The sequence below is a fragment of the Sciurus carolinensis genome, chromosome 3, assembly GCF_902686445.1.
Source record: "Sciurus carolinensis chromosome 3, mSciCar1.2, whole genome shotgun sequence".
NCBI classification, from domain to species: domain Eukaryota; kingdom Metazoa; phylum Chordata; class Mammalia; order Rodentia; family Sciuridae; genus Sciurus; species Sciurus carolinensis.
This window is the reverse complement of record NC_062215.1, coordinates 52,397,559-52,534,140: the sequence shown is the minus strand read 5'-3', so window position 1 is coordinate 52,534,140 and position 136,582 is coordinate 52,397,559. Positions and strand designations below refer to the sequence as shown.

Below are 136,582 nucleotides of genomic sequence, written 5' to 3'. Positions count from 1 at the left end.
GGTCCTACAGTCACTGATCCCAGAGCTATCCTAGACCACAAATCTGGGCCAGAATGAGCGTGATTTTCAGTTTGTGAAGGCTACCATTACTGAGTATCATAAACCGGGTGACTTAAACAACAGAAATTAATTTTCTCATGGTTTCAAAGGCTGGAGTTCTGAGATCAAGATCTGGAGAGTCTTCATTTCTTCTATGGCCTCTGTCCTTGGCTTGTAGTTGGCTGCCATCTTGCTATGCCATCACGTGGTCTTTCCTTTGCATATCTGTGTAGTAATCTCCTGAGGATACCAGTCATATTTCATTAGGCCTACCCCAATGACCTCATTTAACCTTGATTGCCTCTTTAAGGATTCCATCTCCAAATACAGTTACATTCTGATGGACTGGGGATCGGGACTTCAACCTATGGATTTGTGGGAGACACAATTCAACTTATAACAGTGTGGAACAGACAACTCCTTCTTGTTGTTGTTGTTGTTGTTGTTGTTGTTGTTGTTGTTGGTACCAGGGGTTGAACTCAGAAACGCTTAACCACTGAGCAACATCCCAACCCTTTTTATTTTTTATTTTGAGACAGGGTATCACCAAGTTGCTCAGGACCTCACTAAGTTGCTAAGACTGGCTTTGAACTTGAGATCCTCCTGCCTCAGTCTCCCAAGTCAGTTGCAGTGTGCCACTCAGACTACTCTTATCTGAGAGAAAGAGAGTCATGTGTTGGAACAGTCGGGGGTCAGAGGAGAGTTGCTCTCCCCAGATCCAGTTCAGCCCAGCCCCAGGCTCAGAAGAGGGGGCTAGGCTTGTTCTTTCATTCATAGCAATTACTTTATTCAAAAATGTTTCTTAGCCAGCATGGTGGCACACACCTATAATCCCAGCAACCCAGGAGGCTGAGGCAGGAGGAACACAAGTTCAAAACCAGCCTGGGTAACTTAGCAAGACCCTGTCTGAAAATAAACTCCAGGGCTGCAAGCACCCTTGAGTATACTGATTACAGATCCCAAAGGAAGAATGTGGAGAACTCAAGGGAGAGGCTGTGGACATTGTATTAGTTATTCCTTAGCAGGACAGGCAGGATACAGTGCAGGGTCACACTACACCTACAAGCAGGGGGAATATATAGGATAAGTTGCATGCCCACTGCACAAGTGAATTTCCTCAGCTGTTTTATGAGGACATTCCTTTACTTTACAAGCAAGATCACTGTTTAGATCCGCACCTAAAGATTGGAGATAAGGAAAGTGACCAGCTCCCCATCTCCATCTTCTTACCACATTCTTTTAGAGTCCTTCTTGTCTCACTGCAAGCTTTCCTAGGCACTGATTAGTGTTTAACCCAACACCCCACGCCTTCAGTGCCTCAGAAACTCCTTGTCCCTCACATTCTCAAACCATCCCCCTTCCTCTGCCAAGACCTTGGGACAGAGATCAGGAGGCACACTGCATCTGTATCTTACAGCAAAGTACAAAGAGCAGGAACCTATCAACAAGCATATTAAGGTAGTTAAGATAGCATTAATTTTAGACACTTGCGTTAAAGCATGAGAGAAATGTTTTAGTCCATTTCTGTTTTATCCAACTGCACTCCATCTCGTTTGTGGGTCAGACTACCCAGGGAAATCCCTGTGCTGCAGTCCTAGGGAGTCCTGAGCAGATCCAGCAGTCAGTCTGGTTGGCACGATGTGCAACTTCCATTGCCCAGTCCAGGAATAGGTTATCTGTTGTTAACATTTGTAAATATGACAAATGTTTAATAGACAACAATAATGGCAAATCAGTTCTATGAGACAGTGTATAGGCTACCATATAATCTAGTGTTATTAAACTAGCCTGTACAGTAGGCTTACCTGGGCACATGGCCACACCAATCTATCTGTACTTTAGGGGTATAAAAAAATAAGAAACCTCTGGAATATATAACTGTCTTAAACTGATACAAAGTGTACCTTAGATGATGACACCCAAGGGTAATATCTCCTGTACTTGTGAGGGCCGGGTTGCCAATTTAGTAGGTTTTACATGTAAATTCAGACATACTCCCTCCCCACAAGGGGTCAGTAAAGCAAATCACCGGGGGCTTATTTGTACAGTCCATGGCCAACTAATGCTCCTTGTCTCCGATGTGATGTCTCAAGGAGCTGGCAACAGTAAGTTGTTGTTCACGCTCCAGGCTGGTTTAAGAAAATGATCAGTGGAAGTGTCCTTTATCTGTAACCTTAATGCTGCAGCCATGGGCAAGATAATATAGAAATGACTGCAGGCCACTGAGGTCTGGGCTTCTCATTTGGTGTCCTCCATGCCTCAGCAGACAAGCAGCCCACCCTTGCATTAGAGGTACTCTCAGTCCTTATGACCTCAGGCTATTCATTCTTTCAATTAATCCAAACCCTGTTGGATTGTATGGCAGGTGGAAAATCCAAAATATGCCCTAGTCTTGAGTCCCTTGTTGTGTGAAATGAATTCTTTGGTGGCTCTCCTTTAGTTGCCTTCTGATAGGCTCTTTTTCTGGAAAAGGCTTACATCAAAACTGTGTGTCCATGCAAGTCAATGTATATTCAGCCCCTTATGATAATGGAAGAGGGACAATGTAGTCTGTCAACACTGAAGAGGGACCTCATCTCACTTGACATGCCCTTCGTGGCATCCAGTCATCTTGGGTAGCACTGAGAGCAGGCAAGACAGTCCTGGCATGCAGCAACAACATCAGACATCTTTATGGGCAGTCCCCAGCATGTCTCAGCAGTAATCTTTTGACTTACATGCTTTAATCTACTTTGTAGCCAAGAGGCAATTTCTTCTGCTGGGGCTTCCTCCAGCCACCTTAGCTTTACCAGTTGTATGATCTTGACTGGTTTCTTTGGTCATGGGCTCTATGGTAGAAAGGGCAGCATAAGTAGCATGCAACTGTTTTGCTAACAAGTTATAATGTTCCTCTGCCCCCTTCCATAATTGTGACCAAAATCCAATAGGGGCCTTATGTCCCTTAACCTAGTGCTATAAGCTCCATTCAGCAGTCCAGAGTAGACTCCTGTTTTCTGCCTCAATTTTCTTGTCTCTCCTAGGTCTGCTGTCAGTCATACTGCTTACTAAAGAGGCTGCCCCACTAATGGGATAATATTGATATCAGGGCACCATAAATGGATGGAGGGGCCACGTGTAACCCTGCATTCCTCCTCCCAGGAGTAAAGTCAGGCTGTTGGTCCTGGAAAGGCTGCACATAAATAGCATGTTTCATTCCTAATTACCACAAACAGCTCTCCAATAAAGCCAGGTACCTCTGAGCATGGCAATATCTCCAGAATTTGGCCCTGTATTGCTAGTGGCAAGAAGAAGCCAAGTTAGTTAATGACCCCACACTTTCACCAGCACCACTGGCATAAAGTAGGGTCAGCTTTTTGGACAATTCTATATCATTCAACATTATTCCATCTGCTTCAGTGGCCCACAAGTGGAGCAGCCATGCCAGTACACTTTCTTTTGCTTTCTGCCTGAACTTGGACCCCAGTTCCACCAGCTCCACAGGGGTATACAGACTCATGGTGATATGTAAATATCTCTCTGGAGCTGGAACAAATCTGGATTCTCCCCCTCGGGCTGCTCCTGCTGGATCTTAGACTTTTGGATCATTGCCAGTCTAGCTTCTACTATATCTTCATCCTCCACATCAGATTTTGAATCACTGGAACTAGTGGACTCCCTGAGTGGATTCCCATGCCCAATGATCCCTGTTTCCACTAATCACCAATGCCCTAATATGGGTTCTGTGCCCACAACATCCCCTTAGTTTAGCATAATGGTGTAACACGACCTATAGGCAGTCATCTGTAAGTTCTAAATGCTGTGAAAGCACATCCTTGCTGTCAACCTGTGCTAAACAGGCATCTCTCTCTTTCTTAACTCTTGCTATACTCTACCCAGCTGATCCTGAGTGGCTAAGTCCCAGTCTGTGGCTAATTTTTTTTTTTTTTTTTTGGTACCAGGGTTTGAGCCTAGGGAAGCTTAACCACTGAGCCACAACCCCAGCCCTTTCTTTCATTTTTTTATTTTGAGACAGGGTCCTGCTAAGTTGCTTAGGGTCTTGCTAAATTGCTGAGGCTGGCTTTGATCTTGCAATCCTCCTACCTCAGCAAGCACCACCATTCCCCACTGTGGCTAACTTTAATGCACATAAGAGAGGCCAGGCCACTACTGATCCAGCACCTCCACTACTTTGGATTCCTTCCACTTTACTGAGACTACTTTTGATGCTGCTTCCAACACTTGCAGCACCCTCCTTTACATTTTCAAAGCATCTCCATACTCACACCATGGTCCCCACCCCACCAATAGGGAAGCCACCTCAAATCACATCAAGGATTGTGGCCGGCCTGGGATTTCCCCCTGCAGACTTTATGTCCTCTCCCAACTCAAGAGTCAACTCAACGCATTTTGTGTGTGTGTGTGTGAGATAGGGATTTAGGAAAAAAAGAGAAATACTGAATTTTAAAGAAAACACTCACAAGATGTAGAAAGTATAGTTGTAAATCTTGAGCAACTCACCCTTGGTCCATGCCCTGGTAAAATGAGGGAAATACTCAAGCACAGGGAAACTGGTACAAAATTGTGAAGCTCTACTCTGGATCTACCTCCAGTCTGGTCCCTGATATTGCTCTTCTATAAATATTGAACCCCCAGCCCAAGACAGGGCTGCTTCCCACTCTCAAGACAGCTCAAACCTACCTTCCTAAATAAACCTCTGTCTATGCCTTTGTCTGTCTGGTGCTGAAATTCTTTTCCTTCACGTATGTCAAGAACCTCTCTGGTCCTGAGCTGAGTTCCTCTGGGAACTCCTCAAGACCCTTCTCCAGAGACATCTCTTCTCCCGTGACATTTGGGATCCTGCTAACTGCAGCAGTTGTTCAACTTCAGGACTATAAGCACCTGGAGCGTTCGGTTTACCAATCCCAAAGGATGAACTTGGAGGACTCATGGAGAGGTTTTAGACATGTTATTACTTAATCCTTGGCAGCAGCAGGCCAGTGTACAATGGAGAGCCACTGTATACAAGTAGAGGGAATATACAGGATAGGTTGCATGCCCACTGCACAGGTGGATTTCCTCAGATGTTTTATGCGTATATTCCTTTACTTTACAACCAGGGTCACTCTGTTTAGATTATCACCTAAAGATTGAAGATAAGGACTGGAACTGTGGCTCAGTGGTAGAGCAATTGACTAGCATACGTGAGGCCCTAGGTTCAAACCTCAGCACCATATAAAAAATAAAATAAAATAAAGGTATTGTGTCTACCTACAACTAAAACCAAATTTTTTTTTAAAAATTGAAGATAAGGAGAGTGGCCCGCTCCCCCTCTCCATTCCCTTCTTTAGAGACCTCTTGCTGCTAGCTTTCCTATGCACTGATCAGTGTTTAACCCAACAGGGGTTCCCCACAAATCAGATCTGGTCATTCTCCCCAAAAATTAAATCAAAATATAATGATGGAAAGCAGGAAAGGAACTTTAATCAACATACCATATCAGGAAGCTTACAGGTAATATCAAGCATCCCAGCCCTGCCTTCAGGGGTAGTGGTGACACAGTTCCTAGATTATACAAACAAGAGGACCAGAAATACACATGGTCAAGTAGTCTTTGCCACATTATGGTCTGGTTGATCATCATCATAAGCTGCATCAGGCAGGGTCTTATCAGTTGCTGTAAAAAAGCTGCTGTTGCCTGGGGGGGTGGTTTCACCTCATCACAAGATACTTTATTGACTAGACCTGTTCTTCCTAGAGTCAAGTCAATTCAGAGCAAAGGAAACAGATGCAGAATAGATGCCAAGTTTTTATTTTTTATTCTGCTTTTAGTTAATCATTGAGCATTTACAGGCCCAAGAAAAGGTTCTAAGTCCTTATTACACCCGTACTTCATTAAACATATTGACTTGACATGTTGACATATTGTTCTTCTGTACATTAAACCTCATGACAATTTATACACTTTGCGTTAGTTGCTGCACAACTAAAGAACGAGAAATGTTAAATATTCTGATATTATCTAAAGCTCACCAGATATTCTGGGTTGTGTGAATCTTAAGAAAGATTATTTAGCAGTTAACATTTTTATCATTTAGGTGTGGCTTTTCTTTAGAATTTACAATGCCAGACATAAGGGAGAGACTTAACCTTGCAAAAGGGGAAATAATCTTGCAGAAAGGAAAAGGGAGGAAATGTAATCTTACAAAGGATGACTTGCAAAAGAGTGGCCACTGTTACACCAGAACCACAAAAACAGAGGAAGAGAACGAATTGTGTCTGTAGTGAACAGATACAAATTTTTTCATTGTCATTATTCTCTAAACAATACAGTGTAACAGCAATTTACATAGCATTTAACTGTATTAGGTATCATAAGTAATCTAGAGATGATTTAAAGTATATGGGCAGGGTGAGGTGGTACATACCTGTAATCCCAGCTACTCAGGAGGCTGAGGCAGTAGGATCATAACTTCAAGCCCAGCAATTTAGTGAGACCCTGATTCCAAACAAAAAAATTTAAAAAGGCCTGAGAATGTAGCTCAGTAGCAGAGTATTCCTAGATTTAATCCCAGTACCCCAAATAATAATTTAAAATTTTAAATTAAAAAAAGATAAAGTATAGGGAAGGAAGCATGCAAATTGTATGCAAATACTGTGCCATTTTATATAAGGGACTTGAGCATCTGCAGATTTTTGTATCCACAGGAGTGTTCCAGAACAAATCCTCTGAGGATACAGAGGGAAACTATACAAAACTGTAGATTTAATTGAGTGGGGAACATAATTGTGTCTGAAGAAGAGGACAGAAAGAAGAACTAAAATGAACTACATTGGGTCAGGTGAGTTTGAGATGCTTATTAGAGTGTAGATTAAATGACAGGTAGGAAGTTGGACAAACAATCTAGTCAGGGACAAGTGTGCACACACAGACACACACACATGCCCCAGTCCTACAAGCCCCAATATCCTGAAGAGATATCCCTACTTCTACCCAGCTAGTCTCTGACCACTGGCTCTTCTGGCCTTGAGTCTTCATCTCCTTCCTAAGCCACTGACGCCTAAGGCCATCATTGTTCCTGGGTCTCCAGTGAGTGCACCAAGAAGAAAGGCAGGGTGGGAAACAGAAAACACCACTAAAACCACCAAAACAGCAGCTCAAACACCAGTCAGTCCCCAGTTGTGTCAACAGCTCATATGGACTGACATTTCCTGTGAGTAATGACATCACTGCCTGACCTCCACTGGAGGGGCAAGGAGCTTGCAACTTCTGTGCTTTTTTCCTCTTTATCTGTAAAATGGTATTCTGTCATTTCCTGAAAGTCCATAGTTTATACTATGCCTATCTTAATCTAATAAATTCTTTATTTTCCTATATCTGCAATGTTTGTGACCTTGTTCTTTGAGGGCTAGTTCTCCCTGCCTAGCTTATAAAATCCATGTAACTTGGGCCTTTTTATGGTATGGATACTCTGTGTTAAAGGGACAAGTATGCTTTTTTATTTATTTTTTCTTGGTGTATTATAATTTTACATAATAGAGGGATTCATAATTGTGTATTCATACATGCACACAATATAACATTATAATTTGGTTGACTTCATTCCCAGGTAGGGATATGCATGGATCTAAAATGTCACAAAGGCTGCTTAGATTCCCAAGCTGCCTTATACTCCCAAGTAGCTGGGATTACTGGCATGCACCATCACACCTGGATTGCTTCTTCATTCTTTAGAACAAGTTTCTCCCTTCCTGGAATCCCAGTCCAGTCATTCATATGGTGACCTCCAGTTCATTTTCCAGAAAACACATTTTGAATAAACCCCTTTCAAAAGCCTTCTCGACTCACAAAGCAGAGATCACTAGGCCCTCCTCTTCCACCTCCATGCTGGGCTGTTATCATTGGTTTAGGGCACTGTCTTCCTCCCCAGACTGTGCACTGTGACACCCTTCAAGCAGGACTCATGGCTTTTTCATCTCTAACACCCTGCATGGGGGGATCCAGCTCATGGCTCACCCAGATTCCCTTCTTCCTTGGCTTTTAAAGCCAAGATAGATGAGGGCTGGTGTTTGGGTACAAACATTGGAAAAGCCTCAGGAAACAACTCATCAAAATACATGGAACAAGGCAATTCATCCACCAGCTTTACAATTGTTTGCATTTGTAACTACTCACCCTGCTAGGATTATATAGAAGTCACTGGTGGAGAAAGGGGAGGCAAAACCTCAACCAGAGACCCCCTAGAGCTCTCTTGAACCTCATCCCATTGCTCCTCCCTTTCCCTCAGCACCTGTCAAATATGTTCTGTTTATTGTAGGTTGGAGATCACAGGCCACAGAGAAGTGGGACTTCAGACAGTCTTGCTCAATGCTGTGTCTCACAATTTAGAAGAGCACCTAGCATATACTAGGCTCTCAAGAAATGTTAGTTGATTAAATGACTTTTGTTTGAGAAAACAATGACTTAAAATTATTATGGTAGCCAGGCCCAGTGGCACAAGCCTGTAATCCCAGCAGCTCAGGAGGTTGAGGCAAGAGGATCTCAAGTTCAAAGCTAGGCTCAGCAAGGCACTAAGCAACTCAATGAGACCCTGTCTCTAAATAAAATACAAAATAGGGCTGGGATGTGACTCAGTGTTCAAGGGCCCTGGAGTTCAATCCCCAGTAACCTCCCAAAAATTTATTATGGTAAGAAAAATATGGGCAAGGATATAGTGCAAGTAGAACTTTCACTCCTGATGTAAAATGGTCACTTTAGACAATTTTTAGCAGTATCTACTAAATCTGAACTCCCAGATTCCAGTCTTAGGGGTTTATCCAACAGAAATGCATCCATATTTTCATCAAAAAACATGTACAAAAATGTTGACAGCAGTACTCATCATCAAAATAGCACAAAATAAATAGGTCACTATCCAAATGCTCATCAGTAGAATGAACAGAATTTGTTTATCCATTTGGGATACTGCACAGCAATGACAGTGAACCATCTACAACCACGTGCAACAATACAGATGAGTCTCACAAATAGTGATGAACAAAAGAAGCCAGAGTCAACAGTACATATGGTACAGTTGCATTTACTTAAAAACAAAAATAGGCAAAACTGATCTATGCTGTTAGAAGTCAGAGAGGGAGTAACAACTGGAAGGAGGCATATTGGGACCCTGGGTTGTTGTCATGATTAGGGCTTCTGATCACAAGTGTGTTCAATTTGCAACATTTGATGTGTGCATGTTTCTGTATAAACACGTGTGTGCATATATATAATATGAACACATATATGTATATGATACAGTCATGTGTCACTTAACAGGAATATGTTACCTTCTGGTAAATGCATTATTAAGCAATTCTATCACTGCACGAACATCATTCATCCTTACACAAACTAAAACAGTCACAATGTCACTAGTTGATATAAATGGGAACCAACAACCCATCTTATACACAGTTTATTGTTGACTGAAAAATTATGTAGTATATGTCTGTACCTCAGTAAAGCTTTCAAAATTGCTATAGTATGGTTGTTTCTCAAAAAAGTTTTAGAAAGAGAGCTGGGGGTGTAGTTTGGTGGTAGAGCACTTGCCTAGCATGTGTAGGGTGCTAGGTTCAATCCCCATCACTGCAAAAAAAAAAAAAAATTAACTATCATTCCACCTGTAGGCAGGTCCCCAAAAGAATTGAAAGCAGGAACTCAGAGAAGTATTTGTATACCCATATTCACATATATTATATCCTATACCCAACGGGTAGAAGCAACCACCAACAGATAAATAAACAAAATATGGTACATAGGTACAATGAAATAAAATTCAGCTTTAAATGGAAGGAATTTCTAATGCATGATACAACATGAACCTTGAAGATATTATGGTAAGTGAAATGAGCCAGTCGAATTGTATGATTCTGTTTATATGAGGTGCCTATAGTAGTTAACTGCATAGAGACAGAGAGTAGAATGGTGGTTACCCAGGAATGGGGGGAGGGAGAATGGAATATTATTTTTAATCCTTTGAAGTCTCAATTTTGCAAGATGAAAAGAATTCCGTGGACAGTAACACGACATAAACTTTTTTCCGTGCTGGGGATTAAACCCAGGGGCGCTCTACCACCGGGTTACATCCTTGACCCTTTTTATTTGTTACTTTGAGATAGGGTCTCATTAAGTCACCCAGGTTGACCTGGAATTTACAATCCTCCTGCCTCAGCCTCACAATATCTGGGATTACAGGTGGGCATGGCACACGATATAAACTTAATGTCACTGAACTGTATACTTAAAGAGTTAAAATGGTAAACCTTATGGTATGTGTATTTTACCACAAAATTAATTGTTGAAATAGGTATTAAACATCACGTTTTGGGGGTTTTTCTTTGGCCTCTCCCTTGCCAACACATTAAGGACGGCAGCGCCATCGTGTGGTCACAGCTGCAGGGCCCAGACTCTCCCGCACCCCCACCGCCTCCAACTTTTTTTCAGTTTTATGCATCTCTCCAAATAGCTGAAGTGAAATATTCAACAGTAAAGAGATCGTTCTTAAAGTCAAAAAAAAAAGTTCATTAAGTGAACCCCTGAGAAAAATTTAGCAACTTTTTCCTCTGATCATATTTTCCTATTAGCTTATTAACTTTTTCTGGTTCAAATCACATACCCTTGATAGTTACCCTTGGAGTAAAGCTTGTAAAGACCCTGAAGGTACAAGGCAGTTTGGCATCAGAAAGTGGCAGTTTCTCTGTCATCCTAGATCTACTGGGCTGAAGTTCAGAAACCTGGATGATTACATTTCTAAGTTCGAGGTTTGTAAGAGTTGGGTAACAAAGGCCCTCTTGGTTTTTACTTTACAAAAGAGTGCTTGATGCAATCAGAGCTTCACAGAACTCTGCGCCCTTCTTTCAGTTAAATTAGGAAGGGTGACCAGGTAAGCAAGGGCATCTACACACAGCAATACCACTCTCACCAGGTTAGTTTCTCCCTTCCCGGAAGAACCGGGACCGCTCCCTTCAGGCATAACCACCAATCACTGCGCGCGCGCGGTCGCGGTCACCCTGGCTGGTTTCTCCCGGTGCCATCCCGCGGGTATCTCGGCAGCCTGTCCGCTTGACGAACTGCCTCCTTAAAAGTCTGAGGCAAGCATTAATATTCACCCACCCGGATTTTAGAGCCTCAATTTGCAAGTTTCTGACACTTGAGTTTTCAAAACTGGTTTTGCGGTGCTCAAATTGGCTTGAGAGCGCAGCTAGGGAGCCCCAGGCTAAAAAGGACTTGAGAGTTGGCGCCTGAGGGAGGCGGACGGAATGGCCGCACTTCCGCCCTTTCCCCTTTTCCTGCTTTGCAAGGATCAGGAGGTAGCTGTCCTTCTTGCCCCTTCCGCGCTGGCTCTCACAGCCCCAGTCAGTGTGGTTGGGCGGCAGCTTCCACCACTTCCAGGGCCTACCCAAACGAAGGATCCGCAGCCCACGTGGTGTAAGCCCCAGGCTCTCTGGACTGCACTCCTGATCTTACTTAAGTATCCCAACCCTAGGCCTCAGATGTGCCTGAGTCCGTCTGAATAAGCCTCCCAGGGGTTCCCCTTCTCCAGCCTCGCCACCGTGGGGAGTCGCAGCCTTCCTGTACCCCAGACGGGCAATAGCTTTTCTTCTCGTAAACTTTTAATGATAAACTAAGGTGCCGAATTACAGGAAGTTCAACTTGTTTTATATACCCAAGCTGGCAGTTAAAAGTTGCTAACAACTTCCTTGTTTAGGTGAAGTCAGCAAATGACCTGGCAAGAGATGCTTGTTCTGCTTGGCAAGAGATGCTTGTTTTGATAGAAGCAAGGAGCTGCTCTCCTTGGCTATTTAAGTAGGAGCCAGCACTGCCTGCCCCAAAAGGGAGGCAGGACTCCAAGGATTTGGGAAGACTGCCCTCCCCTGAGGCATAGAGATGGCTAATGCTAGGAGGTGTCACTTTTCATAAGAGCCAAAGAATTCTTTGTAACAAAGAAATTGAGGCCCCAAGATTTTTGTTGTTGTTTTGTTTCAGATTGTTTTGTTTTGTTTGTTTTGTTTTAGGTTTAATGTCATTAGAACCTCCCTGATGAGGCCTGGGGAGATAGCTCAGCTGGTAGAGTGTTTGCCTCCCAAGCACATAGGCCTTGAGTTCAATCCCCAGTACCGCAAAAAAGAACCTCCCTAATGAACAGACATGGTTGTCACTAAGGTCTATTGACAGGAAAAGGTAACCAAAGGGCCCAAGGGGAACCCATCATGACTGAAGGAACAGAACTTGTGACCCTTGTATTAGTCAGCTCAGGCCGCTGTAACAAAATATCATAGGCTGCATGACTTAAATGCAAATATTTATTTCTCACAGTTCTGGAGGCTGGAATTTCAAGATCAGGGTGCTCACAGATTCAGCACCTGGGTTCTTTCTGGCTTGTAACTGCCACCTTCTTATTGTGTCCTTACATGTTGGAGAGATTGCGGAAGAGAGAAAATGTGGGTACACTCTTGTCAGTTTCTCTTCCTAAAAGGGCAGTAATTCCATCACAGGAGGGAGCCCCACCCTTAGCACTTCATCTAAACCTACAAACCTAATTATCTCCCAAAGTGCCACCACACTGAGGATTAGGGCTTCAACATATGAATTTGGAGGAACACAAACAGTCCATAGGACCTGTATCAGTGTCAAGGTCTGGAAGAGTTCATGGGGGAGACCAGGTTGCAAGGGCCCCCTGACCAGATAGATGCTCAGAAGATGTGCTTGGGGGACCCTAGAGCAGAGATATGAACTGAGTGTTACCCCTCAAGAGCCCAAGGACATGGTGCACTCCCTGACCCCCTGTATAGGGATTGAACCCAGAGACACTTAATCACTGAGCCACATCCCCAGCCCCACCACCCTTTTTTTTTTTTTTTTTTTTTTTTTTTTTTTTTTGAGATAAGGTCTCACTAAGTTGCTGAGGCAGCCTCAAACTTGCAATCCTCCTGCCTTGGCCTTCCTAGTTGCTGGAATGAATGGCACATTTGATCAACAATACTCATGAGGAAGTGGGGTGCACTCTGAACAAGCCATCATTGGCAGTTAAAAAGCTGAAACTCACAATGTACACATGTATCAGAACATAACATGGTACCCTATAAATATGTTCAAATTTTTGTGTCAGTTTTCTTTTTAGATGTTAATAGACCTTTACTTTATTCATTTATTTATATGTGGTGCTAAGAATCGAACCCAGTGCCTCACACATGCTAGGCAAGCACTCTACCACTGAGCCACAACCCAGGCCCTGTGTTGGTTTTTATAAATGACTAACATTGTTTTTAAAAGCTGAAATTCCCAAAGTCTCAGCACCCTGGTGGCTTAGGGGGCCAGAGCTGAGTAGGGCATGAGGGGAGTAAATGACCTGTTTATCTTCCCATTAAGCCTTGCCAAACCCAGAGGGACAACAGCAAAGCCATGGCAGAGGCAGCCTCAGGCTGCATAGGACCTATTTTCAGCTGCTCTGGTAGCAGTGGCACAAATGAGTCAATAGAAATGGATCCTGTTTGTGGATGTAGGGGATTATCCAGGTCTTTCTCTACAAGAGTTTGAGAAGCAGATATAAGCTTTTAAACTTTATAACTTTTAAACTGTATAACATATGTAACTTACACAGTTATACAGTTATAACTATATAACTTTTAAACTAAGTCTCCATGGTTCTCCAAGAATTAGGGCAAGGGACTTCTCATCCATCTGGTTATGAGCACCTGAATGATAACTTTGAATATTATAAAGAGACATAATCTCAGTTGTACTCCAAGCCGACAAAGCCTGCCATATGGGTAACAGTAAACATATCTCATATCCCCTCCTGGATCATGTGGTGTAAGGACTCACCACAGCATTGGAGTCAAAGAGAAGAACCAGCCTTCCAGTTTGGTCTCACTATGCTATAACTGAATGATCTCAGTTAAATCAATCTCTTTAAGTCTCAGCTTCTTCTTCTATAAAATCATAATTTTCTCCCCTACCTAATAAGTTCTTTTTTTTGTCCAGTACTGGGGATTGAACCCAGGGGTACTATACCACTGAGCTACATCCCCTGCTGTTTTTAGTTTTTATTTTAAGACAGAGCCTCACTAAGATACCCAGGTTGGGCTTGAACTTGTGATCCTCCTGCCTCGCGCTCTCTAGTTGCTGGATTACAGGTGTGTACCACCACACCTTGCCCCAATAAGGTTATTTTTAGGATTAAAAGAGAGTGTATATAAAATTATGGCCACCTAACAGACCCTCGGTAAATGAGTTTCCTTCTTCCTTCAAGGCAGACACCACCTTATTGTGTCTTAAAGCTTCAGTAGGACCCAACTTGTAATTTAAGCTAGAACAAACAAGTCCGCAATAAAGGTTCATCAGTTTGATCCCTGGGTCCCCCTGTATTTTAGCATGCCCTCAGAATGTAACCACATGTCCTACCAGACTTGGGGCCAAGATGTTGTTGAGGTGACAGGGAAAGAGGTAATTTTTCTGCACTGCGCCTTTCCTTTGGTCTGAAGGCCACACCCTTGTACTCACCACCCAGGACAACACACCCTACCATGTCTGCCCAGTCTTGACTGTGCTCTGGTGGCCACCTGGGCTGCTTTATTGCTTCTTGCTCCATCTTTGGTACTGTTCAACAACACCTGTGACTGGGGAAACCTGTGCTTCCTCTGCCCCAGGCTCCTATACTCACCCTGTGGTGTCCTGCTCCACCCCTGGGTCCTTTCTCAAGATCCCTTCCTCCATTTGCTGTCCTTGACCTGTCTTCATCAGCACTGCCAGAGTGTCCACAGTCCTTAAAAATGCCTTGGTTTATCTTAGGAAGTGACTTTTCCTTTGAACACACAGCTAAATTACTTACAAATACAAATTTCTGCCTTGGAAACCATGATTGATTTGGGGATTTGTTTTTGTTTTTAATAGACTTTATTTTGAGAGCAGTTTTAGGTTCTCAGCAAAATACAGCAGAAGGTACAGAGATTTCCCAAGTACCCCCATCTCCACACATGCACCTCCACCATTGATTTGTCTTTCATGTCTGTCTGTGTAGATTGTACCTCTGGTATAGAATTTACGTTTTATGTTCATATTAAGTTCATTTGTGGGGTTTTGTTTGTTTGTTTTTGTGATGCGGGGATTCAACCCAGGATCTCATGCATACTAGGCAAGAGCTGTATGAACCATAGCCCCAATCAGGTTCCTTTGTTTTTAAACATGGTCCCTGTGCTTGCCAACCCCAGAAAGGGCTGATAATGAAGAGTTAATTTGTTCCTAAAACAAACCTAAGTCTTCGTTTCACCAGTATAAGTATAACCCCGTGTTATTTGAGGTCATTAAATGTTTGCAATAAAAATACAATTAATCCGTGCACCTAAATGATGTGTTTGTTTAAGGATTTAGCACCTCCCTTGGACAAGAAACCATATTGTTCCACTGAGAAATGACCCCTTGTTAAGGAACAGTGAAATATCTTTATTATGTTTCTAAACAGTGTCCAAGAAAAAAGAGCTCCAGTTGTTAGGTCAAAACGTATTGTTGTAAATTGAGTTTTAAAAGAACTTATTTTGGATTTAAGTTGTGTACGTGGAAATGATGGGGGCCAGAATGGTCACCCTTGGCAACATAGCCTTCAACTCAGGGAAGAAGGAAGGAGCTAGAAAAATGGAAGGGCTACAAAATCAAAGTAAAACCTGTTTATCTTTTGCTCCTTCCACCCCAGGAATTCTCTACAGAAAAACAAACCACAGAAAACACAACAAAAGCCCTCAGCTAGTTTGATGGCCAAGACTCTTCTTTGCTTTCTGGGTGATGGAATGCAGATCACTATGGCAATGGGAGCTTAAACTGGAGAAATTAATTCAGAGGGAAGGAGGAATTTCCTCCACTGAGTAGCCTGGAAACTGCAGAGAAAAAATAAATGGGGATCAAGTGACTTCAAAGTAGCCATGAGTTGGGGGTCGTTCAGAGGTGGGGGTCCTAAAAGGGGAAAGAAGACAAACACCACTGTCAACTTTCCAAATGGGTGTGGATGTTGGAACAGTGACACATCTTACACTGGTCTATTTTATCAAACCTGAAATCTTACAAATGAGGAGTTTAATCAATCATTTGGGGATTACAAAATAGGAATTTGTTAACACAAATCTTGCTGAATACATTCCTCCCTTAGGAGATTTTATTACATAATAATCCTAATTTGTATGGGGAGCTATTTTTATTGGTAGATTTGGTTCATTTGTGACAGTACAGATCTTTTAAGATGACCATGTATTTTATGTGCACCCATACAGGAAGGGATACAAAGTTTAAGAGCATAGATTTTTATGGCCAACAAAAAAATTTGCTTCCTGGGCAAGGAAGGCCTACGGTTTGGAGACTGCTTTTATATGTGTACAAGGTATAGGCTGGCCTCTATGAATATTTTTTTTTCTGTGACTTTACCCTCAATAACAATTCATCCCCAATAAAGTCATTATTCCATCTCTGATATTATAATAACATCTGACCTGTTGAGTCCTTGAATGAGACTGGCAGCCCAGAGAAGCTAATCTTAATGTCTCAAGTCATAAACGTCCAGAGTGAGATAAGGAAGCGCCACAGTCCACAATGCCTTCCCCTCTCTTGCTGAAGGTGAACACTGGTATCCCCCACCTGCCCAAGTCTCTCTTGGCATCCTCGGTAAGCCCTTCCCACTATGGAGGTCCACCTAGGTCTTCTGTCCTCCCCAGGCCACTTGAGGCACTCTGGTGTAACTCACAGCCAAAGCAGCTCTGATTATGAAGCTACCCCTGGTCTAATGGAGGTCAAGTTTCCATGCTCATGATCTGTCTAGGCTGACCTTGATAATCCATTTGGATCTTTGGCTATTGCCCATTTGGAGCCATCAAGTTAGACAGTCACTCAGTTACTTTATTAAACATGGCTCATTTCCTAGAGATTCTGCATGTACTATGTGATTTAAAGTAGCTGAAAGCAAATCCAGTGATTTGTTTGGTTGATTGTCTGAAATCTGGTCCCAATGGTAGTCTCTGCTAATTGACACTAAGATGATACCAAAATTCCCTGGTATAATGGAGAAGAAAAAATCCAGAAGCTGGGCCCAATGGTGCATACCTATAGTCCCAGCTACTCAAGAGGCTGAGGCAGGAAGTTGGAAAGTTGGCTGCAACAGCTGTGGGAGGTATATATTTTTTTTTCTCCTTCAGTTTGCAAACCATACCAGGCACATCAGAGCTGACTGGCAGTGAGCAGAGAAGGCTGTGAAGAAAGCCAAGGAGTTCAAGACCAGCCTGGGCAATAGAGTAAGACCCTATCTCAAAAAGAAGTGGGAGGAGGAGGAAGAGGAGGAGGAGGAGGAGGAGGAGGAGGAGGAGGAGGAGGAGGAAGAATCCAAAGGCTGAACCTCTGGGGAGTAGGTGTGACAGAAGAACCATCATTCCCTTGGTAGCAGGTTAGTAGGTTAATTTTGGCTTTGGACATCATGAAGGGGGCAGTATATAGCTGTATCCATTATCCAGCATATAGATTTGCCTTCCTGGCCTGCAATGCTTCAGCCAGTTCCATACTGCATGGACTTCCAGGATGCACTGTCAAGGTACATACAACATACTCCTGAGCAAGCAACTTATAAAGGCAAAAGAGGTGCAGTACTTGGGCATACGCCCATGGAATTCACTGATCTTGCCATGTACCTCATCAACCAGAAGCAACTTCCTGGATATATCACTGCCACAGTCAACCCTCCGCAACTGTGCCAGATGGGAGATAAGGTTGCTATTCTACAGGACATTCTATATGCTTTGAGCAGTTGCTCTAATAACCAGAATTCACAAGTCCAGAAACCAAAGACTTCCTCTCCATATTACACGTAATAACTAACCTGAGTTTGATTCTACCAGCTTTAGACGTCATAATCCCAAAGAATGAAATGTTTCCTTCAGGAACCATATTGGTTCCAGAGACCAGATCAGTAAAATGGTTGTATCTATCCAGTGAAGGAAAACTCTGAGGAAGCTTTGAGTCCCTGGACCTTTCACATCTTGCTACAAAGCAGCCATGTTCAGGCAGGAGTCTGGATTGTCAACCAAAAAGTCTAGCATGGCCACCCCACTGTCAATTGGAGGCGTCCCTGGAGGGAGACTGGTTTTGTATTCCAGGAAGTTGGAAAGTTGGCTGCAACAGCTGTGGGAGGTAGATTTTTTTTTTTTCTCCTTCAGTTTGCAAACCATACCAGGCACATCAGAGCTGACTGGCAGTGAGCAGAGAAGGCTGTGAAGAAAGCCAAGGTACCACTGAAAATCCCTCAGAGCAACCAGACACCTTCTGAGTTCAAAAGCCAAACTGTTGGGTTTGGTTTGGTTTGGTTTGGTTTGGTTTGGTTTGGTTTGGTTTGGTTTGGTACTGGGTACTGAATCCAGGGGCACATACCACTCCAGCCCTTTTTATTTTTTATTTTGAGACAGGATCTCAATAGGTTGCTTACATCCTTGCTAAGTTGAGGCTGATCTCAAACGTGTGATCCTCCTGCCTCAGCCTCCTGAGTTGCTGGGACTACAGGCATGTGCCATGTGGATCTGACTCAAAAAATGAACTGATAAGGTGGTATCATTTGTAAGGAAAAAATGTTCCAGTGATCAGTGATTTGAGGATCTTTCCCCCGCTTTGGAGGCTTTCTGCTTGACATGCTTACCCTGAGGAGGACAACTTCACTTCCCTTTGCCTGTTTTGTTTGACTGGGTTTTTGTGTTATGTTGTGTTGTATTGTTTCTCTTTCTCTTTTATCAGATTTCAGTTGGTCTTTCCAATCTGCAGCCTCTGCTCTTCCTTATAGGTGTTGAGACTCTCCTCCTCTTCTTTGCTTCCTCCTTGCAGTGGCAAATACACACAGCTTTCTCAAAGCATCTGTTGGTACGGTTAAATAATATGGCCCTAACATGAGCTTGGTGACAATGGAAGAGAGGCACTCTGCACCTGTCCCACAACACTCATCACTTGCTTAATCTGGAGGTCAGCAAGAACAATTCTTCTCCCCTGCATAAGATGCTTGTCCAAACATGTTGCAAGATGACTCACCAGGAGGATGAGTGACCTCTCAAAACTTGTCCCACACTGTTGATTTGGAAAATAAATACAAGTGCATAGATGCCTTCCTATTACCTGCTGCATAGAAAAGAACTAAATGTGTTTAGCTTTAAGTAAGGAATATTTTGCTATGTTGGTGTCTACTTTCTTTTTTAGTTGGTGTTACATTACAGAAAGAAAGCTATTTATACCTGTTATTATTATCCTGTCAAAAATGGCAGCATAAGCACTATAATTGAAAACCCTGAATACAGAATGAAGTATGCTAAAGGCATGTGTCGTGCTGAAGCTATTGTATTTGGCAGAAAGGGAACTTAAGGGAACCAACTGGAAGAAATGCATCACTGAACGGTCAGATTTAGCAAATCAGTTGGGGCACTAAGATATTTTCCACAGGATGTTCCCTCAAAGGATTTTTTGTTTGTATCATTGTGAGGGGAAGGAGTTCTCAGGTTTTTCTTTCATAGAAAAGACCCATAGCTCCTTTATGTACAGACTCTTTATCCAGTCACTATGAAAGGGAGCTTTTGAACAAGAGTTCTGAGAAGTATCATTACAGGCATTCAGAACTGAGAAAGATGGCACATCAGAAATAAATGATTGCCATTATAAAATGTAAAATAAAGCAGTGGGATCTATGGATTAGATCAGATAGCAACTGACCTACCACCACGTACTCCATCTTTTCTCCTCTGATGTGAAACACTTCCTTGGTTACCTGCCAAATCCCTTTAAGTACTCAGATGTCATGGATATCCGTTCTTGTTTCCTACCTTCACCTCCAGCCCCTTGATCACTCCCTGCACATTTCTGTGAACTCTCACCCTGCTTTCCATGAGCAACAACCATGACATGACCCTTGGCTCAAGTTTATTAGTGCAGCATTAGTCAAATGACCCAATCAGTATGTTCCTAGTTCTAGGGGAAAGGACAGAGACAGAGAGGAGAGAGGAAATGTAAACCATAAAACTCTGGAATGTTATAAGGATGCAATATGAAGAGCAGAGAAGTCAATTCATAGTGAAAGAATGAAGCAGATTCTCTGAAAGAAGTAGAGTGCATACACCAGGAGAACCTCATAGGTCTCTGGAGAACACCCCTACCCAAAGACCCCACAAGATGCTCCACTATCCTTCTAATTCCCTTCTTGCTTAAAATTTTTTCCATTGGATTCCTGTCACTTACAACCAAAATACCCCCAACTAGTTCCCTGGATCTGATAGGGAACTGACAGACACGCACAGTGGGCACAAGAGGTTAAGGAATAATTCTACAAACTGGGCCCACTGTGCAGACCCCCACATGCTTTCTTTTCTACAAAGCAATTTACTTGCAGCCCTGCCTGGCTTAAGTCAAAAGGATATGTTACATTTCTTGGCAAATACCTGTTATCTGCAGGAGAAATGTAGATCCAAAATGCTGATTAAAACACACACACACACACACACACACACACACACACACACACAAAGTTACCCTGAAGAGGGGGATTTTTGTGACCCTTACACACACCAAATCCTAGAACTCAGGGAGATAAGGATAATTCCCTTCCACCATAAAATTAGTAAGAACCGTTCCAATTAGAACCTGTCAACATGGCCCTAAGTGACCTAGAGTTATCATGGCAGTGGGGACATGAAATCCTGAAGTCATCCTGATGTCAGTCAAAAGTTAAGAAGTGGACTGGGTGGGACTTTCTGGAAACTTCCCTGGGACTCTCAATCACACTGGAGGACAGGAATCAGTCCCTCTCCTCTCTGAGAGGACACACTCTCTCCCTTGAGCATGCTCCCTTTTCCTATCCCTTCTGATAGACTCATGCCTGTAACTCTGAGCAGCATGTCTGAAATCTTCCTGGCATGATTGCATGAATCAGGGTTTGAAGAGGGGCCCTCCATGCTGCCTCATTTTCCCAAACGTCCTGCCCGTAACAGATCTACTCTGGAGTTTATTCTGTCTTTGACTTGTCTGCCCATTCCTATGGCAATGCCAAGTGTGTTTTAGTTAGGCAGGTTTATAATATATTATGTTTTATTTTATTTTAGTCAAATAGAATTTCTTTAATAGTCAAGTTGTCTCCTAGTACACACGCTATAATATATTTTAATATCTGGTAGGATAAGTCCCCTAGTTATTGTTCTTTTTAAATTTTTCTGCTGGCTATTCTCATATGTTTATTCTTCCAGATAAATATAGATTCATTGTGTCAAGTACAAAATATATACGTATATATTGCACTAGAATTTTTATTTTAATAAACTTGAATTTATAGGTTCATTATGGGAAAATTGATTTTATCACAATATTGAGACTCCCTAGCCAAGAATCAGTTAGCTATATTCAAATATGTTTATGGCCTTCATTAGAGTTTTAGAGTCATTTGCATAAACACTGCGCACATTTCTTAAGTTCATTCTTAGGTATTTTATGTTTGGGTTGCTGTTGGGAATCCTAATCATTCTTGCTGGAGGACTATAGTTGGTATCTCTGGAGCCTGATATCACATCACCTTGACCCAGTGATTTCAACCACAACAGAGGTGGACATTTCCACATGAGTTCAAACAGCTCCTTGTGCTGAAAACATCCCACTGAGAGCTTGAGTTATATGTTCTGCTCTAGGGCTTTCTCTAGCACCAATAGGAGCCTGCTCAGTCATCACAAGTACAGCCCAAAACTTCCAGGGAGTTAAAACCCATGGGAAGCAGGGGCTGGTGGGTAAATCCTCCAGCCACCCCTCCCTTAGGTCAACCATTCTGTACACTCAGGAAATACTGATGAGCTCCAGTCACCTAATGTGGGAGTAATCTTGATAAAGCCACCCTATTGGAGGCATTTCAATCTTCTCATCTCACCCCCTCATCTCCTTCACTCCTGCTTTCTGGGATCAGCTCCCAAGAAAAACACCTCCTGCAAATCCTTTTCTCTGGCTCTGTTTTTGGGAGACTCTCAAACTAAATCAGGCTTCCTATGGGAGACTGACTCATAATGAGACAACTGAGTTTTATAGGAGAAACACTTGAACCAGTTGAAGTCCTGCTGCCAAGAAACATCACACCAACCTGCACCCAGCTATCAAGTAGAGGTGACAGTCTGGCCTAGAGTCCGGACTGCTTCAGGTAAAGGAGAGTCTTCAAAAAGGGGATTACAAGAATGACAGGCAGAAACAGCTAATTTGGTCTTCCAGAGAACCAGGGGAAGGGAGATCAAAAACCCTGATGGATAACTGGGTGTGGTGGCACACACCTGTGATCCCAGTGACTCAGATGGCAGAAGCAGGAGGATTGGGGATCACAAGTTCAAGGTCAGCCTCAGCTACTTAGCAAGACCCTGTCTTGAAGTAAAATAAAAAGGTTGGGGATGTTGCTTGGTGGTACAGCACCTTGCCCAGTATATGAGAAGCCCTGAGTTCAATCCCTAGTACTGTGGGAGGGGGAGAAGCCGTGAAGGATATGGTTCCCCATCCTCTGACTCTTTCCTTTATTTTCTAATGCACAATCAGACAATAAAGAGAAAGAGAGAAATAAGACAGGGTCTAGGGAGGGACCAGTGCATCAAGCAAGGGTTTTCTGATGGGAAAAACTTTGCAGTGGGAAGAGTTCACAGAGGGAGCTGGTGAGTAGACAAGAAAAAAGTCATTGGTGTAGGTTAAGGAAATGCAGGTGGTCCCTGACTTATGACTCAACTTATGATTTTTCTACTTTATGATGGTGCAAGAGCAATATGCATTCAGTAGGAACCATACTTTGTATTTTGAATTTGGATCTTTTCCCAGGCTAGCAATATGCACTATGATCGTCTCTCCAGATACCGGACAGTGCCAGAGAGTTCCCTGTCAGCCACACAATCCAGGAGGGGAAACAGTCAATACTCTACAGTGTACTGTGTTGCTAAACTGTGGTATTCACTAGATTAGGTGCATTATAAATGCATTTTCATCTTAACAATAGTCTAGACCTACAATGGGTTTATTGGGGTGTAACAATCCCATGGTAAATTTGAGTATCTGTATACTGTTATTGTGGGGTTTTTTGGTGTAGCGGGGAGGGTGGCTACATAGGTGGGTTCATACTGCGTACATTATTTTGCAGCTTTCATTTTTTTGATTTCTTAAAGATCTTAAACATGATTCCCCCCAGCTATCATGATAAATTTGCATTATACACTCAAGATTCAACATTCTGGGAGAGGAGACCTGGTGAGCAACATCCCCAGCACATGCCCACTTCTGGCTATACCAGGGAAGCAAGAAGGATATAGTCTCTAGACTACTTGTGAACATAATGAGGGATTACCTAAAATAGAGATGACGAATGTTTACTACAATATCTTTGCCCATTTCTTTGTTGGGTTGAGCTTTGTTTTTCCTTGTTATTTTGAAGAAGTTCTTTATATTCTGGATATTAATTACTTATTATAATTATTGTAAACATTTCATCCAAGTCTATTGCTTATTTCTAATTTTAGTTGTCATATCTGTCAATCTTTTCTGTAGAGGCAAAATATTATTTTCCCACACTGAATTTGTAAAAACAGTTATCTGTATTTTGGTTAAGTCATGTCTTCAGGTTCTGTACTTTCTGGTTCATCTTTAGTGAATAAAACACATACAAAGTTGAGAGAATAGTATAATGAAGGTTCAATAATTATCCACATATGACCAGTTCAGTTTCATCTACACCCTTCCCATCTCCCCACCCCCAAACATGCCAAATTATTTCAGAGAGAATCCCAGACATATCATTTCACCTATAAATATTTCAGCATGTATCTCTAAAACCCAGACTCTCTTTTCAACTTAACTTCAGTACTACAATATTATCATACCAAAAATAATTGGCAAGAATGCTTTATCCAGTTAGTATTTTAATTTACCTGATTTTCCCATGTCTTTTTGCAATTGCTTTGTTCAAATCAAGATCCAAAGTCCAAGTATTGCATGTAGTTGCTATATCTTTTAAGACTCTTTTAATCTACAACAGTTCCTCCTCCCTCTTTTATTTCTTGCTATGTTTTTTGTTAAAGAGACCATAAATTGTGTAAAATCTACCACCTTCTAGAATAGCCAAATGCATGCCTGCATGTCTATTTCTCTCCCACTACATTTCCCATAAGCTGATAGTGCTAGAGGCCTAATTGGTTCAAGTTCAAGGTTCTCTGATTAAATCATTGCACGGGCAAGGATGTGTCATCCCTATTGCATCACAATAGAAGGCACATAATGTCCACAAATTTTTTAAAAACTGACCTCCTCCTTTCTCATATCTCTATCCTTAATTGGATTGACTTACAAAACGAGTCCAGGTGACAATGCACTCCTTAACCCTGTGCTTGGTGAAAATGCTTCTCATGTCTCCCAGTTAAGGGTCTTTTCAGGTGTTGAGATGCATATACACATCATTCCGGCTGGACCAGAGTTAAGGCTTGAGTGGTTCCCACTCTTCAGTTCAAGTCATGCTCTCATTATGCATGTGTTTTCATTTTCATGTTTCCTCTACATCCTAGTTGAACCCTTCCAATATCCTCCCTTAAGCAAACACAAGAAGGTGTCCCATTAAAACAATGTCTGACATTTGTCCTTGAAAATATATGGGAGCCTTTAATATTATGTAAGGCAACCCATGTGCAGGCTTTCAACTTTAATCAATCTTAATTTGTGTTGTAGATGGCATTCTGTTTTTTACTTCTCATTTGTTCATATTGCTGTCTCTACTCCTAGTCACTGTTTAACGCTGAATAGTAATCTATCAGGCACACTCTCTTAGTGCTCAGGAGGCACTAGGTTACTACAGGCGTGTGCCACTACGCCCAGCTCATATATGCAGTGTGTGTGTGTGTGTGTGTGTGTGTGTGTGTGTGTGTTAGATGTAGCCTAACCTACTCTTTTCTTTTTTAGTGCATTATAGTTGTCATATATGCATTTTGGTGGTGGGTGGGTACTAGGGATTGAACCCAGGGTCACTTAACCACTGAGCAACAACCCCAACCCTTTTTATTCTTTATCTTGAGACAGGGTCTTGCTAAATTAATAAGGCCTTGCTAAGTTGCTGAGGCTAGCCTCACACTTGCAGTCCTTCTGCCTTAACCTTCCAAGTCATTGAAATTACAGGTGTGGGGGTACACTATATATAAGATTCTTTTTTATGAGAAGCATCTTTTTTTAATTTGTTCTAATTAGTTATACATGAAGTAGAATGCATTTTTACACATCAAACATAGAGTATAACTTCTCATTTGTCTGGCTTTATATATATATGTGAATTCTTAATTCCACTAAATACCTTGCTCAACAGCTATTCCAATTTACATTCCCATCAGCAATACATAGGTTCTCATTTCCCACTTCTTGTCAGCACTTGTCTTCCCCTCTAATTTTTTTTAATTAAAAAAAATTTGAGTTGTAGATGAACACTATACCTTTATTTTATTTGTTTATTTTTAAGTGGTGATGAGGATCAAACCCAGTGCCTCACACATGCTAGGAAAGTGCTCTGCCACTGAGCTACAACCCCAGCCCTCCCCTCTAATTTTTATCAATGAATGATGTTCTAAATTGCATTTCTCTAGTTGCTAGGGATCATAAGCATGTCTTCATATGCACATCAGACCTGCAGGCTGCCTGTTCTATGAATGGCCTGTTTCTACCCTTTTCTACTTCTCTAAAGGTCTCCTATCTTCTACATCTCTGTGCTCCTTCCTTGCTGGATGTCTCCCATTTGTCCCTCCAGACTCACTCTCTACACTTTTCTCTTTTTTTTTTTTTTTTTTTTTTTGTGGCCTGGAAGGCTAAACTATATGACTACATCAAATTGCTCCCTTGCCACCTGGCTTCCAGCTCTAGCAGGAAATTGGAGGGAGGTAAAGGGAACGAGGATGTTGACTATCTCAGCATCCTCTCTGCAGGGCTGCTATGGGCTGGCTGTACCCCACAACCCAAAATCATAGCTCCTGTTGGGAGGTCCTCTCTCCCTGGTCCTGTTCTGGATCACCTGGGTTCCTGTCTCACTTCTTGTGGTTTTCCTAGTCCTGCTAACATGTTTGCAAATAGTCCCTCTATTAAAACATCCTTCAATTACCCATTTTGAGTATGCCATGTGTGGCTTGCTGGGAGCCTATCTGAAACCTTGTCATTGAATGGAAATTTCTAAATTTCATGCAATTTTGGAAAATTATTCTGGCTTTTGGTATGTGCTTTGGAGTGCTTATCAAAACAAGTACTTCTAAGTCCTTCTAGAAGTCCTAGGAATATACATTTCCTTTTCTCCCGCATTCTATTTGTTCTCTAGCTTTAATTTTCCATGTTTAGGTCATCAATCTATCCAGAATCTAACTATGTCTGTGGTGTTAGATGGATCTAGTTTTATTTTTCTCAATATAGAAGCCAATTTCCCCAATAATGTCTTTCCTCCCAATTTCAGTTGCCTCCTTTATTATATATTAAGTTCCCATTGACTCACAGGTCTGTCTCTGAGTTCTTTATCCCATACCATTAGTCTATTTGTTCTTGTATAATTGCAATACTGTTTTGTCTTGGTCTTCCATTTTCATTTGTTTATTTGTGTTTTGCAGTAGTGGGGATTGAACCCAGGGGTGCTCTACCACTGAGCTACAACCCAAGCCTTTTTTGGTTTTTTGAGACAGGGTCTCACTAAGTTGCCCAGGCAGGTCTCAAACTCCCAATCTGCGTGAGCAGCTGAGATTACAGGCTTACACCATGCACTCAGTCAGACTTTTTCTTTATTTTGTTTTGAGGTACTGGGAGTTGAACCCAGGGTCTTAAACATGCTAGGCAAAATGTTCTACCACCAATCCACACATCTCTAGCCTCCTAGCCTACAATTTTTTTTTTTTTACTTTTAACTCTGTTTATTGGGACATGATTTTCTCACCCAAGAATTGTGTACATACTTTAAACATGTTTATTTTATGTAAGCCCTGCATCTCTTCAAGTCCCATCCTTCCCTTTATTTTATTATTATTTATTTTTTTAACAGACTGCATTTTGATTCATTGTACACAAATGGGGTACATCTTTTCACTTCTATGGTTGTGCATGATGTAGATTCATACTATTTGTGTAATCATACATGTACATAGGGTAATGATGTCTGTCTCATTCCACCATTTTTCATATCCCACCTTCTCCCTCTCATTTTCCTCTATGTAATCTAAAGTTCCTCCATTCTTCTCTTAGCCCCCATCTCCCCAGCCCCATTATATATCATCATCCTTACCAGGGAAAACATTCAGCCTTTGGGTTTTTGGGATTGGCTTATTTCACTTAGCATGATATTCTCCAATTCCATCCATTTATCTGCAAATGCCATAATATGATCCTTATTTATGGCTGAATAATACTCTATTGTGTATATATACCAGTTTCTTTATCCATTCATCTGTTGAAGGGAATCTAGGTTGGTTCCACAATCTAAATATTGTGAATTGAGCTGCTATAAACATTGATGTGGCTGCATTACTGTAGTATGCTAATTTTAAGTCCTTTGGGTATAAACCGAGGAGTGGGATAACTGGGTCAAAAAGTGGGTCCATTCCAAGTTTTCTGAGGATTCTCCACAATTCTTTCCAGAGTGCCAGTCCTACAATTTTAATGACTTTTTCTGTCTTGTACAGTTTGGTCACAGCAGTAATAACAACTTGTGGCAGAGACTTCTAAGTGAACTCTAATATCAATTTTGCCATTTTCTCTACACTAGGGGTCAGCAACTATTTTCTGTAATGAACCAGATAGGAAATATTTCACACTTCCACAGTCACACAGTCTTTATCATAACTGTTCCACTCTGATATTGAGGCTTGAAAGCAGTCATAAAAGATACATCAATAGATAAACAGCAGTATTCCAGTAAAATTTTATTTACAAAAATAAGTCAGTGCCAAAATTTGCTGACTCCTGCTTTACAGTGATAGAATCCCCTGGAATTTGGCCTCATGGAATAAACAGTACACCTCTCAGAACAATTTGCTGCTAACTGTGACCCTGGGACTAATTCTAATCCAAGAAATGTAAGCTGAAGTAGCACATACAACTTCCAGAAGTGTCCTGTGGACAGAGAAAGAAAATGTGCCATTGTCCTTTTCTTTTCCCTGGTCTGGAGTGCGTCATGACTGGGGCAGGTATCTTGGAACATGTAGCAGAAGTAACAGTGAAGCAACAAGATAGAAGCTGCCAAAGTCCTGAAAGATTTTATTATGAAGAGGAGTTAACTTTTGCTGAGTGCTTTTCTGAATTGTGTAATTTTGTCTTTTATTGCCTGTTAATCTATCCTTCTGTACTCTCTAAATCTATTATACCAATTTCTCTGGTGTTAAACCATATTTGAATTCTTTTTTTTTTATTGTTTTTTTTTCTTTTCTTTTTTTTTATTGTAAACACATGGGATACATGTTGTTTCTCTGTTTGAATTCTTGATATATATGTTACTTGAACATGATATCTCATAGTATGCTGATTTGTTTAACTAGTTTTGATCTAGGAACTTTATATTTCTGGTCATCATTTGCCATCTGAAATTTGTTAAAATTTGCTTTATGTCCCAGTTTTTGCACCATTTTTTGAAAATATCTGGGTGTACCTGAAAAGAATGGGTATTCTGCAGTTGATGAGTAAAGTGTAATGAATATGCCCATAAGGTCCTAATAGATTATTCTGGGTTTAAAACATCTGTGTCCTAAATTTTTTTTATCTGCTTGATCTATCAGTTACTGATGAAGATGTTTGATCATCTTTTTACAGCAAAATATAGGTTTTTCTATTTTTTTCTTATAGTTCAAAGTTTTGTACTTCATGTTTTGTGGCTGTTATTCAGTGCATACATATTTATTAATGGTGTATCTTCCTATTGAATTGAACCTTTTATCTTTAGAAAGTGGCCCTCTTTTTCTCTAATAATACTTTTTGTTATAAAGTATACTTTCTTATGATAGTTTATTTCAATTAGAATTTGCCCCAATGTTTTTCATATTTTTGTTTTCAACTTCTCTGTTTCAGATATGTCTCTTGAGCATATAATTGGATTTTATTTTTTATTTTGTACGTAAATGTTTGTCTTTTAACAAGACTACTTTTTTTTTACATTTAATATAATTAGCAATATATTTAGATATACAACTAATCCTTTATTTTGTTTTTTTCTTTTCTTCCTTTCTTTTCCTGGTCCTGGGAGATTGAACCTAAGGGTACTCTACCACTGAGCTACATCCTCAGTCCTTTTTTTTTTTTTTTCCCAACACAGTTTCTTACTACATTGCTTAGGGCCTTCCTAAATTGCTGAAGCTGGCCTTGAACTTGTAATCCTACTGCCTCAAACTCCTAAATTGCTGAATTACGGGCATGTCCCACCATACCCAACCCAGGGGTTTTTTGTTTGTTTTTGTTTTATTTTGTTTTTTTAATTTTGAGACAGGGTCTCACTAAATTGTCCAAGCTGGTCTCAAACTTGCAGTCTGACTGCCTCAGCCTCTTGAGTCCCTGATATTACAGGTATGTGCCACTATGCCTAGCTGTTGATACATCTTTTACAGGATGTACTTTTCTGCTCATCTCTAACTGCTGTATTATGTTCAGAGCACTGCTTATTTTTGAAATTAGCATATGTCTTATATGTGAGCAAACACCCTGCCCATTTTTGTTAATATTTCCATAAGTGTCTGTAAAGTCCTAATTGGTCCTCAATCCCAGGCTTGGCTGTTGATTCTGTTAATATTGATGTTTCTCTTTCATGGTCCTGGTTGTCCTCATACGTTGGGTGACTCAGGTTGTATGTATTCATGGTATTTGTTACCTGTTTATGAATGTGCTTCTGTTTAATGCACTGAATGTAATAAATGCCAGTGAATTTCATCCAAAGTGTTTGTTTGGTTGTTGTTGTTTTGTGGTACTTGAAATTGAACCCTGGGCCTCACACGTGCTAGGCAAGTGCTCTACCACTGAGTTATTTCTACCGCCCTTTTTATTTTATAGAATCTCAATAAATTACCCATGCTGGCCTCAAACTTGCATTCTCCCGTTTCAGCCTCCTGAGTAGACTGGATTTCAGGGGTCACCACTGCATCTGACTCATTCAAGGTATTTGAAGCACTCAACAACTTTGGGTGGTTCAATCCAGAAGGTATTGCTGCTGGTAGGTGGTCTCCATTAACAAGCCTATCATGTGCCTATCATGAGTTTCATAGGACAGAATTACTTGCCCAAGCTCAACACCTGTGAATAACAAAACTTGGCTCCTAACCAGGCCGTCTGGCCCAAAGCCCATTCAGTTCTCATGATGCCTCTACCTGCCCAAGTCTTCCTAATGCCAACCAGGCCCCTCCCAGTTCCTAATGCCCAGTAACCAGACAGTTCATAGAATGTTTAAATATATTGCTCTTCCGTTTACTCTAAAAAAAGAAAAAGTCATTAATAAGCTGCACACTGCAGAAAGTGTCATGGGTTGCCATCGTCCCACCACTCCATACAACACTATACACTCCCCCTCTCCTTTAAATCCTAGATGAAAATTCCCAAGACAGTGGAGACCCCCACATAGGAGGATTTCCAATCCCAGACCTCAGCAGCTCAAGGCATTGAGGAAATAAATTAGGGGGAGGAAGGGTCCTAGTTGGTCTTGCCCAGCTCTGTCTCACAGACCCAGCGGTAGGGCCTCTGGCAGAAGTCATCATTCCAGCGACCATCAGGGGTGAAGTGGGCACAGTCCTCGCCTCCTCCTAGCCCATGCCCATACCAGTCATCTGGCTGATCTGGTCTCCAGTTCCTGTGGACAGGAAACAGCCAGGTGCCCCAGGAGGTCAGACTCAGTCACATCCACAGGAGCCCTTCCACCCTAGGGTCAAAGGTTGGGAAGGTGCCAGACACACAGATTTGAGCAGTCACACACACTCACTTGAAGCCTGTCTCATAGTCAGTCCCATCCACCCATTTCCAAGGGCCATTTTGATCTGTTAGACCTATCCAGGTGTTCAAAGGGCCCATGTGGTGCTGGACAAATTTCTGGAAAGAGAAGAGTGGGTTGGTGACCTCTCCCTTATACAAGCCAGTCTACCAGAAGAGCCTGCCAGGATCTCACCTGCTCCTCCCAGGAGGTGACTACCACCAGGTGAGCGTTCTCCAGCTGGCAGTACTTGTCTGCCTCTGGCCAGGGCCTCCCAGAGCTGGAGAACCAGTAGCAGCTGCCTTCATGTTCCACCCAGTTAATGGGGCAGCAGGTCCTCACAGAGCCTGAGAGGGAAGAGGGAGGGTGAGGAGGCTGCAACGCTGCCTGGAGTGGGGCAAAAAGTAGGGTTGGGTGCCCTCCTCACCATTGCCCTGGAGGACAGCCATCTGACAGCTCAAGCTTCGCAGGTCAGACACAAACTGCTTCACGTGGAGCAGCAAGCTGGAGTGTTCTGGAGAGAGAGAGGACAGAAGGGGAGAAGGAGGAAGAGAGTGGGAGAGGGAAATAAGGTCAGTATGAACATAGGGGGAGGGATCTGTCATCTCTCTGAGAAGACCAATCACGGATGCCCCTGCCAAGAAGCCTTGGTTTGGTCTGAGAGTTGCACTCTATACCCTATACCTACACACACACACATACACAGACGTACACACACCCGCTCTCTGACCTTCACTCAGATCCTGCTGTTGTTTTTCCAGCTGGGACTCCAGCAACTTCATCTTTCTTCCCACATTGCCTCCTGGGGGAGAGACTTGCTCAGTGCCCAGATGTCTTGACCACCCCCGAACCCCTCCCTGGCCCCAGCTCCCAACCCGAGCCCCCCTCACCCTGGGTGCTCACAGCCTTGACCTCAGCCTCAGTGCTCACTGTGAAGTTGCTGAAGGTCTTTCTCAGGGCCTGCAACTCCCCCTGCAGCTGGGAGTCTGTGCAGGAGAAGGCATGGGTTTGAAAACAGGAGGGGGCTGTGTTCACCAGCACTGCACCCATCACTAACATCCCCCCACCCCAATATTGCTCCCTTCTCTTCCACCCCAGGCACCCACTTTGGGATCCAATCACACAGACAACCACCAGCAACAGAAGACTGAGGCCCAAGGAGAACAGGAGGAGGCGGGGTCCAGAACAGAGTCGCTGCAAAAGAGGTTGAGAGGGAGGCAACCCTGCAAGAGAACGGATAAGGAGCTCAGGGACACAGGACACCTGGAGTAGCTGCAGGGTACTTGGTGAGGAGCAGGCTAAGGCTACCCTAGTAGACTATAAGGAATCATATAGATTAAGAAATCTATATGGGATATTTTGCAGGGCCAGAGACAACTGGAAGTGGGGAAGAGGGATCCTCAGGGGGTGCAAAGCTTTGACCTTCCCTAGCACTGTGGAGGCCCTGAGACTTTGCTGACACCTAGCGGCAGGACTGTGACACTGCAGCTAATTAACCTCATCGGAGCCCCGTCTGTGGGAGTCTGTCACTGCGCCCCCTGAAAGCGAAGAGGTTTCTCCTCTCTGTGAATCCCACCCATCTTCGTCTGCATGCAGAGAGAAGGCAGGGTCTCTCCCACCCATGGAGAAAAGAATGACAGTCAGCCTGGTGCCTGTGAACTGGAGTGTGGGGGCCTCCCCTCCCCTTTCTCCTCGCCAGTACTCACCATCCCCACAAGATTCCTCTTTGCTCAGAGGACAAAGAAGTGGGGAGAGAGAACTTGTTTTAGATGCGTGGGAAGGGGACTCATCCTTCCCAGAGCAGAGACCCTCAGCCTCATCACAGGCTTCCTAACCTAACCCTTTTGACCTAGTTGATCCTGATACCACGTGCACCCACACACACTGGCCAAGGCTCCCTGTAGCCACGTTGGAAGAGGAAACGAAGAGGGCGACTACATTCTGAAGACATAAACCCATCTCTCCAGCCTCCAGTTGTTCCCATACCTTGGGTCCACCCCCTGCCCAAGGTCCTGAGAAACAGGTGACACAGTAAAGAAGCTTGGGCAACTGTCAAGAAGAAAGGGATTCTAATCCCATGCCCGTACCTCCCCTAACTAGTGAGACTTGGCCACCATTTTCTATGAGTGTGTCAGATTCAGGGATGGAGCCAGGTGTCACAGGAAAAAGCAGGTGAGGGGGTAAAAAGTCACCAAATACTCCTGTTTCAGACGGGAGAGGTGTCCCTCACCTCTTCGGAGCTGATGATGGTCATTCTCCTCATTGTCCAGGTGCTGAAGATCTTGATACTCCTTTGTCATGATAGGCCTGGTGCTGGACTGGGGACAAGTCAAAGCTGAGGCTGGAACTGAGTCTGAAGCTGAAGGGAACTGGACCTGGAGGGTGGGGTCTGTTCCTTTCTTATCTCTGACTGGGGACCCAAGGAGGCCCTTCTTTTTTCCATCCCCTCCCAGGTCTGACATCCCAAATACAACCTCTGCCCTTTTCCCACCCAACACTCCCCACACCCACACCCCATCACACACAGGGACCCTTCAACCCCTCCTTCAATTGTTCTCCCTCCCCACCCCCATTTTACTTGCTGAAGTTCTGGAAGTCTGGCTCCAAGGTCCCTTGATGTAATGCAGATCCCAGGCTAAGGAAGGGGCTGAAGCCTGGAGAATTAGAGTAGGTGGCCAGCCCTGGACAGTGGGAGTGGAGGAGGCAGGGTCCATATGAGGGCCCTGGGCCTGTGTGTCTGTGGTATGGGTGTCTGTGTGTCTGAGCACACGGAATCTGGCATCTCCAATGTTTGGGACTTTGGACAGTAAACAAAGATGGAAATGGATTTGGAACTTGGGGGTGGGAGTGGGGGATGAGTTGCCTCTGCTGTCCTCCCCAGGAAAGGGGAGTCTCCAGCCAGTCCCCACACACACCCACAAGTCAGTCACCTCACACTTCATTGAACCATTTGGGAAGGGGAACAGGCCTGGGGGCACTGAGGTACAGTTTGTTGTTTCCCCTCTGTCCCTGCCCCTTTCACTCCCTACCTCTGAGTTTCCCAGAATTGTTGGTGTCTCCAAATATCCCTGACCAGAATCAGAGGGACCGACCAGTTCCCTGCTCTTGCCCAATCCAGTTCTGTGACCCCAGAGGCCACGGCTTCCTGTGGGCTGGGCCTCAGGCTCCCCAGCCAGCCTAGCCTGACTCCCTCACTCTTCTGGGGAGTCTGAAGTCCTCCAAGAAGCATGGATGCAGGATAGGGGGCAGTGGGGAACCTCAGTTGGTCTGGCGCTGATGAACCTCCACTGGCATCTGCTATGTGTCCCAAAATGTCTCTCACATTCATTTCTGTTATCCCCCAGCACAACCTATTTTGCAGGAGAGAAAGTTAAGGCCCTGTTTGGCAAGAGCTTGCCAGATTCACACTGCAAGGAAGCAGCACAGGAAGGACTGGGCAGCCTGGCTCTACCCTATGTGCTGCCCCCAGAACCACCCCCAGGACTGGGCTCCCATCCCATCCACATATGAAAGTCCTGGAGTTCCAGATATGGTAAATCATGGGCTTCAGAGAGGGTTGTCTGAATTCAAATTATGTTAACTGGAAATTAACATAATTTAAATTATGGAAACTGGGCAACAATAAAGATGCTAACAAGTCTCCTTTACAGCTCCAAATGTGAAGTTGTACAAATCCTGCTTTGCAGATATTTCAATAAAACTAGACTTGAATTGTCTAGATTATGTGAGATATTCAGGAACACATCACTTGCATAGAGTGACAGCTCTGTATGTGCCTTCATTTGCCTGTGTCCTGAAAACCCTTGTGTTTGTTTACCTGCACTGGGCCCGTGGCCAGTGATTTTGGTGACAATTGGGGTTGTTAATTTAACATGCTCTGATATTATCACTTACAATCTGGTTTATTCAGGCCCCAAAAGCCTATGCTGACTCAGTCAGAATACTGGTTACGCCCACAGAGGTAGGGACTGTCAGGGAACACAGGAAGGTCTGGGGGTTTCCCTGAAGGGAAAGTCCACCTTCTTTTTCTGGAAGCTGGTCACACAATGATGCTTAGCTTGTAAAACTGCAGAAAGCCGTACACTTACCAAGTGTGCATCTTTCTGTTTGCATGTTTTTAAATGTGGTTTCCACCTTATAACCATGTTCCCCAAATTTATTGATTAGAGAACAGTGCTTGGACTAATGCTAAACATTGTATGTATATGTGTTGTGTGTATATGTGTATGTATACATATATCTATACACACATATGCATACGTATTAATCTTTATGTTTCTATTTAGAGTTACATGCCTTATAATGTATATAATAGAATTGTGCATTTGCACAGCTATATTAGTTATCTATTGCTACAAAATAATTACTCCAGCCAGGAACAGTGGCACATGCTTATAATCCCAGCAATTTGGAAGACTGAGGCAGGAGGATTTCCAGTTTAAGATTGAATGGTTTAAGGCCATAATTTAACAAGAGCCTATCTCCAAATAAATACAAAATTTTTAAAGGGTTGAGGGTGGACTCAGTAGTAGAACATGTATAAGGCATGTATGCTGGCATGTATGAGGCTCTGGGCTCAATCCCTAGCATCACAGAAGTAATAATAGCAAAAAATTTTAAGAAAGAGCTGGGCATGTGGTTCAGTGATAGAGTACTCCTGAGTTAAATCCCCAGTATGGAAAAATAATAATAATTACCCAAAAACTTAAAATAATAACTAGTGATCCTCTAACCCAGCTTCTGAGGATAGGGTGCAGCTTATCTGACAGGTTCTGGCTCAGTGTTTCTTACAAGAATGCAGCCAAGATTTCAGTCAGTGCTATGTTCATTTGAAGACTTAACAGAGACTGGAAGATAACCACAAAGGGGACTCACTCACATGGTGGGAAAGTTAGTGCTGGGTGTTAGCAGCACTTAATTCTTCACCACAGGACTACTTGAATGTCCTCACAACATGGCTGCCAGCTCCTCCCAGAGTGAGTGATCCAAGAGCACCATTCCTTTTATGACCTAGCCTCAGAAGTAACAGGCCATCATTTCCAAACTATCCTGCTGGTCTCAGTCCTACTCATTGTAGGAAGGGACCACACCAAGAGTGTGAGTCCGAGAAAAAAGAGAATCACTGGGAGCCATCTTGAAGAATGAGTGAACACATATTAGGGTAACATATGCTCAAAAACATTTTGCTGGCAGGGACAGGTGAGCAACACATTTAAAGACTATGACTGTAGATCATGGGGTCCATGAACAGTTGTTGCAGGCAGTTCAGTGGTGAGTCAAATCTCTGATTGAAAGATGCCTGACCTCTATGTGGAGATAAGTCAGAGGTAGGTGGTTCAGAGGCAGGGAGATCAGTCAAGAGGCTGCTATTGGTCCCAGTGAGAAACTACAAGAATTGAGGCCAAACAGGAAGAGACACATGGACAAAACTTTAGCAGAGGAATGGAGTGGACCTCCTTATTACTATATGTGCAATGAGCGAGGGAACAGAGCTGGGGCACAGGGCAGTAATGTACCTGACCAGGGTCCAGAAGACTTCTGGGAATAAGTCTGGAGTCCATAGGGATTTCTGGGCTGCAGACCTTGAAGGCAGTCTTGGGCATGGCCCAGTGTGGCAAAGTGCCCTGAGAAGAGCCCATCCAGTAAGAGGGCAGAGTGGAAAGAAAGCCCAGGACCAAGTCCCTGCCAGAATCAGAATCAGAAGAGTGAACCCCAGAACTGCCACCTGGGAAATAGGAATGACCTTCAGGGCTTCCTGGAACCCCAAGGGCCAAGAGAAAATCCACCAGGGCCAGAGAGAAACATGATCTTCCTGTCAGGAGAGTCAGGAAAAGGGAAGTATTTTTTAGGCTAGGGAGGCCTGAGCAGCTGGTGGGCAGAGAAGAGACTGACAGAAAGAGAACAAGTAGATATAAAGAATTAGAGAATGAGCCAACTGGAGGTCCCCCAGAAGAAGGTTAAGTGGGCAAAGCTCATTATCAGACAGTTCTGGACTCATCTTGCCCTTGTCTAGAAAGTGGGTATAATGCCCATCTGGGAGAGTTATTGTCAAGGTTAAGTGAAATGATGAATAAAGAGCACTTGGCACACACCTGCATAACTTAGTGCTCAGCACATGGTGGTTGTTTTTATTTATTTATTTATTTATTTATTTATTTAATTCTTCTAGCAAAACCAAGAGAAGAGTTGAACTTCTGAGGCCTCTGTGTATACAGGAAAGGGGAATTGGGGATCAGGATGGCAGAGTACACCTCTCTGCATACCCTAGAGAATGATTAACTATTTCACTGGGACAATCCTGGAACCCCAGGAGGATGTCTAAGTTCAGACAGCCCCCTGACCTTCCACAGAAGAGACCTGGATTCTGAGTTACCTTGGCCCTTGCCAACCCCTCTCAGAGCACTTCCAACCTTGTGTGTGGGACAGAACAACCTTAATCTTGCCCTCAGACCATAAAGGTGGGGGTTAGATCTCAAGCTTCTTGGGACCCCTGGCCAACAGAGAGGTGGCACTAGCAGATCTCAAGAGGTGGCTCAGTGCCGACTTGCCAAAAAGGGTGGTCTATAGGTCCCCATTGCTAGGAAAGAATGGGCAGGGCTCAGCCTGAGAAAAAGCAGGAGAGATTAAGAGAGAGGCACTTGGGCAGAGGGGCTCAGCAGTGGGGTAGAGGCAAGGGAAGTGGTGACTGCTAGGGCTAGATGGAGGAGGTGGTCCTCTGCACAAAGTGTAAAATCTAAACCAACATGACTACCCCTTTCAGTGAGCTTGAACATCCCATCTCTATAGTTGACAGGAACCTTGTCAGTGGGGCCAGGCGTGAACTCTGATTTTAGCAGGGTCTTCCTCCATCCTGGCTCTTATCTTCCCAACACCACTCTCTGTTCTAGGCACACCTCAACTTTCCAGCCTTAGGACAGTCAGAATTTTGTGACCAGGACCCTCCCTATGCCACTTTCCTACTTTCATTTATTTTGGTACCGCAGATTGAACTCAGGGGTGCTTTACCACTGAGTTACATCCCTAGTCCTTTTTTTTTTGAGACAGGGTCTCCTAAATTGCCCAGGTTGGCTTCAAACTTGCAATCCTCCTGCCTCAGCTGAGGTTCACAGGCATGTGCCACTGCTCCCAGACTTCTTTTCTACTTTTAAAGGGTGAAAATTTAAGAAAATTTTAAAACTCCAAATTATCCCAGGTTTTATGTAACTTCCAGGTTTATCCAATAACTGAAAATAGACCAAGAGTTCAATAACAACCATTGTTACCATTTCCTGCTGTTGCCAGACACTGGACTAAGCACTTACAAGTATTATCACCTTCATTTCTCACAAGTATTCTGCAAGGTAAGCAGTTACTAATTTCATTTTACAGCTAGGGAAATAGGCTGAGAGGGTACACTCCTTGCCCAGTGACAGTGGGGCCACCATCATCCCCCATCTTAACCTCAACAACCTCCCTGGCTCTCTATTGTCCCCAGTTGTATATTTTCTACCAGCCCCCAGGACCACATTGCTAGAAAACCTGTGTCTCCCTTCTCCCTCCTCCCTCAAGCAGCTTTTTTATGGCACTTGAAATAAAATTCACATAAAGGCCTATGTGTCAGGCCTTGCTTATTTCCCTGACCCATTTAATTCGCTCTACCCCAGTGCCCTCCTGTCTTCCCACTCCCAAACTTACCCCTACCTTGTCGTTGCTCTACTTGGCACCGTCCCCTCACCCCAGTCTATGTCAGCATTCAAGTCAACTCAAGTGTTGCTCCAAGAAGAGGCCATCCTGGCCACCCTGCACAAACTAGCAAGGACACATGCCCAGTGGTTACTTTACTTGCTTAATAACGTTGATTGAATTTCAAATTAGCTGTCATTCCCACCGAATTAGACCCAAAATTCCCCAAAAACAAATGTTGCCTTCTCAGCAGTTTGAACACTGACTGGTACCAAGGAACATCCAAGTGTTGTTGAAAGACAGAATTCATGGGGAGAAGAGGAGCCAGGATTTGAACCCAAGTCCGTTTAGGAGCCCAGTGCTCTTGTCCACTAAAGTACCGGCCTCTTTAAGGAACCAGGGAAAATATCTCTATAGACTTGGAATACTACACCCCAACTGTTACCATGGTAGAATGAAATGAGGACTTTTTTTTTTTTCAACCATATGTATTTCTATATTTGAATATTTGTCAAGTACACATATTACTTTTATGTTTAAAAATAATGCATGAAAATTCCAGCTACTTGGGAGGCCGCGACAGGATCAAAAGTTTTGAGGCCAACCTGGGCAACTTAGTGAGACCCCGTCTCAGAAATTGGAGATGTAGTTCAATAGTAGAGCACTTGCCAAGCATCAGAGTCCCTGGGTTCAATCCTCCTTCTCCTTCTCCTTCTCATCATCATAGTGCAAAATTATGTGATTTTATCCCTTCTAGGTAAACTATCCCTAATTCCTTAGACCTGGACCCACTGCCTGCACACACTTTCCTCAGCTCCCAGATTTCTCTCTTCAGTCCATGGTAGAGAACAGCACAGCCTCACACCATCTGTTCCTATGCAAAGTCAAGCTAAGAGGATTATTTGTAAAAAAATGTCCTCTGTAGCAGTGATTCTCTCTACATGGAGACATTAGAATCACCTGGGTGGTCTCCTGAAATGCACACCCCTGGATCCCCCCACCACGATTCAAAAGGTTGGGTCCTGTGGGACAGAAATTTTTTTCAGGGCAATTCACAGAGGACCACTGGTGTGAGAGACACCTTGATCCTTGGACTTGTTTAGGTTGGGGCAGCCAGGACCTCCCCAGGGTCACTGCCCCTGGGTCAGTCTTATGCATCCATCTCTCAGCTTTCCTCAGGGGTGGCTACAAAAACCTCTTTTGCAACAATTCAGGATTTAAACACCACAATGCTTAGGGTCCTCCACCGCAGCCTTGCCCACTGGGGACCCTGAGAATCAGAGGACAAGGGAGCAGAATCATAACTGGTGCCAGCAACAGCTTACCTATGTCATACCTCAAGTGAGAGCTTGCCAAGCACATGAACAGTGGCATAAGGAAGGTTGAGAACCACTTTTCTATATAGCAGCAATCTGAGCTTTGTTTAGGACTTAGGGCCAGAAAAATCTGACTCCCTAAAATAAAAACTAAATTTTTTTTACCTTTTATCATAAGGAACTAGGCAATGAGCCATTTCCCTTTTTGTCCTGGCTACCAGGAAGCTGAGATAATATTTACCCTCATAGCTCATCCATTTCTCCTATTTATATCTTCAGGTTCAAGTTTCTATTTTCCTACCCTCACTATTAGCAAAGTTGCTTCAAATCTTTCCTATAGAAATGAGGTACAAAGAAATCAAATGAATAAATATTCATACAGCATTCCTTATCAGCAGGAATGTTATCTTCAGAGCCCAGCTGTCTACAACTTCATGAACAGTTTCCTCTATACAGACCCCAACTTACATATGATGGTTCAGCCCATGATTTTACAACTTGACAGTGGTACAAAAGCAATACACATTCAGTAGAAACTGTACTTCAAATTTTAACCTTTGCACAGACTAGCAATAAGCTGTACAATATGCTGCAACTGCCTATCAGACACGAGATATTTAATCTTTATTATACTATAGGCTTTGTGTTAGATGATTTTGCCCAACTATGGGTGAACATAAGTGTTCTGAGAACATTTAAGGTAAGCTAGGTTAAGCTATGATGTTCAGTAAGTCAGGTGTACTGAATGCATTTTTTACTTAGGATATTTTCAAATTATGATGGATTTACTGGAATGTGAACCCATCATAAATCAAGAATCTTCTGTATTTTCCTTTAGGGACCAATGTGCTACCAAAAGAACTCAGAGAGCTCAGGCAAGACTAAATCTGCAGGCAAGTCACCTCTTCCTGATTGTCAGGGACTCTGGACACAGTTCCAGCCCTCTCCAGGTCCAATCTTCAACAACTCTGTTTCCTTGATTTGCTGCTTCCCTCCAAAGCCCTTTTTCAGGTCACCCTATTCTCTCTGGGTTGAGATGAAGAAGGATCTGAATTTACCAGACCCCATCCCTGGGCTCCCACCCTGTCTCCCTCCACACCCAGGACCCAAATAACCAGGCCACACACTGAGTTTCAAGTATCTGTCTCTTCCTTTCACTCTCTCAAAAGAAAAAATAAATAAATTGCAGAAGGCGGCAGCATTTTCAGTCTTCCCCTGGCTCCCAGACACCCAATCCCTAACCCCTGCCCCCCGCCCTCCCCCCCATATTCCCCACTCCCTAGACCCATCCCTCCCCTTTCCCCCAAAACAAAAGAAAAAAGAAAAAAAAAGAAAAAAAAAAAAGAATAAAAGAAACAAGGAAGAAAAATCCCAGGGAAAAAAAAAAAAAGCCACAGTTAGACCTTCCACTCATGCAAACCAGCAAAGAAAAAAGGTGGGGGGCATGTGGAAGGCAGGGGACCCACAGTGGAGTCCCGCTACTTCTCCCCCCAAAAAACCACCTTTGTGAAGAAAAAAAAAAGAAAAGAAAATGAGAAATCAAGGGACATGGGGAGTTATGATGGGGCAAGGGTGACCCCAGACCCTGCCTCAGGAGAGCACGGAGGCCTGTGGCCCTGCATCCCTACAGCGGGTGCTCCTTTAGAGGGCCCTGACTTCTGGAATGTGTGTGGGAGAAGACAGGGGAGGGCGGGCAGCCCCCAGTGGGTCTGTGTGTGCATTGGGGGCGGGCAAGGGTAGGGATCCTGAGGAGCAAGGGCTCGGAACCAGGAGCCCGGCTCCCTGCCCAGACCCCAGGTTCCTAGGGTTCTGGAGTCCAGTTCTGAGGTGCAGGGATACATGCAGAGGAGTGTCCCCCCTCCAATGAGCTGGATCCAGTTAGAAAGGAAATAAATAAGAAGGGGTCAGAGGGAGGCTGGGGTGCGAAGGACGTGGGCAATTCAGTCCAGACCAAGGGCCCGGGTGATGGAGGCAGGGCGAGTCCAGGCCAAGCCAGGGCAGGAATCAGAGTCTCTCTCGGGCTGGGACCCAGATGTAGGGGCCTGAGAGGTCCTCGATGACACGCTTCACCTTGTGGTAGATCTCCTCAAAGCTGTCACCCTCCACGATGGCTGGGAGTGGGTGGAGCAGGGAGTGAGGCCAAGGGCCAGAGGATGCCTGACCAAGGCAGGGCACAGCCCAGAGAAAGGGGCACCTTTTCCTAATTCCCCCAGCCATGAGCCACAGGGCTGCACCCACCCACAGGGCACCTCTTCCTGAGCCATCCCTGTAGTGGGGTCAACTTTGTCAAATCTGAGCCAAAGTGCTGTCCGTGTGTGCTGCCACTATAGCCTCACCTGAGAAACACTCTGTGAACTCCTGCTCCAGTTTGGTGGCTCTGTCAAAGGCTTTGCGGGCTTGCTCCTCTGTGATACGCTTGTTAATCTCTCTGTGAAGAGAGACCCAGACTTTTACCTCCTCCATCCAGGGATGTTAGGTTGCAACTGGTCTTTCTTATTGGGAGCAAGAGGCAAAAAGTACAATTCCTGATATCCTTTCGGGCCACAGATGATCCCCCACCCACAACCCACCCCAGCCAGGTATGGGTGTTCCCAGGAGTTTATCCTTCCAGTCTTCAGTCCCATCTAAGGAAGTTAGAGCCTAACTTCCTAGGGCTCTAACTCCCAACTGCCCCTGAGGCCCTGGCTTGCCCCAGCAGACATGTGTCCCAAGAGCTGCTGGGAGCTACAGCCTGCCTAGCTCAATGCAGGAGAAAAGAGGAAACGCCTGGGACTCCTGGCAATCTCTGGGTTTCAGCTCTCCTTGCAGATCCCCACTGAGGGCTGCTGGAGGTGCTGTCCAGGGTTCTGAGGGGAGAGTTCAACACAGAGGCCTTGAGAGGGAGCAGAGGGGAGGCCCCCAGGACCATACTCACAGCACATTCTCCAGGGAGCGGGGGCGGATGAAGATGGCGATAGGGTGCAGGTGGGCCGCCTGCAGCCGCCGCACAGCATTGGCTGAGACATCGAGGATGCAGTGCTTCCCCTGGGGGCAGGCAGGGTAGGCGGAGGGGGACCAGCAGGTGGCGGGAAAGGACAGACCAGGTGCCAAGAAGGGACACAGAACATGGAAAAGTGGGGACAAGAGGATGGCCAAGGAGGAAATGACATGGATGTCAAAAGACACATGGACAGAGAGTCAGGGTAGGAAGGGGATATGAATAGACAGAGTGAAAGACAGAGAGAAAAAGGAAAGGGAAGATGGACAGCCAAGCACAGAAGGGCAGGGAAGGAAAAAAATGGAGGATGTGATAAAAAACAGACAGGAAGGGGACCCAGAAGATGGAGGCAGAGCAGGGTCAAGAGGGGCAGTGGAGAGGGGTGGATGTGGAAGGTAGGACAGGACAGGTAGGGAAAGAAAGCAAGGGAAAAGGAGAAAGGAAGTAGGATAAAGGGAGGAGGGAGAGGAGGACAGACAGAGGACAGACAGATGGAAGGGACAAGGAGAGACAGATGGGAGGGAGAGAAGGCAGATGGAGAAAGAAGCCAGGGAGGGAGTGCAGGCAGGGTGGCAAGCATCAGTAAAAGGAGTTATCAGAGGAATGGGAGAGGGGCGTGGGGACCCCAGGAAAAGGGAGGAGAGGGGAGAGGGCCAGAAGGAAATTAGGAAGAAGGGAGGGACCAAGTTGGAGGAGGCCAAGATATGGTCACAGAAAGAGAGAGAGAAGTGGAGCAAGGAGGAGGGGAACAGAGGAAAGGGACAGATGGCAGTGGGGAGTGTGGGGTCAGGAAGTGAGGGCAGCAGTGCACAAAAGAGCAGGCAGCCAGACAGAGTTGCCCAAGAGGAGAAGGAGGTGGAGGAGCGGAGTGGAGACCCAGCAGGGAAAGAGACAGAGAGAAAGAGAGTTAGAGAGAGCTGGAGGAGGCAATGGGGTGGGGAGAGGGCAGAAGGAAGAGGACCAGGTGCCCACTGGGTCCTACCTGCTCTGCCACCTCTCGCACAGACTGGACACTGGTCCCGTAGAGATGGCTGTTGTACTGGCCAGCCTCAATGAACTTGTGCGCCTGAATGTCCTTCTCCATTTTTTCCCGGGACGATACAAAGTGGTAATCCCGGCCATCTATCTCATACTCCCGCTTGGGCCGTGTGGTATCTGCCAGGAAGTCACCCCACCCCCCCAAAGATCTAACCACCATCCCTCTAGCTTAAAACCTACCTACACCAACCAAACCCCAAAATGCCCAGTTCATCCTTGGTAGGAGGCCACTGGGAAGACCAAGACTCAAGAGGGACAGAACCACCTCCCAGCACCACCAGGGTCTCCCAATTTCTGGCCTGGGCTTGGTTACTATGTAACATAAGGGGGGCTGAGAAGACCCCTTCCTCTGAGGAACCCTGTGACCCTCTGCACTCCAATGCCTCCAGGCAGTTTTGCCTATAGCCTTCACAAGTGGGGCTCCTGAAGCCTCCCACTCTTCCACCCCCACCTTCACCTTCACCTCCACCTCCCTCCAAGGCCCCAGCACTCACGGGGAACACAGGATCCAAACTTGTCGGGGAACTCGGAGAGAAGATCGTCATTGGCGCGGTCCTTCGTGGGCCCAAGGATGATGATGGGGCGAGCATAGTGAACTGAGGAGAGGAGCCAGGCTCAGGCAGCGAACAGACCAAGGGAGCAGGAGGGCTGGGGCTGAGGCAGGGGTCAGGGCTCACCTTCCATTTGTGTCACTGTCTCGTAGCTCAGAACCGAGTCTTCTCGACCTGGTGGGAGACAAAGCGTCTTCAAGGGGATCCAAGGCAGTGGACCTGGATCCCCTTGCCTTCCTTGGTGTTCCTGTCACCCCAGGGCTTCCCAGCTGGCCCTACCTACCCTGTGATCCAGAGCTGGAGCCCCAGTCCTAGGAAGAAAAAAGAAGCCATGGGTTGGTTAAGGGTTCAGCTTTGTGAGAACCCCACTCTTCCACCAAACTCACCCCTCCTCCACCTACCTTGGCCTTTAACCTTGACCACTCCCGTCGCTCAACCCTGTGGGATAATGAGGGATCCAGGGTGGGAAAGTGCCTGGTGAGGGGCCTAACAGCCCCCACCCTCTGGACCCTGTGATCCTCAATGAGGAGCTGTCTGCCCCAAAGGCTCATGGAAACAACAGTCACCAGGAGGGTCCACCAGACAGACTCCAGAGAACCCCCCATTAGCTGCCCACCCTGGAGAACCTTGGGACCTTCAGTGCCTGGGGCAGGAAGTCTGCAAGTCCCAGGAGCCTCACCGTCGTTTGCTGGGGATGAAGCCAATGTCATCCGTCTCACTGTCAGAGTGGACCCGCCGTGCCTGCCACCACTCTTCATCGCTAGCATCAATTACATGCAGCACGTCCCCAAAGCGGAAGCTCAGGGCCTGGCTCAGGAAGCCACAGTCCTTTGTCTTGTCGTAATCAAACAGGGCCCTAGAGGGCAAGTGGCTATGGGTCAGAACATGGCTAGGACTCCAGGAAATATGTACCAGACACTCCAAGAACCAGCCTAAAGGTTCTGGGCTAGGAATTTGCAGCAAAGCTTGGGCTGCTTGCTAGTGGCATGCCCACAGGATCACAAAAACTGGGCAGGGATAAAAAGCTCTGCTGTAACACATAGTTGTCATGACATGTATGGTATTTCCAGAATGAGAGCAAGAACTCCAGATAGCAGTTTTTAATATGTATGCATGCCACACAATTCCCTTGAATCTGCTCAAATTCATATGGGAAAAAAGAAGACGAAGGGGAAAAAAAAGTCCCTCACCAGCAAACATTAGTTACTCTTATCCCTTATCAGCATCAATCCCCTGTGAGGGAGTCATAAACACTAGGGTTCTAGGGTTAGGACAAGAAAACTATCGACTCTCCAAGAAATTAAAGATGCAGAGTAAAGCAATGGGACTGGAAAGATGGGAGAGACTGAAATTGTTGGCATCATCTTGGAGTCAGAAATTAATGACCCTGGGGACCTACTGGACCCTGACAGAAGAGGGAAAGTCAAGTGGAACCTCAAGTATAAGCCAAGGGTCTAGGTAGATGGTGAAAGAGAGAACACAAGAACCCAGGAGAGACTGTGAGCTCAGTGTGGGATGTGTTGAGTATGACATGCCTGAAGGACATCTTAGCAGAGATGGCTAGAAAGTAGATGGCCAATCCCAGTAACTAGGAAGCTGAGGCAGGACGAACACCAAGTTCAAGGGCAGCCTCAACAATTTAGTGAAGCCCTAAGCAACTTAGCAAGACCTGTCTCAACAAAAATATAAAAAGAAATGGTGATATAGCTCAGTAGTAAAGTGCCCCTGGCTTCAATCCCTAGGGAGGAAGGAAAGAAGGAAGGGAGAAGGGGAGGGAAGAAGGAAAAGCAAGCAGATGGCCAGAAAGGTGAGTCTGCACTTCTGAGAGGTCAGGCCAGGGCTGATGGCTCTAAGAGCCACTTTCCTCTGTGCCCATTCCCTATTCCTTAGCCAGCTCTTGCCCTAAACCCTGCCTGATGCCCTCCCCTGCTCCCACACCCAGGCTTATTGCTCAGCCACTGTTCACAGGTTTAGTGGCACAGATTAATCTTCTGAAATACACCATCCCATCAGTGGAGTGGCAGATGAGGTTGGGTGAATGACAGGACCAGAAAGAGAGAGAGAGACAAGGAAAAATGCAACAGAAAACTAAGCCACCATGTCCACACTGGGGATGAGCACAAAAGAGGAGTCAATAGGGAGAGGAATCCTAAGAAAGGGGTAAATGCTGCTGAAGAGACAGGAGACAGGCATGAGAGAATTGTGGTCCATCTCCCTGAGACTTCCCACAGGGATGTCAAGACTAAATCAATATTGAAAATATCCTAAAGCTGAGTGCAATGACATGTGCAGAAAGTCCCAGCTACTCAGGAGACTAAGGCAGGAGGATCACTCAGGCTCAGGAGTTCAAGACCAGCCTGGGAAATATAGCAAGACCCCCATCTTAAAAAGCTGGTACATGCCTGTACTCCCAGCAACTTGGGAGGCTATGACAGGAGGATCACAAGTTTGAGGTCAGTCTCAGCAACTTAGCAAGGCCCTGTCTCAAAATATAAAATAAAAAAGCCTGGGGATGTAGGTCAGTGGTAAAGCTCCATTGGCTTCAATCTCTAATACCTAAATAAATATATATATAAAGAAATCCTAAAAGTCCTATGTTGACCTTTTAAATAACCAACTGTGAGGCAGTCTAGGACTCCTTGGTGAGGGGCCATGGTGCCCTGGGGCTAGAAGGCAAGTGGAATATTTTGGGGCAGAAGTTATTTTCCAAATCAGATGGTGTATTTCAGAAGATTAATCTGTGCCACTAAACCTGTGAACAGTGGCTGAGCAATAAGCCTGGGTGTGGGAGCAGGGGATGGCATCAGGCAGGGTTTAGGGCAAGAGCTGGCTAAGGAATAGGGAATGGGCACAGAGGAAAGAGGAATCCACAGAAGCCCAAAGAGCCCAGCCCAGTAAGCCTCTGACCTGATATAGAAACCCCTTTTGGGGTTGCTCCGTAGGGAGGCAGTCCCTGAGCCCAGGCTGCTGTTCATGAGCTGTTCCCGAAGGTCATGGATCTTGGCCTCGAATCGGCTGTACTCTGAGGAAACACAAGAAGATTCCTGAACTGTGCTCTATTCTATTGCCAAAACCTCTCTGCCCCACCCCACCCTCACCCCTGCTGAAGCCATCAGTTGAGAAAACAAATTCTGAGCTCACAAGACTGGTGCCTTAGGCCTGGTACCTTCTGGTTTATATTGAGCAATGATCGTGACCGTCTGACCCGCATTCTTGAGGGCAATGGCAGCCTGCTCATGGCTGGCGTTTCGGAGATCAACACCATTAACCTAGAGAGGAAAAGAGGCTGAGTAGCTCCACACTTTTCGGGTCTAAGTGGAGCAGGGAGTAGTTCAGCAGGAGAACCAGGCTTCAACCCACCCAGACCCTTCCCAAGAGCTCTGAGCCCTGCTGGGGGGACAGAGCAGGCAGGTTAGCAAGGGCAGGCCTTCCCTCACCGACAGGATCTGGTCCCCCTTCCGCAGCTCCCCGCTGAGGTCCGCAGGGCCCCCGGCCAGGATGAAGGAGATGAAGATGCCTTCACCGTCTTCACCACCCACAATGTTGAAGCCCAGACCCGTGGAGCCCCGGTGGATCACGATTCGCCTCGGTTCTCGAGGAATGTCTTCCTCCCCAAGCAGGTCCTTGGCCACTGGGGAGTAGCGCCGAGGGGAAGTGGGGGTCATGGCTGTGGGGTAGTCGGTGCCCAAGTAGCTACTATGACTGATCTCATTGTCCAGGTGCTGGGAATAAGCTGAGGGAAGGCACAGAAGGATGAGATGAAATACAAGGAGGGCACACATCAGCACCCACCAGTCCACTCCCTCCAACAGGAACCAAGAAAGTCAGACTCAGACAAAAAGAAAGCTATTCTGTCAGAGATATTGGGTGATATAGTAAAGGGGACATCAGATCCAGCAATGTCAGGGGTTGGGAATTTATAGCATCAGAGGTTGGTTCTCTTAGGGGATAAAGGACTTGAAAGTTATGTATTGTCCTTGATATGCCAGGGATGGTGATGTCAAATAGCAATATTAATACCATGCTTTTTGGGTTTTCTTTCTTTTGGCTGATGTTTCTCTCAAATCTCTTAATCCACAAGATTCCTTTTTTTTTTTTTTTTTTTTTTTTGGTCCCCTCCTCTTGGCCATTTGTCTGTTAAAAAACTAGGTCATTTATCTAAAAAATTTTCCCAGGTTTTATGAGGGAAATTCTAACAGGGAAATTTCTACATAATTCCATAATTCCTGTGGTCTTATTTAACCTATGCCTCTGCTCTTATATCTCCTGGGACCCTTATTCTAGAGGCTCCAACAGATTCAAATTCAATATGTGAGTAAGTAGACTTCATAGGCAACACTGTGCACTTCCTACTGTGTCTGTCATAAAGGATGCAATGGTGTCTGGTTATTTTTCAGATGTCTTCAGCCTTGTCTACCCATCAACCTCTCACCCAAGCTTTCACAGTCACTGATGATTTTGGATCTTCATCTGAGACCACCAAATAAGGACATTCTATTTCTTTATTGGGGTGTGTGTGTGTATGTGTGTTTATCTTTTTCAGATGGGACAACATTAATAGAATTTTCTATAAAGAATTATCCCATGTCAACCTTTTGGTTACTCTAAGGTATAGTTTGTACAGGAAAGGGAGGATGGATGCTCAACTCTTTACCAGTGTTCATAGTGAATGAGTTTTCTAGCATCTTCCAAAGGGACCCAAAATTTTTTTTTTTTTTTTTTTTTTTTTGCAATCTTAGGGATTGAACCCAGAGCCTTGTATATGCTAGGCAAGTGCTCTACCACTGAACTATACTCCCCAGCCTACTATTAATTTGATCATAATTTGCTTCTTGTTTTTGTTTTTGAGACAGTGTCTTGGTATATTATTTGGGCTAGACTTGAGCAATCCACCTGCCTTCACCTCCCATGTTGCTGGACTATGGGCACTTACCACCAAAACTGGCTTCCCAATTATTCTTTTTTTTTTTTTTGGGGGGGGGGGTGGAATTGGGAATGAACCCAGGGAACTTAACCACTGAACCACATTCCCAGCCCTTTTTATACTTTATTTCAAGATTGGGTCTCATTGAATCATTCAGGACCTCACTAAATTGCTAAGGCTGGCTTTGAACTCATGATCCTCCTGCCTCAGCCTCCCAAACCACTGTTATTACAGGCCTGCACCACCACACCCAGCTAATTCTTTTTCTTCTGCAGTACTGGGGATTGAACCCAGGGGTGCTCTGTCATAAGCTATGTTCCCAGTCCTTTTTTATTTTGAGGAAGCCTCTTACTAAGTTGCCCAGGCTGACTCAAACTTGTCATCCTCCTGCCCCAGTATCCCAAGTCGCTGGGATTACAGGTGTGTGCCACCACACCAAGCCCCAATTATTTTTAAATATAACTATGACCTCATAGACTTAAACACATTGAATGAGTTTTGACTGAATGGCCAGGAGTCTCTTCAATATGGCTGTGTCTTTTGACCCTAGTAGTCTTGGTTACCTTCCTTACTTTCTAGTATGAAAGATGTTGAACTTTATGTCATATATTTCTTCCCCAAGATTTGGAATCAGTCATTTTCCCAAGGAGCCCAGGTTCCTTTACATAGATTATGGTATTCAGAAAAATAGTACCACGTGGTTTAAAGTATGATTTCATATTTGGTAGGGGCAGCCACACTTAATTATTCTTCTCTAAAATGTCTTAGCTATTCTACACGTATTTTTCCAGTTGAACTTTAGGATCAATCTGCTACATTCCCAGGGGGAAAACAATATTAAATCCTGATTGGGACTGCATGAAATGTACAGATTAATTTGGAGAGGGTTGAGATCTTCCACGTATTAAGATTTTCCATCCAGAAACTTTGTTTTGTATCCTTCAGTAAAATTTCATAATTTTCTTCATATAACTTTTACATTTCTTGTCATTTATATTTCTATCAGATGACAACAGTATCCCTCCTCCCACCTTCTTCCTTGTGGTAATAACAGTCAAACCTGTTACAACAAAATTACCCCAGCAAAATTACCCTAGTTGAGAATCATTGCTTTTGAGCAAGACAATAATAAACAGATGTCACATTTGAAAAGAAAGAAACAACCAGGCACAGTGGTGCATGCCTGTAATCCCAGGAGCTCGGGAGGCTGAAGCAGGAATTCAAAGTCAGCCTCAGCAAAAGCAAGGTGCTAAGCAACTCAGTGAGACCCTATCTCTAAATAAAATACAAAATAGGACTATGGATATAGCTCAGTGGTTGAGTGCCCCTGAGTTCAATCCCCGGTACCAAAAAAAAAAAAAAAAAAACAAGAAAAGAAAAGAGAGAAACAAAATTATTCTTATTTGTGAACCATTTAGACTAAAACATAAACAAATTAACTGAAAAACTCAGAAATAAAACAGGAAGTTAAGAATGTGAAGATAAATAACAAGAAATCATAGCAATGAGAAGATGTACTAGGGAAAAAGTTCCCAATAAAAAACGTTTACAGAGGCTAGGGGAAAAGTTTAGTAGAGCATTTGCCTAGCATGTGCAAGGACCTGGGTTCAATCCCTACCACTGGGGGTGGGGTAGGGGTGAATCCTGGAAATTCCAAGAACAACAAAGAATCATTGGACCCAAAGATGTCAACAGTACTGACATTAAAAAAACCCAGTCTAAGCTGGATGCAGTGTAATCCCAGCAACTCAGGGGACTGAAGCAGGAGGATCACAGGGTCACAAGTTCAGGGTCAGTCTGGGCAATTTAGCAAGAGACTTTCTCAAAAAATAAAAAGGACTGGGGATATAGCTCAGTGGTAGAGCACCCCTGGGTTCAACTTCTGGTACTGCAAAAAAAAAAGAGAGAGAGAGAGAGGGAGAGAGAGAGAAAGAAACTTTGTCTAAAGTAATGAAACACAGTAACAGTATTAAGAGGCATCATTGCCTCCTTCCTAAGTTAATGGAGACACTGCAAAATATTCATTGCTGGCTGCTGCTAACTACTCCTCATCACATTAAGGAAAATTCCTCTGCTCCTACTTTACTGAAAGTTCTCACCCAAAATAAATTTCATCAACTGACTTTCCATATCTATTTAAGATGATTCTATAAATTTTTTCACTCTTTTTTTTTTTTTTTTTTTTGGACAGGGGATCGGAACCCAGGGGCACTTTACCACTGAACTACCTCTCCCAGTCCTGTTTATTTATTTATTTTATTTATTTATTTTTATTTTGACATAGGTCTCATTAAGTTGCTGAGGGTCTTGCTAAATTGTCCAGGCTAGCCTCAAACTTGCAATCCTCCTGACAATCTCCCAAGTTGCTGGGATTACAGGTGTGCACCACCAAGCTCAGCTTCTCATTTAATTTTTTTTATATAATGAGTCATATTAGGAATTTCCTAATAATGTACCACCTTTAGTTTTCTGAAACAATCTTTTTAAAAAATATTGTTCTCTTAATATGCTGCCATATTGGGGTTCCTACTATGATGCTATAAATTTTTACATTATTCAGAAGTAAAATTGGTCTTTACTTTCCTTCTTTTAGGTTATCTTTGTGACCATTTAAACTGGCCTTATAAAATGAGATATGAAGCCTTTCATCTTTTCCTACTCTGAAAGAGCATAGGAATCATCTATTTTTCTTTTATTGTTGTTGTTACTGGAAATTTAACCCAGGAAAAGTTAGCACTGAGCTATGGCCCCAGCCTTTTTTGTTTTTTTTATTTTGAGACAGGGTCTCACTTGCTTAGGGCCTTCCTAAGTTGCTGAGGCTAACCTCAAACTTGCAATCCTCCTGTCTCAGCCTACCAAGCTGCTGGGATTACAGGCATGCACCACCACACCCAGCTACAATCGTCTATTTCTTGAGAATTTGATCAAATTAGCCATAAAAACAAGTGGGCCTTATACTCTGGAGGGAGAGATTGTTCATCTTTTCTAGTGCTTCTAAGGTGACTCATTTTCTATCACTCTTCAACCACAGCAAGAATCAGAGGTTATGTCCATTTCGTGGGATAATCTGCAGAGGAATAGCCACAGGGAATATCACAGGGTTATATGTCATGGAGCTAACTACAATGGGTCATAAGGAGCTTTTGGATTTGGAGGGCTCTCACAGGTTGTGATGTCTGGGGGAGCATAGCTGTCACTCAGGTAGGCATTGCTGGGCTTGGCCACCTTTAGGTAGACAACATCATATGTGTTCTTCAGGGCTGCCACGGCATCCTCATGCATGACATCTTCCAGCCCCACACTGTTGACCTGGGGTCAAGGGAAGCAAAGCTCAGACAGATCGAGAAATGGCGACAAAGCAGATATAGTAGGGTGAGGTAATAAGGATCCTGGGGCTGTCCAGGGTCTACAGGCTAGAAAAGTACAGGTCCTCACCGCCAAGATCTTGTCTCCAATCTGCAACCTCCCGTCTTTGTGGGCAGCACCCCCTTCGATGATCTTGGTTACATAGATGCTGTTATCTCCAGGGATGTGCTGGTTCCCTACACCCCCTGCGATGCTGAAACCAAGACCTGGATGCAAGGAATAGAAGAGGTGGGTGCTCAGCTGCCTGGGAAGCAGGCCTTAATTTTTTTTTGGTGGGGGGCAGATAAGAACATTTAGGACAGGAGTGAGACCAAATGGGTTACTACCTTTAGGCCCCTTGATAAGCTTGATCTCCATGACCTTCTCAGCTGGGGGCTTCCGGCGCATGACATAGAGGCGCACAATTGAGCCTGCCTCTTTGAGGGCTTCCACTGCTGCTGAGTGGGTCACCTCCCGCACATCCACTTCATTTACAAACAGGATGCTATCGTTGACCCTGGGAGCAGCAAGGTGGGCCTGAGCCAGGAGCTTCCTGGTGCCCTGGCCCTCATTTTCAAGCATACTAGCTTCCTAACCCCTGTCTCCCCTCCCCACCTGAGACGACCATCCTGGGCTGCAGCCCCTCCAGGAATAATCTTGGTGATGAAAATGGATGGATCGTCACCGATGTGTGGGTTGTCAGTGCCACCTGCGATGCTGAAGCCCAGACCTGAGTTACCCTGAGAAAAAGGAGGGCAATAGGTTAGCTCCCCTCGCTGTCCAATTCTGGCAAGGTGAGTGAGGCAAGGAATGGGTGGAGACTTGCAGCCAGAGCACTAAGGGACAAGGGTAAGGAGCTGGCCACCTAGAAAACATGGGAATGGAGAGAGGCATAGGCAGAGAGACAAGGGGACCTTGTAAGGAGGAGCTGGCTCACCCTTTCCAATGTGATCTCCTCGTATTCCATCTCCCCCTCGGTTCCGTTCACCTGCAACTCCAACACGGGACAGAAACACAAAAATAATGAGATGGACATTCCAACCTGAGAACCTGGACCTCCCTCCCCACACAGGGACTTAGGTCCTCCATCCTTCCCTCCCTCCTTCTGAAATGGTCCCAGCCCCAAAATCTAAACAACTCACATATCCTGGGGCTTCTAGGGTGTCTGTGTTGACAATCACAGGGGGAGAATTGGCCTGTGAGGGGAGAAAGGAAATGAAAAGCTGACTCAACCTTAACTCAAGAGGGAGCCTATAACCAATCATAGGTTCCATCAGCCTAGCTCCCCTTTCAGCCACTTTGCCAAGCCCCACTCTGCCACCCTTAGGGGCTCCTCAAGGACCCAGGCTTAGCTCACATTTCATATACTCACACACACACACAGATACACATGTGCATGGATTCAACTCTGCTCAGCTCAGGTCCCCTGCAAATGGAAGGAGGTGTCTGAGGAATGGGAAGGGAGAGACAGCCAGACGGAAGGGGAGCAGCAGATGGTAAAGAGTGAGAGGGGGCTGGGGGGAGGGAGCTTCTCACCGGATATAACACCACAGGGTGTTACATGCCTTATGTGCTACACACATACACACCAGGGTTCCTGTCCATCAGGTCCTGATCACCCCCTTCCTGCCCCCTCCCTGTCACTATCCCCCCACATTTACCCAGATATTTTTATAACGCTCTCCCAGATTTGTCCCTCACCTTCGCGTACACTTGCCCTAAACCCTGCGCTCTGGGAATCCAGGATTTCCCCAGCTGCAGGCCCCTCCCTCCCCCTCACCCACCCGCCATCCAATCCACGCCTTCCTCCAGGAACCTTGTTGCCTAGCAACGGTATCTAAGCCCAGTCAAGACCTGGGGAGACCCACCTCCAGGAGGCCCTGTCGTCAGGACAACAGGCGGGGGAGATGGGCGTGGCCTGGGGTCGTCCAGAAGCCTGAGCACAGCAGGACTCCGCTAGCCCCGCCTCTCCTGCTCTGGGCCCCGCCCCCTAGTAACCAGGCCGAGAGGCAGCCAGGTCTAAGAGGTTTGTGGGCACAGCACATCCTGAGTAACCTGCCTTCCGGTCTCCCCGGCGCCCCTTACCCTACGCAATGCAAAGGACGTCAGAAACGGGGAGTGGTGAAAGACATCCGGGTCCTAGCCTGCACACCTACTCCCTCCCCCGCCTTCATTAAGGAAAGGGTTAAAGTGAGGCGTTCCCAGGCCCTTGACGTCAGTCGCCTAGACGCGGCCAGGTCTCTGGACTCCTGGGCGGGGCCAGCTTCAGGCCAGTCCTAGGTCCTAGGGGCTTCCCCAATTGCCAGGGCAACCAAAGCCACGTCTCTATGGCAATAGGGGGAGGCAGCCAAGAGCCTTCTTCCGGGGTCCCCAACCTATTTTCTCCTTAAATAGATACCTGGGGCCAACCAAGTAAAAGGATTCCCCAGGCTCCTTCCCACTTTTCCCCTCCAAAGGGGCCCTCCTCTCTCCTACTCCTATTTCTCAATTCTAGAAACTGCGGTCATTTTCAGGTTCTATAACAGATTTCACAACCATAAATCTACTAACGCCACCCTCCCAAACACAGCAAACGCTTTTGTCCAACCAACAGCCACAGACTGCCAAAATCTCATCCACATGTTCATCCCCATCCCTATTCTAAACCCTCCCTGATGCCCCATCCTTCATCCAAGATTACATTCATCCTTATCTCTACTGCCATCCAACACCCTCCATCCAGATTCCTGTACCCTCCCTTCAGTTTCCATCTTCTAACCGCAGCCTTCATTCTCTATCCACTTCCAGGTCCCTATTTTAGACCCCTGTCCCATCCTTTATCAATCTCCTGTCCTTACCCTCCATCCCAATTTGATTCCCTAGAGAGGGAATCAAATGTTACCCCATCTTCAAACCCTCAAGATTCTATCCCCAAATCACTCCTTCACTTCTCAACCCACTACCCATCTGAAAATTGAGACTTCTCCTGTCCTACAACTGAGGCCTTATGCTGAGAAGTCCTGCAGCATCACTAGTGGCCTCCAGGACTCTCCCTCCACTCCTGTTTGCTTCCTGAGTTGTGGTTCCAACACTCCCTGGCACCTAACTACCTACCACCCCTCAAACTTCCCTTCTCTGTCTTCCTCATTCCTGTTGACAACTTAGTGGCCCCATCTTGCAAAAGGCATCTGGAATTTTCCTTTATTCCTTGAAGCCACAAAGTTGCATTCAAATGCTAAGCACCATCCCCATTTCCAGGGCCTTGCTTTCCTTCCTCTGGACCAGCTCAATCCACTGCCCTGATTTCACAGTGTCATCCCTATCTGTCCCCTTCCCACCCCCATCCAACTCGTTCCTGCCACTTCCAGTCCCAATGGGGGACTCTCCCTGCCTCATATCCTCAGTTCAGAAACCTCCTTCCCATTTCTTGGTGTAACATCAGCAACCTGCCCCTTTCTGGGGCTTCCCACACCACTGACCCCCTCGTTGTCCTCAATCTCACAGCCTGTCTTGTGCTCTGCATTCCTCCTCATCCTGTGTCCCCAGACGATGACACTGAGGGGGAAGAAGATGGAAAGTACACTGGAAAATAGAAGGTCTCAGAAATAAGGCCTCTCAGGACTAGAGAAGAGAAAGCACACTGAGCAGAGAAGGAGGGGAAGGGGAAACAGGTGGTGATGAATAATAATGGGAAAAGAAGGAAAATATGGGTAGAGGTGAGCCCAAGAAGAGGAAAGAAGAGAGGAACCAGGAAGGATGAAACTGGGAAAGGGGAAGCTGGCTGACCAAGGAGAAGACTGATCAGGCCTCAGAGGACTGAGCTGGGGATCAGCGAGGTGGGGAAGGAGATGCGTGGGAGGAAGAGAGAGACAGCATGAAGAACCAGCCAGCAGCCAGCAGGGAGGAAAAAGCCGTGGATGGGGAGGGAGCACAGGAGGGGAGCAAAGGCTGGGGCAGAGGAAGAGGCAAAAAATGCCCCACTACATGAAGTCGCAGGCCAGACAGATGGAAAGGGCTGGAGACTCAGGGACAGGGAGAGCAGGCCCAGAGGCGGAGGTGGGGGAGGAGGCGGGAAGGGACAGGAGCAAATGAGGGCATCAGGCGCTTGGAACAGAGCTCTGGACACAGAAAACAGAAGCAACCGGAGGTTGGGGGTGTGAAGGAATGAAGAGAGCCCTGGCGTTGGGGGCCTCCGGGGGATGCAGATGTCTCCACAGGCGCACACAGCGCTGAGACAGACAGACACACACACACACACACACACACACAGGCTCCGTACCCACTCCCACATGCCTGACTTCCTGGTGGGACCAAAGTGTTTCCAGCGCCCCCAAACGCCCCCTCCCCCAGGTCCCAGGAGCCCCAGATGCCCCCACCCCAGTCCCAACGTTTCCACCATAGCTCTTGCCCTACCGGCCCATGGGGGTTGCTGCAGCTCCGAGGCTCTGAGGGCCGCACTGGGGAGGGGGCCGCCAGGGTCTCCTACCTTGAGGGGGGAGAGGTGGGCATGGCCCACGACCCCATGGACGGCCTCGAGGTGGGACAAGTTCCTCTCCGCCACGTGCACCAGTTCGGGGGCGTTTACCTGGTTGGGGAGGTGGGCCGGGCTGTGCTCCAGAGGGGGCGTGTCTTCATCTTGGTAGCGGTATTTCTGGGGAGGGGGACCGAGGCGTCACTGGGCGGGCCCAGTGCCTCAGGCTCCAGGCCGCCTGCCCCAGCCGCCTCCTCTTCCCCCAGCCAGTGCAGTGCGGAAGGCCCTGGGGCCTGACCAGCTCCTCCCCCTCCCTCTCCTCCAGCCCATTGGCTCCCCTCTCTCCACCCTCCCGACAGCCCCCTCTCCCTCCAGGGCCTCAGCACCTCTCTTCTCTCCCCAAGTCCCAGCACCATCCCCCAACTGCTGCTCCTCATACATATCCCAGGGCCTTGGCCTTCTACCCAGCATCCCCTTCCTTGGGCATCCGTGTCTTCACCCCTTTTCCAGGTCTTCCTCCCTCCCTCCTTCAAGAACTCTTGCCCCTGACCCTAGTACTTCTATTCTCCACATCCCATCCCCCAACTTCTTTGCTTCCCTCATCATCTAAATTCCACTCCCATGTTCTAGACTCCCTCTCCCACACTTCACTTGCTGCTCCTGCTCTGCACTCCACCTTCATCACCTCAGTCTCCCCATTGCAACCTCTACCCCATGAGCAATTGGTTTTCCAGCACCTTGCATGCCTGAAGCAGGGACCAAAGTCAGGCTCTTCAACTAGAAGGTATTTGGCATCAGCCCTTCAGGAAGGACAAGGCTAAGCCTGTCCCACTCTTCCTTCACTGGCCTCACTTGTTCCCAAATAGTCGGCAAAAGGACCCCAGAGTTAGTTGCAACCTTACAGTAGTCCACAGCCCGTCCAGCTAATCCGGATGTACTAGAAAGGGATGTGATGGGGGAGGAAGGGGAGGAAAAAAAGCAGTAGGGCTCAGGAGGGACACAAATGAATGCCAGGTCCCCCGAGACCACCAGGGAAGAGGGTAGCATGCTGAACCTCACAGTGAAGTCAGGTCTCCCTCTGGCCTTTTGGGGTAAAAGACCCAACATGTCCCTAGACTCCCTGCCCAATTAACCAGTGCTATCTCAAGGGCCTCCAGTGCTAGCTTAAGATAAGATTAACTGGGGGCGAGAGAGAGAGAGAGAGAGAGAGAGAGAGAGAGAGAGAGAGAGATGTGTGTAAAGGGCAGATGAAGGCAGCAGTGAAGGACAACTGTGCCTCTCTGCCTGGCTCCTTTCACAGCTGCCTCTAACCTCCTGTACCACTCTCCTCAGGAGTTGACCCCCACAGTAGATGGGTCCAGACTCCAGGTTCAGGGGAGGAGGTAGAGGGTACCAGATGCAGGGCTCTCTTGGGGACTGGAAAAGACAGAATACAGCTATCAGTGCACATGGGGAAAAGAGGCAGAATTTCCTCTCAAAAGTTTCTGAGAAGCTGAGAGTACCCCAATATTTGAGGGGCAACAACTGCAAGACCAAATAGGAGGAAGCTTATCAAGGACAATGCCTGGTATTAGAGTATGATTCTGAACATCAGAATGATGAACCACGCCAAGGATGTAATTCAACACTGCTGTAGGATAAGGGTGAAGTGAAGAGAATTAGAGGAGGAAACCGGTCCTGTCAACACAAAGATTCTCAACCCAGGACACAGAGACAACTAGAATTAAGAAGTATCTGGATATGGTTAAAGAGCTTTAAAGAAGAGAAATAGGGAATCACCAAGTCTGGGCCATGGATGCGAAGAGAGAATCCTGAACTCCAGAGATTAATACCATGCGCACAAAAAGCAGAGAGGAAAGTAGGAGTAGTGAGCAAAACAGCCCTCCTCAAAGGCTGAGCTGTGTTGGGTAACAGTGCTATGAACTGAAAGAGGTTGTTCACGCCATATCCTGAGCAGGTGGTCTTCAGCCTGGACAGTGCACAAGCCAAGGGACAATGCCCTGGCATTGTGGGGTCTAGGAGGAAGGGAAAGAAACAGGCCTCTCTTCTCACTTTGCAAGGTCCCCAATTTCCTGCAAGATAAATTAGGCTAAAACTTGCAGTTCCAAGTTTTGGAGTCTGGGGGAGGGTTTGAGTCCAATGTCCTTCCATCTTCACCCCACTTCACAAAGAATTCACATATCTGATGAAGAAATGTCAGGCTGCACCAAAGAAAATGGAAGCATGAAGAGACACATTTCATGGTTTATTCTAGAGAGGAAATGAAGGTAAACTTTTATCACAGTGAGACCCCAGGCATCTCTCTCCCTGCCCAGTCCCCATGGGAGTGGGGAGGTCTAACACTAAGGAAAAAGCTTTTGGGGATTCTTAGTAATATGAGGAAAATGAGGAACACAGAATGAAGAACCAAAGGTCCCAAAATGTGGTTGGAGGTTAGGCCCTATGTTCATCCCCTAGAAATTTTCAATGTACAGTAGTGAGGGGGAAAAGAAAGGAGAAAGGTCTGGAAGGACTGGGGTGAGGACCAGCAATTCTGAAACTGAGAACTGAAGGGTGGAGCTGTCAGTACTTCTCAGTCCTGGATTACAGGGTGACTAAAGCAGGACAGAAAGGAGGACCCCGCTCCTTTAACCCACTGGGTATTTAGGGCCTTGAGCTGTGACAGCTCAGATACTACTGGAACGAGTCTGCACCCCCAACACATTAGGGTTTGACACAAGGCCTGGAGGGACATATACGGGCTTGCTGTTCTTTCCCTCTTGCCCGCCCCCGACCAAAGCCCCAGTTTCACGAATGACCTGGAACCGAGGCTTGCACCCCAAAACAAGGGTGTGAGTTAGTGGATGATAAGAGGGGCGACCCACTGCGCTTGTCCCCAAGAAGTTGCAACGCAGAGACCCCGAGCCAAGCAGAGGCAAAAGCGACAGCACTTGAAGCTCGCACCCTGAGATTTGGGGGGTCCAGGAAGAGGGGAGCGGGGCCGGATCCCGTACCGCGGCACGTACCACGCAGAGACACATGGAGGCGAATCTGTTCCGAGCCGACATGGAGGAGGGGAGGGGAACTGAGGGAAGGGGGCGGGTGGGATAGCAAGGGTCCCGGGTTGGGGGAAGGGGGAGGGGCAGAGGGGCGGGGGCTGCGGCGGCCGCGGCGACAGGAGGCTGCGGCCGGTGGGGGGGGGGCGGCGCCTGCGCAGTACGGGAGAGCGTCACGTTGGGAGAGAGGGGTGAGGGGAGACCCTCTTAGCCACCAACTTCCCTGATTCCAGCTGTTTCTCTTGGACCTCACCTTACATAGTATACTCCTATTCTGACCTTTCTACAAATAGACTCCAATTTATCTGTCTTGTTCTCAAGAACCCCTTATCTCACCTATTGCCCTGTCCCCAAATCACCAGGCCCCTAAACATTCTAAAACCTCAGTGAACATCTCTGTATCCTAGGGCACAGAGAAGGAGCCAGCATTTCTCCTTCACTTATACGACCTCCTAAGGGATCAAAAATGCCTCTCCCAGCAGCCCCCACCTTAAGATTGTTGTTGTGAACAGCAGCCCCCCAGACTCCAAGACATCTACTCTAATCGGCATAGGTCTCCCCGTAAGTCCAGCCCCACCTGACAACCAGACAATACTTCTTCAAGAGTGCCTTCAACTTAATATACTCTCCCTTTCTAAATTATATCTGCCTTCAATCCACTATTAGAGAAGTTGAAATTAGTGCAACTCTTACCTTGTTCTAATATAAATATCCAAAGAGTCTACCAACGTTGAGGGGGATCACCTGTCCAAACTGCTGAATCTAATGATACTCAGAACTTTCTAATATACCAGCCCCACACAAGAACCCAATTCCAAGGAATATTTAGTCTACCTTAAAGCAGACCCTCTCAATTCAACTGCAATCTCAATTTATTTCCAAACCCTTATGTTAGGAGGTATTTCTCTATCCTTTGCTTTACCCCTCAAATTCATAATTTACTTTTTTCTGGTTGCTTCCTTATATCTCAACATTCCCTCCATGATTCTGAATTCATTTTGTTGGAAGATCACTCCCAAATATATCTTCCCTACACTCAAAATTCAAATAATATTCAACAAAGTAAGATTTGGACTGCAATTTGCTGTGACCCACACATCTTCCAGAACATCTCAAACGAACTGACTCAGGTCTCTTCAGAGGCTTCCATTTTCTCCCAAACAACTGAAACTGAAAGGCTATCTTTTAAATATTCTCCCATTGAACGCCCACTTTTCCAGTTCTTAAAACCCAGGAAAGGATCTCCTCCAATTGGCTGTCTGCCTTCTATAAAAGGCCCACCCATGGCAGAAATGACGATTTCCCTAGAATCTTGCCCATGCGTTGATCGGCATCTACTAGATGCGCCCCCAAAATGACCCCCAATGTCCTAGTTTCCCATCTGGATTGCTTGACTCAAAATTCCTTTCCAGGACAAAAAATGCACAGGCCCTACTTCTCCACCAGTGGGCGCTATAGCCCATTAAGACCCTCTCCCATCCCCCATTTCCTTTTTCCCTCCATTTTCCGTTTCCCCGTTGCCTGGCAACACAGCAATCAAGGACTTTGGTGTCGCCTAGCAACCGTCTCCCTGGAACATAGAGCTGAGGTAGGAGGGGTTCTCTGATGAAATCTGAACAGGACTCCATCTTAGGAAAATTGAGACGTCAGATTTCCTAATCCCTGGATTCTCTTTACCAAAGACCCCCGCGAACTGCAGTTTAAGGACAACTGCCCCTCAAAGCCGGTCTGCTTTCGGCGCTAGGGACCACGCCACGCCTCTCCTTTCGGTCAGCCCGCCCTCCTTTCGGTCAGGTAATCCAGCCCCTCCCCTTTCCGAGGGTTGTTGCCCGCCTCCTCCGAGAGTAAGCCAGACCCCACCCACCTGCCTCCTAGAGACCACGCCTCCGTCCACTTCCCGCCCATTCGCTCCCCCGTCCTCGCCCACACTATCCTTCCGCCACGCCCCTATCGGCCAATGAATGAGGCGGTTGGCCACACTGCCCCGCCCCCCATATCTTAGCTTTGCCCAATAAGGACCACCCGGAGGGTTTAACCGCTTCGCTTCCGGGGTCCTAGCCAAAAACCCTTCTTTTCTCCACTTAACTCCCACCCCTCACTTATTCTGCTCCGCCCTCCGCCACCCTCGCCCGGCCCTCAAGTCCGCCACGCAACTTCAGTCGTCGCCGGTTACCATGGCAACGGCGGCAGCAGCGCGGGGAGAAGGGGGAGGGACGGGGGCGGAGTGGGAGAAAGAGACGCTCAGAGACAGAGATACTGGCGGAGATAATAGCAACGAGTAAGACTAAGTGATAGCTGTAAAACAATTTGCACAAAGCACAGGGCCTAGCACATACTGGCAATAAACAATGCTCCTTAAATTACTGCGGGAGTCTATAAATATAGGCATTGAAAAATGAAAGGTTGTCAGACTGAGGTGGGGAACTCAACGACCATAAAGCCTGATCACTCCCTAGCCAGCATTTTCGGGGGGGGGGGGGGGGCAGGAGCCATGTGCCCCCTGCTGGTTGCTCCTCGATTACCCTTTGTTGCCCTGAATAGAGATGAACCACAACTCCCAACAGTCCGAAGGGCAGCAACACTCCAACACTGAGGGATTCTGTGCCTCAGGGTCTTATGGGAGTTGGAGTCTTCGCCATCCCGAGACTCTCAAGTTTTGCGGTCAAGGAATGTGGCAAGCCTAAGTCTCCATGCCTCAGTAAAATCCCAAATGCATGATCCTTCCTGCAAACCTCCTTCCTTCAAGGATGCTCAACCCTGCGCTCCATCAAAGAGGTAGAAGTCTGGAGGGGAGAATGAATAAGCCCCATCCACCCACCCAGAACAGCCACCAGGGCAGGCAAGCCCCTTATCCTTGCTCACATTAATGTGTTCACGTGTGGGAGCAGAACCCACACATTCCAACGAGCTTTCTGTGTACACCTGTACACAAGGGACCATAGCTAGGGAGCCAAGGCCAGGGAGCCAGCGTAAGGGCAGGAGACTGGAGGAGCATCCAATCACAGACATTGAAAGAAACCAGAAGAGAGAAACTGAGGTACAAAAATCAACCAGGAAGAAACCGAAAGCCTACAGAATGGGAGACAAGCAAGTAGCCCTGGTAAAGAGTAGGGATCTGGATGTAAAGGTCCTTAGCCCTCAATCTCCTCCAGTCATGCTCACACGTGCACAATGCATGTGTACACACATGTGTGAGTTTGTGGCAAGGAACATGTGTGTCCTCAGCTCCCTCCCATGAGAAGCTGCAGTTCCCACTAAATATAACCCCCTCCCCAGCCTGTGACTCACACGGACCCCGCCTCCCCCGGCCCCCACTTCCTGTCCCACCCCCCAACCCCCAGCTGCCTGCCACCCGCCCAAGCCTCCCTCCATACACCAGGCATCCAGCTTTCCAGTCCCAGAGTCTGGAAGCAAGGACCTAGGTATTCTGCATCCCACCAAGAGCTTGCTTGTGCTACCCATCCAAGATCACCTGCCCTTTCCAGGCTCTAACCACAGAGACACCCTTGTAGGGAACCCCACTACTGCCAGCCTTGCCCTCTTCCTACGCCTTTTCATCCTACTAGCCTCTTCACACCAGTAGCCTCAGTCATAAGTCCTCAGGGACTCTTACATCCAGGTGCTCTCCCCTACCTTGATCCCAAACATCAGGAGTAACAGTCCCCCTCCATCTGCTCTTCTCTTTCTTGAGCAGGACTAAATGCAGTGTGGGAGGAGATGGGGATATTTGGGCACCAGCCTGGGAAACCCTCAAATTTTGTACCATCCTTCAAGTCCTGCTTCCCAAAACCCCTCTCCCCAAACCTCTCCTCCTCCTTCACAGGAGCTGGCAACCTCAACTGCTGCAACCTTCTAGCTCCCATGGGAGAACCGGAGTCCTAACCTCACCTGGCTCATTCCCTCAGGTGATTCTGTGTCAGGCCCCAGCCTTCTGACAACTCCCAACTATCTCCATTCCATATGATTGAACCCCAAATTAACAGTTCCCTCAAATCAAGAGAGCACCCCCAAATGTATGTGAGATGCTTGTTCTATAGCCTGAAGGCCCACCCCTTCCTTGCGAGCTGACACCCCCAGTCCAGTCAGGCACTCACAACCAATAACCTTTAGCCTTATGCCAACAGCCCCCCAATACTGGACAAGACACCTGGAAGCCAGCTTTTCCTTCAGGAGGGAAAATAAGCCCCCCACACATATAGCCCACCTTGCCACATACAAAAGCAGGACTCCCATGTGAGCCAGGCTTCTCCTTAAATAAGTTGCCCTCAAACATCGCTAGTGAACCCCAAAACCCATCAGACCCTGAAACCATGGAATACCCCCAAATTTTCATTTTTCTACAGGTATAAAGGGATCACTCCAGGGGGCACCTGTGGCCAAATCGAGCTTTTTTAGTATGTGAACCCCAAAACTGAATTATGACCCCCAAATACATCTTCTGATGCTCTCACTCTAGGGCCTCAGTGCCAGATAAGGCCTGTCTAACCCCTCCCCACAAATTCACATGCTCCCTCCAGTTTGTAGCCCCCCCATCGTGCTTACCTTGGTTGTCACTATACAGAGACAGTCCATGTTGGGGGGCCTGGCCGCGGCGGCGGGTAAGGGGCTCTGACTTCATTGGAGTTTCGTTCCTCCCCTCGGTGGGTTCTCACCCCTCCCCCCTCCGCACCCCACTTTTGCAGGGGGAGCCAGGATGGGGGGAGGGGTGAGAGGGGAAGGAGGGGGTTGGAGAAGGGAAGGGTAGGGGAGCGTGGGAGGGAGAGGAAGGGGGCCCTAAAAGGGGCTCCCCAGTGGAGGGGAGGGGGCTTGGGGAGCACACCCCGATTCTCAGGAGGGGCGGGGGCACCGGGGGCTGATAGCCCCGAGGTTCGGGGGCTGGGGCATGAGCTGGGGTGGGGGAGGGGAACTGGATTTCGGGGAGCCCCGGGGTAGGGGAGGGGTTTTGCCAAACGGCCAGGGGCTAGGGGCCGTGGCGGGGGAGTGGGGTGGGGGGGTTGGAGATGGCAGCGGCCGAGGGAGCCGTGGAGCCGAGGAGGGAAGGGGAGAGAGGAGGAGAGAGGAAGCAGGGGGAGGGAGGGAGGGAGCTAGGAGCCAGAATGGGGGGGGTGCCTTGGCAGAGTTAACTCCTTCGGTGCCGGCAGGAACCCGGATAATGGGAAAGGAGATAGAAGCAGAAGCAAAGAGGCCCTAAGGCAAACATGGAGACCTGGCCATCCTCCAAAGATGAAAGCAAGGACCATGAGGATGGATTTCATTTGTTAGTGAAGGAAAATCCCACAGTTAGGCTGGGAGCACCCGTGGTTGTTTAAATACTGGAGGAAAGCCATGGTAGGGGGTAGGGTGTGAGGGAGGGGCAGACAGGAGGGAATCCCTGGGGGCTTAGGGCTCCCTCAGGATTCACAGGAGGAAGCCTGAAAAGTAATTATGTCCTGGACTCTAGTGCCTGAAATTGGGGCAGGCAAAGAAAAGGGGGAAGAGGGAAGGAGAAGAGCTACAGGATCAATTGCAGAAAGTGCATTCTCAGAGCCCCCAACCCCTGGGCCACTGACTCAGGATGCTGTCAACAGGGCCCCCAATTCTGTTTAACACTGGCAAGACTTTGCTCCCTCCTCCAACCCTGCCCACACCCTCAGGAGGCAGGGACCCACCCCAACCTCCTTACCTGAGTCTCTGAAATGGAAGCCTCATAATAGTCCACGATGTCTGTCACAGGAGCAGAACTGAGTTACCCTCCCCCACCCCAGGCCTCTCCAGACAGCCCTGCCACCATCACTGCTGTCTGGCAAGACAGGAGCTCCTTCAGCCAAGACTGGTTGATCCTGATGGAGGACTACTTGGGGATGACCCAGCATGGGGCTCCAGCTTGGACCAAATGCTCTCCAGGCTCCCAACCAGCCCGGAAGTTCAGTACTTGCCCTCACAGGCCCAGGCCAGCCCTTTCTACTGTGTTCCCCCAGAAAATTGAGGCTACTCACCCAGCAAGGCCTGGAATAGGTCACTGTGCAGCACCGTGAGGAGTGGGGGTGCCCACCGCAATAGTGGAGGGGCGAGGAGCCAGAGGGCTGACCTGGGAGCTGGTGAAAAGCAAGTGAGGGAGGATTGAGACTAACACGGGTCACCTTAGTTTCCCCAGGCTTTTCTATGGAAAGATTTGGGGAGAAAGAGCCTTGAGTCCCAGCCTCCGCCCACTATGCTCCCCTCCACACAGACCCCTATTTTTCACCTCTTGGTCTCTGAGACATCTCTCTAGTGTTTCTCACTTTAATCTCCCTAATCCGCCAGGATTGGAGTTGAGCTGCCTTGTCCCCACCCAGTTCTAGGTGTTAAGCAAAGTAGGCAGTCTCTGAATGGACTCCTTAGGTTCATTCCTCCATAGGTCCCCAGGAATCACTTTCTCCCCCTCCCCAAAGTCAGGCACAATAAGCTACAGTTTCCTGAGGGGTCAGAAAGAGGGACTTCCCCAAAAAGGCTCCCAAAGCTCAAAAAAAAAAAAAAAAAAAAAAAAAGGAAGCTGAACCCAGCTCTCTCCTTCCCAGGCCTGACTCCAGTAAGAATCGAAGAAAGAGGGGTATGTATTTCTTGGGACTTCTTGAGTCAGAGAAGTTTGGGGAGGGGGCACAAAAGCATGAGAATTTCTACAGTTCCTCTTAGGCCTGGGAAGAATCCATTTGCCCAGAAGTCTAGCCTGGGCACAGGGGCTCTGTAAAAGAAACATGGCAGAGGGATGTCAAGGAAACTCTCTCTCAGAGGCGGTAAGGGAGAGGCAATGAACTCAGGAGTTCCCTCCTATTGTGCACTTTTAGGTGTTTTGAGAATCAGTGACACCTCCTAGGTCTCAGGAAAATTTGCTTGGGACACATCTCCAGCTCGAGTCCCTCCCTCCCTACAATTACCCTCCACTAGGATTTCACAAGGAGCCCGAGATAGTGGTTTTTCTACGCCTCTGACTCTAACATCTACCTTAGGTTTTTCTGTTCCCACTTCTGCTTTCTAACTCCACCTAAGAAGTCCTCCCTCCAGTCTACCTCCATCCCTCTGGTTGCAGTCGCCTAAGTTCCTCCCTCTGCCGTCCGTTCTATTCCATCACCCCTTTAGAGGACTATATTCTAGTTCGGACAGGCGAGATGAAGGGGCTAGGAAGAGACAAGGGACACTTGGAGATCACGCCAGGTCAGCCAGAATGCAGGCACTGGGATCGCCCGAAACTACAACTCCCAAGATGCCCTGGCGCCCGGAAGCCCCGCCTACAACCGCGTGGTGCATTGTGGAGGATGAGTCAGGGACCCGGCCCCCAGACTTGGGCAGGCGGGACGCGAGACCGAGGTCAGCGCTCCAAACAGTGGCGGACGGAAAGGATCGGACATGCAGACGGCTCGGATGACTCCGAGCGTGGGGCGGCAGCTGCTGAGGTTGGGGAGCCGAAGGTCTGTGTATGACAGGAGGGTCGGGGACGGGGGTCGGCGGACCATGGGACCGGACCAGTACTGAACCCCCTCCCCCTACAGCCTGCAGCCCAGTGCACTCCAGGGGCAGCCCCGGCCTAGCACTGCTCAGCGACCCTATGCTAGTGGTGCCGCTCAGGTTAGTGACAGCAGCCTTGGGAAGGGGTGTGGGAGTGAGGTTGCAACTAGGCTCCCACCACGCTGACACCAGCAGGGGTCACTCTCTTCGTCCCATTCACCTGCTGACTCTGGCTCCGAAAGTAGGGGAAAGGGCAAGCCAGTGTGCCCTGGGGTGAAACTAGGGGAAGGGCACCAGGTCCACCCAACCCCCACAACCAGCTCTTCCCCAGTGCCCTCCTTGACACACCAAAACCCCTTCCCCAGCCTAGCTAACCACTCCTTTCTCCAGGCCGTTCTGGACAAGTCAGATTCCCTCTCCTCTGATGCTTCCACTAGGGAAAAACAAACCAAGGCGGTATGTGACCTGAGGCCGGGTGAACCTAAACCAGGGATAGGCCTACTCCAACCAGCTCCCTGAATCCCTCTTCTCCCTGCCCAGGAATCTAAGTCCTTTGCTGTGGGGATGTTCAAAGGCCAGCTCACCACTGACCAGGTGTTCCCATATCCCTCCGGTAAGGGAAGGGGTAGCGGGTGGAACAGGGCAGTCTCATGCCAGTCTCACCAGACCTAACTCACCTGACTGATCTGTCTTCCCTCCCCATCTCTGCAGTACTCAGTGAAGAGCAGACACAGTTTCTCAAAGAGCTGGTAGGGCCTGTGGCCCGTTTCTTCAAGGTGAAGAATGACTGGGGCTTTGTCTCTGGTGGGGTGGGCAGAAATGCTTAAAAGCAAGCAAGCCTGGACTTAGGATCCTGTGCCTTACCCAGGAGGTGAATGATCCTGCCAAGAATGACACTCTGGAGAGGGTGGAGGAGACCACTTTGCAGGGCCTAAAGGAGTTGGGGGCCTTTGGTCTGCAAGTGCCCAGTGAGCTGGGTGGTGTGGGCCTCTGCAACACCCAGGTGAGGGGAGTCTTCTCATTACTTCTCAGTATCCCACTTTACTCCAGCCTGGCCAATTCAGCCCCCTCCTCATCCCTAAAGCCAAGGTCTCTTCAGGCAACTGCCCTACAGGCTGTGAGAGTGTGACTCACAGCTGTGTATGCAATCCAGCCCTCCAAACAATACAATCTACATGCAGTCCCCTAGGGCCATGGATTTCACCCTGGTTCCCAAATCCTGTGGACTGCCTGACAAGGCAGCATTTTCTGGTAGGATAATAGGAAGTCTCCCTCCAACCAAGACCTAGGACAAAAGCCAGCATCCTGTTGCACCCTCTTCATGATCCCAGTTCCCTTCTCTGAAGATGGCCTAGGCCCTGCCCTGTTGCCCATACCCTGAAGGGCAGATCACCCACATAACCAGTTACAGCCCCAGATGCCTGCTTCCCCTCCAGTACGCTCGTTTGGCGGAGATCGTGGGCATGCATGACCTTGGTGTGGGTGTTACCCTGGGGGCTCACCAGAGCATCGGTTTCAAAGGCATCCTGCTCTTTGGCACAAAGGCTCAGAAAGAAAAATATCTCCCTAAAGTGGCATCTGGTAAGGCAATCCTCAAAGACTTGGATTAAGGGTGTCCTGGGCTTGGCACAGACTAGGCCAGTTGGTGCTTGGATTACCATAAAGTGAGGCACATCATTTGGGAGATTACGGGAAGGCATCACAGTTAGTGGGAAAATGTAAAGAAATTGGATATAGCTAGAGGTATTGAGCTTCCTGAGGGGATGGGAAAGAGAATTCAAGAATTTGATGCCCATGAGGACTCCTGGTGAAAGAGCCCTCTCCCCAACAGGGGAGACTTTGGCCGCTTTCTGTCTAACGGAGCCCTCAAGTGGATCAGATGCAGCCTCCATCCGAAGCTCTGCTGTGCCCAGCCCCTGTGGAAAATATTATACCCTCAATGGAAGCAAGATTTGGATCAGGCAATCTCCTATTTCTCCCCTCTTCGCCCTCTCAACCCAATTCCACTCCCCACTGCTGAGCTCTCCCCACTTTGACCACCTCCTCACTCTTTCACAGTAATGGGGGCCTGGCAGATATTTTCACAGTTTTTGCCAAGACACCAGTTACAGATGCAGCCACAGGGACCGTGAAGGAGAAGATCACAGCTTTTGTGGTGGAGAGGAGCTTTGGAGGTGTAACCCAGTAAGTGGATTTGGGGAGGAAGAGGAAGGACCAAGGGCTGAGAGTAGCACTGAGCTCCAGAGAAAACAGATGTTGTAAGTTATGGGGGAAGGGGTGCAAAAATCAAAGCAGGTGGGCATCACATTTCTTTTGAGACATACATACTTGTGGAACTGATCTAAAACTTTGGCTTCAGCAACAAAGTCCAACACAGGGTAGCAGGACATAGCTAGGCCTCTGTAGCCCACAGGACATGCAAGCAGTGTTACCTCTACCCTTAGTTGCAGTTTCTTTCTGGTTGTAAGGAATGTAGGGGCCTTTTACCCTATGGAAACCTGTTCACACCTCAGTTTTCCTGCCTTGTTACAGTGGGCCACCTGAAAAGAAGATGGGCATCAAAGCCTCAAACACAGCAGAGGTGTACTTTGATGGAGTACGGGTGCCATCAGAAAATGTGCTGGGTGAGGTAGGGGGCGGCTTCAAGGTTGCTGTGCACATCCTCAACAATGGAAGGTTCGGCATGGCTGCAACCCTCGCAGGCACCATGAAAGCCATCATTGCCAAGGCAGTGAGTACCCTACCTGTATTCCTAGCTAGCTTGAATGAATCACATCCCCTTTTCCATGTGTCCATGTTCCCTTGCAGGCACTCCCTACACCAAAGACCCCTCCCCTGCCAGCAGCTCCAGACCTGCTAGCTTAGGTCTCCATCCAATGTGGACTGAACTCTTGGTTGTGGCAAAAGTCCATCCCTCCAGTCCAAGCCCAGCCCTCTCCTGGGGACAGCAGACAACAGTGGGACATGTGTGCCCTCTTCTAGGTGGATCATGCTGCTAATCGTACCCAGTTTGGGGACAAAATTCACAACTTCGGGCTGATCCAGGAGAAGCTGGCCCGAATGGCTATGCTGCAGTATGTGACTGAGGTGAGGGCCTCCTGTGCCCCTCTCCCTGTGGTTTTCTTCCCAGTTGGGTCAGACTACAACCCCCAGCAGCACCTGGGGCAGTGGGTCTCCAGCTTTACACCAATGCCCTAGGGGATGCGGGGAGGCATAGCCAACTCAGCTTTTGAAGGGGGAGAGTGATGATGTTCTGTTGAGGTGCTTCCCAGAGATAGCACAAGTTAATTCTACCCCTAGTCCACCCTTTACCTTCACTCCTTTCAAGAAGTGCACCAACTCAGAGGATCAAATATTTACATGTGCTTGACCTGACCAGTTGGAAGGTGAATACAAGGGCCATGAGCTAGTCAGACCTGGTTTTTGGTTTTTGAGATCTGAGTGTTGAGGCTGAGTCTGATGCAACCCTTTTCAACTTTCCTTCCCATGTGCCAACCATGCCACTTCAGTCCATGGCTTACATGCTGAGTGCCAACATGGACCAGGGATCCACAGACTTCCAAATAGAGGCTGCCATCAGCAAAATCTTTGGCTCGGTGAGGACCCAGGCATGACTAGGGGGAGTCTAGTTTGAGAGCTCCAAGATAATCTCATCTGGTTCTTTGTCCCTAGGAGGCAGCCTGGAAAGTGACAGACGAATGCATCCAAATCATGGGGGGCATGGGCTTCATGAAGGTACAAGATGGTCCTCTGCAAGGTGTAGCCAGGCAGAATGAGTAGGCACATCTCAACAGGGATTTATGCTGTGTCTTCCTTTGTGCTAGGAGCCTGGGGTAGAGCGAGTACTCCGGGATATTCGCATCTTCCGGATCTTTGAGGGGACAAATGACATTCTTCGGCTCTTTGTGGCTCTGCAGGGCTGTATGGTAAGAGAGAATTGGAGAGAGAAGGTAGGGAAGACAAGATAGTTCTGACTATTGGACATTCCTCCCCAACAGGACAAAGGAAAGGAACTTTCTGGGCTTAGCAGTGCCCTAAAGAATCCTTTTGGGAATGTTGGCCTTCTGCTAGGAGAGGCAGGCAAACAGCTGAGGCGGTAAGTTCAGGGGCCATGACAGCCAGGGGAGGGCAAGGTGGTGCGTGGTAACTAACCAGTCATTCTCCTGCTTCCTCCCAGGCGGGCAGGTCTGGGCAGTGGCCTGAGTCTCAGTGGAGTGGTCCACCCAGAGTTGAGTCGGAGCGGTGAGCTGGTGAGTGGTCAGAAGTAGGGCAGTCTGCAGCAAGGGTTGATGGGGATGGCCCTTGTAAGCCCTGTGACCATACTCCATCTCTTCAGGCAGTGCAGAGTCTGGAGCAGTTTGCCACTGTGGTGGAAGCCAAGCTGATAAAGCACAAGAAGGGGATTGTCAGTGAGTAAGCTCTGTATTGTGCCCCCCCTACCCTTGCTGTCCCCTTCCTCATATTCTAACCACACCTACCCCAATCTACCTGACAGATGAGCAGTTTCTGCTTCAGCGTCTGGCAGATGGGGCCATAGACCTCTATGCCATGGTGGTGGTTCTCTCCAGGTGAGGAGACAGAGGCAGGTGGGAGGCATGAGCCACAGTAGGGCTGGGTCAGGATCATAGCCCAGGGTTATCTTCTCTTGCTTCCCCACCAGGGCCTCAAGATCCCTGAGTGAGGGCCACCCCACAGCCCAGCATGAGAAAATGCTCTGTGACAGCTGGTGTATTGAGGTAAGCCTTGGGGCTACCCAGTGTAGGTGAAGGACTCAAGGCACAGGTGTAAACCCCTCCTTCCCTCTCCACAGGCTGCAACCCGGGTCCAAGAGAACATGACTGCTCTGCTCTCTGACCCTCGGCAGCAGGAGCTCTTCCGTAACTTCAAAAGCATCTCCAAGGCCTTGGTGGAGCGGGGTGGTGTGGTCACCAGCAATCCCCTTGGATTCTGAATACTCCCAACCAGGGCCTGGCCTGGTTATATGCCTTCTCTCAAGCCAAAGTGCAAGCCCCCTTCCTGGGGGCCCTGATTTGCCCCAAAGAAGGCCTGTTTTTCCCAGACTGCCTAATTTTGGGAGCACTTAACTGCTTCACAAATAATAAAAGTTTCTAACAATTCAGGCTTTGCCACATATGTATCTCAGTTCTTTCCCTCTTCTGCCTGCCTCCCTCCCAAAGAAAGGAGCCAGAGGCGTGGGGAGTTTGCCTCTATTGCTTTATTTGGTGTTTTATACAAGTGACTAAAATAAATAGAATAACAAAGGCAACTACACAGTCCCCAAATACCAAATACCCCAGCTTCCTTGGATTGCTGTCTAGAATGCCCAACCTCTTTGCTCCTCCCAGTATACCAATGACCACCCCTCACCCTGCAGAGGGCACAGTTGACTGGACAACAGGAAGAAGAGGTCACATTCTGAGGTTAGAAGAAGGGGGCCCACAAGACAGGGATTCTTCATATAAAAAAGAAAATGTCTATTAAAAAAATTCTCAAAAATGTAAAAAAGTCTATTTCAACTCCCAAAAAGGCTTATAAAAAACAATAAAGCTAAAAATAACCAAAGGTCCCTTGTCTACCCCTGAGGGAAGAGGAAGGACCAGGCACTGCTGGTGAGAGTCACAGTGGTAATGAAATGGTAGGCTGAGCCCAGGCACTACAAGAAGCAATAAGGTGATGACTGACAAGACACCAATCACAGAACAGGGGCACCAAGCTGACATCGGTCAGGCCAACGGTACAGACTCAACATTGGCCCCAGGGTGGCCTCTACATAACATCCACAAAGAACTCACTGGGGTTGCCCATGGCCATGTGGAAGCTTTGGCGGCTGGCTGTCAGTTCTGGGGGCACAGAACCCAGGTCTCTGACTGGAGGAGCACCTGGGGGTTGTACTGCCGGAGGAACAGGCGGTGGGGGTGGGGGCATCATGACCACCATCATTGGGTTATAGGGGAGAGCCATGCCAGGAGGAGGTCCATAGGTATGGAGCCCTGGGTGGGCTCGGAGATTGGGAGTACCCCCCGTTGAGCCTCTGGATGGAGGAGGACCCCCATCACCAGTCCCACCAGGTTCTCCACCCCGCCGAAGGCTTCCCCCACGACTGGAGGGCTCAGACTCACTGCCACTGCCAGACTTCGACTCAGGGGCCCGTTCCTCAGGTCTCCCTGTGCGTCCGGCCCCCCCATCACTTCTTGTTGAGCCACTGCTCCGGCTCCCTATGGGGGAAGACGGTATAGGGGAGGTGAAACTCAGTCCAAGGCCCTCTGGCTTCTCTAGCCTATGTTCCAGCCTCCCCACCCTGGGTTCCCCTCCACTCCACCCTCAGACTTTGGCTGTATTGGTACCTGGTGGTGACTTACCCTCACTGTGCTGGCTGCTGGCACTGCCCCCACCATAGGTATAGGACGAAAGCTCATGGTAGGGTGGGGGTTGGGGGCTATAAGGGTGTGGGGCTGGGTATTGGTAAGAGAAGGTGGGCAGTAGAGGCCAGGGGGTGGCCCCAGGCAGAGGAGCCAGGGTGTCCTGGTCTGAAGCCCCGCTAGAGCCATCATTGTCATTCAGAGATAGGTTGACTAGGTCTGCAACACAAGGGAAGAGATTAAGAAGTCACTGCTTTAAAAGGTCAAGAATCTAAGACACTGAATGGAGAAGAGTTGGGAACTGTCCCCAGAGCCACCCATGATGGGGGTCAAATATGACAAGGGCTTCTGATAAGAAAGTACTGCTACTAAGGGTCCCAGCCAAGGCCACCACTAGTCCATATGCTGCTCTGTAACTTGGGAAGAGGTGTCCCCCCCTCCAACAGCCACAGCTCTGCACCTGGTGCAAGGCTTGTTCAGGTCCCACCCATAACCAATGCAAGACATATCTTACTCAACTGTTCAGTGTCCCTGACTGCAGTTTCTAGTCTGTTCTAGAGTTGGAAAGGCAGACCAAGGACTGAGGTAGGGACTTACAACTCTCACAGCCGCCACTGAGGTCCCCAAAGACATAATAGCACTGCTCAGAGAAGGTGATCTTATTCACAGTATGTCGGATGAGACCTGCCTTCAGTAGTCCACTGGCATACTTTCGGGCCTCTCGTCGCTCTGGAAAGCCCTCCACATGATGGTAGAGCCAATCAACCACATCCGAGCCTAACATCCCCCACAGTGGAAAAAAGCCTCAGGTTCTCCTTCCAGGTCCCACCCTCAACCCTCCCAGCCTTGGTTGTTTCCTCCTGTTCCCATGCCACCTGCCCAGGCCCAGTAGTACCCAGAAAGGCATTCGGGATGGTGATCTTGAGCCACATGCGGTCTCGAACTTCCAGCCCTGACTCTGGAGCTGCCATGGCCTTAGTCACAGATGCCATGTCCATATGGATAGAGAGACCCCGGCCCTCACAGCCTGACAAAGAAGACAATGGGAAGTAGGGGGCAGGGCCCACTCCCACCAACAGTCAGCCAGTCAGCCTTCCAGTGGGGGTAGAGTGGGGACTCACCATCAGGCAGAGAGGATCCAGATGTAATGGTACTCATGGATGAGGAGCCTGGATAGGCTGGAAAGGTACCAGTCAATGCAGCAGAGTGTGACACCCAAGCAGCAGGGTCAATTGGCTGGATGGGCTCATCTGGACAAAGCAAGCCACCAATCATGTCTCAATCTCAGAAAGCCAGTCCTCTCTCTCCTGAACATGGATTTTGATTCCTCTTCTCCCCGTCCCTCCCCAACCCATTCCCCTGTGGCCTGGAGGCCCAGCACCACCTCCCAGCTCCCCTATTCTCTTGGCTTAGGGCCTCAGCCTGAGACTCACTTCGGGGGAGCGTGAAGTAAGCCTGAGGAGAGGGATCCCAGCACTTGGCCACTGTCAGCACAATGGGGCTGTAGGGGAGAAAAGGTCAGTCAAGGACGGATAAGGAAGAGGCTCAGAAGGACTGAGGCCTGGAATAAGAATGGATTCTGGGACACAAAGAGGGAGGAGAGCACACATGGTTGGGCTGGAGAAAATGAGGGTGGAGGGCTCCATAACATGGATGACTCACCAACACAGGTAACTTAAAACACTGCTGAGTGAAACAAGGGACTACCGGATATACAATTCCATGTACGGGAAGCACAAAACAGGTAACCTTGAACCAGGATTCATACTTGGGTGGAAAAAATATCAAGTAAAACGGAGGTTTTTTTGACTAAGTAAGTACTGAAGAGAATGTTTACCCCTGGGGAAATGAAGAAGTTGGACAGGGAAGGGACACCCAGTGGGGCAGAGTCTCTGAGCTATCAGCAACCTGTTCCAAGAACTAGTAGTGACACTAGGGGAACTAGGTGGTAGAAGTCACTGTAAATTTATTTGCTACGTTACTTTTTTTTTTTAAGATGTTGACAGACTCGTATTTTATTCATCTATTTAGATGTGGTACCAAGAATTGAACCCAGTGCCTCACACATGCCAGGCAAGTTCTACTACTAAGCTACAACTCCAGTCCCATGTTACATTTTTGTTTCATACATTTGAATGCTACATTATCCCACTTCTAAAAATATCAAAACAAAAACACAGGTGAAAGGGCATAAACAAGAGGCCCAAGAAACTGAGACTAGCTCAGAGGCTCACCCTGGCTTGTGCACAATGTCCCTCAGCACCCGCACAGCATCATCGTTGCTCATGTTCTCAAAGTTCATGTCATTCACCTGGAAGTGAGGGGAAATGGGTCAGGGTAGGGTGGTAGGGTGGGAGGGATAAGGGTCCCTGCCTGAGTGAGCTCAGCAGCCCACTCCAGCACACCTGCAAAAGCATGTCCCCGGGCTCGATGCGCCCGTCAGCTGCCACTGCACCCCCCTTCATGATGGAGCCGATGTAGATGCCTCCGTCACCCCGCTCATTGCTTTGGCCCACAATGGAGATGCCCAGGAAGTTGTACTTCTCTGTGGAGGGAGTCCAAGTAAGGAGGGGAAGCCCTAGGAACCCTGGAGACCAGGTCCTCCCCATCCCCAGCCAGGCCCCACCATACCCATGTTGAGCGTGACTGTAATGATGTTGAGAGACATAGTGGAATCTGTGACACTGCTGAAGGATGAGGTCTGTGGAGAGATGGGAGGGAGTTGAACTACCCTTCAGCAACCCAGGCTGCTTCGGTGTCCTAGGACTGCCTAAACCAAAGCCCATTTGTCCCATGAGAATCCCCTCACCCTTTCCATGCGAGGTGGCCGCTGTTTCCTCCGTCGTCGGTGGCGTTTGAGGAGGCGGGAGGCATTGCTCTGCTCTGTGGAGCTGCTGAACCTGACAACAGTTGGGAAGTGGAGCTCTCATAGGCAGAAGTGGTCATGGAACCAAGAAAAATAATGAGGACTGATTGGACGGAGAGAAGAGAGGGGACAGAAGCCCTAGAGAGAGATGTGTGGAGCTATACCTGCTCATAGTGTCATCCTCATCTGAGTCTCCCAGGCTGGTACTCTCCAGCTCACTGGTCATGAGGGTAGAAGAGCTCTCATATCCAGCCAGGTGGCGCTCCAGCCTTGAGGGGCCACTGGGCCTGTGGCCTCCAGCTGTGTATGAACAAGAATCTCAGGTATAGGCCTCCTGTCCTCACCCTCATCAAGGCTGAGACCTCTCTCTCTCCCCAGGTCCCAGTCTACCCAGCCTCCAGGACCTGGCCCCCTCACCGCCATGCTCACTGCTGTCTCTCCTTCGAGGTCGCTCTCGCCTCAGTGACACAACTGATTCAGTTTCTGTCTCAGGGTCCAGATTTTCTTGGCTGCCAGACACATTAGGGCTAGATGGGCAGAGATAATTTCCAACCTATGTCAGAACAGAACTCTAAGTCCTTGGCCTCCCCTCCCAAAGGGCTTGGATTCTTTCCCCTGGACTCTAGAATGCAGACGACTCACTGGAAGGATGGAGGCCTTGAGTCCCCAATGCCACTGGTCCTCTCTGGTGGCAAAGGGGGTAATGGTGGGGGTGGAGGCACCAGTTCTGTCCGAGGCTCATGGGCTGGGGGAGCCACCTCGGGTTGGGGGTTATCTGATGACACTAGCTAGAAGAATGCAAATAAGAAAACATGACTCTATTGGGAGGTGGGGTATAAGAGAAGGAATTAAGAGAAAGGATCAGAGAGGAGATAGGATCTGAGAGACCCTAGGAAAGAGTCCAAAAGAGGAGTAGTCAGTAAAAGAGGCTCTAGAAGGCGGCTGAGGGGTTCCTGCTGGACCTCCAAGTAGGTAGGAAATCAGGGAGCCAGAGATGCCAACAACTGGGCACAGAGGGCTACAGAAACAGACAGAGGCTTAGAGCAGCTTGATAATGAGTATCCTTACCCAGGACACCACTCTTCCATTGAAGCAGGGGAGGCGGGCATTGTCATCTGAAATTTCTTCCTTCACCACCCTGCCAAGAGACCTCAGAAGTCAGCAAGACTGGACTAATCATCCCCATCCTCATCCCCAAAGTTTCCCACAATCTTCATTCATCCCAAAGATGCTAACTCTCTCCTAACCTATCCAAGTCCTTTGCTCTTATGCTCACATAACTCACGCATGAATAAGAATCTCCAGACTCAAATTCTCTTTCCTAACTTCTCTCCCCAGCTCATCCTCAGGGCACAGCACTCCTCCAAAAACTTTCCTGGGCTGAGCATGGTGATGCATGCTTATAATCCCAGCAACTCAGGAGGCTAAGGCAGGAGGATCACAAGTTCAAAGCCAGCCTCAGCAACTTGGCAAGGCCCTAAGCAACTTAGTGAGACCTTGTCTCAAAATAAAAAGGGTTGGGGTTGTGACTCAGCAGTTAAGCACTCCTGGGTTCAATCCCAAGTACCAAAAACAAAAAACAACAAACTCTCTTGAGTCTGATTTAACTTCTCGGTCCAATTTCAAAGGCCATCCCCTGTGGTTATCCAGCTACCCAAAACAGTTAACTTAGGAGCCTTGCTGGCAGCCTCTTCCCAATCCCATCCCTTTACACACCTGCCCAAAAAAGGCTTTGGTCCTCAAATAAGCCTCTACTCTTCCACTTCCCTTTAGTTTTCTCTAATTCACATCCAGAGAGCTGTCCAAATGTGTAGTCTTTGCCTGGGTCAAAACACCCATTAGATGAAACAACAGTATCTCCTCATTATGCAGAGAGCTCTGAAATAGAAGGGAAGCAGAGCTTCCCATTCCCCTCACCTGGCACTAAACTCGGCACTAAGCAATATGCTCAGCCTAAGGGATCTCAAAGCTCACTCTTAGGGAACATCTCTACCACAGGTTCTCTGCAATGGACTGGACTTGCCCATTCTTCTCAACCACATTGAATCATTAACACCTATTCTGTTCAATACCATGTATTGGGCATACAGCACCATTCCTGACTTTACAGGCATGAACATATATCTATAGATTAAATCAACAAACATGTCAATTATGAGTCTTTCTTACACACACCCTCACTCTCGAATTAGGACGTCTTGTCTGATTAACCCTTTAGTCTAACATGATCTGGGAACCTGAATATATTCCATTAATCCACTTGCTACCAATGTGACAACATAACCCAGTCACTACAAATCTGTTCAACATAATGTAATATTCTTCCCAGCACAACTCAATCTCAGTATAGCTCAGTCTAATCCAAGACCTGTATTTCTATATCACTATAATCTAGTCTATAGTCAGTCTCAATACTAACAATGAAAATTGCCAGTCACCAAGAATTTACTGTATGCCATGCATCTGAAGTATTTCACTCTATGATTAGCTCCATTTCACATAAGAGAAAATCAAGGCACAGAAGTTAAATTGCCCAAGATTACATTGCTGACCAACAGAATCACCTTGATTTAAATTCAAGATAACACCCACAATAGTACATGTCTCCCAAGAGTGAACAATCTTTCTACGTAGGGTCCAGTTTGTTCAGTTCTTCTAGCCAAGGGTGATGCACTAAGCTAGAATAGTAATCTTACCAGGTAGCAAATCACCCTTGTCTACCTGACACCATCACACCCAGCCCCCACCAGTTTCTGCCAACCCAGATTATCCCAACCTAATGCAGTCTACCTTCAAAAACTGAGGTTGATTTGAGGACTCAGTCCCAAAGGTGAACACAAATGGGTTTACTCGTATTATTTACAGTTCCAGTCTAACCCAGGACAACCCACAATGTCCCATATCACTCCAGGATAGCCCCATCTATCTAGTACAGTCTACAGTGTTCCCACAAGCAGCTGTCTGTACCAACATAGACTGTGATATCCCAATACAGTTGTCCATACTAGCTAGCATAACCCCCCGACAGCCTGTCTTGAGTGACCCCCAAAAACCAAGTCTGGTACCAAGAGAAAGTAGAATTCAGAATGGCCCAAGTTTTTCAGGATAATCTACTCCAGGGCAGCCTAGAATATTCCAATGGAGCCTTCTTTGCATTAGTATAGACCAGAACGTCCTAAAACAATCCTGTCTGTCCTAGTATATACCAGAATACCCCAAATTGCCCCAGTATAATCAAAACTAATCAGATTACAGAATATTCCTACACGGACTGAGAGGTACAGGGCTGCTTTCAGCAAACCAAACTATCAGAAGACAGATAAATGTGTCCTCAGTGCAGTCCATACTATCCCCGCCTCCCCACCAAAAAGTGTGCCCCTATCTATCCCAAGGCAGCCTAATCTTCTCTAATCAGGTTTAGTATAGCCCGGGCTGTCCTGTAGCTCCGTGTGCCTCTGTCCAAATATAATCCTGTCCATCCTGAGATACAGCCAATCTATCCCGCATACTACAATCTGCTCCACCAAGGAGCAGAAGATCCCAAAGTAGCCTAGCGTAGATTTGTGCCCCTCAATATGGCCAATCCACTACAGCACAGCCCCCGTGCTTCCCAGTCTAGGCCTCGCGCTCACCCGAAATCCTGATCCATAGACTTGAAAAAGTACTTAGCGCCCGCGGGTCGCTGCAGAACACTCTTGAAATCTCCGAGCGTGATGCGCTCGGCGGGTACAGGGATCTTCACCAGATAGGGAGTCTCTTCTTCATCCAGGTGGTATATCACCTTCGTCTCCCCAGCACCAACGCCCCCCGTGCTGCAGCCCGCCATGGTCTCGCCCGCGCGCTCCCGGGATCCACCGCCCACCCAACAGGGTTAATCGCCCCGCCGCGCCTGCGCACACTCGCAAACGAGCGAGGGAGTGTGGACAGGACCGGCTCAATGCTGGAGATCAGCAAAGAGAATAAGGAGTGAGGCAGCAGGTTGGTGGCAATGGGCAAAAGGGTGCGACTCAAAGCCGCGACTGCCGCGGCCGCGCGCCACCGCCACCGACGACGCTAGCGTTCTCCAGATCCCCGCCCACCTCTCCCCATGCCACGTGATGCAAGCCCGCCCACCTTGCACCACCCTATCCTGTGAGGTCCCTTGGTCACGTGATTCCCAACTCCTCCTAGGGCCGTCACCACGTGATCACTGCCTTAAGCAACGGTCTCCGGACCCAAGACGGCTCCGCCCCCAAGCGTGCCCCCACCGGAGTTCGAGGGAGCACCTTGGCCAAACCGGCCTCTGCTCTGGGAGCAGGTAACTGGCTCTCATTGCACAGTACTCTTCCCAAGTTGGGAGCGGGAAGCATCTCTGACGCACAGTAATATGCACACCTTTGACAGTGGAGATTGTTTGGGGCTGGGGACATCCTGGAGTGGGGACAAGCCAATTGGGGTTTTAGGGTTGGCTCCTCCGAAACAACTGGGATGGGCAAAGCCCAGAGCAGAGCCATTTTGATTGGATCTTAAAGGGGTTTCAGCCCCAGCTCCACCCAGTCTTCTGCCAGCTTTTCCGAAGCCTCCCTCCCAGACAGGACAGTGAGGGCTATAAACACAAGAGCCCACTCTGCTTTATTTACAACACGCAGGCTGTCTGTACAAACAGCTGGCCAGTATTATTAAAAACAAGAGGTGAGAATTATCACCTGCTTTCCTTCCTCACTTGGCCAGGTTCTGGTACTCCACCTTTGAGCTGCAATGCTCAAAAGGGGAAGTCCAAAATTAAAAATACAACCGGTGTAGAAGAAAATAAATGGGGAGTGAGAAAAGATGATGGAGGGGAGTGCTATATTTACACTAGAGTTTTATAGACAACTGTCCCATTTCATCCCAATTCGAACCCTGGTCCAAAATGTGAGGGGTGACAGGTCCAAGGGAGAGACATTGTGTCTATAGACCAGACAGCTTCCTTCCCCCAACTACAATATGTCCAGTTATTTCAAGTCCACAGAATGGGGAGGAAGGATAAGGTAGGACCGAAGCCACTCATTTCCATTCCAAACAAGTCTCCCTTGGGAATTCCTGCCCTGAAATAAGGACAGTATCCAAACTCCAGAAAAACAGGCTGAGGACCCTGAGGCTCAGTTCCCAAGTTCCCAAGTTATGTTGTCATTTTCAAGTTCCAGTTCTTAGTCAGGGCTCTCCAGATTTGGGAAGCCCCCCTAATCGCCGGGCCTCTGGCCGAAGTTCCTTGCATTTCTGACAATAAAAGAAGTCAGGGACATTGGTCTTCTTAATCTTAGCACAGGAGAGGTGGATCCATGTCCCACACAGGCTGCACTCAATCATGGGCCTCCCTGCAAAGGGCTTTCGGCAGTAACACGTGATCAGATCCCATGAGTCATCACCTGGGGAAAAGAAGGTTCATTTGATGTTCTGCCTAAGTTCACCACCACCCCCAATCCCACCATCCCCATTGTTCCAGAGCAAACCCCTCACCTGATTCTACCATGATGTCCTCATCCATGACCCGCATCTCTCCTTCACTGGAGCTGGCATCTCCATCTTGGCTAGTTTCAGTGCTGCCCACATCCTTGCCTTCACTGTCAGTGGGAGGAGCTCCTTCAGGGTGCACTGAGGCAGGAGGCCTAGGGGCCTCAGGGGGTGTTGGGAGCACAGGGGCTGGGGTTTCACCCCCTACCACTGCTGCCATCTCTTCCTCCTCCTCCTCCTCCTCCTCTTCCTCCTCCTCCTCTTCAGAGTCTGTATCACTGGGGGGTGCCCGAGGAGGGCCAGGAGGTGGGAGTCTATCCCCCCGCTCAGCCTTTTTCAACTTCCGCTTCTTGCTCTTCTTAATTCGAGACCTTTTTTCCCCATCCCCAGGACTTGGCCGGGGCCTCCGAAGCACCCCAAAGCCAGCCCCACCTCCTGGCCCCAACTTTCTGTTCTTTCGGTCCTTCTTTCGAGGCTGTGAGAGATCCCCCTGGGAAAGGGGCACTGGGGTGAGAGCAGCAGGGGACCGGGAGGTATGTGTCAGGGATGTGGGGGACAGTGGAGATGCCACTTTGGGCCCATCCAAATCAAAGAGAGAGTCCTTGAGCTTCATTTTCTCAAGCAGGGTGGCACTATCAGGAGCCTGCAGGCGAGAGAAGGTGGACCTTGGGGGTCCGGGCTGGGTGGGACCTGCTTGAGCTGCCCTTCTCTTAGATGATTTTGCTTTCTTAACAAATGTCTGGATAGTTCGAAGATCAGAGGGGGCTGAGTCCCAGCCATCGCTGTCTGCCGCACTCTCACCTCGCAATGGAGAGCTGGAGCCAGAAGCTGGCCAATCACTTTCCTTAAAAGAAGGGAGAGAGCAGGGTCAGTGGAAACCTAAAGTCACATCAGCTCCCCCACAAACCCAGCCTGACAACCAGAGACTCCAACAATCAAGTTTCACTATACTGAAAATTTATTTTTATCCCAATTCCTATCAGCATCTCCTCCTGACCACTTCCATGTTACCTCTGCCCTCAAGTTCTCAGCATCTCCCCATGCCCCTGCCCAGGGTCCATGGAATGCTGCACCCCCATAGACCAGAGTGACATTTCTTGAACTCCTTCTGTACAGATTTTTGTTACCATTTTCATCTCCCTAAAATGTATCCAGAAACACCTCCCATTACCAGTAATCCATCATTACTCCAAAATCTTGACCAATGCCTCCAGAACCCTTCTATCACTGTTGCTCAGCCAGCTTTCTCTACTATCCCCTCTCCCACACAGCAGCTTTCCCACTACAGTCCTAAGAGCTTCAAATTTACCCAGTTTTATGTATCATTTCAGGTAGGTTCTGCCTATAAAATAGCAGTCCCGCCTCAAGGTAGTTGTTCTCCTGCCCCCTACCTCTTTGCTAGGGGGAATGTAACCAGCATAGGCCAAGACAAAACTGCAGAATTTGTTGAAATCCTCAATTGTTCTCCGACGTTTCTCTGGTGGCTGAAAGGAAGGAAACAAGGATCATACAGAAGCCAGAATCGAGTTTAAGAAGGGCATTCCCAAAGGCACAATCCCTTAAGTGAGAAATCTAGAAAAAGAAGAAGGGTACTGTTGTCAAGCAGTGATACCAGCCTGTAAAGCTAAGGGACATCTCACCTGAGTCTCTGGCTTAAGTGTCGGAGGTGGATCTGTGGAAAAATAAAAGCTGAGTCAAGGCACTAGGAAACAGTCTGTATAAGAAAGTCTCCACCATTAACCCGCGGAGGTCCCAAGTGGAACCCCCTCCTCTCTTCTAGGTCTCTCACTAGGCCAACAGGCCCCCAGCTGTGCTGGACCCGCCCCTGCTCCCCCCTTCCGCCCCAAGAGGGGCGGAGCCTGGGCGCGGCGCCCTCTCGGCCTCGCTATAGCGCTCCCCTCCCCCCAACCGGAGGCCCGGCGCCCCGCCCCCCCACTCACGGCTTCTTCAGTCTACTCGGATCTCAGCGCCCCACCCCGCCATACCGCTCCCGGGACCGAGCCCCGGCCACCGCCCGCCCCCGTCCTTCACACGCGCGCAGAGCCGGGAGTTCCTACACAGCCGCGCTCTACCGCCCGGGGCCCTCCAAGACCGCACACACCACCCGCCGACCCCCAGGATCCAGGATGACCACGCTGAACCGCTCCCCGCCCTCCGGCCCCATCTCGAGCACGAGGCCGGGCGCGCCCCTCACCCCCACCCCAAACACACACTGGCACACACATCCAACGCTACTTCGTGTCTGGGACAGACTGGAGAGCTCCAGCCCGGACGCGGCCCCACCTGCCCCCCCCCCACGCCGCTCTCCCCACAATTTTCGCCGTCCCTCCGCCCCCATCCGGGGCTTTGGCCCCTCCCCGTCTCGAGCTGCTCTCGGGCTCCCTGCCGGGCCCCCGGGCCCTGTTCCGAGCTTCTCCGGCCGCCGCCCCCCCCTCCGCCCCCGTAATCACCAAGTCACTAGGTTACGGACCCCTAAACTCCAGCTCCCCGAAACCAACTACTCTCTTCACGGAAGCTCCCCTCACCTCCGCAACTCCCAGGCTCTAACCCTCGCCAAACAACCTCCCCCCGCCAGTCGCCGGTCTTAACCCCCAACCCTGCCCCACAGCTCCCTACAACTACCCAGTTCGCCTCGCTTTCCGGCTCTCTCGCCCCACAACTACCCCCCGGCACAAGTCCCTCTACCACAGACAATACCCAGATCCCACTTCTCCCCACAACTACCGGCCCACTCCTCTAACAATCACCGGGCTATCTCTGGCGGCAACTACGAGGAGCTCCGGCACCACCGCCACAAACTCCCCCACCTCGACCAATTACCCTCACTCTGCCCTCTTGTACATCCTCCTTCCTCAACAACTCTCTGGGCCCCCGATTCCTCCCAACCTCCCAGTTCCATGGCCCCAACCAGTACGAGGCCCTTTCGGCCCCTAGCCCCCGAAGCTTAGGGTTTCCAGCTCCTATCCCCTGCCCCCCACCCCGAAAAATGAACCACACACGGGGTCTTATCTCCAAGTACCCCAACCCAGTCTCCCACTCCTTTCTCCAAGGTCTATAACTCGTCTCTTCCCCACATCCAGGGCCAGGTCCCCGACCCCTTCCCGCACTCCCCCGCTGGGCTCTGAGGCTCGACCTCCAAGTTTGCCAATTGATTCCTCGCCCGCCCCCCGCCAGCTCGGTGCCGGTCGAGAGCTCACCTTCGGGACTGGGCTCCGCCATGGCTTCCAGCATCGCCCCCTCCCCTCCTCCCGGTCCGGCGTTCCCCTCCCCTCAGCCGGGGATCCCGGTGCCGCCTCGGGTGCTCGATACTCCTACTGCCTCGCTCCACAGAAGTGTCCGCTTCGGCTCCGTTGAGACTCCAGTCCGCTAGCTGCTGCCGCCACCTCCCTTTACCACAGCCTCCCGCACTCCCGGACCGGGCCCCCCTCCCCCAGCGCCGCCGGCCGCCTGCTCCCTCCTCCTCCTCCTCTCTTCTCCCTCCTCCCTCCCTCCTTTTCCCCCGCCCCCTACCCCCCCTTCGGACCGACGTGCAATGCACCAAGGAGCTTGTAGTCCATCCGGGGGCAGCGGAAAGGGGACCACATAAGCCTCTGGAACTTCAGGTCCCAGCAAGCTACGGGCTGGCGCAGGCGCAATAAGCCTCTTTCCGTCCCCGGGGAGTGGCGGGGAGATCGAGAACTAGAGCATAGACCGGAAGAACACGCGCAGGCCGCTGGGAAATGTAGGCTAGGCGGGACCGAGAAAGAAGAGGAAGAAGGGATTAGAACTCTCGGCCACCATACTGCCTCATTCTGCACCTTCTTTCTCCCCCAGGGGGACCGCCCCACTTCCGGCCTGGCGGAGAAATGATTGTTGGGAGATGAAGTTCTCCTGGTAATAATGTTTTTTGTTTGTTTTGTTTTTGTCCCCCCTCCCAGGTTCTCTCTCCCTTATATTCCATTCCACGGGATCATACAGGCTGACACAAAATCTGTGACAGGCAACTGAGGACGACAGTACTTGTACTACTTCCCACACATGAACGTGTCTTCCAATCTGGAATAACAAAAATTGGGTATGTTTATCTAAAGCAAGATATTTTCAAACTTCCTTTGAACCCACAATGAAAAAATATTTAGAATTCAAGAAACGTGTATATGAAACTGTTTGACTATTTGCAACAAATGCATCCTTTTTATGCTGATAGGGAAATGCCCAACATCAACGGAATAAACCAAAATATATTTCTGTTCTACCAAGCAGTACCCATTCCTCCACTTATCCAACTACTGAAGCCCATAAGGTCTTGGAAAGACTTAAAAGTCAGAGGGAACAACACAAGGCAAAATTCAGTTCAGCTTGGTGGTTTCCTCTTTATTGATGTGCCTCCTACCTTCCCCCCACAATTTCAGGCCCTTCCATCTACCCCCCAAAAAGAAGGTAATGAAAGGAAGGGATTGTTGGGGTTCTAAGCCCCCTGGGCAGTTAGAGAGGAACAGAAACCAAATCAATCACTGGAGGTGACAGAGATTGACAGTCAAGAAGTAAGTCTAAAGTGGAGTAGGGATGGAGGACAAAGAAAGGTAGGGAAAGGGGAGGAAGGAGAGGTACAAGAGGCCATGTCCACCATTACCCCTCCTAAGAGGGCTGGAGAGAAAGCCTCAAACATTAAGAAGTGCAGGTCCTGAAGAAGGGAGGTGGTGTCTGAGCCTGAAGGAGGTGGAGGTCAAGAAAAGGGTGCCACCTCTCTCTTTGTGGAATGGGACCCCCCACCTCAGGGGCAGCAGCTTCACAGACCGTAGACGCTTTCATCACTGTAGGCAATGTATAGAAAGAAGTCTTCCTCGTGGTGTTCCTGGGGATGAAAACAGAAAATGGTGTTCAGACAACTGGGTTTCAGTTACTTGAACCACCCACTAACCAGATAAGTTCTTTTTTTTTTTTTTTTTTTTTTTATTGCTGTACTGGGGATTGAACCCAGGGCCTTGTGCTTGCGAGGCAAGCACTCTACCAACTGAGCTATATCCCCAACCCCAGATATGTTCTTCAAGGACCATTCTTCTTAGGGCCCCCAAAATCAGTGCCTGACTCTCCTTCACTGACTCTAAGTCCTGCAGTAGTCCTGAGGCAAGATATCTGTTTTCTGATATATTGGAATGGGGAAGGAAACTGGGTAGTCACAAGAACAGTTCCTTCAGTTCATTGGTTGATTCCCTTCTCTCTACTCCCACTGTTCTGTCCAACTCCAACCCAAGATGGTCATGAAATTTTAAAGCTAATAATGTTAATTCAAGAACTGCTAAATTAGCACTTTCTTCCCTTGAAACTCTCCCAGGACTCCTTTCCAAAGCCTTTACTACTTCCCAGGCACCATACCTGGTATAGCTGACCCATGGTGGCACTAGTGGGTGGAATGACATTGTTGACAAAGAAAAACAAGGCATCCTCAGCTCGGAGATGAATTCGCTTCCGGATCAAGAAGTAGAACTGACCAACTGCCAAAGATATAAGGTGCAAGAAAGTCACAGAGGTCATAAATGCCTTTCAAAGAACAGCTGCTAGACGGAGCCTCCTCCCACAGAGATGGCACTCCCACCAACAGGAAGCAAACCTGAGTCTTAGGTTAGGTTCCCACCTGTGAGATCAGAAGGCACCAAGTATTTCTTTTTGTCCAGATCTCCTATCCGAGCTTTAGGAGCCTTTTCTACTATCACCTGATAAAGGAAAGATGAAAATTAGGCGACAGCTACAGCTCTACTGGTCAACAACTCAAGCTACAATATATTCTCAGTACTCAAATCTGCCCCAGACCCATTTCTTTGTTTCTGTACATGCGATGCAGCACTGAGTCCAGAGATTCTGACCTCGCTGGCTCACCTAAATATCCAGGATCAATCCCCTAACAGCACGTCATAATAAACAAGTACCTTAATCAAAGAAGCAGGGTGACTTGTCTGGGCTGACTAGAGCTTCAATCTCGAAAACTCAAGTTAGCTCGGAAAACGACCATGCGAAGTTCAGACTGTCAAATCCCCAAGGCCTCCACTCACAGGAAAGCCAAGATTTCTCTCTTCGGTCGATATTCCCTTAAACCCTAACTCTTCAGCTATTCCACTCTTTTCAACCCTCGTCTCAGGGACAGCAGTTTCAGGCTCACTCCCTGCCCCACCACAGACTGGCAGCCCAACTGCGGCGCTGCTAGTCTCAAACCCAAGCCCAGGCTGTGGCCTCAGCGTTAGCGCCCTGAGCCCTCGCCCTGGCTACTGTCCTCACCGGGACCCGGTCCGGGTATTTCTTTCGGATCTTCTCGCCCTCAGAGCGGCGCTTCTCGAACGGATGCTCCTCTTTGTACACGAACTTCATCCTCCCGGGAACCGGGCTGGACCGAGCTGGGCTGAGGGAACCCGGGGGGGGGGGCCGGGATGGGGGGCGGCGGCGGCGGCGGCAGCGGCGGCGGCGACGCGCGGGCGGACTCAGCGGAGCGATCCACGGACTTGCGCCACTTCCCTATTCACCAACCCCGCCCCCGACCTTCCGGGGCTGTCCCGCCTGCTAAGATACGCCATTAGCACAGCGCACTAACGCCGCTAGCGTAGCACCACCCACAGTCCGTCCTCCTCACGTCATCAGCGTAATCTCTTTGGAATCAATTTATGAGCTACGCAGGCAACGTAGCAAAGGTTGTTGGTTTTTACTATCGTCAAAAATAACTGAAAACCCTTTCTCCACCTCCCCCACCAACTAAGTTTGGGATAAAAAAGGATAAGAGATGATAATCATAATATGAGACTTGGTTCTTCAGAAGTTACTTTCAGAAATAACGTAGGGGAAGAACAGAGACAATTACAAGGCTAGCTATTCACGAAACATTGCTACGTTGAAGAGGGGCCGTTGACACCAAAACAAAGTAGTACCCAAGTGGCGGAGACGTACTCCAGAAATGAGAGAAGGAAGCAGATATTTGGACAGACGTGTAGAAGGCTTAAAGACCAGGAATGAGCGAACCGATAAGAACTGGAAAGGAACTCCAAAAGGTATGGCCCACACCAGGGCGGAAGAACACTTTAAGAATTTGTCATCTACGAAAATCATGTGATCTCAGAGAAGGGCGGAGCGTCACGTGGCGGGTGCCAGGAAGTAGAGCCGGCTCCTGGAGGAGGTGCTGGGGGCGGGGCTGCGGCGAGAGTGGGTAGGGGCTCGCCCGGACCCGGGTGCCATCCGCCTGGGGGCAGCGCCAGCCTAGCCAGTCCACGTCAGTTCCCAGACGAAGCCCTGCCTTTCTGCAGCTATAAACCCTCCGGAGCCTCCAGGTTTCACCTCCTTTCATCCTTCCATATGCTACTGCTTTGAAACTGTCCCACTCCCATTCTGTCACTTGGGCCCTTCCCGCCAAAGTAGCTGGTGCCAGTTATTCACTACTCCCTCTCCATATTCATCACCACCTTTCCCTTTATTCCCACAGACGGCTCTTTCCTTCTGGCTCTGGGACACGGTGGCTGTGAACACAGTCCCCTCCCCTCATGTCCCAAAACCCCAGAGAAGGACCTAGGGCAGCTTTGGTTTCAAAGTTATAATGCATGGTTTAAAAGAGAGAAAAGGAAAAAAGAGAGAGAGCTAGTTACAGGTTGGAGGGAATCTAGGGAGAAAAATGGAGGGAAAGTAAGGGAAAGACAAGTTTAGGGAGGATCCAGTGGCCCAAAATCCCAGTCTCCCACCCACAGCCCAGCCCTTGGAGCAGGAGTGAAGAAATCGATCAGTTTTTTACAAGAGTTTTAAAAAAAATCAAATCACAACAAAGCTGACTTGGCTTCTCTTTGAGCCTCCTGGATCACGGTATGTCTGTCTCTCACTCCAGCCAGTCCTGCCTCTCCACCAGACAGTTTCGGCTCTCCAAGGCCTCCACCTGTCCCAGTCTGGGGTTTCCATGGAGTGTGAACACGAAGTTAGAGTGAGGCTGCTTCACATTCTGGCCCATGTGTCCATCCAGACTCCAAATGGAGTGTAGGGCTCCCAGGGCAGAGGGGTGGGAGGGGCAGACCCTGCCCAGGCAGTCCTCACATTGGACAGGGCATCTGACGGCATCCCAAGGGCTTGCCCTCCCTTCCCCCCCACCCCAACTCAGGTGGAGGGGCAGCAGCTGTCACCAGAGCCTATGTTGGTGAAGATTTCGGCTCAACACGGATCGAACATCAGCGGTGAACCTGGGATGACAATAATTTGCATTGGTGGAGTACCTTATAGTTGACATCCTCATCACACTAGCATAAGGCACCTCACTGGAGATATGGGGCAAAATTTAACACCACTTTCACATAATGAGACAGGTTCATCTGACCAAAACCCTATGGCTAGGAATGATGAGCTTTGGAGTTGAGAAGACCTTGTCCAAACACTAAGTTCTTAAGGGAAGAGCAGTAAGTAAATAAAACAGGACAAATGTTTTTATTCCCTCAGGATCCCCCACCTCTACCTTTCCTCAGAAATTCAAATATCTAGAATTCACTTCCCTTACCTGAGGGCATCCAGCATTGGGAGCAGATTGAGAAGGGCTGTGTCACTGGGGTCACTGAACCAGGATTTGATGGGGATGGCATTGTCTGGAGTGGGCGAAAATGTAGAGGAGAACAGGATTCAAGAGACACTGGAGGTTTTTCTTGAAAATCATCACTTTAAAAAAAAAAAAAATCTCTACCTACCCCACCCAACAACCTGACTAAAATCTTCCTGATGAAATATTAATCACCCAAATTGATACTAGTGTGAAGCTTCTAGCCACACTTTATTGTCATTGTGGCCCACCTGAAACAAATATGATATAGGAAATCTGACTTGTGAAATTCACACATGGGGGTGGGTGACAAAGAGAACTTGAACATGGACCTAAAGTACACCAAGAAATCCCAGCTCTCAAAGCCCAGATCTCCAGCCTTCTAGTTCCCTCCATTCAAAACGCCTCATCAGTGGACTGAGTATGTGGCTCACTGGTAGAACACTTGCCCAGTATGCATGAGGCCCTGGGTTCCATCCCCAGCACTGCCAAGGGGGGGGGGGGGGGGCAGGGGGGGGGGCAACCCCAGAATCATGTCCTGGCCCTAACAGATTCATCACCTTCCCCCATACCTGGGTGGCTCCTGTAAGCTCCTGGGGAGTTATCCAGGATCACAATGCTGGAGAGGTCACTGTGGACCACAGAGAGGTCCTTGATGTAGCTGCCCAACTCCAAAGTGCAGTGCTGAAAGGCAGGGGATTATGCAGTACACCTCCCCACTTCCCCATCAAGGCAAATGCCTCAAAGCCAGATCCCTCCCTGCTGGCCTGCCTCACTCTTCAACCTGGACTCTAGCTCCTTACCTGTCTGTAGTATCTCCTCTTGAGAATGCTTCTGCTATTGTCCAGTTTATCTGCCACAGCAGAGCCATAAATTTCCATGCTTGCTGTAAACACCACCAGTTCGTACCACTGGCTCACCTGAAATAGATTGGGAGAGATAGAGGTATTATAGGAGGTGATGATTCATTTAGACATTCAGTTCTCTCTCCCTCTCCCTCCCCAACCCCCACACATCTATCTGTCCCTTCCCCACCCCAGCTTTTTAAAATTGGTATACAGTTCTCTTTCAGCCTAATACTTCAGAAGGCCTCCTAGCAACATCAAATGTCTTTGGGAACACACAATTCTGAAATTTCCCAAGCCTTCAAAATCAGTGTCTGAGGCATCCTGTAACTTAAGATTCAAAAATAGAAACACAAAAGAGTAGGATGCCTATGAAGAATAGAATTACATCAGTATAACAAATGAATCCCAGCAGGGCACAGTGGAGCATGACTATAATCCCAGCAGCACAGGAGGCTGAAACAGGAGGACTGCGAGTTCAAAACCAGCCTCAGCAAAAGCAAGGCACTAGGTAGCTCAGTGAGACCCTGTCTCTATATAAAACACTAAACAGGGTTGGGGATGTGGTTCAGTGGTGGAATCCCCCTGTTAAATCCCCAGTAAACCCTGCCAAAAAAATGAACTCCCAACTACTGAAAGTCATTCTTTTACCTTCCTACAGCCTTCCCTCTCCAAAATTGCCTTCATCCACTTCTCCTCACCCCTTTCTCCAAATCCCCTAAAATACCCAGAGTCCTACAACCATTTCTTCATTACAGAATTCCCTTTAGTTTGTGTACACTCACCACTTCTAAGAAGAAATCCACATGGGGCCGCTTATGTACAAAAAAACGGACAGGATGTTTGTCTATAACCACCTGTAGAGGAATAGGGAAGGACTGGGCAAATTCTGAACACTGCAATAAAGACCTAGAGAACATCTCCCTAACCCCCACTGCCTCCTGTTCTTCAGGTTGACACTGGTGCCAGGAATTGGGGACCAGATACTATGGGACTGGGAAAGGGAGCCCAGGACTGGGCAGAGTAACAAACAATCCTTTCATTGCTATCCATCCCCACACACCTTGAGGATAAAGTCAGGAGGCGTTCCAGGCCGTACTGTGGGCCTCAAGACCCCATCATGGTGGGAGTGAATAAGTGTCTCATCCAGATCCAACACCAGGATCTTCCTCTTCACCTGGGCTGAACCAGAATGGGAAAGAAAAACACCAACTGACCTCCAGCCCACAATTGGAATCCTACTCCAACTCAAGGAGTCTTCTTAGCCACCATACTCACCTAGCCGATTTCGAGACACAGGAGATAAGGGGAGGATATCATATCGAACAGTTTGGTATTGAATTACCTAAGGATAACAAGAGAAAAGATTAGAACCCATGAAATCTACGCCAGTAACAATAACAGGTATCAAAAATTGCCTATTTTGTGGTGGCGAACACCTATAATCCCAGCGGTTCAGGAGGCTAAGGCAGGAGGATCAAGAGTTCAAAGCCAGCCTCAGTAAAAGTGAGGTACTAAGTAACTCAGTGAAACCCTATCTCTAAATAAAATACAATATAGGGCTGGGGATGTGGTTCAGTGGTCAAGTGCCCTTGAGTTCAATTCCTGGTAAAAAAAAAAAAAAAAAAAAAAATTGACTATTTACCACATGCTGGGCACTATGCAATTTAGAATTATTTCATTTAATCCTTAGAACTATCCTATATTATTGTTATTATCCACCCCACCCCCTTTTTGGTATTGGGAATTTTACCAGGGGTACTTTACCACTGAGCTATATCCCATTTCTTCTTAGTTTTTATTTGAGACAGGGTATCACTAAGTTGCTGGGGCTGGCCTCAAACTTGTGATCCTCCTGCCTCAGTCTCTCGAGCTGCTGGTTTACAGGTTTGCACCACCATGCCTAGCATTATTATCCCTATTTTAAGGATGAAGAAACAGGCTTGCAAGGGTTCAACATCGTGCCTCTGTCTGCACAGCTAGATTTATCTCCCCAATTTAGAATGAAAACTGCATGAGTATAGGAATTTTGTCCCAATCATGACTTCTTTCCTAGTGCCTAGGACACTGTAGCAAGGGTGGTCAGTTAAGAGAATAAATGAAAAGGTAGAGTCAGGATTGTTCTCTGAAGACTGACCAAAGAACCTGCCATCTTAACCATGATGTTATCCTTGGTATGCTAAACAAAGAAATCCCCACTTTCATCCCAAGGATTTGTTGTGGAAACATCATCTCCCATTGGGAACTGAGAGCCTCAGACTTGGTGGACAAGGAGTAGGAATCAGGAGAAGCAATCCTTGGATTGCTAAGGGGAACAGAGAATGAGGGAATCCTAAGGTTGTCAGGTCAGCTAAGTTCCTCTGGCTGGTGGCCACCAGACCTATTTTAACCAGCCACCTGTCCATTTGTGTCTCTACTAGCCAAGTCACAAGTTTCAGAGAACCTTAGCCCTCTGAGCAGCCTCCTTATCCCGGTACCCAGGCTAGACAGAAAATATTGGAAAGCTCCACCTGCCAGAATGAAGTAAGAGCTTTGAGATAGAAGTGAACAAGGGACAAGGATGTCACCACCTCAGCCTTCCAGTTTTCCTTCTCCAAGCCTTCTCTAGAGGATATTTCTTAAGTCAGATCTACCTATGCAAAGCCTGGCAGTTCCCTCTGCTGTTTTCTTTTAAAGCATACTCTTTGGTCTATGCCTACGCCCTAAATCAAACCAGAAACAGGCTCCTCCTGTTTGCAAACCAAAAAACCCCCTCTCCCCCTTAATCCCAAGGCATCTGCCCTTCTTTTCTCCCTGGGCTGTGATGAGGGCTGAAACAGCTCGGGTATCCTGCCCTGCTATCTCGGGTTGCATATGCTGGGCATGTAGGGAATGCTCCAAGTGTTTGCCAGAAAGTGGGGTGGGGGAGGAAACTAGATTGGAAAGGAAGAGAAGACAAAAGGCTGTGGGGTCAGTGTTACCCGAAGAGCAATTCTGGAGGTAACTGATTTTCCAATAAATGGACCGGAACACTACTAAAACTGATGTGTTAAGGGTAGAAGGGGGAATTCTCAGAACAAGAGCAGAGACAGAGAATGGATAACAGTCAACTTGTAAAGAAAACCCCAGGAGCCAATCTGTCTCTGCCTTTCTGACCCCAATTTTTTCTTGGTTTCTAGCTTTCTTAGGGGAATAGCCCTGCATACAACCACCACCTCCCAGAACAGTGGGAGCTCTAAATCACGAAGTGGAAGGAATAAACTGTTGGAGAGGATGAATCCAAGGCCAGGCCATTCCCCCAAATCAATTAAGTCAATCACCACTACCACCCAGGGTTTTCTGGGAATTCTCTTGACCTACTGTATTTTATTCTTTTAAATTATACTGAAATCTGCCAGAGTACAGACCCCAGTTCACTCAATTTTCCCCACACTCCTTCAGAGTATTCACCCCAGTGGTGATGAGAACACAAGGGCACATTCGCTAAGAGATGTTAGCCAAAGGAGCTTCGACCTTGGAGAAAAGCTTTGGGGGAGGGAACCCAGAGATGCTTAGGTACATCCAGTCTCCAACCCCCCCCCCCCCCCCCCGCCAATCCCTTCGCAATGCTAGAATCTCCTGGAGAAACAAGCACACCTTCAGATGCAAGCTCCACAACTGACCAGTCTGTCTTCTAACCCAGATGCCCAAACTTTAATGTGCTCCCTCCTACAATCAAACAATGTTATCATAAAAGCATGTTTTTCTGTCCAGGGTCCCTCTAAATCCATAAACCTACACTCCCACTATGAAATAAGTTTTCAGGGCCTTTTTGGAGGGTTTTCCTTAATGGGAAGTGCAGAGGTTTCTCCTTCACACCGAGGGCTTTCCCCAAGTTCCTATCCTTGTTTGTTACAAATGCCCTCCTACCCACCCCCACTTTTGACACACATAAGCCTCTTTCTCCAAGACTAAACAAACCCTGAGGTTCCAATAAGAGGGTCTTTCACAAGCCCACATCCATAGATCGGGCTGCCAGCAAACAGGTGTTCCCCGCCACTTGGTTTCTTTAGCAACAGCTCCAGCTTTCTTAAAGAGCGCCCCACCCACCACTCTAGCCCCCAAGAGTTGCCAAATCCTATTCTATCTAGTTCCATTAAAACCCCCAGATCTCAGTTCTATTATAAGGGTCTTCCTCACCACCCCACGTCCCGATTAAGATGCCCTAATTCTCTTGTAGGAAAAGCCCCGTCAGGACTCCCTTCTTGGGCCCAGAGGCCTGACACTTTCGGAAAACCCATGAGCAACATGAAGAGAGTTCCCCACCACCGCCAGCGCCCACCCAGGCTCACCGTGCGGATCTGCCTCCGCAAAAGGTAAATGAAGAAGCTCCAGAGCTTGGCGGCGAAGGCCACGAACGTGCGCAGCCCCAGCAGACACTGCGTCCGCATCATCCCGATGACCCCGGCACCGCCGGCCCCGGGGCCCCCGCGGCCCAGCTCAGCCAGCCCCCCGGGGGCAGCCCCCCGCCGCCGGGAGGGGGAACGGGGGCCCCGAGTGGCAGGAGAAGCTGCAGAGAAGGGCACGGAACGGGCGGCTCAAAAAGCCACCCCCAGCGAGGGGAAAGCCCAGCGGAACGGGGATCTGGGGGACAGGCGTGGGCAGCCCGCGGGGGCCCACATGGGCGAGGAGGGGCACCGACGGCTTCGCGGAGTTTGCAGGACGAAACAGGTCGGGCTAGGACGGGGTCCTCAGAGACCAGGAGGGAAGGGGATGGAGAATTGGGGGAGGGGGTAGTGGGGGAGGGGGCGAGGGAAAAGGGAGGGAGGGAGACGGGAGGGGGAGGGGAAGGGGAAGCTGAGGGTGGCCCGCTGCGCAGGCGCACTAGGGGGCTGCCCGCGGGAAAGGGGCGGGCGGGGGCACGGGCGCGCGAAGGGCCACGGCAAGAGAATGGGCAGGCTGAGCAAAGGAGCAGGGTAGCAGGGGGAGGGGGAGACGAAGGGCGCGGAGCGCTGGACCGGAGTGGCCTCCCCCTCCCCGAGGTCGGCGGTCTCTTAGCCGCTAGGAAGCGGGGCTGCAGCTTCTGCAGCTGGATTTCCCACTCTGACAGGCGCCATTTTACTGCCCAGAGGTCTCCCTCCTCCTCTTTCCCCCCTCCTCTTCCCCTCTGACACTACTTCCGGTGGTGACGTGTATTCGCTTCACCCGGACTAAAGTTCCCCCTACTCGGTCTTATGGGGGTAGGGATGAGGAAAGCCAAGTGCGCCCCCAACAAGGCTGCAATATTGCGCAAGCGCCAAAGGCGATCGCAGGGCGGGGCCTGGGGCAAAGTCCTGAAAGGCGTGGACAGGGTAGAGTGACGTCACTTGCCCTGTGGTTCTGACGATCGGGGGAGGCATGCGCGACCCCCTCCCCTCCCCATTGACAACTGTCCCAACGGCTTTTCCCGCCCCAGTCATGGTGAAAATGTAGACTGGTTGTATCGTTCCTACGTCTGTGCGCCAAGGCTCGTGAGGGGCCATTTCGCTTAAGCTCTCCTGGGAATAGTGAACATAAAATCACCTCTCATTCCAACCTTTGCCAGCTCTTAATGGTGGGAGAAATGAGTGCCCCGCCCCTCTCACCCGGAGGGGGCGGGGCTGTAGGTCTTGACGTAATCAGAGGGCGTCGGAGTAGGAGTGGGATGCCAGTCAGAGATGCTGGATTCTCTGTTGGCATTCGGCGGTGGCCTGGTACTGCTTCGCGGTAAGGGGTTAAGGCACCGGAGGTTTCGGGTCAGATTCATGGGCTGGAAATGGGAAGGAAGGGCTATAGGTCACAGGCTAGGAGTGGAAGTCGCTGTTGTTTTATGAACGTGGAAACCTCAAGGTTCTCTTTGTTTATTCCTCCCTTGCTTTCCTTAGATTCCGTGGAGTGGGAGGGGCGGGGTCTTCTGAAAGCGCTCATCAAGAAATCTGCACTGTGGTGAGTAACAGGCAGCGCCTCCCAGTCCTGCTCTAAGAAGGGAACCTGTGCCCAACTCTTCGACATTTTCTCCTCATCTCTGCCTTAGTGGGGAGCAAGTCCACGTCTTGGGCTGTGAAGTGAGTGAGGAAGAGTTTCGAGAAGGTTTTGACTCCTGTGTCAACAGCCGGTAAGTACAAATTGGGAGAAATGTCATTAGATGTGGGATTCCTATCATTAAGGGGCTTTATTTTCAGCAACAAACATAAAAACCTGGTCTGGGTCGCATGTCTGTAATCCCAGTAACTCAGGAGATTGAGGCAGGAGGACCCCAAATCTGAGGCCAGCCTTGGGCAACTTAGGGATACCTTGTCTCAAAAGGGTTTGGGAATGTGGGTCAGTGGTAGAGCACCTCTGGGTTCAATCCCCAGTACTCCCCAACACACACAAAGATAGGCAGTATCGTTTAGTACTAGAGACCATAGTGGAGGATAAGAATAAGTACACTCTGCCTTTTGAGTCATTCAGAATCTGGTCGTGCTTAATTCAGTCATGAATTCAGACTTTGATCAACACTGACCGCAAGCTACTGAAGGGTTTGTCCTAGAGGCAGAGGGAACAGTAGCATGTGCAAAATTAGGAAGATATGATAAGATTATCATGGAAGGTGGAAGAACTTCCCAAAGTAGTTGAGGTCTTGCAGGTAAAGAGAGATCTGATTGTAAAAGATCTTACAGAGCATGAAAGGGAATTTAGATGTTATACCAAAGTCAGTAGGGAGTCGTTTGAAAATTTGGGGAGAGTTGATAACACCATGCCTGTTAGAAACACTAGTTCAGGGCCTGGGGGGATAGCTCAGTCGGTAGAGCACTTGCCTTGCAAGCACAAGGCCCTGGGTTCGATCCCCAGCACCCAAAAAAAAAAAGAAAGAAAGAAACACTAGTTCAGTGATTACTGTGGGAAAATGGATTGAAGGTGGCAATCTGGAGATAGGGAGAACAGGTAGGAAGGCTATTGCAGTGTATCCATATTGAGTACAATTATAAACCATATGTGGTGCTATGTAGTGGAGATAGAACAGTGAACATTATCCTAATTAATTTTAATAGAATAATGCTATGAGGTGACCACGGTCTAACTTCAGACAGAGGCAGTACAATTGGAGAGTTTAGAACTAATGTAAAAGAAGCTCCATAGTTGGAATTCCCAGTTAAGTGATTTTGGGCAAGTAGCAAAGCCAAGCTTGGCGCTTAGGCTGTTGGACACCAAAGTCTGTGCTCTCAATTTTAGGTTTTATGTCCAAGAGCCTAAGCTCCAACGTTTAGGGTATTAGTGAAAATTGAAAAAAAGAGAGCCACAAAAATAGGGTAAAGTTTGAGGTTTCAGGGAAAAGAGATAATATGTCTCCTAATATTTTTCCCTTTGCAGGCTGATTTACCATGACCTCTTCAGAGACCCTCTCAATTGGTCAAAAACTGGGGAGACTTCTCCTGGGGGACCCCTGGGAGTCTTGAGAGCCATGTGCAGGAGGACAGATCCTGGTCCTACCACCATAGCCCTTGATTCACTCAGCTGGCTGTTGCTTCATCTTCCCTGTACCACACTCTGCCAAATCCTGCATGCTCTGAGCCATCAAAACTCCTACCCTGGTGAGAACCCTTCTTTGTTGCTTGCCCTCACATATCTCCACCTGGCAAATGATATCTTCCTTTCCTAACCTAGAAGCAGCATCAAGGCCCCGCACTTGGGAGGCTGAGGCAGGAGGATCATAAGTTTGAGTAAGACCCTGTCTCAAAAAAGGGCTAGGGATGTAGTTTGGTGGTATAATGCCCCTGGGTTCAAGCCCCAGTTCCAAAAAGAAATCCAGCATCAGTTATCTCCAAAGATCCTCCATCTCTAACCTTTCTGAGGGGAGTTTTTGACTTTTTTTTTTTTTTTTAAATACCAGGGATTGAACCCAGGGGCACTTAACCACTGAGCCACATCCCCAGCCCTTTTTTATTTTTATTTTAAGACAGGGAAGATGGTCTTGAATTTGCAACCCTCCTTCCTCAGTCTCCCAAGTCGCTGAGATTATGGGCATGCCACCATGCCCAGCATTTTTGAGTCTGTAGTTTTTTATATTTATATACACACACACACATCTTTATTTTTTTTTTGATGTGGTACTGAAGATCAAACCCAGTGCCTTACATGTGCTAGGCAAGTACTCTGTACCCCTGAGCCACAACCCCAACCCCTCTATAATCTTTTTTTTTTTCCAGAATGCCTTTATTTTATTTATTTTTAATATGGTTCTAAGGATCAAACCTAGTACCTCACACATACTAGGCAACAGCCCCAGCCCTATAATCTCTTTTTAATGCCACCTGTTTTTTTTTTTTCTTTTTGTTTTGTTTTGTTTTGTTAGTTGTTGATAGACCTTTATTTATTTACTTATATGCAGTGCTGAGAATTGAACCCAATGCCTCACCCATGCTAGGCAAGCACTTGACCATTGAGCTACAACTCTAGCCCCCCTATTAATTTTTTTAACATTTATTTTTATTCAATCACTTCACAAACATTAAACACATACAACATGTAAGGTTTAATAACAGAAAAATAAAAACTAACTTCTAACTTTGTAGTTGGGCCCCTGCCTCCTGGGAGCACAAAGTTTCATGCAGATAAGTATACAGGCAGTTGCAAGATAGTCTGATAAGGACTATGATGATTTAAGGATATATGCACAGGGTACCTTAAAGAAGTAACCATCCTGAAGAGCAAGGGTTAGGCAGGCAGGTTTGGCCCAAGAGTAGGGAATACTAGTAGGGACTAGACCTAAAGTGCACTCTGGATATTAGAATGGAATTTAGAGTTAGACAGACCCATTTTTGTATTAAAATGCTTGATCTCTCAGTACTGCAGTTTTCCCAGTTTGGGGGGAAAAAAAAAAAGTGGGGGATATGATAGTGTCAGAATGAACCACTTGAAATTGCCATATGGCTTGATCTAAAATTGCTCACCTTTGTGAAGACTAAAATGTTGTGTTAATGTTTAGTGCAGTGCCCAACACTGTTAATGCTTCCAAAAGGGGAGAGAGGAAAGGAGGCCCTAAGATCTTGACAAGTTACAAAAACTGCTAGTAGTAAATTGTGTGAGAGATGAAACTGAAAAGCTTGTGGCTACCAGGTGCCAAAAGTGTTTATTTTATCCTGAAGGCCACAAGGAGCTGGCAAAGTCAGTGATATCATGATCAGATTTGCACTGGAGTAAGAAAGTATATAAGAAACTGGGTACACTGGTGCATGCCTATAATCCCAGTGAGTTGAGAAACTGAGAAAAGTTCAAGGCCAGCCTCAGCAACTTAGAGACCTTGTCCCAGAATAAAAAAGAGCCAGGAGTCTCACTCAGAGGTAGAGTGCCCCTGGATTCAGTCCCCAGTAGGGGAAGAGGAGCTTATAGCCAAGCAGTGAGATGGGCTGAGGTAAGTCAGGACTGTGGCAGAACTCTGATGGAATGTGGGCCTCTCCTTCCTTTTCTTCTGTATCTGCTCCCTGGCCTCAACCCTAAGTGTTTCCTACTTACCTTCATACCCTGCATTTCTTTTTTCTCTCCAGGTGATAGTTCACCAATAAAGCAGGTACATGTGTTGGGCCTGCTACATGAAGAAATTCATGGTCCAGGCCTCTTGGGAGCACTGAGCAACCTTGCCCAAACTGAGGTGACTCTGGGTGGTGCAATGGGCCAGGCCTCAGCCCATCTCCTCTTTCGGAAACCCCAGCAGCACCCAACTTATCAGGTCAGGAGAAGCAACAGGAAGGACTGGAGACTGGAGTCAGAAAAAGGGGTGCCATGATGGGAAGAACAATTAAAAAAAATTGGGGGGACCACGGGTACCAGGGATTAAACTCAAGAGCACTTGACCACTGAGCCACATCCCCAACCCTATTTTGTATTTTATTTAGAGACAGGGCCTCACTGAGTTGCTTAGCACCTTGCTTTTGCTGAAGCTGGCTTTGAATTCATGATCCTCCTGCCTCAGCCTCCCTCCCAAGCTGCTGGGATTACAGGCATGCACCTCAGGGCCTGGCAAAAATTTTTTTTAATACTTTCCTGTGTTTTGTTTTGTTGGTTGGGTGTGTGTGAGAGAGACAGACAGATGGGATTGAACCCAGTGCCTTGCACATCGCTAGGCAGTCACTCTACTACTGAGCCACATTCCCAGCCCTAGAAAAGAATTTTTTTTTTTTTTTTTTTTTTTGGTACTGGGGATTGAACCCAGGGCTTTGTGCTTACGAGGCAAGCACTCTACCAACTGAGCTATATCCCCAGCCCTAGAAAAGAATTTTTAAAAGACTAGAATAATTATTAGTGGAAAGGAAGAACAAGTCCATAGGGAGAGACTTAAAGGAGGGCTAGGGCTGAAAACAATGTGTTTGGGTGAATGGAGGCTGAATTGAGAGATGCTAAATTCTCTGGTTCAGTGGGATTAAGAAAACCTTTTTAACTCTCTTCTTTATTCTCCCCAGACTTCGTGGTTCTCCATCCTTCCTGACTTTAGCCTGGACCTCCAGGAGGGGCCTCCCGTGGGGCCCCAACACCACTCAGATCTTCATACATCTCTGGTACCTAAGAGTGCTGAGGCCAGAGCAAGGGAATGGAGTTTGGGATCTGGCAAAAGTAGAATAAAATTGCAGAGGTTGAGGGTGGAGTCAAGTATTCAGGGATGGGGCCAAGTGGCAGCAAGCATCCTTTTTACCTGCAGGTGGACCCCATGACTCATTTGACCTTTAATCTTCACCTGTCTAAGGAAGAAAAAGAAGCCAAGGATAGCCTGATTCTGCCTTTCCAGTTCAGCTCTGAAAAGTAAGGTTGGGGCCTGAAGTGTTTGAATCCCCAGCATCTGGGCCACAGGGAGGTGGGGTGATGACAGGTTATTGATTAACCTCTCAGACTTTATAGGGGCTAAAGTCCACTTCCAGAGACAAGTCTGGGGAGTGGTTCTCTACCCACCCATACCTCCCAAAATGGCAGAGGGTCTTCCTGTCTTTTATCTCCGTTAGAGCCATGGGTTCTAGCTTCATGGTTGTCCCCAGAGTAATCTGGCTCTGGGCTGAGCCAGAATGAACCTTAAGAGGTAACTCTCTTTGCCAGGCAGCAGTGCTAGAACAATAGGACAGGAAGATAGGTGGGTGTGGCAAAGACTGGTTAACAAGGGCTAGGTAGGTGCCTGCTGTTCTCAGCCCAGTGTGTGGGTGGATGAAGCAAGACTGCTGCAGAATCCTTCCCCTCAAGCTGCTAAGAACTTAGGGTTTTCTTAGACTAGTACTCATGCCAGGGTCCAGTGGTTCTTATTTAGCTGTAACTAATCTTGGAGGTCAGAGACGGGACTGGGGCCAAGTAATGATACAAGTCTAGGGTGGGTTGCCTGAGTCACAGGCACCTGTAAGGGGGTATCCAGACCCGACCTAACACCCACCCTCACTAGCATCAATTCTTCCTTCAGACAGCAGGTTCTACTGCGTCCTGGGCCAGGCCAAGCTACCAGCCGCATCTTCTATGAGCCAGATGCTTATGATGACCTAGACCAAGAAGACCCAGATGATGACCTTGATATTTGAGTGACCAGACTTGACTAGACTAATGGGAAGGGGGTGGGAGGGGGAGGACTGTGGGCCCAGAACCACCTGTTGTTTGTACTAGGCTTACTGTGTGTCTGTACTGCCTTTGCTCCTTTGTCTAGGGAGGCCCTACCCTATGAGGTAGAAAGCCGCATCTGATCAGGACAGAAAGTGGGGTGGATAGTGTAAGGTGAGGGAATAGGAACAACCCCCCATACCTAATAAAGTGTTTTGATTTTTTTGTTGTTGTTGTTGTTAAAAAGGAAACTGTTTGGTAGCTATTTGAACAGAAGTGGTGGGCAGTGGGAATGAATGGGGAAAGCCAAGCTCTTGAGTCTTTGGAGTCCAGTATAGGGATTGGGTCTGAGTCACAGTGAAAATTAAATGAACAGGAGTGGCCTGGCGCACAACTGGTGCTCTACCTTTAAGTGTTTGAACTAAAGTAGGTATACTTTAGGTACCAAGTTCGCACCAAGGATCTGAGTGGGAAGAAATCAGGCCCAGAAAAAAAAGAAAACCTACTTTCTAAAATGTGTTTTTTATTACTGTACAAAAAGCACGCCCTTCCCACTTTTAGTCTCCCCCATCCAACCCCCCCAGAGAACTAACTACATGGTATACAGGGATGGAGTGACCAGGAGGCCTTTGTCCTGCACCCTGCCCACAGGCTGTCCTCTGCCCTAGGTCCTTGCAGGCATTTGGGCACACCCACAGCCTGTCAGGCTGGGGCATGGGAATAACACCTCACACATACTCCTTGGCAGAGTTGGACTTAGGGTAGGAGCGTGGTGCACGGTACACAGCTTTGCTTTCCTGTCCAGGACAGGAACAAGAGAGCAGCGCACCTCCTAGGAGGACCAGAGCAGACCCAGCCCAGCCGATAAAGATGGCTGAACCAAACTCATACCTGTGGAGAGAAATGATCAAGATCAGAAACCTGGCTTGCCTCTGCCTTCCTATTCTAAGAACCCAGATTTGCTTCCTTAAGAGGCAGGGATCCCAGACTTACTTAAAATTCACGGGGGTGGTGGGGTTATAAAAGTCTGTGACAATCTGATGTCCATACCAGGAGCATGCTACCAAGGCGGCAAGGCCTGGAGAGAGAATGAGGATTCCAATACTGTGAAGGCCCAAACCAGCACCTTCTCCAACACGGGCGAGAGAAGAGCTGCCTATGGACCTGTGGCTCACCTGCTACGATAAAAATGATGCCTCCAGTCATAGCAATACGGGCCTTCTTTACTTTGTCATCTCCCCCACAGCGTGTGCACTTCATGCCCATCGTGGCCACGAACATAGCGAGGAAGCCCAGCACCAGAGAAATCACCATTAGGGCTCGAGTGGCCTGCATGGCAGCTGTGGAGCAGAAAGGACGCCGTCATTGCTGGAAATGGTGGCAGCCCTCAGACGGCTACAGTCGTGGCAGGGCGGGCCGCACCCACAACCCCTGGACCCGCATCCGACGGGTGCTACTAAGTTCTGCCCAGGACCTTGCTCTCCTCGGATGTCCAAGGCCCTACCTAGAGGGGGCTGGTTCCTACACCCTCCCAAGAGCGCAGCCTTCCTGCTCGCGCCCCGCCCTCTCTGTTGAAGAACCCGCCCGGGGCACCAGGGTTTCGATGAAACTGGTCGGGGTAGGGGGAAGGGTGAGAGGGGGCAGCGAAGGTAAGTGGAGGTGGCTGCCAGAACCTCGGCATAGGCCGAACATCCAGACGCGCGTCCCAGCCCTGGTCCCGCCTTCGAGGCCACGGGGTTTGTGGCTTCAGCTAATCGGCGGATAAGATTAGAGACCGCCGGCGGCTGACAACGTCTGACAAACCACACCGCTGCGCAGTCCTCCGCACGGCCTCAGCCTCGCGCCCCCTTTTGTTCGAACTAAAAGGGCGGGAGAACGCAGATGCCTTGGCCTGCCCAGGGCGATGGGGGAGGGGACGACCCTGGCCTAGGACTCACTTCCCCAAGTCCAGGTGGAGGTTCGTCTGGGGGCGTTCTGGGAAGAGCTCAGGCTGCAGGGGTACCGGCCCACGTGCGGCCACCAGAACCCGGATCCACCCCAGCCCAGCCCATTGCCCCTGCAAAACCATTTCCACTTCCTCCTGCTCCCTGGCAACCCAAGGCGCCTGGCCAGGGGACCTCGGCCCTGCCCCGCACCCCGCCCCACCATCTCCGCCTTGGGCGCGTCCGCCCCGTCGGTCCCACGGCCTTACCCGGCAGGGCGAGCACCGAGTCGTACATTTTGCAGCTCATCATGCCGGTGCTTTGCGTGACGCAGTCCATCCACAGCCCCTTGTACATGGCCTGGGCGGTGATAATATTGTCGCCCGCGTAGGAACTCATCTGCCACTGTGGGATGGCGGTGCTCGCCACCAGGCCCACCCAGCCCAGCATTGCCATGGAAAAGCCTAATAACTGCAGGCCTGAATTGGCCATTTCCGCCCTCAAAAAATACAGGACACCGGGCGGGCGACCCTACAACAACACAAACCGAATCCGCAGGGGGGCAGCCCCACAAGACAACTTGGGGTGGTGTTTTAAGTCACCCAAAGAAGCAAAAATGTTTTTGACCCGGTAACTTAAAATCTTATCACTCGAAGTAAACACAAATCGACCCCTCGGGTGGAGTGACGGTCTCACAGCAGAAAGAACAGGCTACGCCCGATGGACTGGTTTCAGACAAAAGCAGTCCGCGAAGGTCAGGCGGTTCTCTCTGGCGCTCTCAACGAACCCTACCAAACAAAAGGTAGAGGGGCCGTTTGGGTGCGGTCCCCAGAAAGTATCAGGCCTATCGGTCCCGGACTTCGCTGCGCAGGAAAGGTTGCAGGGCAGTGAGCGGGCAGGTGCGGGCGAACAGGTGCGCAGCGCACCTGAGTATATGTAGGGCGTCGGGGGCGTGCCCCCGCGGACTGGGAGCGCGGGAGGTGGGGCGGGACTGGAGGGGCAGCCGAGGGTGACCTGACGTCACCGAAGGGACACTCACCTGAACCGGAAGTCCTGGCCCCCACCCCTCCTTGCCCAGGTGAAGAGGAAGAAACCTGAGCACTAGGGTCACGCCCCTTCACTTGCCGGGCTTTAACCGCAGGTGGGGACAAGGCAAAATCTTCTCTGGAGTCCGGAGCTCCCAGTAATCCCCTCCCGGCTGGACTTCCCAACCTTCCCTTCTTCCCAACAGGTGCGCTTGGGACGCAGCGGAGCCAAAGCTGGAGGGACGCCCCTGGAAAGGCTCGGCGCCACCTTTTCCCTGCAGGTTTCTGCCCCATATGTTCTTCATCCAGCCCGCCTTTCGCCTCCACCCTTCGTTCTTCTTTTTCTTTTATTTCCACCTTCAGTGGGAACTGACCCAATCCCGGAAAATCACCCCTTGCAACAGACTTCTTGAAGTTTCCACTCCCAGTGATATCTCCCCAGCACCCCTCCCCTTTACTGTATGCACTCTCTATCTAGGCCCTCCAACATTCAGCGGGCTTCTGGGCACGGCTCTCGAGTAGCCTCACCTTCCTGGTCCCTACCCCCCCCCCCCCCCGTTCCAATCCTTGACATACTTAATGCCTGGGCCGGTCACTGGCCCCTCCAACTTCACGGTTCCTGGCAGAGGGAAGAAACCACTAAAGAGAGTCTGCAGAGGATGGGGAGGAGGGTAGGCCTAGGTCAGAGTCTCGGCCACACCCATCATTCCCCTCCCTTGGAGTATTTTCAAACGTGCCCTCCACTTTCCTCCCTCCTCCCCCAGCTAGCTCATTTCTCTCCCTTGTTCTTATCCTGTGCGGGCCTGTTTGTGGCACTCTCTCATCCCCTCACCATTCCTGCCTTCTCAACATTTGACTCTCCAAGGTGGCCTCTGATTCCACCCTCATTCTTCCACCTCACCCTCACATTCTTTCTCACTCTCCCCAAGCTTTTGCCCCATCCTTCCTCCCAGAATCTCTTCCAATCATCTGCTCATTCCTCCTTTTGATCATCTCCCCTTCTTGCCTTTTCCACTTTGTAGTTTCCTATTTCACTCCCTCCCTGTTAGTCTACCTTTGTACCCAATCTCCAACCCTTTGGAGTCCAGCCCTTTTCATCTCCTGTATGCATATTGTTGCCTCCTCACCCTTTTTCTTGCTGTTGTCTTCCAGTCTACCTCTCTTCCAACCTCCTTGCACCTCTCATACCCCTTTCTTACTCTGGCTGTTTCTCATTACATTTTCCTGTCTTCATTTTTTACATCAGTTTCCTCACTTTTCCCATCTATATTCATCTCAAACATTTGTTTGTAAATCTTTCCTTGATTTATTCAATGAACATATTAAAGAACACCTTGTTAAGCTCACTAATCTGCTTTTATACAAAATGCAGACCTTCATGAACTCTTTGTCATTCATACTTATCATACTTTTTGACTAATCATGAGATTATTTTTAACAGGTTCCTTCCAGCTCTAAAAGTCCATGTTCCCCTTTACTTGAATGAATCTAACACCTCTTCAAGCTCATTGCCACTACTACAAGGTAAGCCACCATCACCTCTTACCTGGACACTGCAACTACCTCCAAACCAATCTCCCTATCTTCACTCTTGTCCTTCTAAAACCTGTTCCCCAGAGTGATCTTTGTTTACCAAATTAGATGTGTTGTTTTCTTTTAAAAATTTTTCAGTGGCACTCCTGCGCTCATACAAGTAAATGCAATACCATGACTTATCTGGCTCTGTGCGTCAGCCACACAGGCCTCTCTCTTCATGAAATGTACTACATATGTTCTGTCCCACTAATGCACCTTTGCACACTCTGTTCTCTATGCCTGAATACTCTTCTCCATCTACCCCCACTCTTTTTCCTTTAACCAGCTAACTGATTCATTCTTCAGCTATCAGCTCAAATATCACTTCTAGGAAGCCTGGCCTGATTGCCCCACCCCAGACTGAGTCAGATCATCTGCTCAATGTTCTCATGGCTACCTGTACTTCTCTTTCAAAGCACTTTTTATAGTCTGAAACCACTTTGTGTTCTTATTGATTCAACGTGGGTCGCCCTATTGTAATTCGCCTTGGTGAATTCCAAGAGGTTAGAGATAGGTGGATTTTATCACCAGTGAATATTTGATAAATGAATGAAAAAATAAATTTCAAATAAATAGTATTTCATCCACTGTTCAATAACTACTTTCTGGATGCCTGTCATGTACCAGGCACTATGCTTGACCACAGGGATACAGCAATGAACAAAAGAGATAAGAACATTGTGTTCGTGTAACTCATTCTTCAGAAGGAAGCAAGTAAAAAAGACATAAGATAGCAAATGTTTTGAAGGCAGTGAAACAGGATAATGTAATGAGGCTGGATCTGATCTCAAGTTAGGTCAGAAAAACTTTCTGAAGAAATGACTTAAACAATGAGCCAACCAAGAGGGAACCATGTTATAAGCAATAAAAATAGCAAGTGCGGGCTGGGGTTGTAGCTCAGTGGCAAAGTGCTTGCTCAGCATGTGCGAGGCTCTGAGTTCTATTTTCAGAACCACATATAAATAAATAAAGGTCCATTGACAACTAAAAAAATATTTAAAAAACAACAAGTACACAGGCCCTGTGTCAATTGTCCATTTGAGACTTGTAGTCATTAATTTGAAGCAGGATTTCTTAACCTTGGCACTACTAACTTGGAGTCAGACAATTCTTTGTTGTCCTGTGTATTCTAGGATAGTTAGCAACGTCCCTGACATCTTTCAATTAGATGTAGTAAAACATTCCCCCACACCCCAGTGTGATAATCAAAAATATCTCCAGACATTGCCAAATGTCCTAGGAAGGAGAGGAGCAAAGTTTGTCCCAGTTAAGAACTGTTGATTTTGAAGGGTTATGGAAAAGTAATATTCCTGTACGTGGTCCTCAAAGATAAAAGGGAGAAAGGTGCAGCTCAGGAGGGAGGAGAGACTAGGCAAGAATTAACCTCCCAACATATTCTTTCCTGATAACAATGGGTCCTAAAGGAAAGGGGTGGATATTGACCTTGACCTTCCCCCATTGCAAATTAATCTTAAAGGAAGCACAGCCAATAACAATGGGCAAGATTTGAGTACTCATCCCTCCGGGTCTGGTTTTAACCTGTACAACTAGCCCCTGAAGGTCAAAAACTGCATATGCACAGCTTCCAATGATTATATGATCCTCATTGTACCCTATAAACCCAAAATCTCCCCTGTAACTGCTGGCCTTTTGTGTGTGTGTGTGTGTGTGTGGTGCTGGGGATCAAACCCAGGGCCTTGGGCTTGCAAGGCAAGCACTCTACTGACTGATCCATCTCCCCAGCCCTGGTGGCCATTTTTGAATCTGGAAAATGTGCCCCACCAGCACCCCGAGTCCAAGAATGAATAAAGGCTTCTATGAATCTGTTGAGTTTTGCTTCCTGTTCTTTTGTGCTTACAGATTTAGTGATACCAGTGAACATCTGTAGCGAGCAGTGAGTAAGAGAGGAATCAAGTTTGTTTCCAACAAGTGGATTTTATTCATGCAATGCACACTCAACTTAACATTTCTAATAATAGCAAGTCACAAATACATTGAAGATTCACTCCCTTGTTCACCTAGAGTCCAATCCCCATGGACTTACTCAATGCAATGTCTCTTAGCCAAGAATTCAGTCAGCAAGACCAAGGGGATTCTTCTCAGCCGTAGCCTCTCTCAGCTCCTCGGATGTCTTTGGATGTCCTCTGGCGTCCAATAAGCCAGAGGCTGGGTGGCAGTCGTTGCTGCGGGAGAGGTGGTCAGTCGTCTGGCCTCAGTGACAATGGTCGATCAGAAATCAGTGATGGAGTGGACAGCAACCAGGGCAATCAGACAGAGTGATGTAGAGTCCTCTGGTCACGGTGCTACTGACAGTTTGCTCCAAAAGTCCAGGGGTTTAAGTAGTGAGTTTCTGCCCAGTCATGCTCTGGTCTTCATTGATATAGACCAGAACACAACTATACGAGGAGCCACCACTCAAATCATAGATAAAGGTTCATATCAGCATTGTTCAGGAGTGTCATCTCACCACACAGCAAGTTTGTCACCAGGCGCCTTTATTTTAGTTTTACAAGTCCAGGCAAATACCAAATACAGCTTATTATTACTACATAACATACAACTATAACAATTCCTATTATTTTCTTGTCTCATTACAACATCATTGTATTTTTTTTTCCTCTTTCTCTAGTAGCCTTGAAATAAATTAACTGGATGCAAGAACCCAAGGGTATGGATTGTTAGATTATACCATGGCTGGGGTTTTTCTAAAAAAAAAGAGGGAGAAGAAACTTTAGGTATATACATGAGAATGATTATATTATTAGATCATGATGTAAATAGGGTAAGAAGAGGAGTAAACACCAAAAGGGGTTGGTGGATAGTGAAAACTGGTAGGGTCAATGTTTTAAAAGTCTCCATGGGTGAAAGGAGTGAGAAAACATGAGTAAATAAACCAGAAACCTAGGAGATAGTCATGAGAGGTTGTTGGGGGAAATGACAAAGCCTAGGTAGGGACCTGAGAAAGGACTGAAGAAAAAGATCATTGGAGATAAGACTGAGGGATTGAGAGGCTACAATTAGATGGACTACCTAAAGGGTTTGATTGGGTTTGGTTTGGTTTTTGAAACAGGTCTCCCTAGTTGTTCAGGCTGACCTCAAACTTCTGGGTTCCAGCAACCTCCTTGCCTCAGCCTACCATGTAGCTGGGACTGCTGGTGTGTACCATTGTGCCCACCAACCCTGAGGAATTTTTTTTTTTTCCTGTGCTGGGGATTTGAACCCAAGGCCTTGGGCTTGCAAGGCAAGCACCCTACCAACTGAGCTATATCCCTAGCCCGCTGAGGAATTTTTGAAGTCAACAATAATGATGATAGGAAAAGAGGTGTAAAAAGGTAGATAATGAGTCCGGTGCTAAATTTAGCAGTGCATGTGGATTAATACCCAAACTTGAAGAGAGGTAGCAGTGACAGGATTCAAGATATGAACTTAAAAGGAGCAGGGGATTTTGAACAATGAAGAAAGAATAATGGTCTAGCTAGCAGCCTCAGAAAACAGTATTTCTTTTTGTTTTTAATTGTTTTTTGAACCTTTATTTATTTAGTTGTATGTGGTGCTAAGAATCAAACCCAGTGCCTCATACATGCCAGGCAAGTGCTCTACCACTGAGCCACAATCACAGCCCGAGCAATACTCTTACCTCCAAATTCTGAGGTATGTGAAACAAGACCCAAACAAGCCTTTATAAAGGCCAGTGGTACACGCCTGTAATCCCAGCTACTCAGGAGACTGAGGCAGGAGGACACAAGCCCAAGACCAGCCCAGAGAATTTAGTGAGACCCTATCTCAAAATAACAAATAAAAGTCAGGCATGGTGGTGCATGCCTGTAATTCCAGCAATTCAGGAAGCTGAGGCAGGAGGATCTCAAGTCAAAGCCAGCCTCAGCAACTTAGTAAGACCCTATCTCAAAAGTTTTTAAAAAGGGGGGCTGGGCATAAAGAAGAATGAAATTATGGCATTTGCCAGGTAAATGAATGGAACTGGAGACTGTCATGTTAAGTGAAATAAGCCAAAACCAAACACCGAATATTACCTCTGATATGCTGATACACAATGGGAGGTGGGGGAACAGAAGTTCATTGGAATAGATAAAGGGGAAGGAAAGGGGAAGGGGGGCAGGGGGGATGGGAATAGGGAAGACAGTAGAATAAGTCAGACATAACTTTCCTATGTTCACATGTGAATACACAAGTGTAACTCCACACCATGTACAACAAGAATGGGATCCTAATTAGAATAAGTTAAACTCCATATATGTATAATATATCAAAATATACTCTAGTGTTATATATATCTAAAAAGAACAAAAAAGGAAGGAGCTAGAGATGTTGCTCAGTGGTTAAGCACCCCTGGATTCATCTTTTTTTTTTTTTTTTTTTTTTGCGGTGCTGGGGATTGAACCCAGGGCCTTGTGCACTCTGCCAACTGAGCTATCTCCCCAGTCAAGCACCCCTGGATTCAATCCCAGATACCATAAAATAAAATATTTTTTAAAGGGTCTGGGGAGGCTGAGGCTGTAGCTCGGTGGCAGAGCACTTGCCCAGCATGTGTGAAGCACTGGGTTCAATCCTTAGCACCACATAAAAATAAACAAATAAAATAAAGTTATTCTGTCCATCTACAACTACAAAAAGTTTTTAAATGTTATTTAAAAAAATTTTTAAAAGGGGGAGCTGGGGGTGTAGTTCAATGGTAGAGTATCCCTGAGTTCGATTCCCAGTACTTCAATAAACCTAAAAAAAAAAAAAAAAAAAGAGGAATGCCAAAGAAGCATGTCTTCCAGGCAGCCAGATATGTCAGTACCATTTAGAAAAGGAATATTCGGAGTAGAGGTTGAGAGTAGTGTCTAGAGGTCAGATCTGTGGAAATACACCACAGAACAGGGATGGCCAATAATGATATTTTGAGCTAAACACTTGGTATGGGAACCCAATCAACCTGTTTGTTTATATGAAAATATCTTCTGAAAAACTGATACATGAATGAACTTTGGAAACTTGCAGTATTATTTTAATATTATGCAATATTACTTTAAACTGTGGAGGCTGGGCTGGAGATATAGCTCAGTGGGAGAGCATATGCCTAACATTTGGGCGACCCTGGGTTTCATCCCCAGCACCACAAAAACAAAAGCCAAAACAAAACCTTTTTGAAGTTACAGTTCAGTAATGCCTAGCATGCATAAGGCCCTGAGTTCTATACTCAAGTTAAAAAAATAAATAAAAATAAAAATAAAAAAAAAATATATATATATATACATATATATATATATATGTATTACAAAATCTAATTGGGCTGGGCATAGTGGTGCATACCTGTAATCCCAGGTTGGAGGACAGTCTGGACAACTTATGGAGACCCTGTCTCATAATGAAATGAAATAAACTGGGTTGGAGATGTAGCTCAGTGGTAGATCTCTTGCCTCACCATGTGCTGAGTTTAATCTGAGTACTCCAAACAAAATAACTAACCTAATGGGTAGAACCTAATACTGCTATACCTTAGGCATGTAATAAATTTTAAGAGTTCTTTTTCCTTAAAAAATAATTAATTGGTTATCTACTATGATACTGGTCAGACAAAGAAGTTAAGGATCTAAGGCAAATGAATATTCAGGTGCTTGTTGTTTGTTTTCTCTTTGCAGCACTGAGGATTGAACCCAGGAGTGCTCTACCATTGAGTTATGTTCCTTCCCAACCCTTTTTACTTTTTGTTTTGAGACAGGATCTCACTGAGTATAGGCAGGTTCAGAGCTTATGATCCTCCTGCCTCTCTCCCGAGTCACTGCAATTACAGGTGAGCAAAACAGCATCCAGCAGGATATTCTAGGTTCTAATTCTACCTCATTCAGGACTTTATTCTTAGGCCTCAGTTGTCTCACCTGTAAAATAGGGGCAATAATATCTTTGCCTGCTTCAGAAACAAGAGACTGGACCAGGTAATCTCCTGTGGTTTGTTTTTTTTTTTTAATTGAATTCAGGGCCTCATTCATACTAGGCAAGTACTCTACCACTCAGCCACACCCCTGTGCTATGATTCATTCTGGAGTGAATATTGGAGATATAGATTTGGAAAAAGATTGACAAAGTAGCCAGCTCAAGACTAAAATAGTCTTTTGTGACTCAGTGGTAGAGCACTTGCCTAGCATGTGCAAGGCACTGAGTTCGATTCTCAGCACTGCTTATAAGCAAATAAATAAAAATAAATAAAGGTCCATTGACAACTAAAAAATATTTTTAAAAAAGACTAAAATAATCTTGCCTTTGAAATCAGTTAAGGATAATTATGAGAAAAGTATTGTAAACCCATTTCTTCCATAAGAAAAAGTCCTTAATATTACTTCATTAAGTGTAAAAGTGTATTTTATTACACCACAACCAAGGATAATATCCCTGTTTCAGTCTTACAAAATCCATCAATGTAATTTATCACATGAATAAACCAAAGAAATAATGATAAGGCTACCTCAGTGATGATTTAAAAGCATTTGATGAGGTTGACTGTCTGCTTAAGAACTCTTAGCAGGGGCTGGGTTGTGCTCAGTGGTAGAGCCTACCATGTGTGCGGCACTGGGTTTGATTCTCAGCATCAAATATAAATAAATAAAAAATAAAGGTCCATGAACAACTAAAAAAATTAATATATTTATTTTAAAAAACTTAGCAAACAAAGATTAGAAAGAAATTCTTACACTTAATAAATAAACATTGGACTCATCTCTTTTGTGACTGGGAAAAGGACAAAGGTATCCACTTTTTTGTTGTGGTGATGGGATCAAACCCAGGGTCCTGCACTTGCAGGGCTCTACCACTGAGCTACAACCCAGCCCCAAGATGTTCTCCATTTCTGTAAAGTCCTGGAGGTCTTGACCAGTACTACAAAGAAGTAAAAGAAATATGTAGTACAAAGTTTGGAGGTGACAAAACATACTGACTACAGATAACATAATTATCTACTTAAAAAAAGGGCACGATGGCACATGCCTATTATCTCAATTGCTTGGGAGACTGAGGTAGGAGGATTGCAAGTTCAAAGCCACTCTCAGCAACTTAGCTGAGGCCCTAAACAATTTAGCAAGAACCTGTCTTAACGTAAAAAATAAAAATGGCTGGGGATGTGGCTAAGTGGTTAAGCGTCCTTGGGTTTAATCTCTGGTACCGAAGCAAAAACAAAACCAATAAATAAATACATCAACAGAAAGACTATTAAAACCAACTAATTTGTTCAGCAAGGTTGCTGTACAAGATCAACCTACCAAAACCAAATCACTGGTATTTTACTGTACCATTAATTACAAGCTAGAAAATGTAATAAGAGTAACTCAATTTGCATCAAAATTATACAATTTGACAAAAATTATAAAGCATTTAGGAATTGTAGTCATAAGATTACTCGATTAATCTTATCAGTGGAAAATTTGTTTTAATTCTTATGAAGAACATAGAAGATGATCTGAATAAACAGTTCATCCTCTTGAATGAAGGACTTAATAGTATAAAGGTATCAGATGTCCCCAGAATTATTTTGTAATTTGATATGTTACCAATAAAAATCCAACTGGCAGTCAGGTGAAGGGGTACGCACCTGTAATTCCAGTGAGTCAGGAGGCTGAGACAGGAGGATTCCAAGTTGTCTCAAAATGAAAAAATGAAAAGGGCTGGGAATGTAGCTCAATGGTAAAGCACCCCTGGTTTCAATCCCCAGTACCCACCCCCAAAAAATCCAATTGGTGTCTTATTTTGTTTTTTACAAATTTTGATAACTTTACCCCAGAATTTGTATGGAGCAACAAAAGATTACAGATGTTAAGCAGACACTAAAAAGGAAGAGTAACAAAGAGGGGTCTTGCCCTTCTGGAAATTTAAACTTGCTACAAAGCATCATGAAAATCAACAACATGGTAGTATTGTATAAGAACTGACAAATATACAAATAGAACAGAATACAAGTTCATAGACACTTGAATATATCAGAATTTGATTTTTTTTTTTTTTTTTTTTGGGTACTGGGGATTGAACCCAGGGGCACTTTGCCACTGAGCCACATCCACCACCCTTTTTATTTTGAGATAGGGTCTCACTAAGTTGCTTAGGGCCTCACTAGAATTTGATATTTTATAAATGCAGCCCACTAAAAGGAAGATAAATTGGATCCTTAACATTTCAAATAAAGATAAACTCTTGCATTATCAAAATAACCTACTGAATTTTTCATCATTTAACTGGATGAAAGGTAAAAGAAAGTCTTTGGGTTACAGAGATGGGAAAGAACATACACAAATTTTCAAACTCATGAACTATAAGGGACAAAATGGTCATTTTGATTACACCCAAATTAAAATTTTCTAATCAGTGAAGTTCATCAAGGAAAAGTTAATAGAGAGATGATAGGATGGTAGACGGATCATCAAACCTAGGGCCTCACACATCCCAGGCAAGCACTCTACCACTGACCTACATCCCCAGTTCAAGATGGGAGAAGATATTTATAATGTTCAAATCTGACAAGCAACTTATATCATTTTTCAAAAAGTGTTGCCAATCAATGAGAAAAATATTCCAAAAGAAAATAAGCCAAGAATGTAAGGAGGAAATTTGCAGAAAATAATCAAAGTGCTGACAGATGTCTAAAGGGATGCGTAAAGCTGGATCCAGTGACCACACCTATAATTCTAGCAATTCAGGAGGCTGGGAAGGAGGATCCCAAGTTCAAGGCCAGCTCCAGCAAACTTAGCGAAACCCTTAGTGACTTAGCAAGACCCTGTCTCTAAAAACAAACTAACAAACGAACACACAAATTAAAAAAAAAAAAAAAACAAAAACAAAGGGCTGGGGACATAGCTCAGTGGTATTAAACCCTTGGGTTGAATTCCCCGTACCAAATTAAATAAATAAATAAATAAAGGAATGATTCGGTGCTGAGGATATTGCTTAATGGTAGAGTATTTTTCTAGATCTGGCAAGGCCCTGGGTTCACTTTGAAGGAGAACGAAAATAACAACAAAAAGGTGTGTATAGATGCTTCAAGACACTATAGCTAACATAAAAGACTGACCATCTAAGTGTTGGTAAGGGTGTGGAAAAACTGGAACTCTCACACTGCTGATGGAAATGTAAAATAGGACATTCACTTTGGAAAGCAGTTTGGCAGTTTCACAAAAAGTAACGTATACACCTATTTTATAATCCAGGTATTTTGTTGTTGTTGTTTCCTTTGTGTGTGTGTGGTATTGGGGATTGAACTAAGGGGTGCTCTGCCACTGAGCTAAGCTACATCCCCATTCCTTTTTATTTTATTTTGAGACAAGGACTTGATAAATTGCTAAGAGTGACCTTGAACTTGCAATCCTCCTGCCTTCTCTGGGATTACAGGCATGAACCACTGTGCCCAGCATAACCCAGCTATTCTACTCCTAGATAGTTTCCAAGAATATGAAGACACAAGTCCATACAAAGACTTACACAGAATGTTCATAGCAGCTTTATTTGTAATAATTCCAAACTGAAAAAAACTCCTTTATCTACCAGCAGATGAACAGATAAACAAATTGGTACATTCATGTAATGGAATATTATTTACCAATAAAAAAGTATTATAAAAATAAATTTATAAAATTCATATTATATTATATGAAATTATATTTATATAAAATTTATATAAAATTATTATAAAAAATAAAAACTCTTCTGTACATGAATCTCAAATTTATTAGTTTTTGTGCTCAGTACTAAAGATTTAACCCAGGAGCAATTTAACATTTGGTTGCATCCCCAGTTTTTTTTTTTTTTTTAGACTTTTTTTTTTTTTTTTTAGGGTGCTGGGGATCAAACCCAGGGCCTTGTGCTTATAAGGCAAGCACTCTACCGACTGAGCTATCTCCCCAGCCCCTACATGTTCTTGTTAAATTGTCAAAGCTGTCCTCAAATTCACAATCCTTCTGCCTTGGCCTCCTGAAGAGGAGGCATGCACTACCATACCCAGCTCAAAATCATTATATTAAATGAAATGTCAGAAAAAAAGAGTCCATTCTATCTAATTCCCATCAAATAAAACTTTAGAAAATGCAAACTAGTCTATAATAACAGAAAGCAGGTCTGTGGACTGGGGTTGTAGCTCAGTGGTACAGTGCTTACATAGCATGTGTGAGGCACTGGGTTTGATTCTCAGCACCACATATAAATAAATAAAATAAAGATCCATCAACAACTAAAAAAAATATTTAAAAAAAAAGAAAGAAAGTAGATCTGTGCTTGCCTCAAGAAGGGGGGGTGCAGAAGGAGGGATTATAAAGAGACACAAGGAGACTGGGTATGATGGATATGTTCATTATCTTGATTGTGGGAATGGTTTCACAACTGCATACATGTTGAAACTTTTCAAATTGTACACTTTAAATATATGTTGCTTACTGTACATCAATTATACCTCAATAAAGTCGAAAAAAACTATGCAATTTATTCTAAGCATTATATGAATATTATATTATTCCCCTTCATTAAAACCCTAAGATGCAGATACTATTATTATCTCCTTCTCATTTTACAGATGAGGTATATAAAGCACAAAGAACTTAGGTACTTAACAAATGGAACAAAATTAGTAACAGATCTGGGGCTCAGTTCAATTTAGGCCCACATTCATACTCTACTGTGCAGTGTCTGGGTGATGCTGGCTGAAAGAATACAGTGCAGCAGAGGTGTCCACACTGCTGAGAGTATAGAGACTGGTACAGCCATTCTGAAGAACAAGTTGGCAGTACTTAGTCATATTAGGTGTAAGAGTACCCTATGACTCAGCGATTCTGCTTCTGCAGATAGTTATAAATACAGACAGAGTCGTAGTCATAGACAGACACATCTTCCAAAGAAGTTCTAACAGAAAGCCCAGCATAGTGGTGCATGCTTATAATTCCAGTGACTGGGGAGGCTGAGGCAGGGGGATCATGAGTTCAAAGTCAGCCTCAACTTAGTGAGACCCTAAACAGCTTAGCAAGACCCTTTCTCAAAGCGGGGCTGGTGAGAGGCTGGAGTTGTAGCTCAGTGACAGAGAGCTTGCCTAGCAGGTGTGAGGCACTGGGTTCAATCCTCAGCACCACACATAAGTAAATAAAATACAGGTCTTTCAACAACTAAAAGAATATTTTTAAAAAGGTGGGTTGGGATATATATATATGGTACCACATTATTTGTTGTGGTTGGGTGACATGGGTACCCATTAATGGGATTGTTAGTAGGTAAAATGTGTTGTGATCCATGGAGTATCATGCAGTAATAGCTCTGATAATCATAGACCACAAGTGGATTTTACAAACTCAGTGCTTGCTTACTGAAAATAAGTAAGGTCATGGCCAGGGGCATAACTCAGTGGTAGAGCACATATTTAGCATGTTCAAGGTCCTGGATCTGATTCCTAGCACACACACAAAAAAAGTAAGACCAGAATAAAATACATGACAAGATGGTATTTACATAAATCAAAAATGTCTGCATACAAAATCATTTATATTTTGCAAGAGTACAAACTTAAAAATGAACATTAAATTCATTGAAATGGTTGCCTTTTGAAGGAACAGAAAGGAAAATGGGTATGGAAATATATATATAACTTTAAAAATAAAGTTGGGTGGGTGGTCAGTGGTGCACACCTATAACCCTAATGACACAGGAGGCTGAGGCAGGAGAATTATAAGTTCGAGGCCAGCTTCAGCAATTTAGTGAAGCAACTTAGCAAGACCCTGTCTCAAAATAAAAAATAAAAATGGCTGGGGATGTTGCTTAATGGTTAAATGCCCCCGGGTTCAATTCCAGGTACCGAAAATGAATTTAAAAAGATACAATAAAGTTGGGTGCCCAGACACACACCTGTAATCCCAGCAACTCATAAGGCTAAGGCAAGAGAATCACAAGTTCGAGGGCAGCCTTAGCAACTTAGTGAGACCCCATTTCAAAATAAAAAAATGAAAATGACTGGAAATGTAGCTCAGTGATAAAGTACCCCCAGTTCAAACCAAGTACCAAAATAAAATGAAATAAAAAGAAGACATAGGTCAATGAAGACAATTTGCTAAGAACTGTTATTAGTTCAGTCTTCTGCACCTAAGACTAAAATATGCAAACAAAATACAGGGAAGGGATGAGGGGGAGAAGGTAGTGTCAGTGAAGCTAAATGGTCAGGGATTCTTCCCTAAAACTGGAAGCCAAATGGGAGGTGAAGGTGTGGGTGAGGGACTATCCTGACTTTCTCCTGCCATCCAGTCTCTTACTTCCTTAGCACAAGGGCTTAGAAAACAAAAGTCTGCAGGAATTAGCTCTCCAAGACAGGGTAGCTTAGGAAAGTCTACAAGGGGATCTGAGATAAACCAGCCAAGGATCACTATAGAAGATCGACATACACACAAGCTGCAATGCAAAACTCCTTGTTGTCATGGAGTCTCTCTTTCCCTTCTTTTTAATTCTCTATCATTTAACCCCTTCCACCTTTCCTGCCATTTTTCCTCTTCTTCCTTCAACTCCTTATTCTTCTTTTAGCTCCTCTTCTATTATTCCATCACTTTTTCCATATTCTTTAAACTCTCCTATCTCCTTATATCCAGTTCTGACTTGCTCTTCCTGATTCCACTTTCGCTGGTGTTTAAACACCTAGAAAGGTCCATCCCTGAGAAGCATCAGGAATGAACCTGGCCCAAAGTGGCAGGAATGCAGAGCACTGGACCCCAACTCTACAACCACCAACTGCACTGCAGTGGCAGTGTGTGCCACTCTCCAACTCTTCTTTTTTCATCTTGGCACCTTGTTCTACTGTTTTTTCCTCTCCCTACCCTTCTCCTTTTGTAGTATTCCACCATCCCTGGTTCTCCTTTAACCTTCCTGGTCAGTCCCTCTCCTACCATCAATCTGTTTTCTTTCTTTCTGCTCTTAAATGATTGTTGCTCTCCAATCTGCATTCTCCTCCATATGCACCAGACCCTCATTGCATTCTCAACAAAAATGTATTGAGTCCTCTCCCAAAGCTGAGTACTAGAGGTGCAGAGAAACAAGATGACTTTCTTCCCTTGAGGTTGCATTACAGAAAGGAGGAAAAATCAGTGATAACAAACTATGTATAAGGACACAGACCTTTTTGGAGGAAAGTCCAAGAAAACTTCACAAAGGATGGAGAGATTTTTTTGTTGTTTAATGATAAATATGGGACCTCAGGCATTCCAGGTTGTAGTGATTCATATAGCAAAGGCACCAAGTGAAAGAACACAGTGGGTTCCCGGTACAAGAAGCAGTTAGGCATTGACCATGAGAGGAAAGGATAAAAGACAAGAGTGATAGATAAGGCAGAAATGAAAGCAGAAAGTTAGGAGGGTTTGAAATTTACAGTGGGGCAACAACAGAAATGTAGTGACTTTGGGCTACAGCGTAGTTAGACATTTTTGCAGTACTGGGAATTGAACACAGGGAGCGCTCTGTCACTGAGCTATATCCCCAGCTCTTTTGATTTTTTACATTTTGAGACTGGTTTCGAAATTGAGATCCACTGCCTGTCTCCCGAGTCGTTGGGATTACAGGTGAGCGCCACAGCGCCGGTCTTCCAGTTTTGAAAATTGCACACTACCTTCCTTTTAACGGAAGAGGAAAAACATTAAGACCAGTCAGAGATATGGTGGTCCAAAGTGGCAGAATACAGGTGGAAAAAAATGAAGACGAATGAAAAACGGTCAGAATAACAATGTTGGTGTGGAGGGGTGCAGGACAGGAGGAATCAAACATGATCTCTAACATGGGGGTGACTAGTTCACTGGGATAAGGAAGTTAGGACGAGAAGCAGCAGATTTGGACATGCAGATGTTGTGAACTACCCCTTTACAACGATAGCTGCACACCTGGGTCTGGAGCTCCAGAGAGACTTGGCTTGCGCGTAACTGAAGCCTTAGGCAGGTAAAATGCTCAGGGACCTTCGGTATGGTCCAATTCCCTGAGGCTCCTCGCTCTCCCTCCAGGTGGCACTACAACCCCGCATTTCTGAGGCGGTTTTCTGAGAAGCGCGCTGTCTAAAGTCTAGATGTCAGGCTTTTCTCCCTAGACCCGTTGACCGTGGGTCACGCCCTCTTCGCTGGGGTTTGGCTGGGAATACAAATCGGGAGCAGGCTCTGGAGAGAGTGTCGTCCACGCGGCCAGCACATGCGTGGCGGCTCAGGGGCCTCAGGGTTGGTAGCGTGATCGGCATGAGCACCTGTCCCTTGGGACACCTCGAGGAACCAATGTGGAATGTGTGTAGAGGACTGACCCAACAGGCAGTGTATGGAGCAGGGATGCATGAAAAGAAAGAACCGCGGATGCACGGCCACCGGACCCACCAAGAACGGAATTTCCTGGCTCCCAGAGCCATCCCGGCGTGGGAAGTATGTCGCGGACCCTTTAAGGCTCCATTTCCCTGCCCTTCCCCGCCCGGGACAGACCGGGACACCAGGGACCTGACATTTGGCGGCGCCTAATGTGTGAGCTAAAAATAGCCGCCGCTCGGGGTTACTTCGGGGCATTGTTTTTCACCCACCCCGCGCGCCGACTCGCACGCTCTGTGTCACGCTATTGGAGTTACCCCTCCTCGGGCAAGTCCACCTGGCCCATCCCCTAGTCTTCGACCTAGCAGCCTGACCCGCCGAACTAGACTATAAAAAAATGTCTGCGGATCTGTATCTCGGGTGGTGGGCGGAGTCCTGGCACGTGGGTGGGCGGGGCCTTTCGTTTGGAGAATCCTGCTCTCAAAAAAACTTTCCGGCCTGAAGCTGGCGGGAACCCGAGGGGCGTGTCTCGCCAGCGGTAAGGGGGCGTGGTTTCATCGGCCAGCCCCATTAATTCAAGCCAAACTCTAAGTCCCAGGTTTAGCGAGGGGGTGTGGCCTTTTGGGGTGTGCGGGCTCCTGGCCAATGGGTGTTGTGAAGGGCGTGGCCCGCGGCGGGGCGGGAGTGGAGTGGCGGGGGCTTCTCTCCTCTTTTCCCCCAGCCCGGCTCCGCCAGATCCCAGGGAGCCCCGCTGCTTTCCGTCTCCTTCACTTGTGGCTGTGGGTCCCCCCAGACCCGCCCTCCGCACATTGCTCCAGGATACCGGTGGTCCCCGCGCCTTTGCCTGTCGGACCCGGGTCAAAGACCACCCCAGTTGCCTCTCATCACTGAAGCTTCTGCACTCCAAGTTATTCTAAGACAAGATGCCATCGGGCTTCCAACAGATCGGCTCGGAAGTAGGGTTCAGCATGCGGGGGCGGGGCGGGAGCAGGTCCCGCTTATCCTGGGCTGGGGTCGTGACTGGGGTTAGCCAGGGGGCGGTCCCTGCACAGGCGCAGGGGGTGGAGGTGGGGGGCTGGCTATTTATACCCATCTGGATAACCCGTGACTGTCAGATTCCATTCCCGCCAAGAGACAGAGTGGGTATGGGGGACCTTTCGGGAACTCAGGCCGCAACTGAATTCTACCCAGTTCAGAGTGGGTCTCCTTTCCTACTACGCGGAGTCGCGCCCTATTCCGGGACACCCTGTTCTCGATCCAACTTGGGAAATATCTCCACATCCGGGAGGGTCTGACCCACCAGTAGCTGTCAGCCTGTCCCGGAGGCTCCCAGGCAGTGTTTCGAGGACTGGAGGCTCTTCGTGGGCCCCACCCCCCACTCCTGGCGGATCTCCAGGACGTTGAACTTTCTCTTGGCCCGTGGTGGGTGGAGGGGCAGAGGGGAGTGTCAGCCCCCCCTCTCCCAGCTCAGGTTTCTGCTCGGAGACAGTCTGTGCCGCCAGCGAGCAGCCACCACTGCCACCGCCCCTCAGGCCACCATCCCTCCCTCTTCCCCTGGGCATGGCTTTCCTTGGCAGAACCCGGGCACAGCCCCCAGCCCTTGGTCCGAGCTTAGGAGAGGGGAGGCCAGGGCAGAGAAATAGAGGGACATCCCCAGAGGAATGACTTGGATGTCCTTTTTGGAATTGGCCTTCTTAGGCCTGTTGGGGGACTCCTGAGAAAACCCCTAGAGAGGAGGGAACAGGACAGTGGCTGATGATAATAATGCACTTGTTAGTTTATAAAACTAGCACTGTTAGAGTTACTGTAAACATTCGATTTTGATTTTCACAACACTTTCACTGACAGGTAAACAAGGCAAGCAACATCGCCTCCAGCTCACAGAAGAGGAAACCTAGGTTCAGAATGGGGAAGTGACTTGCCCAAGGTCATACAAATCTGAGCCTGTCCCAAGGTCACAGGGAAATTAAGAGACTTAGGTCCTCAAACATTTCTCTGCCTTGTGGACTCAAACATCCAGTTTCTCCTCCATGCCCTGGTTACCACTGGGTTCTTTGTACTCCTGTTTACATTGAGATCTTTGTGCAATTCCTAATATGGCCCAGTTTCCCTCACCCAGCCTGTTGGATGGAACCCAGCATCTTCAAGGCTCCAGCTGGGCCCAGGCCCCTGGAGGAAGGAAAAAAAGCATGATTCCACATGACATTCCCCTCTCTGCTTATGCCTGTCCAGGATGGGGAACCCCCTCAGCAGCGAGTGACTGGGACCCTGGTCCTTGCTGTATTCTCAGCTGTGCTTGGCTCCCTGCAGTTTGGCTACAACATTGGAGTCATCAATGCTCCACAGAAGGTGAGGGGTCTGAAGTTAGCAGGGTAGGGGTGCCCAAACAAGGACAGGAGGTCTTGAGGGGTTGGAAAAGGAAGGGTCTGCAGGGAATCTCTACTGTGCTGTACCTCCAGGTGATTGAACAGAGCTACAATGAAACGTGGCTGGGAAGGCAGGGACCCGAGGGACCTGGCTCCATTCCACCAGGCACCCTTACTACCCTTTGGGCTCTCTCCGTGGCCATCTTCTCTGTGGGCGGCATGATTTCCTCTTTCCTTATTGGCATCATCTCTCAGTGGCTGGGCAGGTATGGGGCTGGAGGGCAAGGGTGGGGGAGTAGGAAGGGAACCACAGCATGGGTCCCTGACACAGCTCCGCTCTTGTTTGCTCACTAGGAAAAGGGCTATGCTGGCCAACAATGTCCTGGCGGTGCTGGGGGGCACCCTCATGGGCCTGGCCAATGCCACTGCCTCCTATGAGATACTCATTCTTGGACGGTTCTTCATTGGCGCCTATTCAGGTACCCATGAGCACCACAGCCCTGTCATGAGCCTGGCTCTTCTTCATCATACTTGGGCTTCCAAATGGGAGTGGGCAGTTGCCCTGAGCCCTCTCTTCTTCCCTCTTCTCAGGACTAACATCAGGGCTGGTGCCCATGTACGTGGGGGAGATCGCCCCCACTCACCTTCGGGGCGCCTTGGGGACACTCAACCAACTGGCCATCGTCATTGGCATTCTGATTGCCCAGGTGACTAGGCCTGGCCTGGTGGGGGACTAGGCAGGGATTGGGGTGGATCTCCAAGGTCAGGCAGGGGACATGAGTCACCTGCTCTCCTTCCCAACCTTCTCCCATAGGTGCTAGGCTTGGAGTCCATGCTGGGCACTGCCACTCTATGGCCTCTGCTTCTGGGCATCACAGTACTTCCCGCCCTCATGCAGCTGGTCCTGCTGCCCTTCTGCCCTGAGAGCCCCCGCTATCTCTACATCATCCGAAACCTGGAAGGGCCCGCACGAAAGAGTGAGTCACATCCTGCGTCTAGCCCAGTCCCATGCCTCCACCCGACTTGCTAGCACCTGGCCTCCTCTCAGGCCCTATCAGGCCTGACCCTCCCCATCCCCAGGTCTGAAGCGCCTGACGGGCTGGGCCGATGTGTCTGATGCGCTGGCCGAACTGAAGGATGAGAAACGGAAGCTGGAGCGAGAGCGACCACTGTCCCTGCTCCAACTCCTAGGCAGCCGCACCCACCGGCAGCCCCTAGTTATTGCAGTTGTGTTGCAGCTGAGCCAGCAGCTCTCAGGCATCAATGCTGTATGTATGGAGCTGCCAGCAGGCCTGGGGAGGGGAGAAGGGAGCTAACCTCCTTCATTAACACTCAGAGTTAGTCCAGTTTGGTATGGCTGGAGTAGAAGACAGGACAGCTCTGCCATCAACTCTTCTTCTTCCTTACCTCTAGGTTTTCTATTATTCGACCAGCATCTTCGAGTCAGCAGGGGTCGGGCAGCCAGCCTATGCCACCATAGGAGCTGGTGTGGTCAATACTGTCTTCACCTTGGTCTCGGTAACTACTTGCCTCTGGAATGGACTGCACCACAGGATTCACATCATGGGGGTTCTGGAGGCCCTATTCTTGGCTATCCCCACCTGTCAAAATGTTCCCACTTCCTGTATCTTGAAGGTCCTCTGCCAAGGCCTAACTCTTCCCACAGGTGTTCTTGGTAGAGCGCGCTGGGCGTCGGACACTCCATCTCCTGGGCCTGGCAGGCATGTGTGGCTGTGCCATCTTGATGACTATGGCTCTGCTTCTGCTGGTGAGGCCTGGGGGGCTGGGGGGCCAATAGCCCAACCCACGGGAATGACCCCAAGGTTCTGTGGCTAGCCAGGGCTACTCCTTAACATTCATGCCTTCAATCCCAATCCTGGGGCTGCTCATATGCCAGGACCGTGGGTGCTTGGCTATAGCACAAGTCTGTCAGCTAGAAGAAAGAGCCCCTGTCAAGCCTCAGGAACAATAATTCCTAAGGACTCAGGTTTAGAGCCAACAGGGAATCAACCATCATGAGTTGAGACCAGAATGTTCCCTCTGCCTTGAATCTACATGGGGCAACCAATATAATGTCAGTGCTCAGAACTGCTCCAGGGCCTGTTCTGATGGAGGTTGGCAGGCCCCCCACAAGCTGCTGGGAAGGGTAGATTTCAATTTTCCTGTGGGTCAAATGCAAGGAAAGATCCAGAAAAGCCTGAACCAGATTTCCCACCTTCCCTGCCTCGTCCCTAGGAGCGGGTTCCAGCAATGAGCTATGTCTCCATTGTGGCCATCTTTGGCTTTGTGGCTTTCTTTGAGATTGGCCCTGGTCCCATCCCCTGGTTCATCGTGGCCGAGCTCTTCAGCCAGGGACCCCGCCCAGCAGCCATGGCAGTGGCTGGTTTCTCCAACTGGACGTGCAACTTCATCGTTGGCATGGGTTTCCAGTATGTTGCGGTAGGTCCCCCATTCCTGCCCCAATCTCCCACACTGGAGAATAGTGGGGGGCAACACAGCACTATCCTGCTTACTTTCTAATCAGGGATCCCCAACCCTAGGTAGGTAGTCTTTGGATAAATTTGGTGGAGTTGCTCCTTCAGAATCAAAGGAAAAATGCGGCAGAACTAGATTGGATAGTAACACAGGTGTCTTTGGAACAAACCAGTGGCATAACTTAGACCAGGAATAAAATTATTTAAACTTCATATTAATACTACGAATGGCTGGGAATCTCCTCTGAGTGTGATATGGGATGAGAAATGGGTCTGGGCTCAGACAATCAATTTTTCATTGTAAATCTTCATTTCTGGTCATTTCTATTGCCCCTTGAAGAGCCACCTATTTCTGCAGTATCCCCAGCTCCCTATGAGGATATTTAGTTCCTGGCTTGCCTGAAACCATCCCTTCCCATCCCACGCCACCCTACTCTGTCAACACCTTTCTTCACTTATCCCAGGATGCTATGGGTCCTTACGTCTTCCTTCTATTTGCGGTCCTCCTGCTTGGCTTCTTCATCTTCACCTTCTTAAAAGTGCCTGAAACCCGAGGCCGGACGTTTGACCAGATCTCAGCCGCCTTCCGACGGACACCCTCTCTTTTAGAGCAGGAGGTGAAACCCAGCACGGAACTTGAATACTTAGGGCCAGATGAGAATGACTGAGGGGCAAGGCAGGGGTGGGAGAGCCAGCTCTCTCCACCCCCAGAAACCCCCTCCTTTCCTCTGCAGCACTTTAACCCTCTCTTCCCCATTACTTCCAGGGTGGAGAAAAAACCCTGCAACCTGGTAGAATTGGGAAGCTGAAGGGAAGGGTGGTCTGAGCACCCCTTCATTCCCCTCGTGTGACTCTTTTGGATTATTTGTTGTGGTTAGGCTGTGGCTGTCAGGGTGGGCTGTTCTTCCCCCGCCCCTTCCCACCCAAGACTCCGAATACTTCCATCCCCTCTAGAGAAGAGGCGGCTCTTTTTCAGTGGAACAAACTGAAGCAGAAAGCAGGACATGAGACCATAAGTTGAGTTTCCCACCACCTTAGACTCCTCCCACAATCTGGCACTTTCACTGAATTATTGCCACACACTCTGGGTGAAGGGGGCTCTATCTTGACCCCTCCAGGACAAAGGACTCACCCTCCCAAAATCTAGCCTTTTCTCCCTCCCTGCAGGCTCAGCTTTTCAGGGTGAGAGGGAACACAAGGTATGTACCCTCATGTGGCGAGAAGGGACAGTAAGCATCTGCCTCTAAACTTGGGGCCCCATCTCAGTTGTTCCCCAAGCCTGCAAGTGGGGGCCCTAGCTCTTTCCTCCACCTCTATTCTGGAAGGGTGCTGTCCCCATAGGCTTTTGACCAACTGAGGGCAAGAGGGAATTTAAAAGACTTTCTGTAAACAGTGGATGGGAAGAGACTGGATATTTTTGTATTTGTTTGAATGGTAGGGAGCAGAAACCAAAAGGCTATTGTACTAAATGTGTATATATAGATTCATCTATAAAGTCATTGTATGGAGATGAGCGTCCTGTCGTGGAGGCACTGGAGGATGGCTGAGACAGGGACTACAATCCACTTTGCCTGCCCCTCTTCCTCCCTTTGTCTTGCCTCAGCTCCAGGCCTCAATCCTCTAGATGCTGTCACTCATGCCCACTTCCATTACTTTTTATTGCTTTAATAGTAAATGCTCAATAAACTGTAGCTGCAAGTGCCAGGCACTGCAAGGGAGGCATCATCCCTGTTTGACAGGAACAGTGAATCTCATTGTTGAAGGCACTTGTCAGAGCTGCACAGCTAGGGCACTGGAGCAAAGAGTCAGGGACAGACTCTGCTGAATGCCTATATCCTCTCACACTTCACCTTCCATGGTCCTGAAGTAATTACCAGTGATCTAAATTCTCCAAAACATAAAAGAGGCAGAGACTAAGACGACAGGAAAGCCTGTTTTTGTTTTTACTGGAGGCTCAGGTGGCACATGACAGTTCATAAAATGGCTTCAGAGGTAGGGAGTTGAAGGGAAACAAAAATAAACTGGGTGGGAAAGAAAAGCAACCAGGAGGAGGTAAGAGCTGGCTGGTTCCTTCTCAGCCTGACTTAGGGGAGGGAGTTGATGCCTCTGAACACGAAGGATGGAACCCTTCCTTCAACCCTTGATAGGGAGAGTGGGGAAAAAATGCAAAAGGCTGTTGCTTTAGCCCTCCTGAGTCTCAAGGAAAAGGGGAAAAGCCGGTCTTTGATGTCATGAGTTATGGGAAAGGAGGGAGGGGGTGCTGGGTAGGGTACAGGTCAGTTGGAAAAAACTGGCAGATACCTAAGAGAAAAAAAGAAACAGACAAATCATGAACATTAACTTATTATGACCCAGTCCCCAGCCTTCTTGGCCACTTGCCCTCTGAAAAGAGCAGCCTCTCACCAGATGGTAGCTCTGGGTGTCCTTTGAGTTGGAATCACTCCAGTATGGTGGTGGGGGGGTCCCCACTGTTGATGGGGGCTGAGGTCTAGAGAAAATGGTAGTCAATTGGGCTTCCTGTTCTTCAGTCTCCAACTCCAGCCTTCTGCCTTTCCCTTTTCCCCTCCTCTCCCAACAATTCCTACAGTTCAAGCTGGTGCTAAGGCTTCAAGCAGAGCTGGGGTGGGGGTGGGGTTCTGTGGGGGGTAACATGGCTTGATTGCCTCTGCTGGGGCAGGTAGAGTGCCTGCCAGGGATGGACCTAGCAATCTACATGAAAGGACAGGGAAGTGGCACAGTGATAAAGGGAGGAAGGGACAGTTGGTCCCAGCCTTTCTTTTCATTGCACTATCCTCACCTCTGGGGCTGTGGGCTGCCGGGGACCAGGGGGCTGCTGCCGTCGCCGCTGGAAGTAGGGGCGGTTTCGTGGGCGCTGGGGTTCAGGCCGGGAACCATCAGTGGGGCCTTGGCTGGGCTTGGTCTCACCATCCCCACCTTCAGTGGTAGGCTGCTGAGGTGGCCTGGGGCGGAAAGGCCTAGGGAAAGAAGGAGCCCTCAAGGGACCAGAACCCAGAACAGACCTCTTCTCTCCCTAGAACTTCCCCATTCCCATCTCCAGAAGACAGGCTTTCAGCTTAAGTCCTGCTTTCCTCTGTGCACCTCTCACCATGAACTTTAGGCACTTCATAGAAATCTTCCCCTTTTGCAGAGACTGAACACTAGACAGAAAAGGGAAAGACCAAGCCCCAGAAAAGGAGTCTTACCTTCGGTATCTGGGCCGGAATCTGGGTGGGGGCACCCGCTCATCTCCCTGCTGTTGGTCCACCTCTAATGGGGCTGTCTCTTTGGGTTCTACCCCATCAGTGCCCTGGGAATATACAAAGGCCTCGGTGAGCTCTGGGGACCTTGGATGTCCAGGGGCCAGGTTATCCCTAGCTCTTCCCAGCTCTCAGTTCCAGTTCCTTTGGGGACCCCGTAGTCTCTAACCTCACCAATTCCCACTTTTGCCCAGAATGTGGGTAGATGGCTCCCTTACTGCAGCTTCCCCTCACCTCTATAGGCTGCTGCTGGTTAGGGGGCCGAGGGCCTCGCACAAACCGTCGTCGGTAGAAGAAGGGTGGTGGGCGCCGTCGTCTAGGCCTCTGCCCTGAGTCCTCAGCCCGCTCCCCTTCACTACCAGGTTCTGTTCCACCTGAGGGAGCCTCTGCCACCATGGGTGGTGGGGCAGCTGGGCGAGGCCGGGGGATGAATCGGCGGAATCTACGTCGATTGGGGGCATAGCGACTGCCCTTCACTGGCACCCCCCCGGGCCCAGTTACATTGGCAGCTTCTGCACCCTGGAAATGTGGAAGGGGAATGGTCAGAACCCCCAGGACAGATGCACGACATTTGCAAACTTGCTGGAATCACTGGAGTCTCTTCTGTCTTCCAGCCTAGTCCCCTCTCCAGCTCTCTTGTGGCTCCTCTTACACTTATCCAGCTCCCCCACCCTGCCCATGGACAACAGTGAGTTGGTACTCATCTGGGAAAGAACAACTTGTGCTTTTGAAATAACTGTTATGACATGCCCCACCCCCTTAGTTTAAAAGACCATGGGGTGGAGAAAGGGCTGGCAGCTACCATCCATCTTTTACTCCAGAGGACTGACTCGGAAGCATCCTGCTGGGGATGGCCCCATACGAAAAACAGATATGGCAGTGCTTGGTGAACTACTGAGAAGAAACCTAGATACTACTGACAGAAGACAGGGATACACTCTTTAGAACATCCCTAGTATTAAAACAACATCCTGGTCAGAGAACACAGCCCCATTCCCAGAAGCAGAGCTGGTCCCAGAAGGGTCAAAGCCTGGGCTGACCTCCAGGCCACTCTCCCACAAGCCTGGCCAACTCTAGACCCCACAGCAGCCCCCAAACCTTCTCTCCTTCCACGACATCAAACTCCACAGTCTCCCCATCTCCAACGCTGCGCAGAAACTTCCTGGGGTTGTTTCTTTTAATAGCTGTCTGGTTGGGGGAAAGGCCATGAGAAAGGTGAGGGCAGCAAAAGCAGTCTCTCTCACCCTTGCTGGGTCCACCACCCAATTCCATTCTTTTCAACATTTTACTTGGGGTCCAGAGCTGGAGGACAGAGCCAAAGATGGTCAAGGTTTAGTAGGGGAGGGGCTGGGGTGTAGGGTGTAGCTTAGTGGTAGAATGCATGCTTAGCATGTGAAAGGCCCTGGATTCTATACCTGGCATTGCAAAAAGAAAAAAAAAAAAAAAGTTTAGTAGAGGAAAGTCATAAACTAGGGGCCTGGGGATTCACTGAGAAGTTACCACTCTTCCCAGGATACTCTCTCCCTTCCCCCCTTTACCCCTTAGGGACTTCTAAAGGGGAGGCAAGAAATATGAAATCAAAAGTATAACAAAAAGCAGAGACAGTCTTAAATTGCAAAATGGGTAAAACATACTGTGCTTCTTACCTCAATCCCAGAGATCTCTTTCCACCAAAGCAGTGGTTCTCAAACTATCGAGCATCAGAATCACCTGGGAGCTTGTTAAAACGGTGCCCAGCCCCAAGGTCTGATTGATTCGGTAGCTCGGGGTGGGGCCTGAGAATTTGGATATCAGGTGATGCTGCTGGTGGTGGTGGTACAGGGACCACACTTTGAGAACCACTGCACACAAGTCTCTCAACCTGAGTTCTTTCTCTTGGAAAATTGCCTGATTCCTTCCTGTGGTGTTAACAGGTCCCAGTAGGTGGTGAGCATGTAGTGCCCAGAGGGCAACACACACTGACAGCCATTCAGTAACCCAACACAACTGGGGCTAATGGATGATACAAGCACCTGAGACAGACGGGAGAGTGGCTATCTCCACCTGGGTGGCCGTTGAGGAGCCGGAGAAAACAGACTGCAGCTAAGGGTTATGGGAAAGGCCTTCAAAGAGAGGGCCAGTTCCTCCCCTCAGAAGCCAACCTAGCTCTTACCTGATGAACAAAGACATCCTCCTTGGTGTCATTCCTGCAGAACAGGATGGGTCGTTAAGGGGGTGACTTTAATAAGGCACTCAGTTCTACTAAGGCCTCCCTAGCTGTCCATTCCTAAGATTGGTGGGCCCATCTTCTCCAGATTCCACTTACTTGGGGGTTAGACAGGAACCCCAAAAGCTGGTATGGAGAGGTACATCTAAAGCCTCAGTGAAAATCCTGGACTTCAGGAGGAAGGAATGGAGGGGAAGGCAAAGGCACCTTGAAAGAGCCTGGGCAGCTCTTCACCTACCCAGTGCTCCACCTTCTACCCCAGGGGCACCTTAGAACCTGCTGGTGCTGGCTGTAACTGTTTCTGGCCAACCCACCCCTCCAGTCCCTACTGGGGCTGGAAAATTCCACAGTCTTCTTTCTACCCGCCAGAGGTGTGGAACAAGTTTGGGAAGGAGACAAGACGTCAGGAACTTGCTCCAAATAGCCACAATCTTATGTTCATCCTCAGCCTGGAAGTAAATCCAGTCAGGCTCCCTCTCAACATACAGAGAGACCAAGGACAAGAGGAAAGAAAATATCCATTCTCTATCATTACCTTGCCTACAATCCTGGTTTATCCTAGAACCTCAGTAGGGTGAGGGAGAAGAGAGGGACTCTTCACAGGAACCTGTCTTTCCCAGAACAAATGTTCCAGCTTTAAAAGCACTTGTATCTGCACAAAGGTCAGTCTGCTAAGAGAGAACTAAGTCCTCCCAGGAGGGTTTGGCTGGGCAGGGTGCCCAGGCTGGGGAAGGCCCCACTCGGGGGCTCTGCTCAGAATGCACCACCATAACCTCTCCCAGGGCTGGAAGGGGAGGGGCTGCTAACTGAAAAGAAGCAACAATCTCTAGCTGGACTACCTCCTTCCCTCCCCCTACAGCCAGCCTCAGTCCCATCAGGTGGAGGATTCCAATGAGTCACAGCTCTTTAAGGGAGATGAGTCGTGAGGGGTGCCTCAAGTGCTTCCCTTAACAGGAAATCAGTGATGATTCCAGTCCAAAGCCCTGAGGTGCAGAGAGCCCCGTAATTCCACCCCAAAAAGCACAGCATGCTAAAAATAATGAGAATTCCTGAAGGTGAGACAGTAGCTAGGAAGGTCAGAACCAGGTTTGCCAAGTTCCTGGATCATTAATCCTCTGCTGCCCTTGAAGATGTGGAGGAGGCTTCATCTTGCCACTAAGCACAGATTTGTGCTGTGGTTAAAGACTTTCAACCAGCGTCAGCTGGACATTGCAACCATGTGCCTTGGCAGGGGTAGAGATGATGTTGGGAAGGTGTCCAGTCCCACAGGCCAGTTTGAAGACACCCATTCCACCCTCTCCCTGGGTTCCTCAGATACCTGTTGATGAATCCGTAACCATTCCGGACGTTGAACCATTTGACAGTGCCCAGGACTTGGATTGCTGCCAGGCAGAGATGCAGTGGGGATAGTAAGATGGGGGAAGAGATGGAGTTGGTCTGAGTTTTGAGACACTCCAAAATCTAACCTGACTTCCTATTAAGCTTATTTTCAGACATCTAGGTTTCACTACTAGCTTTAAGGTATTCTTAGACCAGTTCACCAAACTGAATCATTCACACAGGAGGCTTAGGCTTTCAAAACCCAACTCTAAGGCATGTTCCTCACATCCTATAATTCCAGGCCCTTCACCTAGAACCAAGTACTCACCTGATCCACTGAGTGCCACCCTCAGGTCATAACTCAAGAGCTTTTCTAGACCTCCCAATGTAAGGGGCCCCAGTGCACCTGCTTCCCAGGTTCAGAGGTTTTTAACCCATGCTAACAAAGTCAACTCGACCAAGTCTCCCGCCTCAGACGGGAGGTCGAAATAAGAGGTTTTTATTCTCCACCCCAAGACCTTAGCTGAACTTGCTGGCCCCGCCCCCGCCCCAGCCCCGGAAGGCACAGATTTCCCTCCAGGGGAATCCACTTTGGTCCGCAGTTACTAGCCCAGTTAGGCCTTTGGGCCTCCGGGTCAGGCTCATCTTCCACTCTCCAGACCCTGTCAGGCCCCAAGTTTCCCCTCCCCCAGTCCGCCTACCCCTTAGAGCCGCCCTGGCGCGCGCGCCCCCCCCCCTCACCCAGCACCGGCTTGTCCGCCTGACTCCGAGCCGGGGGCGCGGGGGTCCCCGAGGCCGCCGTCACCGGGTTGCCAGGGGTGCGAGAGCCTGGCGCTGAGGGGGTCCCAGCAGCGGGGCCCGAGGCGGCTCCGCCCCCGCCGCCGCTGCCCGCCCCGCCGCCTGCTTTCTGCGGTTCTCCCGCGGGCACCGGTACCACCACTGCTACCACCCCTGCCGCCGTCGCGGGCACCGTCGCCGCGGGGGCCGCTGTCGCCACCACTGCCGCCTCCACCTCGCTCATCCCGCCGGGTCCAGTACCGGCCCCCGCCGCCACCTCCTCCTCCTCCTCCGCCGCCACCGCCACCGCCCCGGCCCCTCCCCCCGGCTCGCGGACCCGCCGCCCCGCTCGGTCCTCGCGCCCCGAGCCTCGCCCGCACGGCGGCAGCGAGCCCTGAGCCTAGGCCAATCGCAGCCGGCTGCCGCGGCGCGCGCAGACCCCGCCTCCCGATCACAGGCCAATCCTAGCCGCGCAGCCCCCCGGACCCTCACGCCCGCCCCGCCTCCCGGACTTCGCACTGAGTCGGAGGCCCCCGCCCGATGCCCCGTAAGTACACCTGGGCCCCGCCCCTCTAGCGCCACGTGACCTCCCCAGCCCAACCCATTGGCTGATAGCTATTTTCCCCTCCCCCCTCCGCCCCTTTCCACCGGCCGCGGGAAATCAAACGGGCTGGTTGCGCCCCCAACCGCCACCTGGCTTCTGAGCGAAAGGCGGGGCGGGGCGGGGGCACGGCTCCAAAGGTTGCCCCTGACGACCTAGGTGGAGCGCGACTGTCAGCAGCCTCCGGGACCTGGCAGTGAGAGGCACTGCTCCTTCTGAACCTCCAGACCTACCATGCCCGCACACTGCCAGGCGTAGACACTTTCTCCCGGACACCACTGTTAGTACATTCTCCTTAGAGAATGTCCCAGCACACCCGGGTTGACTATCTGCTCGCAGGGCGGGCTGGAAAGCACCGCAAAACGATTTTCACAACTCACAGTTTTTTTCACAAGCCTGGGCCCCACGTTTTTATTTTGTTTTTGAGACAAGGGGTACATGTAGCACAAAGCACAGTTTCGCTGAGTTTTGATATGTCTATCCATGTAACCAACGCCATAATCGAGATGTTTTCCTTGCCCCAGGAAGTTCCTTGGAGCCTCTTCCAGATAATCCCAGCATCTTCACTTGTCACAATTCGAATGGCTCCCACCCTACTGTCTCTCACGTCTGTGTGCGGGGTGAAGTCTCTGGCCTTGGCACATACAGTTTCCTCTGCTTTGAACGTGTCCCCCGTGTCTCTAAGGGTGGCCCTCTTCAAGTATCAGCGTACATATCAGTCCTCACTATCTCATCATACATTATTTTAAGGCATTTTTGAAAATATGAAATGATCCTATTTGCTTATTTAATCTACTCCAGTCCTACGCACATACGCTACACATTGCTCAATATTTATTGAATAAGTGATCCCTAATTCACAAATGAGTCGACAGATGACTGGTTTGAGGCTCGTCTCGGGTTTCTTGGAAGTCCAAAAGTCCATCCTAGGAGCCGCAATCTCTCTCCCTAAAATAATGAGGCTCTACAAGTAGCTCCTCCAGAACATCCACACGGAAGGACGCGAGCTTCTCTGGGCAGCGCGTATTTTCAGACAGGGCAGCAATCCCCAGAGCAAGACACGTGCCACCAGGCGCAGCTAATCCTGCCTCACGTCTGTTTACCCAGTGCTTGCATCTGAACCAAGGCCCCTGTCCTGCCTCAGTCGCAGCCGCAGCCTTTCTCGATCCCGGCGCGCCCTCTGCCGGCCAGTGTCGATGGCCGCCAGGTAGCGCTTGTTGCTGGCGCTCCACCAGCTACTCAGCCCACCAGATCCACACACACCACCCATCCCGCCTGAGAATTCTGATTTCCAGGGCATTGGCATTTTTCTGTTGAAAAAGAGAAAAGATGAGCAAACAACTACAAGGCGAGGCGGTGAAGGATACAGAAATGACCACGCCTTCCTTAGACAACTTGTTCACAGTTTACCCATGGCCAGCTTCAAGCTTAAGGGAAGCTGAGACCAAG

General features: G+C 47.9%; 11 protein-coding genes and 1 long non-coding RNA gene across 28 annotated transcripts; 4 read left to right on the top strand and 8 right to left on the bottom strand.

The window, feature by feature from the left end:
• Positions 1–30,469: 30,469 nt before the first annotated feature.
• Positions 30,470–35,558, bottom strand: LOC124981074 (asialoglycoprotein receptor 1). Of its 2 annotated transcripts, none has more exons than XM_047547247.1 (9): positions 33,575–35,558; positions 33,223–33,310; positions 32,099–32,215; positions 31,883–31,978; positions 31,723–31,794; positions 31,420–31,506; positions 31,188–31,339; positions 31,005–31,111; positions 30,470–30,875 (listed from the first exon to the last, which is right to left on the bottom strand). In XM_047547247.1, the coding sequence occupies exons 1-9, from the start codon at positions 33,932–33,934 to the stop codon at positions 30,719–30,721; spliced, it is 1,236 nt and encodes a 411-aa protein (XP_047403203.1). In that variant the 5' UTR covers positions 33,935–35,558; the 3' UTR covers positions 30,470–30,718. The 2 variants fall into 2 exon arrangements, with proteins under 2 accessions (XP_047403203.1, XP_047403204.1); XM_047547248.1 differs by having other exon boundaries at positions 33,571–35,326.
• Positions 35,559–41,293: 5,735 nt separating this feature from the next.
• Dlg4 (discs large MAGUK scaffold protein 4) lies at positions 41,294–65,262 on the bottom strand. Of its 10 annotated transcripts, none has more exons than XM_047547196.1 (21): positions 64,833–65,260; positions 57,370–57,435; positions 54,178–54,231; positions 53,948–54,001; positions 53,743–53,802; positions 53,421–53,545; positions 53,153–53,322; positions 52,896–53,032; positions 52,625–52,769; positions 47,974–48,269; positions 47,703–47,805; positions 47,444–47,558; positions 45,216–45,392; positions 44,938–44,974; positions 44,820–44,847; positions 44,663–44,710; positions 44,480–44,581; positions 43,930–44,102; positions 42,885–42,994; positions 42,307–42,398; positions 41,294–42,081 (listed from the first exon to the last, which is right to left on the bottom strand). In XM_047547196.1, exons 5-21 carry the CDS (start codon positions 53,770–53,772, stop codon positions 41,975–41,977), a joined length of 1,995 nt encoding a protein of 664 aa, XP_047403152.1. In that variant the 5' UTR covers positions 53,773–53,802; positions 53,948–54,001; positions 54,178–54,231; positions 57,370–57,435; positions 64,833–65,260; the 3' UTR covers positions 41,294–41,974. The 10 variants fall into 10 exon arrangements, with proteins under 10 accessions (XP_047403152.1, XP_047403153.1, XP_047403143.1 ...); XM_047547197.1 differs by having other exon boundaries at positions 53,743–53,793; XM_047547187.1 differs by lacking the exon at positions 54,178–54,231 and having other exon boundaries at positions 57,271–57,435; positions 64,833–65,262.
• A 2,290-nt stretch (positions 65,263–67,552) lies between these two features.
• Acadvl (acyl-CoA dehydrogenase very long chain) lies at positions 67,553–72,870 on the top strand. 2 transcript variants are annotated; one of them, XM_047547201.1, is made up of 20 exons: positions 67,553–67,714; positions 67,796–67,871; positions 68,142–68,207; positions 68,292–68,364; positions 68,463–68,527; positions 68,620–68,754; positions 69,188–69,332; positions 69,583–69,712; positions 69,810–69,935; positions 70,284–70,482; positions 70,734–70,838; positions 71,261–71,347; positions 71,424–71,486; positions 71,576–71,677; positions 71,750–71,847; positions 71,929–72,001; positions 72,088–72,160; positions 72,247–72,319; positions 72,412–72,487; positions 72,562–72,870. In XM_047547201.1, the coding sequence occupies exons 1-20, from the start codon at positions 67,653–67,655 to the stop codon at positions 72,700–72,702; spliced, it is 1,968 nt and encodes a 655-aa protein (XP_047403157.1). In that variant the 5' UTR covers positions 67,553–67,652; the 3' UTR covers positions 72,703–72,870. The 2 variants fall into 2 exon arrangements, with proteins under 2 accessions (XP_047403157.1, XP_047403158.1); XM_047547202.1 differs by having other exon boundaries at positions 67,554–67,714; positions 68,189–68,207.
• Positions 72,871–72,948: 78 nt separating this feature from the next.
• Dvl2 (dishevelled segment polarity protein 2) lies at positions 72,949–81,040 on the bottom strand. 2 transcript variants are annotated; one of them, XM_047547198.1, is made up of 15 exons: positions 80,609–81,040; positions 78,045–78,114; positions 77,619–77,764; positions 77,394–77,503; positions 77,141–77,276; positions 76,920–77,010; positions 76,742–76,811; positions 76,516–76,655; positions 76,345–76,421; positions 75,544–75,611; positions 75,232–75,360; positions 75,006–75,137; positions 74,708–74,887; positions 74,111–74,329; positions 72,949–73,966 (listed from the first exon to the last, which is right to left on the bottom strand). In XM_047547198.1, the coding sequence occupies exons 1-15, from the start codon at positions 80,800–80,802 to the stop codon at positions 73,518–73,520; spliced, it is 2,211 nt and encodes a 736-aa protein (XP_047403154.1). In that variant the 5' UTR covers positions 80,803–81,040; the 3' UTR covers positions 72,949–73,517. The 2 variants fall into 2 exon arrangements, with proteins under 2 accessions (XP_047403154.1, XP_047403156.1); XM_047547200.1 differs by having other exon boundaries at positions 77,406–77,503.
• Positions 81,041–81,570: 530 nt separating this feature from the next.
• On the bottom strand, positions 81,571–85,887 carry Phf23 (PHD finger protein 23). Its single transcript, XM_047545295.1, has 5 exons — positions 85,646–85,887; positions 84,089–84,120; positions 83,840–83,932; positions 82,455–83,292; positions 81,571–82,363 (listed from the first exon to the last, which is right to left on the bottom strand). Exons 1-5 carry the CDS (start codon positions 85,677–85,679, stop codon positions 82,149–82,151), a joined length of 1,212 nt encoding a protein of 403 aa, XP_047401251.1. The 5' UTR covers positions 85,680–85,887; the 3' UTR covers positions 81,571–82,148.
• An 893-nt stretch (positions 85,888–86,780) lies between these two features.
• Gabarap (GABA type A receptor-associated protein) lies at positions 86,781–88,916 on the bottom strand. The gene is made up of 4 exons (XM_047543983.1): positions 88,701–88,916; positions 88,063–88,141; positions 87,804–87,922; positions 86,781–87,282 (listed from the first exon to the last, which is right to left on the bottom strand). The coding sequence occupies exons 1-4, from the start codon at positions 88,788–88,790 to the stop codon at positions 87,217–87,219; spliced, it is 354 nt and encodes a 117-aa protein (XP_047399939.1). The 5' UTR covers positions 88,791–88,916; the 3' UTR covers positions 86,781–87,216.
• A 1,264-nt stretch (positions 88,917–90,180) lies between these two features.
• Ctdnep1 (CTD nuclear envelope phosphatase 1) lies at positions 90,181–96,939 on the bottom strand. Of its 2 annotated transcripts, XM_047543981.1 has the most exons (9): positions 96,131–96,939; positions 93,099–93,165; positions 92,884–93,002; positions 92,606–92,677; positions 91,779–91,895; positions 91,548–91,659; positions 90,940–91,024; positions 90,572–90,628; positions 90,181–90,340 (listed from the first exon to the last, which is right to left on the bottom strand). In XM_047543981.1, coding segments are annotated over exons 1-9 (732 nt in total). In that variant the 5' UTR covers positions 96,233–96,939; the 3' UTR covers positions 90,181–90,339. The 2 variants fall into 2 exon arrangements, with proteins under 2 accessions (XP_047399937.1, XP_047399936.1); XM_047543980.1 differs by having other exon boundaries at positions 90,181–90,628; positions 96,131–96,936.
• Positions 96,940–97,316: 377 nt separating this feature from the next.
• Positions 97,317–103,568, top strand: Elp5 (elongator acetyltransferase complex subunit 5). The gene is made up of 8 exons (XM_047543978.1): positions 97,317–97,523; positions 97,682–97,742; positions 97,831–97,911; positions 99,150–99,370; positions 101,324–101,505; positions 102,236–102,331; positions 102,472–102,572; positions 103,213–103,568. The coding sequence occupies exons 1-8, from the start codon at positions 97,475–97,477 to the stop codon at positions 103,325–103,327; spliced, it is 906 nt and encodes a 301-aa protein (XP_047399934.1). The 5' UTR covers positions 97,317–97,474; the 3' UTR covers positions 103,328–103,568.
• Positions 101,962–106,197, bottom strand: Cldn7 (claudin 7). Its single transcript, XM_047543982.1, has 4 exons — positions 105,535–106,197; positions 104,519–104,683; positions 104,337–104,421; positions 101,962–104,234 (listed from the first exon to the last, which is right to left on the bottom strand). Exons 1-4 carry the CDS (start codon positions 105,755–105,757, stop codon positions 104,072–104,074), a joined length of 636 nt encoding a protein of 211 aa, XP_047399938.1. The 5' UTR covers positions 105,758–106,197; the 3' UTR covers positions 101,962–104,071.
• A 132-nt stretch (positions 106,198–106,329) lies between these two features.
• LOC124979598 (uncharacterized) lies at positions 106,330–109,659 on the top strand. The gene is made up of 3 exons (XR_007107650.1): positions 106,330–106,406; positions 106,497–106,571; positions 107,732–109,659. It is a non-coding gene; the product is annotated as an uncharacterized LOC124979598 (long non-coding RNA).
• A 13,166-nt stretch (positions 109,660–122,825) lies between these two features.
• Slc2a4 (solute carrier family 2 member 4) lies at positions 122,826–128,480 on the top strand. Its single transcript, XM_047546221.1, has 11 exons — positions 122,826–123,088; positions 124,365–124,481; positions 124,592–124,764; positions 124,853–124,977; positions 125,090–125,205; positions 125,313–125,475; positions 125,579–125,766; positions 125,912–126,016; positions 126,165–126,266; positions 126,734–126,937; positions 127,437–128,480. The coding sequence occupies exons 1-11, from the start codon at positions 123,056–123,058 to the stop codon at positions 127,638–127,640; spliced, it is 1,530 nt and encodes a 509-aa protein (XP_047402177.1). The 5' UTR covers positions 122,826–123,055; the 3' UTR covers positions 127,641–128,480.
• A 419-nt stretch (positions 128,481–128,899) lies between these two features.
• Positions 128,900–134,799, bottom strand: Ybx2 (Y-box binding protein 2). Of its 4 annotated transcripts, none has more exons than XM_047546224.1 (9): positions 134,497–134,799; positions 133,754–133,817; positions 132,382–132,415; positions 131,328–131,531; positions 130,464–130,748; positions 130,176–130,279; positions 129,770–129,947; positions 129,376–129,460; positions 128,900–129,273 (listed from the first exon to the last, which is right to left on the bottom strand). In XM_047546224.1, the coding sequence occupies exons 1-8, from the start codon at positions 134,774–134,776 to the stop codon at positions 129,410–129,412; spliced, it is 1,200 nt and encodes a 399-aa protein (XP_047402180.1). In that variant the 5' UTR covers positions 134,777–134,799; the 3' UTR covers positions 128,900–129,273; positions 129,376–129,409. The 4 variants fall into 4 exon arrangements, with proteins under 4 accessions (XP_047402180.1, XP_047402182.1, XP_047402178.1 ...); XM_047546226.1 differs by having other exon boundaries at positions 131,328–131,417; XM_047546222.1 differs by lacking the exon at positions 129,376–129,460.
• Positions 134,800–136,582: the final 1,783 nt, after the last annotated feature.

Bases quoted from the DNA above. Each gene is read 5' to 3' on its own strand.
- LOC124981074 (XM_047547247.1), bottom strand. From the start codon at position 33,934: ATGAAGTGTGAGGTGACTGACTTGTGGGTGTGTGTGGGGACTGGCTGG. The intron at 33,311-33,574 runs GCAAGTAAAATG...ACTTGTCCCCAG, and splicing joins GCCAGACTTCCAGAACTTCA to TCCAGCACCAGGCCTATCAT. The intron at 31,112-31,187 runs GTGAGATCCTGG...TTCTCTTTCCAG, and splicing joins TCACCTCCTGGGAGGAGCAG to AAATTTGTCCAGCACCACAT.
- Dlg4 (XM_047547187.1), bottom strand. From the start codon at position 64,862: ATGGACTGTCTCTGTATAGTGACAACCAAG. The intron at 53,323-53,420 runs GTGGGGAGGGGA...TGCTGCTCCCAG, and splicing joins GCCCAGGATGGTCGTCTCAG to GGTCAACGATAGCATCCTGT. The intron at 42,082-42,306 runs GTGAGGCTATAG...ACCCACTCCCAG, and splicing joins GTTCACAGAGTGTTTCTCAG to CCATCGTGGAGGGTGACAGC.
- Acadvl (XM_047547201.1), top strand. From the start codon at position 67,653: ATGCAGACGGCTCGGATGACTCCGAGCGTGGGGCGGCAGCTGCTGAGG. The intron at 71,487-71,575 runs GTACAAGATGGT...CCTTTGTGCTAG, and splicing joins GGGGCATGGGCTTCATGAAG to GAGCCTGGGGTAGAGCGAGT. The intron at 72,488-72,561 runs GTAAGCCTTGGG...CCCTCTCCACAG, and splicing joins GTGACAGCTGGTGTATTGAG to GCTGCAACCCGGGTCCAAGA.
- Dvl2 (XM_047547198.1), bottom strand. From the start codon at position 80,802: ATGGCGGGCTGCAGCACGGGGGGCGTTGGTGCTGGGGAGACGAAGGTG. The intron at 76,656-76,741 runs GTATGGTGGGGC...CTCCCTCCACAG, and splicing joins TACAGTCACGCTCAACATGG to AGAAGTACAACTTCCTGGGC. The intron at 73,967-74,110 runs GTAAGTCACCAC...CTTCCCCCATAG, and splicing joins CAGCAGCCAGCACAGTGAGG to GGAGCCGGAGCAGTGGCTCA.
- Phf23 (XM_047545295.1), bottom strand. From the start codon at position 85,679: ATGCTGGAAGCCATGGCGGAGCCCAGTCCCGAAG. The intron at 83,933-84,088 runs GTGAGATGTCCC...CCTTCCTTTCAG, and splicing joins CACTTAAGCCAGAGACTCAG to CCACCAGAGAAACGTCGGAG. The intron at 83,293-83,839 runs GTAGGGGGCAGG...CCTTCTTTTAAG, and splicing joins ACATTCCCCCTAGCAAAGAG to GAAAGTGATTGGCCAGCTTC.
- Gabarap (XM_047543983.1), bottom strand. From the start codon at position 88,790: ATGAAGTTCGTGTACAAAGAGGAGCATCCGTTCGAGAAGCGCCGCTCT. The intron at 87,923-88,062 runs GTGGGAACCTAA...TATCTTTGGCAG, and splicing joins GGTGCCTTCTGATCTCACAG to TTGGTCAGTTCTACTTCTTG. The intron at 87,283-87,803 runs GTATGGTGCCTG...TTTCATCCCCAG, and splicing joins CCATGGGTCAGCTATACCAG to GAACACCACGAGGAAGACTT.
- Ctdnep1 (XM_047543980.1), bottom strand. From the start codon at position 96,232: ATGATGCGGACGCAGTGTCTGCTGGGGCTGCGCACGTTCGTGGCCTTC. The intron at 93,003-93,098 runs GTGAGTATGGTG...ATTCTGGTTCAG, and splicing joins TGTGTCTCGAAATCGGCTAG to CCCAGGTGAAGAGGAAGATC. The intron at 91,025-91,547 runs GTATGGGGGAAG...CGCCCACTCCAG, and splicing joins AGCTTACAGGAGCCACCCAG to ACAATGCCATCCCCATCAAA.
- Elp5 (XM_047543978.1), top strand. From the start codon at position 97,475: ATGCTGGATTCTCTGTTGGCATTCGGCGGTGGCCTGGTACTGCTTCGC. The intron at 97,524-97,681 runs GTAAGGGGTTAA...TGCTTTCCTTAG, and splicing joins TGGCCTGGTACTGCTTCGCG to ATTCCGTGGAGTGGGAGGGG. The intron at 99,371-101,323 runs GTGAGAACCCTT...TTTTCTCTCCAG, and splicing joins CCATCAAAACTCCTACCCTG to GTGATAGTTCACCAATAAAG.
- Cldn7 (XM_047543982.1), bottom strand. From the start codon at position 105,757: ATGGCCAATTCAGGCCTGCAGTTATTAGGCTTTTCCATGGCAATGCTG. The intron at 104,422-104,518 runs GTGAGCCACAGG...TTCTCTCTCCAG, and splicing joins CATCATTTTTATCGTAGCAG to GCCTTGCCGCCTTGGTAGCA. The intron at 104,235-104,336 runs GTAAGTCTGGGA...TTCTCTCCACAG, and splicing joins ACCACCCCCGTGAATTTTAA to GTATGAGTTTGGTTCAGCCA.
- Slc2a4 (XM_047546221.1), top strand. From the start codon at position 123,056: ATGCCATCGGGCTTCCAACAGATCGGCTCGGAA. The intron at 124,482-124,591 runs GTGAGGGGTCTG...CTGTACCTCCAG, and splicing joins TCATCAATGCTCCACAGAAG to GTGATTGAACAGAGCTACAA. The intron at 126,938-127,436 runs GTAGGTCCCCCA...CACTTATCCCAG, and splicing joins TGGGTTTCCAGTATGTTGCG to GATGCTATGGGTCCTTACGT.
- Ybx2 (XM_047546222.1), bottom strand. From the start codon at position 134,776: ATGAGCGAGGTGGAGGCGGCAGTGGTGGCGACAGCGGCCCCCGCGGCG. The intron at 131,532-132,381 runs GTAAGAGCTAGG...TCTGTCCTCCAG, and splicing joins AGGATGTCTTTGTTCATCAG to CTCTGGACCCCAAGTAAAAT. The intron at 130,749-131,327 runs GTTTGGGGGCTG...CCACATTTCCAG, and splicing joins ATGTCGTGGAAGGAGAGAAG to GGTGCAGAAGCTGCCAATGT.